General features: G+C 37.6%; 1 protein-coding gene across 4 annotated transcripts; it reads left to right on the top strand.

Moving 5' to 3' along the window:
* Positions 1-36,698: 36,698 nt before the first annotated feature.
* Positions 36,699-121,552, top strand: pex5la (peroxisomal biogenesis factor 5-like a). Of its 4 annotated transcripts, none has more exons than XM_079883727.1 (15): positions 36,699-37,098; positions 83,592-83,696; positions 93,605-93,716; positions 99,779-99,973; positions 100,287-100,407; positions 101,140-101,233; positions 101,436-101,465; positions 106,274-106,369; positions 114,268-114,384; positions 114,989-115,132; positions 116,108-116,178; positions 118,169-118,375; positions 119,617-119,782; positions 120,382-120,539; positions 121,316-121,552. In XM_079883727.1, exons 1-15 carry the CDS (start codon positions 37,078-37,080, stop codon positions 121,515-121,517), a joined length of 1,839 nt encoding a protein of 612 aa, XP_079739853.1. In that variant the 5' UTR covers positions 36,699-37,077; the 3' UTR covers positions 121,518-121,552. The 4 variants fall into 4 exon arrangements, with proteins under 4 accessions (XP_079739853.1, XP_079739854.1, XP_079739855.1 ...); XM_079883728.1 differs by having other exon boundaries at positions 100,290-100,407; XM_079883729.1 differs by lacking the exon at positions 101,436-101,465.
* Positions 121,553-121,896: the final 344 nt, after the last annotated feature.

The following is a 121,896-nucleotide window of genomic DNA, read 5'->3' on the forward strand; positions in this document are numbered from 1 at the left end:
GCAAGGATTTACGACACTTAACTGCATGTTATTTACAATGAAATGAAAATGTATTATTGTATACATTTATATTAAATGCAGTTAGTTGAACTTTTTTGACGCACATAAATTATCGGTAACACTTCACAATACTGTTCCGTCATTAATGAATAACTAACTAACACAATATTAACACTCAAGTAACTATTAACAAATTAGTAGATTACTATCCCAAAACATTACAAAAACCTTAAATTCTTACAATAAATTCAATTATTACTCAAGAGTTATGTTTTGTTTTTGTTTTTTTACTTTAGAATACTGATACAAATAGGCTAATTATTAATTCCTTCTTAGGATTTGGTAATACTTGAGTCATTACTAGTGGGTTTTGACTTCACTTTAGAATCAATTATACATTATACATTATTCATGTTAATTATGATCCACACACCGGTAGGAATGAAAAAAAAAAGAAGTTATTGATAAGCTAATAATAAACTACCACATTCAACTGAGCACTATTTGCTATTACTTAATATTACTTATTAAATTCATTAAACAGAGTTTCTTATTAGTTAATACTAGGGTGCTAATATTGCGTTACTCATTTGTACCTGATTAATGACGTACAGTATACTAAGTGTTACCTAATTATCTATTATCTAATTATCTGTAATTTCATAATTGATTTATTGTCTATGCAATAAGTGTACTGTTTAATGTACAAGCATTTATGGTAAACTAAAATATATTTTAATGTAATTTCTATTGAAACTGAATTAATTAAGGTTTCCACGACACAAGATATTATAGTTGTTTTAATATAATATTATGAAAATTCAACATTCCAAATGAATTAAGTTCAGCCAAAGACTTTTTTTCAAACAAACAACATGCATACTTGATGAGCTTCTTGTTTTTACTATGTTTGGCCCTTGTAATCAATTAATTTTTTGGAAGTGCCATAATGGGGTGATTTATAAAACAGTCAGCAACCTTTGTTATTCATGTCATAGCAATAGCATGATATCATGCATGCACGTAAAACAACAGCAGAAGGCCATAGATGAAGAGTTTCTTCTCAGAAACTCATGTCTGAATGGGATAATTTACAATACATTTCTGGATGTTTTACATGCATTATGTAGCATATATATATGGAGATCAATTCTCACAGCTACATAGGCTATATAGAAATAAATAGAAATCATTTGATTGTGACAGTGCACGCTTTTAGCGAAAAAGGAAAAACATTTCTTTCTGCAGGGTTTCACCACTTTTTACAAATTATGGTGTGAATTTATTGAAGAGTTGTGCCACTTCTTGCAAAGGATATTTCAGTATATTTCTGCATCTTATTCACCAACCACCCACAATGTGCAATCCAGCTTTAAGGTGCTAAATGCCCTGAAATAGCGATTTGGATAATTATTTAGCGATTCATGCGCTAAACAACCAGCATGTGTGAATATACAGTGGATGCAATTCATTTGTATATTAAACATTAATAAATAATTTTGCATACTCCCATCGGATGATCCATTTTTTAGGGGGCATGCTATAGGCTATAATAATTTACATTATAGGAAATGGAACTGTCATTGCCTCACTATTGCTGGCCTGTTTTTATATTAAAATCAAAAAGCCTTGGTCTTAACGTGGTGGTCTTAACCATGAGAGCCTTTATACATTTCTCATTGTCAATGCAATAGCTCACTTTAAGAGTCATTTACTAAATTATGTTAGGCTACATTCTCATTCATCTTTGCCCCAGCCAGCCATGCTTAGTTTGATAAAGGTGCAGTCCACTTGAATAATTCCCTGTAATGGAACAATAATGGAAGAAGTGCTTATTCACTGCAAAGAGTCGGTTATCATTACCTCTAATGTTACTTGAGATCATGAACACATTATGGGAGGTTTGTTATTTAGGTTGACTCTCCTTTGCATGTTATTTGTACACGCAGAGAACTCATCTTTCAGAATTTTACTACAACATACAACTATTTAAACACAGCAACTAAACACATTTATATATATATACATAAGATATATTTTCTCTTATAATTGGTGCTTTTCAATTTAACATAAAATAAATTAAACGGATTGGAAAGTCTTTAAACTGATCAGATATTTCATCAAATATTGAAATACACAAAGGAATCTCATTATTATTTCATTGCAAAAACATGCAAATTATTTTCCAAATAATACTGAACGTATTGAAGTAAATTAGAGTGAGCTTTCAGAAACTGTCGGTGAAGTGCAATTTATTTTGTTGTGTAATTTGTTAGAGTGGTGATCCATTCCTGTCATGACAGAAAGAAGAAGAATTACAGTTACAATGAGTTACTTTGCAGCTATTTGAATATAGCTTGAGCCTCAAGCACATCCACCTGTCTTTGAATGGCAAGAGCACGTGCTGTGATCCAGATGAAGTAAATGAAAACCGAAGATAACAAATCAGCCCCACATTCCTGATCCAATACTGTGTAATAATCACCATCAAAAATGTGAGCGCAGCAAAAATGCTAATTTAATTTGAGAAAACAATCATTTTGATTCTCCTCCGGTCATGTACCGAAACGGGTATCAGTATTAGTCTGTAATAACCTCCCAAAGGTTTTGTAGAATTATTGATGTCTTGAGAGACATGGGAACAGGAGCAGGAAGCAATGACTCACGTAAAAACTGAGGGAATTGCATACTAATAAGGGGCCCAATGATGGTATATTGAGGTCTCAATGAATGAATCAGATAGTATTAAATCTAAACTAGGGTATATGAACCACCCTACGAAAAAGAAGTTTATTCAAGTATGCTATTATACTTTCAGTCTAACTGTTAATGTACATTTCAGAAATATAATGTATGTACATTATGTATATTAAAATTGTAGGCCTATACAAGTAATATACTTAAAATATGATATACTTAAAAACATAATTAATATTATAAGTGGCTTGTTGTTGTATTTACTTTTTTGATTGAGTAGCCTAAATACTTTTTTCACAAATTTGACATACTGTCTTATAAATTTACATTGTTTGAAAATATTTATATTGATGTTCCTAATTCCGATTATCTCTAATCTTTGTGAAGGCTTGTCCACTGGTAGTGTACATAGGAATTTACTTCAAATATACTTTACTCTGTCCCCACCACGGATCCTTTTCACCGACTGTGATAGCGTGATTTAACGAGATAATCCAGCAAAGTTTTGTATATTTTCATTTTTTTTTAAAGTATCTATAGCTACATTTATAACACTATACTTTTTTATTATATCTTTGCATCAAATTACAAAAAAATTGTTAACGCTGCTGTGAGGGTGTTTCTAATACAGCGGCTGTGGGAGTGTTACATTAAAATTGACATCTTTCTCTCTTCTGTCCCTCTCTATTTTTCCCTCTTTTTGAAATTTGTGAAAACACTATTGTGGAGTTTTTATTTTTTTATTTTGAGCAAATAGGAACAAAAAATATATTTAATGTATTCTCTCATTCACCACTATTAAACTTTACCCAACTATGATGACTTCTGCTTCTGAGAAACCCTGAAATGTGAAAAAGGGTTTATGAATTTTCCGACTAGGCTGCATCTGAAAAATTAAAAATGCTGCCTTTGCAGGATGCATTCCAAAGTAGGACTGCACCAAGGCACGTCCGATTTCCAAAGTTAGCTTCACCTCATGTCTCCTAAGATACCTTCATCTGATCCATTTTTGAAGGTAGCAGTATCCTTCTTTGCCTTTAATACCCCACAATGCGTTTTTCGTTGTATTGGCCAATCACCCAGAATGCGTTTTTGCAGTTAAAAACAGTTTTAAAAAAACAACAAGAATAAAAAATAAGCGAGACAGCAACACAACGGTCAAGCACATAAAGCGTGTGCTTACATAAAAAATAATGGAAAAGTAGCACAGTGGAATGGAAAAATGCGTTCTGTGTGAATGGCCCCTTAAACGATTCTTGTGGATCACATTATAGATTAATCCTGAAAAACCACTTCCTAGCACAATGCACTTCACATGGATGGCATTGTGGTGGCTGGCTGGGGTAGTGCTATTGCAATTTTTTTTCTGTCTACCTGGAGCCAGGTATGTTTTGTCTTTTATACTCCTATCTGCCAGATAAAAGCTAAAACACGCATGGGATCTGGATCTTCAGAATAATCTGATTTGCTCACTGTGATCTGATAGGCTAAGCCATATAAGCAGATCTGCTAAGTTTCATGGTTATGTTTTCTTGCAGTTGTATTTCCTCAGCGCTGTGTTTCCATTGTACTGCAGAGATAAATGATTAGGTGCAGATGTGAATACATTTTAGCATTAGTGTTTCTCAGTCATCACACAATCAGTGCCTGGTTAGGGTCCATTAAATGTATCCATGGAGACAAATGCGTTGTTTGTGAGAGGTGAGAGATCTTCCTGAAAACCTTCTTCTGGTTTGTCTTATCTTGAAATGGTCCTTTTAATAGCAAGTCCTTGCAAAAAGCTTTTAATACTAAGTGGGCTGAAACAGTGATTGATGAAAGAAGAACTCCACCAGTGGAGTGAGGTTGATTTAAGCCATTTTAATTTAAATTTGAGAAGGGCAGAGCGATAATTGCTGCACTTTGCTCTCATCTTTATCTTTTCTTGTTGTTGTTTTTTTTCACACTCATATATACATCCCCCCCCCCCCCCCCCCCACAATTCAACTTTAAAACTTCAGATCAGTGTAACAAACGGCTGTGGCTGTTGTAATTGCACAACAAACATGAACTCAATATTAGACACTGTAGCAAGCATAGGGAGTAAACACAACCAACTAATGACGACACAGAGATTAAACAGAACTGAGGGTAACTAGGAACTCAGGCAGGTAAAACAGGAACAGAACACAGAAACGAAACCAAAACTGAACATACACGTTACAATCAGTTGCTGCCTTGAATTTTATAATAAAATTGGCTGCACAATTTCAACTTGCCTAGATGAATTTTGTATAACTAAAAAAATTAAGTTGATATTGATTAAATTATTTTGATGAGTTAAAGTAATGGAAATATACATGTTTGTCACGAGTAAATGATCACATCTTTTTTTTTCACAGCAGCTGCTGGCATGACTCTTGCATGAAAGGTCTACATTTTATACATCTTCATGGACATCAATTAATTTTGGTACAATCTTATCCAAGTGTTCCACATAATTCATTAAGACATGCCAACATTCCACAAAGATTTTTCAATGGCATAGAACAGAGCAAATGTATTGTATATTGTTAATAAAAAAAAAAAAAAAGTTTTTTTAATATTATTTAAATATTTATTACAGTCACAGAAACATAAAAATGTTCAACAGTGGCGGCAAAGAAGAGAATGTATTATTCGTTTTTACCTTTGTTTCAGATGACTTACAGTAGAGTGGAATTATAGTGTAATTTTCAGATAAGAAATTGCCTGTTACAATGTGTATTCGCCTAAACAGTGTTATTGAGCACATACAAATGGAAATAAGAATGTTTACCCAGTAACCCCCTTAACAAAGTTTACTGTCCAAGTTTAGGCCTACTTACTAACCCAGGGTAAAGTATGAACAGTGATATAATATATCCAGGATTAAGTTTAAGGTGTCTAAATGGGACATAGGTTAAAAAATTCAACAACAACAAATTCCTGACAAGCCTATTACTAAGGATTTTTGCCAAAAGTTGGATAATGGACATTTAAGAGAGATGAAAATGAAATATGCTTTAGCAGAAGCACAAAGGCAGTATAGCTCTTTGCCCTTAAAAAGGGATCACAAGAAGACATAGATGCAGTTCAACCTCTCGAGGCATTACACAACCGATTATGCAACGCAGCTTGCAATGTCTCGTCACTCGTCAGCAGACAGAACTCATGCAAGATTAAAAAGAGGCTGTAGTTTGGCTAAAGTCTTGTCCCAAGTGAATTTTGTCCTTAGGGGTCAACATCTGGTCAAAGCTAATGCTGCTCACGACTTTGCTAAGACTGCATTTTTGCACATAAGGCTGCACAGAAACAGACAGTTTGGCCTGTAGAATATTTAATGCTCATTTACAGGTCTATGCATTCTTAACTTTCTTTAATTTTGGGTTCCCAGAGGTCCCAGTGCTGTATAAGTAAATATACAGACATGTTTTTCCACATTTCCGCATTAGTGAAAGTCAACCATTAAAAAAAATATTCAGCATTTCTTCCCAGTATAGTATTACTTAAATATTGAACAGTAATGGTTTTAAGTAAAATTATGTAATATTGTTAAGCCATAGTTATTTATCATGTTCATGCTTTGTATTTCCTACTTTTCATTTATGTCAAATGGCACTTAAGACGAAGAGGCGACATTACAGACAAGCAATCTCCGCACACATATCCACCTTGGCTAAAGGAAATGGGGAGTGTGACCCTGTCTGTCCCTTAGGCAATTCTTTAAAATCCCCATTAGTCTCTGAATATGAGGTTCTGCATGACCACACCAGCCCATTCTTTGCTAAGCTGAACTATTCATTGCTTTACCACGATAAAGCATACCAGAGCTTTGCCAGCAAAGTAATGGCAGGTGTTATCCTAAATGCATTATGAGAGGCCAAAATATTTTCACTCTCAGGGCACTAACCACACATTTGGTACATCCAATGATATCTTTTAAAATCAAAGGTGAAACATTAGGAATATCTGTTATGTCAAGTTTAACAGTCAAAACTGAAATGAAGACAAGATAGCATTTGATCCTTTGAAGTGGAAGAAAAACCACTGGAGTGCTTTTTTTTGGGCCAATCTTTCAAGTCTCTGTTCTTCTGATGCCATTTTTTTTACATGCTAACACCATGTTTTTAAAAAAAAATCTGCTGTGCCAAATATGGCAAAAAAAAAATATGTAAGCCTGTTTCATTTAATTTTGATAAGCTAAAATACATTTTAAATAAGAAATAGGCACATTTTGAGATATAAAATTGGTGTGATATAACATCACATTTTGAGACACAAAGTCACAATTGTTAAGAAATAAAGTCATAGTTATGAGAAATAAAGTTGCAACTGAGTGATATGTAGTCACATTGTGACATCACAATGATTTGCAATTTCCTTACTCAGTGAAACAGGCTTCCATACAGAACAGATTTAGGGCTCTCCCCTTTGCTTCAATGCTCATCTTTTCTTTTTTTTTCCTCTAGTGTTTACATCCGTGTAGAATACTTTTGGAAAAATAATGAAAAAAAATGTTGTGTACAAAGAAATAACGGCTGTGCTAAAACTTTTCTATCAAACTATAAACTGATTTCCCATGAAGACAATACTTGTTTGTTTGTGTTCTCTGTGCTATTTTAAGCCCAGTGTTGTCAGATATAATAATCCATGTACATCCTTGCTGCACTTTGAGATGAAATATTTTGGTCTGAGTGATGGAGGTCATTCTTTTTACACAACTAAAGCGACCGTTCACTGACACCTGTGCAAATGTATTTATTTTTCTCCTGCTTTCATTTCCCGCTGACACGCCAGGTTTTGCATGCACACGTTTTACAGTGTTTGTGCTTTTTTTTTTTGACGCAGCAGATAGTGAGTTGTTAGGCACTGTGATAAAAAAGGAAATGCTCTTTCAAATGGAGATCATAAAATATTTCAATGGCATTTTAAACTCCGCACCAATTTAAACTGAACTCAATTGAACTCAGTAGACCTTATTCACAGCAGCACCATCTTTGATTGGCATCTTTGATTCAGTGGGTTGTACTGTTATTTAATGTGTTTTTGGATTGTTCTGCTGACGAAACACTGCAAAAATATGAATTATATAAAATATGAGAAATATGAAATATGAACATTGAAAACATGGTAAGTCTATCCCTCACAGCCTCACATTCATACCTGTCATGGCGCTGCTCTGAAAAAGGTCCATTGGCAAGAAGCTCTCTTCTGGAAATGGAAAGCATGCTAGCACTACAGTCACAATAGCAGACATACTGTACAATTCATGCAGCTCATGAGGCCTTTAAGAGCTCGGCAGGACTTTTAAGATGTATACTCACTGTTGATGTGAGGTGATAATGTCCATGCAACACACTGTTATGGTTTTTCACAGAAGGCATGCCTGAGTGGAAATTCAAAAGTTATGATCAAGCTGGAAACCACAGGTTTCTGAAGTAAACAAATTTATAATCAATACAGTACGTCCTGTTTGCCCTTTAGAGCTTATCATTCCAGCCATGCATTAAGCCAAGTTGGATAGCTGTTTCAGACAATTGCATGAATTGATTTTAAAAAGAAACATTGTTTGAAAGATCAGAGAATATGAAAGATTGTGTAGCATATATAAAAGCAAATGATTCTTGTGTGGATAATGTAATCTCCTTAAATGGTTTCCGATTAAACAAATATCCACATTCCTTCTTTTTCTCTTTTTCATCAATCAACCTTTCAGATCTCAGATCCAGGACACACAAGGAAACACAATTTTAATCACAATGTTGATATGCATTGATATGTCAACATTTTGGTGCACAGAGTTTCTACATACTTCTATATTATGTGTTTACAATATAACAATACTGAAAGGTTAATGTCTGAAAGTTCCATTAATTTAGATCCCAGCTGCCCTTATGAAAAGAAAATATATTTCCTTATTTATATGAATGATCAATATATTAAATGGTATTGAAAAATATGTGACAATATATTTACTAATATATCATAATGTGTGTAATTTTATATTCAGTAATACACTTCATGATATATATATAAATATATATATATATATCAGATACGTGATCAGATACGTGTAATATATTGCAGATATATTTACTCATGCAGCATAAACACACATACAAAGAAAAATATATAATGTAATATATTTCTTATATGTTTTAATTATTTACATTATAAATGTTTCACATTTTCAAGCAAATTTTCAAAAGCATATGCACACCTGCATATAGTAAAGTATTTAGCCAAGAGACTATCACACTGTGCTAGCTAAGGAGGGCTCAGTCATTACTTTTAAAATTTAGTAATTATAATCTTAATGGTTTTTGGCCAATTATCAACCTAACCACAGGCTCTACTCTTCAGCACAATGGTAACCCAAAAATTCAGACATACCAGAAACACTTTTAAATTCCAAAATAATAGAACATTAAACACTAACAGATCTCCCTCTATATTAATATTGAGCAAAACATTAAATAACACTCAATTTTAACATTTGCTCTCCTTTAACAGTCAAAGCATGCTGGGAACTAGAAATCTGTTGTAACTCATTCTGTGAATGTGTGTATATATATGTGAACATACATTTACATTTATGGGAACATGTATGTGCAATATACATACACAATAAAGGATAAAACTTTGTGAATATTACATGTAATGCTATTTTTGTCTTCATTTATAAATATTTTATATGTATTCATATATATAGCCATACATGGTCAATGCATATATTGCAGTATATTGAAAAATATAAGCACTAGTTTCCCATATACGGAAATGTATTATGTAATCTATTGCATTATATTTTGAAGTATATTCCCATATACTTTTGTTCCCTAAGGGTGTGATCGTAAAAGTTCAGTCTAGTGCATCTCCCCCTTATCTCACATCAACCAAACTCATTTAAACTGTGTCCCATACAATTTTCAGATAATTCCACTACCTAAAACACACAAAAAACTAAAATAAGTTTAGCAATATACAGTTATTCAATCCATGCCAAGGAAACAGATCCAACTTCCAACTTCATCCATAGATTTGGAGCTTTGAGCCACAAGCTTTAACCGAGGTTTATGGATGAGGGCTGAGAAGCATATTAGCCAGTGAAGCAGTCACCACGACACATTATAAACTCAGGGTTGACCCCGCTGAGCAGTATTACTATAAGTGGCAATATAAATGTAAATGGGATACTTCAACTTAGAGATCGGTAAAGATGGAAAACAATTACTCAATCTCATTACATGTGGAATAAATAACACACAACATAGTTGCCAATATGATTAGTTCAGATTTATGGCTTCTACTGTGACATTTTATGGCAATGAAATGCTGAACATATTTATGCGATTATTGTTTTGTATACATAATTTGATCTCCCGATTGAATTGAATTTTTTTTATGCACAATAATCACAAGCCTACTTCTCCCAATATAATTGTAAGTCTTTAGAGAAGGGTCTATTGACAGTGAGTTTATAACCAACTCTCTCTGTTTTCATATTAAGGCTTATTGCTTTTTGATGAATTACAACACTAAAAGTTCACATACAGTCTCAGACAACAGAACGCAAAAACATTTGGATGCTACCTAAAATTATTTCATTATTTCTTTATTAAAAATCCATGCATTTAGAGCACATTAAGCTATTTATATATACTTGTGCGAGCGTTCATCCGGGTATATTCATGTTGTGTGTACACATTTGTATCAAAACTAAAACAGCTTCATAAGAGGCAGAAATGAAAGAAATGGTGTGCTTGAGCTGAGATTAGCTTACATTAGCTCCCTTAAGAATAAGTATTTCAAAACCTCTAAAATTTCATTTGGATATTCATAACAGACTGTTCCCACATGCATAAATGCTTCCTGGCACTTTAGACTCCTTCTGAGAGAGCTGAATGCATGCAATCATGACATGCACCTCAAACCCGATGCTCTCGCAGCAGAGATCTAATACTTTTTGCCTTTTGAGAAATTTGAAGAAGTCTCGGGCACAGCAGCCTGAAGATTATTTGTGAATAAACTCAAAGCTGAAAATCTAGAGAGACAATGATTAAATTATTTAACTTACGTTCAGTTTAAATGGACACTCTTTCAGAAAACACAACCTCAAATGGATTTTGTAGCTCTTCAGAGCTCTTCTTAAGGCTGTACAACACATTTCTCTGCATATTTAATCAAAGTTCCTTTAATAGTTGAGACAACAGTGGTCCCAAGAGGTACTTCTCCTAGACAGGGACTCTTTTTTTGGTTAAAGTTAAAGGGACACCATGAAAAGAATTAGCCCTGGTCACAGTTATTTCAATTTTCTATTTTAGTGCTGCATCAGTGGACATTTGTCTGTTCTAACTGCATGGTAGCACTGCAGAGGTCAGAATTGTGTATCGTTGTAAGGGTTGAACCTTTAGGCTTGATGGACTCAGTCCGATACGTGAGTTGACATCTCTTATATGAACCATCTCGCTGCTGTACTGCTAAAGCTGAGGTCAGAGGAGGGAAATAACTTAACAATCACTTTATGATGATTAATAATCTTCAACAGAGCTGAGCTATATATATATATATATATTATGCTGTAAACCTTTACTTTTTTTTATCTTTTCTTTGATTAAGCCAGAAGTATTATAGATTCTAAGATGGACACTTGCATTCCAAACTCCAATACTTTGCTAAAGCTTTTAAATCTGTTGCCCATCAGAACTTACTCAATCTAATTTGGAAACCAAGTAAAGGAAATCAAAATGCAATCAGTTAAATCTCTGTGTTATTCTGCATCACCGTGTAAAACCCTCCGTTTGAACCAAGTGGTCCCATTGGAGAGACGTCGCCAGGAATGGTGACTGATAAGCACTAGAGTTGCCAGGGCATAACTTGACCATAATTAGCATTAAGTGGATGCTCATTCACCCTGTGCAGCATTCTAATTTATGGATTGTGCTATAAAGGATCAACTGATTGTGCAATAATTCCAATTACGCTTGTGATGCTGAGTCACTGAAGGAGAAGAATGAGAAACCATCCACACACAGAGTACAGTAATGCAGTCAGTACGTTAATGCACATTACAGGGGTAGGTGTGAAGGACGACTTCAATAATTCACTGCTTATTCAATTTGTGGAGGTTAAGTAGCTTAACTTTTATAGTTGGCAGTGCAGAACCCTTCAGAAATGCACAAAACACTGCAGAATGATCTGATATTCTTTCCAAGTGGAAAAAAGAAAGAGCCCAACAATATACATTAAAGGGTTAGTTCACTGCAAAATGAATTATTTGCTCATTACTTATACATTATTTACATTTTCATGTCATTCAAACTTTTGCCTGAAAGCTTTTGCAGCTTTAATAGACTATTGTTGTTAATTTCTGAATTCATCACTTGATACCTACTAAATAATAAACCGCTCCTCATTAAACAATAAAACTATGTGTTAGATATTCTCTGTATATTGACATGGTAGCCTATAAATAATTTATTCAGTGTTTTAGCTATTGTTTTTGGTTATTGTTGTCATTTCCATCCAAAATAATGTACTTTTTATGAACCATGAAGTGTAAATGATATCTCATTGCTTATTTATTATTATTCTTTATTCTTTTGGTCATTAATTTATACACATCACAGCTTTATAAAGCTATATAGCCAAAGAAAGTTACAGCAGATTAATTTCAAACAGAACATTGTCGATTCAATAAGCATTGTTCCTGTCTGAGTCATTTCTTCCTTGATGATATCCTCAGGGTTAGATAAATGGACCTCCATTACCAAAAATACTTGCGCTTTAACAGGACAAGGACATACTTTTAGATACATACACAGTATGGTCAAACGTATGTGGACAGCCACTTCTAATTGACTATAGGCCACTTAATTCAGGTAAAGAGCTAATACTATGGCATGGATTAATATTTTAGAAAATTATGGTTTCTAAATTTATGGCAACAGTTTGAGGAAGACTCTTAACTGTTCCACCATGACAGAGCCCCTCACAAAGCGAAGTCCAAATACAAATGGTTTCCCGAATCTGATATAGATTTGTGGAAGAACTGGACAGGCCTCAAAAGTCCGACTTGGACCCCAATAAACACCACTCACCCTTTCACACTTGTGGTTTCAAAATTAAAGAACACCTCTGTAAATGTACTCGCAAATTCACAGTGATATTGGGTCAAATAATGAACCTACTTTACTGCAAAACCTCCAAAAACTCCAAACATGAACCAGCGCCATTTATACAAACTCATATTTGTATGGAGGCTCAAACCTGCAGATATTTAAATAAATACATGTGACAATACAAAAATAAATAAGGGAATCTATGACTTGATAAAATGATTTGTATTAGGGGCCTACTTTTATTTATTTATTTAAAAATGTTCTGCAGGTTTGGGCCTCCATACATTCCATCGCATCTGCTCCAAATGAACTTTTCTTTATGCAAATGATACAGTGGCACATTTGATCATGGACGCAATGACATGATTATTCAAATAAACACAAGACAATGTTTACATTCAGTGCACATTATATCTTTATGCTTATTTTATCAGAATTATTTTGTATCTATTTACAACTGTTCAGTGAATAGCCACAGTGTACAATCTTCTCCAAATAACAGCAGACCACAGCCAGTATATACTGCAGAAGGCAATAATGCAGCTCTAATTGGTCAGTTTTCAGGGCCTGAGACTGAGTCTCCTCGTCAAGGGTATTACACTGCATCAGAGTGAGAAAGATGCAATACTCTTGGGAATGTCAAAGCCATGAAAAAAAAAGGGCAAGCCATTATTACAGAAACAGCGATTAAGAGGCAGTCAGACAGAGTAAGAGGCAGTCAAAAGCTTTGCACAGTTCAAGTGCATTACGATATTGTCGCTCTCTTTTTTTTGTCAGTTGTAGGTATTCTAATTGAGCCACCTTCTGGCTCCCTCTACCGCTTCACTAATGAGAACATTCCCTTGTTATTTTCTGCCCCAAGTCTATGGTGTGATTGTGTAACATACGTCTGCATTCAAGCACTAAAATTAAAGCTGATGGAGTAACACTTCAACAAATCTTGTCTTAATTTACATGGACAGCACACAGCTGTTCAAGACAGCTTGGTGTGTTAATTTTACATGGCTTGGATCACCTGACAGGGGAGGTCATAGTGATGTTGAATCACATTGCTTCCACTTATCTGTTTGTCGGAAATGCTTTAAATGAACTCGTGTGACTTCCACTGTCACCTTTCGTTTGCTTAGTTGGGGACACTTAAAATTCAGTGATATTATTGATTTGACTGCACTGACAATTACAATGAATTGGATATTTCAAGCTTTCAAATATTTTAAGTTTTCTGTTTATTAAAAGACTTTCTGTTATAATCTTAGCTTGTTTCTTTTTTATGGTTACAGAAGACTAGATATACAGCGCACATATGGGCCAATTTTATGATTTTCTAATAACTTTCTTTAAATGGAAAAGAGTAACCGTGGTAAAATTCTCATTTTGTATTCCAGAGAGTAAAGCCATACAGGTGTGGAGCAACAAAACTTGACACTTTTACTTTAGCTTGAACTGTTCCTTTATCACAATTTCTACCATATCCATGCCCAGATCTGCATTTCTTGAATACAGACACATGCACACTTCAGAATCTCACGTGAAGAAGTATGTCATTCGGGTACTTTTTTCCTACTCTTTTATGAGAACTGTGAATTCAGACATGCTTCTTTTGTCACATACTTTTTTGGATTTTATAAGTCTTTAAATAACTTCTTTGTGAATCTCGCTAGTACTTACTTTTCTGGTATTTGACCTGTGCTTTGCCTTGACCTGTGCTTATTTTTTGCCTTTACCCTCTCTGCCTGTGTTTTGGACTTGTTATCCTTGCTCTGCTACTGTCTGGTTTTGAACTATGCCTGCCTGACCTAATTAAACTTTGCCTATGGATTGTGAGTTTGTCTCTGAGTCTACTTTGTTACATCCTTTAAAGGGATGGTTCAGAGTAATTTCATCCTAGGGTCATTTGCACCATGACCTCGAGCCAAACACCCCCCCAGAAGCTTTTTTTCCCTTGGTCGAACATTATTCAAGTTAGAGCTTATTCAGAGATATCAGCCGAATGGCTTAGTGCAGGCACTAATGGATCCAAGGTTGTGTCTCGTAAATTACCCCACTAATAATGCCCAGAATGGTACCAGACTTCTACAGTACTACAAATAGGTTCTGTACATTTAAAAACGAGGCATTGGAAAGTTTGTAAGTACATCAGGAGTTTATTTAAATAACACTTGCCTGATGGCTAATGCTACCGCTAACCTCGACGTCAAGGTCACTTCTGTGATTTGCGAAAAGCCCGTAAAAGTCTTTTGCAAAACTCACAAGTGTAAGGAAAAAGCTAGTGAATTTTTTAATGTGAAGCGTTGACAACTTAGTGTTAATTAATAATTGTTGCAAACTGGTATTACCAACAAAATATTAGTGCATTCATGGAACTGAGCGTCGTTACACTACATCCTTATGCATTGCTTTCTGCCAGGCTTTTACAGGCTTTTCCCAAATCACGGAAGTGACCTCGACGTCCGGGTTAGCGGTAGCATTAGCCATCAGGCAAGTGTTATTTAAATAAACTCCTGATGTACTTACAAACTTTCCAATGCCTCGTTTTATGAGTATAGAACCTATTGGTACTACTGTAGAAATTTGGTATCATTCCGGGCATTATTAGTGGGGTAATTTATGAGATACAAACTTGGATCCATTAGCGCCTGCACTAAGCCATTCGGCTGATATCTCTAAATAACATCTAACTTTAATGTTCGACCAAGGGGAAAAAAAGCTCCTGGGGGGGGGGGGGGGGGGAAGTGTGGCTTGTTTGGCTCGAGGTCATGGTGCAAATGACCCTAGGTTGAAATTACTCCGAACCAACCCTTTAAGAGTGAATGAGCATACAATTCTAATTTGGATAAGATGAATCTCACTGGCAGATGGTGGAGATAAAGATTTGGCTCAAGAAAGCAGCTGATCTCATGTTTTGTAAATCAGGAGATCATGTCCTGTCGCTTCAGTCTAAGTGTGGCCCCTGAGAATGGCTATTTTTTGTCATCATGTTCTGAAAGGTCCTCATGGGATCATTCCTATGCCTCTCCTAAAAACAGCTCAGCTTAATGTTGACATAACCCCTATCTTTACAAACAAACACCTCATCAGAGGCAAAAACCACACAAAGGATTTCCAGGAAGCAATTTTTGACAGAAACAAACCGGTAACAAATTTGCTGAACCATTGGCTAAGCGAAAAGCTTTGTCCCTGAGGCCTAGCCATTGCTTTGTAGTCACAACACTGGAAAGGTCTACAGCAAACTCTCCAAAATGAATTCCACAGTTGGCAACACACCAACACACTTCAGTTCTAATTTTATAAACTATAGGCTCACACATCGTTTTGAATTATTCAATGCTATTTGTAATATATTTCATGTAATGTGTCGACTGTAAAATCTTATTTTCAGATCCCTTTCACCTCAGCGGTGGGCTTTTGTTCCTCAGCGGCTGTAATAAAGAATGTCGTCTCGGCATGATAATTCATCATGTAGATTAGACTCCATATACAGAGTGTTCCTCTGTCCATGTTTAAAGTATCTCTGTTTCTCAGCATAGAGTGTATTCATGCTCTCAATGCAGTGTCAAATATTGCTTGCTCTGGTCTTAAAAAGTTTTCTTAAATCTTGAAGCAGGCCTACAAATGTGTCACCCCATAATTAATTGCTGGTTGCTAAGGACTAATCATGACTAATTGTCTGTCCAATTTTGTCTCTCTATCACAGCAACATGTAGAGGCTTGTGAGTCCCCAGGGACAGCAAAGACGCCTTCGGTTATCAGAATGGAGCAAAGATGGGACTTCTGTGTGTTTCTGCTTTGCTTCAATTGTTGAAATTTGTAGAAGAAGAAGGGTCAATGATGTGATGGCCTTTTTCTTGTCATATCAATTGATTTCTTCAAAATACATGAAAAATGCAATGCATATACAGTTGTAATCAAAATTATTCAATCCCCATTGCAAATCAGGTTTATTGGCAAAATTTACAGACTGTCAGCTGTTTGCAATGAACAAATCATACAAATGGAATTGAAATAGCTCAACACAACAGATGTTTCAAGTGGTTTCCCCAAATTCAACTGAAAGTTCTACTTTTACTGATTTATTCAGTCTCAAAATTATTCAACTCCCTGAATAGAATCCCTCACAACAGCAGTTGTTGCAACCACACCTGATGCAATTAATCAAGGACATCATTAGTTGCACCAGGTGTGTTGAGCTAGAACACATGGGGCCCTATTTTAACAATCTGAAACGCAAGACATCAAACGTGAAACGCAAGTAACTTTGTGGGTGGATCTTGGGCGCTGTTGCTATTATACCGGCGGGATAAATGACTCTTGCACCAGACGCAAATCTAAAATGGGTTGGTCTGAAGTAGCTTCATTATTCATAGGTGTGGTTTGGGCGTAACGTGAAATAAACCAATCAGAGCGTCATCTCACATTCCCTTTAAGAGCAGGCGCAGTCATCTCACATTCCCTTTAAGAGCAGGATTGCTATTATAACGGCGGATTTGCCAGGCGCACGCCAGGAGCGGTTCACAGCCGAGGAGACCGATGTTCTCATCAGGGCCATAAAACACAGAGAAGTGACACTGGGGATGGGAGAAACCCACCCAAATTAGCTTCGGTTAAACAGGCGTATGATAATTTGGGTAAATGTGTGAGCTAGATTTATGCCTATTTTTTCACATCTTCATGGACACAACAATGATTTCCCTCGTGTGTTAATATTTTTCCTTGTAATAATGTAGCCTATGATTTGCAAAAATGAAAACTGCTGCTTCTGTGTAGATGAAAGAATCAAAGTGTATGCGCGTTGTGCACACGCTACATTATGGCCAAGTATGTGCCCTCAAAATAGCATTTGAATAACATGCGCAACGCGCCACTGACTTTAGACTAGGTTTTTCCTGGTCTGTGGCGGAATTGTTTTCTAAACCTGCAAAATAGCATCAGGGAACGTTTGCGCCGGAACACGCCTCCTCTTTTCGCTGAACCGCCCCCGGGAGCGCAAGTTCATTCCCTAATTTACCGACGTGCGTCTGTGGAGGGAAAAGTCCGCATGTGCGCGGGTGCAAAATAGGAATGATACATGCGTCGGTGTACAAAGTCAATTGCGCTGGGTGCAAGATAGGGCCCATGAAATCTAAAGAATGGTCTAAAAAGTTAAGATATCATCACCCCTTCACAAACAAGGAACATGATACAAAAAGATAGCAAAGGCACTAAATGTTCCTAGAGACACCGTTGGAAGCATAGTTTGCAAGTTCAAAGTTAAAGGAACAGTGGTTACACTAAATTGACAGGGCAGAAAAAGGAAGATATCAACGGCTTCATCCAGATTTCTGAGAAGGCAGGTTCAGAAAAACACTTGAGTGACTGCAAAAGACCTGCAGCAAGACCATGCAGGCACTGAGGTTTCAGATTGCAAAGTAAGGTGCGTACTAAACAGCGGTATGTCTGGAGGAAGAAGAATGAAGCATATGCAGAAAAGAACACTCTGTCTACAGTTAAGCATGGTGGCGGCTCGGTGATGCTCTGGGGCTGCTTTGCATCCTCTGGCACTGGAAACCTGCAGCGTGTGGAAGGCAAGATGGATTCATTGAAGTATCAGGAAATCCTAGGAGAAAACGTCATGCCGTCAGTGAGGAAGCTGGATAATGATTCCAAGCATACCTTCATCAAGGCTTGGATGCAGAAGAAGTCCTGGAAGATTCTACAGTGGATTCACAGTCACCTAACTTGAACCCCATAGAAAATCTCTGGTGGGATTTGAAGAAGGCGGTTGCAGTATGCAAACCCAAGAATATTACTGAACTGGAGGCCATTGCTCATGAAGAATGGACTAAGATTCCTCAGAAACGCTGCCAGAAGCTGGTGTCTGGTAATGCATCTCTTTGCAGAAGGGCATAACAGCAAAAGGGTGTTCTACCCAGTACTAAAGATGCTTGCTATGAAGGGATTGAATAATTTTGTGACTGCAGAAGTCATTAAAAGTTGCATTTTCAGTTGAATTTTGGGAAACCACTTGAAACTTTTGTCCTTGAATACAACTGTCCTATTATCATATAAAACAAAGCCTTATTAAAATAATTTGTTCTTTTTAATAATTTATAATTTCTTAGAAAACAACTGCTTCATTATATTGCTTGGAAAATCTTTTGTTTGTCAAATCAAAGTCATATGATGCATTTAAGTCATGTGATCGAACCAACATGCAGAAATATGAAATAATATATACATATAAAACAGGGAATAATATCATAGAGAGAACCATTGCAAACCCTTTGCTAGGTGTAAAGGTTAACAAGTCCCTTACAATATCAGATCATTTAAAAAAAAAATTATTATTAGTTTTTTATTTTAATTATTAATTTACATATTAGTTCAGGTTGTAAAATGTCTTGTGGTGCCAAAAACAACGATATTCAAGTAGGCTATGATATTTGTAAGAAAGAATAAATGAAAGTATTTTTTATTTTATTTTTTAAAATAATTATTATAATGTGTTATCAAGGTGTATGGTACATCTGTTAATACTTTTTTAATTGTTTGCTCCACATGACATTTTTAAAGTCATTAAATTAAAAGCGTATAAAATAGTATAAAACTTTTACTTTTGAAAAAATATATAAAATCAACATGACTTCAAAGTGTATATTTCTAAGACCTATTTAAAGTTTAGTTTAAAGTTTAAAGCACAAACTAATTTAATCGTAAACACTTGTATGTCATTGACGTCGAATCTATGGTTGAACATGCAATTCGGATTCAATTCAGTTACAGGAGTTTAAGGACATTTGTCATAAAAATATTAACATATGCCAAGGTATATAAATATGTGACTTTGCCAAAATGTGAATCTATTGACTTGAAGCAGTGCAACCACGTGAAGAGGCCTTTGGCCCTCGTTTTTATTGAAGAGAGTTGCTTAATGAGGCTAAACATGGCAGAGATGGACCAAAATGGGGACGGATGTTGCTATGTCTGGAAGAGGGGAAGGCTGTTATTATAATTGATAGCCCTTGCCGCTCACTCCCATTTCAAAGTTCATTACCAGCGCTGCACTCCTCACGTCAAGCTTTCGCAAGGTGCTTCATGGTTCTTCCCAATGCAAGAGAGATTTATGGACCCAAGATGGATCATCTGGGCTTTAAAAATACACTAGGAAATGAGATCATGCGCTCTAAATCCCTCAAGATTCTCAGTCCAACATTCATTTAGTCTTACTGTTATTGCTTTCAAATGAAGCAAAACTGTCATTTACCCCCAGAGAAATACTTCAAATACTTCAAATGCATTAAATGGAGCAGAGAGAAAATGTATTTTAAAAACAGTGACATTGTTAACATTGTTTTATCAGATTTGAAGGCCTATAGCAAATGATGGCGGAGATATACGTTAACTCTCTTTACGTATACACGGCATCTGAATGTGTTATTATAGACAGTAGACAGCTAATTATGGTCAGTGTGCTGGTGTGGAGGTCACATGCCAAATTCTGGATGACAGAAGAAGAAACTCATTGTGTCTGAGATATAGGCTATAGGTACAGTCCCTGCTATGCAGTTTCTTAGTCTCTATTTATAGGGAAAGTTCATCAAAAAATTTACTGCCTCTCATGTTGTTCCAAACCTGTAAACTTACTTTCATGCACGCAACAGAAAAAAAAAAAAAAAAAAAAAAAAAGAATGTTTCAATCATTTTTGTCTATGTACTGTAAAATTGTCTTAATTTAAAAGACTGCAGTGGGTTAAGAAACAAACAAACAAATAACTGTTCATTGGTTAAGTTCCCCTAACCAGTAAGTTCCCTTACAATATACTGTGAAAAAATGTAAAAATGTTAAGATATAACAAGATATTTCATGCAATTTTATAGTAAAATATTGTTAAATTTGCAGATTTGAGTACTTCTACAGGACAAAATATGGAACAACAGTAGCAAATAATTATATAAATTTTTTTTTTTTGGGGGGGGGGGGGGGGGGGGGTGAACCATGTCTTTAACATCTGTAGTTTAAGATTCAAAAAGAAACTATATGATAAAGGGCTATTAGGATAATGTTTAAATACTTTTGAAGCCTGTTTTAGAGCTATAGTAGAAACAATAAGCTCTAAAAGCAAGAACTGCTGTTGCACTTGTCATTACTATTCATTTAAAGCATCAATGGTGAATGAAATTTGGTCTGGTAGGCAGACAGTATTTATTAGTGATAGATAGTCAGAGCATCTTTCGTCCTCTTTTCGCTTAGTTAAGTTCCCTTTCTCTGTTCTTAGTTCCCTTTCTCTGTTTGTTTTTACGATCAATAATCTAGCAGGATCATCAGTCTTACATTACATAGACAGTATTACATGACTGGAAACAGGACAAGAGAGGACTCAAATTTAACATCCTCAAGCAATGAAAAATCGTTTATGATTCAGTATTGCAATTATAGACAATAAATCATGCCCTCCTTTTTAATGAGTACAGGACGTCTAGAAATCCCTGATGCCTACTGAGTTACAGCTGGACTGACAATTACTGCAGTCTCCTAATCATTTTATCAATTTCCACAGAGCTATTGTTTTAAAATTATATTCAGTGACATATTGGTGACATTTACAAGAGAATTAAATGCTACTAAAGTTTTGTTCCTGAAGCATCAGCATGCATTTTTGAGAAACATTATAGTGTGTGCTAGCATAGCCTATATTACTTCTGTCTACATTACACTACTGAGTAAAGCGAGCAATTGCTCATCAAAGTAATCTTTTTAACTCAAACCTGAGTCAAATAGGCCTACTAATGACAAAACCCCAGCAAACTGTGATTTTAAAATTGAAAGATGAAATATAGAAGATGAAGCAGAGTTTCGCCTCTTTACCTTGAAGACTGAGTCACTGAAAGTACAGTTTTTGCCTGTGTGGTTTTGTGAGTGTGTTCTGTAAGAAATCAACTTCAAAAAGGAAACCCACTCAAGTGCCTTGCCATAACTAACCTTAGATTAGTTTTTATATTTTATGTACAGTACTGTATGTGTCTGTATTCCTCAGCATAGAATGTCATTGAGTAAATTCATGTATTTGAGGCACCGACTGAGGGAAACTAAAAATATAGGGAACTTATTAGTAATTAATAAATAATTATCAAATAATTCTGCAGGAATTACTTAGAACCTGAAACAGTATTCTAAAGTGAAAATATAGGGAACCCATTAGTAATTAATAAAGAATTATCAAAGAATGATCCAGGAATTAGGCTATTATAACATGAAACAGTATTCTAAAGTGAAAATATAGGGAACTTACTAGTAATTAATAAAGAATTATTAGATAATTCTTCAGGAATTACTTATAACCTGAAACAGTTTTCTAAAGTGAAAATATAGGGAACCCATTAGTAATTAATAAAGAATTACCACATAATTCTGACTCAAATCAAACTTATGTAAAAACAAAACAAACAAAAAAACACTATTAACGTAATCATCTAAACCTTTGTAAAATACACGACAATAACTCGTTTAGGCTACATGATATCTTCCTTTATTTCAGATGAGAACATTTCTTAATACAGCATATATTTTATTTTGTTTTAACATGTACAATACTGCCTACATTTAAACTTGTTTAACAAACATTTTAAAATCAAAAGTTAAACCTTTAAAAACAATTCAAGTGTAGCCTAATCAACCGGTCTATGTTCTCCCGTTTCCACGGAAGCTGGATCTCTTGCGGGAGCTGGGCTCGTGTTCGCCGTGCAACCGCCGCCCTGCGTTTCACTCATTGCCGAAAGATGCTGTGACTGACTCCATAACCTGCCCATAAACAAACAGTGCACAGCTCTAAGAACATATTTTAACATCTGATGTAAATACACTCACCTAAAGGATTATTAGGAACAACATACTAATACTGTGTTTGACCTCCTTTCGCCTTCAGAACTGCCTTAATTCTACGTGGCATTGATTCAACAAGGTGCTGAAAGCATTCTTTAGAAATGTTGGCCCATATTGATAGGATAGCATCTTGCAGTTGATGGAGATTTGTGGGATGCACATCCAGGGCACGAAGCTCCCGTTCCACCACATCCCAAAGATGCTCTATTGGGTTGAGATCTGGGGTCTCATTTATAAAACTGTGCGTAGGAACCTTACTAAAAGTGTACGTGCGCCCGAAAGCCAAAAATGGCATACGCAAAAAAATATTCAGATTTATAAAACCGTTCGTACGCCAGAACCTGCGCAGAATTCACTTTATAAATCCCAGTCAGCGGAAGATTGTGCACACATGCGTCTCCTCCCCGAAATAACCATATATGGAGCTTACAACGCCTAGTTTTACTATGCAGATCCTCATCTGCATATCATTTGCATATGATTATTCATCCACGTGATAACGTTTAACGGTACAAGACACATTACATTAATAAAAATCAAGTAGTTGCCTATCCTTGCCTTGTTTTTGAATACATTAATCAAATAGTGTAAAATACATTTCAGAGAAAGTTTTTCTCAATCTTTTCCACTGGCCGAATTGTATTTTTAATTGATTTATATTTTTAATGGAAACAGATAGGCCTTGGGCACGAAACTATTTTCTCAGACAATCTGGTATTATCATGATAAGCAATTATCTCTGTGGTTAAAACATTAAAACACAGCATGCCAGAGGAAAAGTGTTCAAAAACACCGCATCCACAACAAATATTTCTATTGACTGAATTTGAATATAAAAATGTTGTAACTTCTCAGTAATGATTTTATGTTTAAGTGCTTAAATCCATTAATTTGAATGGTATATTTAATCTAAATGTTTATATCAGAAGTAAAACATAGTTTAAATCATTATTTTATTTATTTAAACTGTTATTTGCGTCAGTTTCACTAAACGGCCCAACGCGCTCGCTGGCGCGGACATTTAAGAAGGGATGGATATTTGCTTCAAGTGACAGGCTTGGTGAGTGAAATTATATTTGTATTATCTTTCTGTATATGTTTAATTTTCTTTAGATTTTCTGTCTAAAAGTGACCAAAAAGACACAACTCCAGCTCACCATCAGTGTCGCCAATTCCCTTTGTCTCCAGAATGTACGTACGCACGGCTCAAAGTTTGCTTAAAGGTGCGCACATTCTCCCGTCAACTTTGCGTGGGAACTGGCGTACGTACGTTTCCAGCCCCGTTTTGTGCATACGCACGCTTTATAAATGAGACCCCTGGTGACTGTGGGGGCCATTTTAGTACAGTGAACTCATTGTCATGTTCAAGAAACCAATTTGAAATGATTCGAGCTTTGTGACATGGGGCATTATCCTGCTGGAAGTAGCCATCAGAGGATGGGTACATGGTGGTCATAAAGGGATGGACATGGTCAGAAACAATGCTCAGGTAGGCCGTGGCATTTAAACGATGCCCAATTGGCACTAAGGGGCCTAAAGTGTGCCAAGAAAACATCCCTCACACCATTACACCACCACCACCAGCCTGCACAGTGGTAACAAGGCATGATGGATCCATGTTCTCATTCTGTTTACGCCAAATTCTGACTCTACCATCTGAATGTCTCAACAGAAATCGAGACTCATCAGACCAGGCAACATTTTTCCAGTCTTCAACTGTCCAATTTTGGTGAGCTCGTGCAAATTGTAGCCTCTTTTTCCTATTTGTAGTGGAGATGAGTGGTACCCGGTGGGGTCTTCTGCTGTTGTAGCCCATCCGCCTCAAGGTTGTGCGTGTTGTGGCTTCACAAATGCTTTGCTGCATACCTCGGTTGTAACGAGTGGTTATTTCAGTCAAAGTTGCTCTTCTATCAGCTTGAATCAGTCGGCCCATTCTCCTCTGACCTCTAGCATCAACAAGGCATTTTCGCCCACAGGACTGCCGCATACTGGATGTTTTTCCCTTTTCACACCATTCTTTGTAAACCCTAGAAATGGTTGTGCGTGAAAATCCCAGTAACTGAGCAGATTGTGAAATACTCAGACCGGCCCGTCTGGCACCAACAACCATGCCACACTCAAAATTGCTTAAATCACCTTTCTTTCCCATTCTGACATTCAGTTTGGAGTTCAGGAGATTGTCTTGACCAGGACCACACCCCTAAATGCATTGAAGCAACTGCCATGTGATTGGTTGATTAGATAATTGCATTAATGAGAAATTGAACAGGTGTTCCTAATAATCCTTTAGGTGAGTGTAGATTTAGTATCTTTAGAAATAAAATAAATTGTTTTATGCAAGGGATCAGGCGTTTCACTCACGCAAAAAAGACCGACTCGTTAGCTAGGTAGGCTAACTGACATCGCGTCCTTGTATGTTGCCTTGCATAAAATAAAATTATTACTCTCCAAAAGAGGATACAAATGCCCGAGCTCTTGTATCACCAAATCACTGTAAAATGTAGGCTACCGCAATATTGCCAGAACTTGAATGGTGCAAAAGAAGTTTAAAATGTATAATCTGTATAAGGTGTAATGTACATTATGATAAGTTTTGCTAATGAAATAAAAAGTTTGCTTATTTGCAGATCAATAAAAAATCCCGTAAAAAAACGGTAATATTCCGGCAGCCGTAAAATTACAGAAATTTACATGACATTTACATGTTTTTCATGTAATTTTACACTGGAAATGTACATTTGCAGTCTATTTCTAAGCGTGTAAAATGGATAACTATATTGTATGGCGGAATACCATAGCAAGTGCTTATGAGCACTTCGACTTGGCGGGGTGATATCTTCACTCGTGAAAAATCCTCTCACCGGCCCCCGCTCCCTCTGGTGAAGATATTACTCCGCCAAGACGAAGTGCTTACAAGCACTTGCTATGGTATTCCGCCATACAATATAGTTATCCATTTTACACGCTTAGAAAAGCGCAACGTTTTGTTTTGTGTCACCGTCCTAGGTCGAGTTACACTACGCGAGTAACTGTGTTTAAATAGGGAAAACGTGGAGGTGTTTAGTAGCTTCTCTGCTTGGCCCGTATTGAATGAACTGAGTGAACAAAGTTTCGCCGCGCGCCAGAGCGATTGAGTGCACGCACTGAGACGAGAGAGGTATGTATCAACTCGTCTTAGTTAAGGGAATAACATAGTTTAATATGAAAAGACGGTGGAGTATTCCTTTAAGCGTTAATAAATAATTACCTAGTTCTTCAGTAATTAGTTATGCAGTAAGTCAGAAACAGTATTCTAAAGTGTTACCGAACAAAGTTACTGTATTTGCCGTTTCAGAACACAGGAAGTGGGGTTTATTGCATCAGCTGTTTCCTTAGATCATTGAATTTTCATTGCAAAAAATAACTTTTCATTTGTCATTTTAATCTTTCAATTTATACTCTCAAAATCGCAAAAAGCCAAAAACACCATATTGTACTCAGACTCATGCAGATCTATAACATAATCAAAATTTATTACAGTTGTTACCAAAACATATTGAAAAAAACCCAAATCACATTAGCTCAAATAATATGATCCTAAACAATGTCACATCTGTGTATTCTGTTTTTGTTTTCCACAGCTCACCCAGACCTAATGATGTCACTGGAGTACAGTCACTTTTTCCATGCGTCCTGGTCTGTTTTCAAGCCTGGAGTGTCACTGAGTGACATCAGTATTCCCCATCCAGGCCTGGAAACCCTTACTTGGAGCTAAACCCCTCTCAGCCATGCACCATAGATCTGTCAGTGACTTCACATGTCCTTATAACCAAGCAGCAGGACACACAAACACAGACAGCAAACACGGCTAGGTCTCTGACTCTCATATGGGATAAATGATGATGCTGTTATGTTGACAGAAAACAATGAATACCTTTTAGACAGCTGTCAGACTGTATTCAAAGGTAGAACACTAACCCAACCCATGGAGCCTCTCAATTGATTCAGTTATTTGTCAACAGTATAATATGACAGTGTATGTAAAGGTGATATCCTACATCAGATGAAATGGAATGGACAAAAATAGAGCAGAGTCTTACATTTTTTAAACTACAGTCACATCTATCAAACTCAGAGTATTGTAAAAAAATCTTATAGATGATTTGAATAAATGAGGACATCTATTCTTGCCCTCTTTTATAAATATTTAATTAATCTAATCACCATTCTTTATGAATAGAATAGAGGGCATATTTTTCATTGATAATAAAATATTCCATTTTAAGAACTGTTCCATTCTCTTGAAGAGATTCTCATAGAAGAATTGTAACAGAAAATACTGTATTATGCATTTTATTACTGGTGAAGAAAATGTTAAAATCAATTAAACTTTTGGAAAATACAACTAATAGCAAAATAAATATCCATTTTGCAATTAAGATTTATCTTGTTAAAGGCACAAGATGTAAGATTTTTGGATTAAAATAAACAAAACCACTAGAACAATGTTATATATTTTGTAGACTTGTGTACTTAGATTATCCCAAATGTTTCCAACAATGTTTAAATCTAGAAAAATCAGCCATTTTAACCAAACACACTTTAATATATTATGTGTTTTATTAGACAGGTGCGCAACTGTCTGTCATGATCCACACACACAGGAAAGGTAAGATCCAATAGCAGTTCTTTATTAATTAAAGGGTAATCCAATCTCATAAACAGTCCAGGCAGTGGTCAAAACCAAAGTAGCAATCCAACAAGAACAATACAAACAGACAAGAACAGAACTCTGAAGTGGCGTGATACATACAACAAGGACTCCGTGACACATACTAAAACAGACAGGGTTATATACACAGGGAAATGACAATGCTAATGGGGAATTGGCTGAGTGCAATAATTAGTGACAAGGGACAGCTGAGTGCAATGAAGAGACAAGGATCGTGGGGAATGTAGTTCAAAATGTGACAGACACCGTGGGGAAGGAGGACATCTAGTGGACACCTGGAGAACACAACCTGACACCGTGACATAACCCCCCCTCTACGGAGCGGCTACCAGACGCTACAAGACAACAAAGACCACAACATAAAACAAGAGTCCAGGCGGGAGGTGAACTGGTGGAGGATCAGGGGGAGGGATGGGGGGCCAGGTCCATGTAGGGAAACGGGGACAGGGAGTGACAGTTCATCTGGCGGCCAGGGCGGAGACGACAGCCCATCTGGCGGCCAGGGCGGAGACGACAGTCCATCTGGCGGCCAGGGCGGAGACGACAGCCCATCTGGCGGCCAGGGCGGAGACGACAGTCCCTCTGGTGGCCAGGGCGGAGACTCTCCCTCGGGCGACCAGGGCGGAGCAGACAGTCCATCGGGCTGGCAGGGCGGAAACGACCCCTCGGGCGGCCAGGGCGGAGACGACCCCTCGGGCGGCCAGGGTGGAGACGACCCCTCGGGCGGCCAGGGCGGAGACGACCCCTCGGGTGGCCATGGCACCGGAACAGACACCGGCTCAGGAACTGGAACAGACGCCACCGGCTCAGGAACTGGAACAGACGCCACCGGCTCAGGAACTGGAACAGACGCCACCCGCTCAGGAACTGGAACAGACGCCACCCGCTCAGGAACTGGAACAGACACCACCGGCTCCACCGGCTCAGGAACAGACACCGCCGGCTCCACCGGCTCAGGAACAGACACCACCGGCTCCACCGGCTCAGGAACAGACACCACCGGCTCAGGAACTGGAACAGACACCAACGACTCAGGAACTGGAACAGACGACACCGGCTCAGGAACTGGAACAGACGACACCGGCTCAGGAACTGGAACAGACACCGCCGGCTCCACCGGCTCAGGAACAGACACCACCGGCTCAGGAACAGACACCACCGGCTCAGGAACAGACACCACCGGCTCCACCGGCTCAGGAACTGGAACAGACACCAACGACACCGGCTCAGGAACAGACACCACCGGCTCAGGAACTGGAACAGACGACACCGGCTCAGGAACTGGAACAGACGACACCGGCTCAGGAACAGACACCACCGGCTCAGGAACTGGAACAGACGACACCGGCTCAGGAACAGACACCACCGGCTCAGGAACTGGAACAGACGCCACCCGCTCAGGAACTGGAACAGACACCACCGGCTCCACCGGCTCAGGAACAGACACCGCCGGCTCCACCGGCTCAGGAACAGACACCACCGGCTCCACCGGCTCAGGAACAGACACCACCGGCTCAGGAACTGGAACAGACACCAACGACTCAGGAACTGGAACAGACGACACCGGCTCAGGAACTGGAACAGACGACACCGGCTCAGGAACTGGAACAGACGACACCAGCTCAGGAACTGGAACAGACACCGCCGGCTCCACCGGCTCAGGAACAGACACCACCGGCTCAGGAACAGACACCACCGGCTCCACCGGCTCAGGAACTGGAACAGACACCAACGACTCAGGAACTGGAACAGACGACCCTGGCTCAGGAACTGGAACAGACACCACCGGCTCAGGAACAGACACCACCGGCTCAGGAACAGACACCACCGGCTCCTCCGGCTCAGGAACAGACACCACCGGCTCAGGAACAGACACCACCGGCTCCACCGGCTCAGGAACAGACACCACCGGCTCAGGAACAGACACCGGCTCGGCGGTGACCATCTTGTCCGAAGACACAGGTTCGGCGGTGGCCATCCTGTCCGAAGACACAGGCTCGGCAGACGTAACGTGAACAGGTTCGGCGGCGGCCATCTTGTCCGAAGACACAGGCTGCATCCGAAATCGAATACTTCCCTACTATATGCGAAAAACAGTACGCGAGCAGAGTAGTATGTCCGAAATCATAGAATTCGAAAAACAGTAGACGAGAAGTACCCGGATGACCTACTACATCCGGCGAGATTCTGAAGTGCGCATACGATGGACACTTTACTATCCCATGATGCCACGGGAGAGAAGTTGTCGTCGTTATATTTGAAAATGGCGGAAAACGGAGACGCGGCTGTTTTCAAGTGTAAGTACTTTACAACACACTTTTTGTTTATTTGTGGTTAAATTGTATTCGTTTAACATCATATAAGTAAACGATTGACTTGTTAAAAGTTTATATAATGTAAATCGAGGGTACAAGTTTGTGAATTGGCTGCAAAATGACAATTTTATCATTATTATTATTACCGAACAGAACGAGCTAATGCCTGTCAGCTAAGTTAACGTTAGTTAACACTGTTTTATTTAAACAACGACGTTGTTTCTCAGTTAAATGAGAGGGTTACAAAACTTTTATTTTTTAATTTTACAACGATTTTATTTCTCCTTTACCAGTGTTGATGTAGTATGTGTTGGCTACGTAGCAAGCTAACTTACTGTTATCAAGTGTACCTCAACTTGTCCATGTAACATTAATATTAATTTAATAATATAGATTGATCATGGTTCATCACTAATGTTAAATTCTGTGTTGATTTTGCAGGGGGCTGATGACCACACCTGGAGAGTGGCTAATGAAAGGGAGGAAAGAAAAGAAAGAGCGACGAGAGAGAGGAAAGATTCCTTCAGCTTAGAAATTATAATAAAGAAAACAAATGTTACACACTCTCTTTCCATTTATTTGTTAGTAAGTTCATTTTGTAATGCTGTTTTAGCAAGTTTTATTACAAAACACTTAATTCCCAGGGATTTACAGTAGTTAGATTGTCAGTTGTAAAGTGTTTAATATGTGGCATGGAGTAATTAATATTTTTAAAGGGTGTTGTGTGTGCACTTATTTTGTGGCAGATTCCAGATGTTTTTTTTGTTTTTTTTTTGAAAAGCAAATTGCAGGTATATCTGAAAAATATGAGTGCCACACTGAAGAGAAATACCCACACACCCCAGACACCTTTAAAATGTATTTGCTTTATTTTTGTATATTATTTAACTTTTAAATGGATACAGAATACAAAAGTTTAAAACAAAATCACAAACTTTGGCACAAAGTAGTATAATAGAGCTTAAAGCACCACCAAAAGCAAAAGTTTTACAACTTTTTTTTATTAAAGTGTCATCTTGAGGGAAGAAAATGAACGTCAGCAGCTTCAGTAAGGTAACCTTCACAGGTTTCTAAAAGATCTAAAGGGACTTTCTTACTAACAATCTCATTTGCTGGGCATCACTTTAAAATAATTTAAAATCTGTTTCTTTAAAAGCATGTGTACAAGATGAGAACTTTACACCTTGGGTAATTTTTGGATTTCCACTTGTATTTTCCCTACCCAAATTTAAAGTAAATAATTTGTAAAAAAATTAAGCTCAAATATGTGATATGTAGCTAGAACACCAGCACCTCAATGGCCTTTTTTTTTTCCACCCATGGTCGCAATCAGTGACTGGATGGACTACCGTGAAAGTCAGAGGTCGGGGTGGAGGTCAGCTCCATCTTTAATATATAGATGAAGAATTGGCGCAGTAGGTTGTAGGGCTCACAATCTGTAAACGTGTTCATAGTTTATTTTAGAATACAATTTGAATCGACAAGACACTTGTTTTCGGTGTTGGATTATTTATAAATATAATATGTATGTATATATTATATGTATTTGATCCATTTCTTATGTATGTGTGTATATATATACACACACACATATATATGAATACTTAAGATGTAAAAGCCTCTAAGTGCCATCTGGAATTTTCTTCTAGTTTGATTATTTTTATCAAGCTTGTATGTTTATGTTCAGTTATTTCACTTTAATGGCAATGAAAAGGACCTATTAATTGTCATTAAAGTGAAATTACTGAACCTAAATAATACAAGCTTGATAAAAGTGCTCATTTTAGAATAATTTTTTTCTTTTACGTCTGAAGTCTTCATATATACACGTATGAATGAATGTGTGTGTGTGTGTATTGTATCTGACCTCAGTGTGTTACCCTACACACTGTGTGTGTGTATATATATATACACACACACTGTGATATTGCCATCCATGAATGAATCGACAGAGATAAACACACGCATACTATTGATTCATTCATGTTTATTCATTGATGGTAATATCACAAGCAAATAAATTACTTTTTCCTTACCAAAAATCAACCTCTGTCATTGTTCACAGGTTTGTGTGTGTGCGAGCAACTGACCGACGACTCTGAATTGTGAGCACGAACGACGTAAAAACGCAGACGAAAGCGGAGAGAAGAACTAAAAACATTGCAGTCAGTGGAACGGGCTCTTTAAATTTTCGCGCTGATGTGACCGCGCATGTTACGTGACAATACCAACATGGCGCATGTAGTACGTCCGGACTCCATTCATACTACCCGTATTCATACTATATAGAACGTACTTTTTTAACGGTCGCGAAGTACGTTCTAATTTAAATGTAGTACCTACTCACAAAGTACGCGATTTCGGACGCAGCCACAGGCTCGGCAGACGTGATGTAAACCGTCTCGGCGGCCATCTTGTTCGAAGACACAGGCTCGGCAGACGTGACGTGAACAGGTTCGGCGGCGGCCATCTTGTCCAAAGACACAGGCTCGGCAGACGTGACGTGAACAGGCTCAGCGGCGGCCATCTTGCCCGAAGACACAGGCTCGGCAGACGTGATGTAAATCGTCTCGGCGGCCATCTTGTCTGAAGACACAGGCTCGGCAGACGTGACGTGAACAGGCTCGGCGGCGGCCATCCTGGCCGAAGACACAGGCTCGGCAGACGTGCCGTGAACAATCTTGGGACTTTCTAGGATCTTAAATAGCGTAGCAAAATAATTCAACAGGCTTTCAGCCGCTATGGCAACAGCGGGCTGCTCGGGCACGGCCTCCGGGACGACAGCGTGCTGCACAAGGACGGCCTCTGGGATGACAGTGGGCCGCACGGGCATGACCTCTGGGATGACAGTGGGCTGCACAGGGACAACCTCTGGTTCCTTGGGGAGGCTGGAGGTCTTCCTCCTCCTCCGCCTCCGGACCACCGGACTCGAGACCACCGAACCCGGGACCACCGGAACTGGGACCACCGGAACTGGGATCACCGGAACAGGGACCACCGGAACAGGGACCACCGGAACTGGGACCACCGGAACAGTCACGGAGGAGGTCTTCCTTCTGCTCCTCTGTTTCTGATGGCAATGTGCAGGTTCTGAGCTGGGCGGAATCAGTGGCGGATGGGGCTCTGGGCTGGACCTCACCAACCCAGAGTCAAAGAGGGGCCAGAGTGGAGAGTGGTGTCGGAATTCCTCCCGACCACCTCCTCTATTGCAGCCTCCACGAGTCCCACGAAATATGACTAGGCGGGTTCCCTCAAAAAAAATCTTTCTCTCCCGCTCGGCGGCTGGTGAAGAAACATCGGAAGACATACCGCTGGATCTTTGTAGACGGAGTCCTTCTGTCATGATCCACACACACAGGAAAGGTAAGATCCAAAAGCAGTTCTTTATTAATTAAAGGGTAATCCAATCTCATAAACAGTCCAGGCAGGGGTCAAAACCAAAGTAGCAATCCAACAAGAACAATACAAACAGACAAGAACAGAACTCTGAAGTGGCGTGATACATACAACAAGGACTCTGTGACACATACTAAAACAGACAGGGTTATATACACAGGGAAATGACAATGCTAATGGGGAATTGGCTGAGTGCAATAATTAGTGACAAGGGACAGCTGAGTGCAATGAAGAGACAAGGATCGTGGGGAATGTAGTTCAAAATGTGACAGACACCGTGGGGAAGGAGGACATCTAGTGGACACCTGGAGAACACAACCTGACACCGTGACACTGTTTAGATACCTTTATCGGGTTAGTCTTAGGTTTGAATCTCTTGTTTTCTGATTTACTGCAAGTAACATGTTTGTACCATGCCTCAGAGACTATATTTTGACTATATTTTAGCATAATCAGAAAGAAATTAATTTGCAGTAACAGCAATACAGCATTTTCTCCACCAATATATTTGAAAATTAACTGCATGCCATAAAGTGCATCCGGAAAGTATTCACAGCGCTTCACTTTTTCCACATTTTGTTGCACAGCCATTTTCAGATCTCTCCAGAGATGTTCAATCGGGCTCAAGTTCGGGCTCTGGCTGAGCCACTCAAGGACATTCACGGAGTTGTCCCGTAGTCAGCTCATTTGTTTATCTTGGCTGTGTGCTTAGGCTCGTTGTCCTGTTGGAAATTAACCTTCGACCTAGTCTGAGGTCCAGAGCGCTCTGGAGCAGGTTATCATCAAGGATGTCTCTGTACATTGCTGTACATTCATCTTTCCCTTGATCCTGACTAGTCTCCCAGTTCCTGCTGCTGAAAAACATTCCCACAGCATGATGCTGCCACCACATTGCTTCACTGTAGGGATGGTATTGACCATGTGATGAGCAGTGCCTGGTTTTCTCCAGACATGACGCTTGCCATTCAGGCCAAAGAGTTCAATCTTTGTTTCATCAGACCAGAGAATTTTGCCTTTTACTGAGGAGTGGCTTCCGTCTGGCCACTATACCATACAGGCCAGATTGGTGGAGTGCTGCAGAGATGGTTGTTCTTCTGGAAGGTTTTCCTCTCTCCACAGAGAAACGCTGGAGCTCTGTCAGAGTGACCATCGGGTTCTTGGTAACCTCCCTGACTAAGGCCTTTCTCCCCAGATTGCTCAGTTTGGCTGGGCGGCCAGCTATAGGAAGAGTCCTGGTGGTTTCAAACTACTTCCATTTACGGATGATGGAGGCCACTGTGCTCATTGGGACCTTCAATGCTGCAGACATTTTTCTGTACCCTTTCCCAGATCTGTGCCTTGATACAATCCTGTCTCTGAGGTCTACAGACAATTCCTTGGACTTCATGGCTTGGTTTGTGCTCTGACATGGACTGTTAACTGTGGGACATTATATAGACAAGTGTGTGCCTTTCCGAATCATGTCCAATCAACTGAATTTACCATAGGTGGACTCCTATCAAGTTGTAGAAACATCTCAAGGATGATCAGTGGAAACAGGATGCACCTAAGCTCAATTTTGAGTGTCATGGCAAAGGCTGTGAATACTTACATGTATGTCATTTTTTATTTGTAATAAATTTTCAAAGATTTCAAACAAACTTCTTTCATGTTGTCATTATGGGGTAGTGTTTGTAGAATTTTGAGGAAAATAATGAATTTAATCAATTTTGAAATAAGGCTATAGCATAACAAAATCTGAAAAAAGTGAAGCGCTGTCAATACTTTCCGGATGCACTGTATATCAACACAAGTCATCCAGCTTTTATTAATATCTAGCTTACTGCAATGTCAACAAGTGTCTCATACCAGCCACTGAGCAAACGCACACACTCAGATGTATTTTTAGTATGATTGTTTTGACCAAGTAAAACAGTGCTGGGTTACCCCACAATATTAATATGTTATATAAAGTGACCTGTATGAGTAGTAATTCAGCACGTGTGGCTGTTTCATTTGAAATAAACAAAATAATGTGAATTTAAATGATCAAATGTTACTGTAACAATGTTCAAGATCAGGGAAGAAGGCAAACTTTAAACGTAACTTCAATCGTAAAATAAACATAAACAACTAAATGAACGGAGTGGCAGAGGCCGACTGCGGCAAATAAGCGTAATAAAAACAACGAAAAATGTACCAGGCTCTCGGCCCGTCCTGCTTCATACCACAGTAACATTAATAAAACTTTAACACATTAGCTCATCCATGAATATGTTTTCTGCCTGAGTCCTCTCGGATTGCTTTCCATCGGCTGTGGCTTATTCACGCCGTCATCAAGCTACGACTTTGATTTGAAAAAGCAACCAGAAGCGAAACTTACATAATGTGCCTTTACTGTGTGTGTGTGTGTGTGTGTGTGTGTGTGTGTGTGTGTGTGTGTGTGTGAGAGGAAACAGCTTATAAATCAGTAAAAAAAATAACAGATTTTTTTAGAAAATTTAAAAATGTAGAAAGTTTTCTGTGATGGGTAGATTTAGTTAGGGGATAGAATATACAGTTTGTACAGTATAAATGTCTCTGTCCCCATAAATCATGAAAACCCAACGTGTGTGTGTGTGTGTGTATGTGTGTGTGTGTGTGTGTATGAGAGAGAGAGAGAGAGAGAGAGAGAGAGAGAGAGAGAGAGAGAGAGAGAGAGAGAGAGAGAGAGAGAGAGAGAGAGAGAGAGAGAGAGAGAGAATTAATACTTTTATTTAGCACGGAAGCATTTAATTGATCAAAAGTGTAAAATGATTTCTGTGACACTTGTAAAAGTGTATCCAAAAGGATCATGTGACACTTGGTGTGTGTGTGTGTGTGTGTGTGTGTGTGTGTGTGTGTGTGTGTGTGTGTGTGTGTGTGTGTGTGTGTGTGTTTGTATGTACTGTATGTATATGTGTACTATAGCCTACATCCACAAATGTATATGTTAAAATATTTTTATATAGCCTAGCATTTGCAATTAGGCTAAGCAATCAGTATTTAGATTTAGGCTAACTTAATATAATATCAACATTACATTAACTTAATGTAATATAATTCGTTAAAGAGAAGCAATTAATACAAATTAAATATTAATTTGTCCATATTGTTTAGCCTAACTTTTTCCCTTTAGAGATGCAAGTCAACAAAACCTTTTAGCAGCTTAAAAAAACACAAGCAAATAAGCATTTATTTTGCACGTTGTTACTAAGCATGTTTTCTGCTACATTTCTTCACCTTATCACACCTCTGGCAACTGACTATTATGTAACAAAAGCAAAACAAATGCAAGTGGCGCCTCCTTGCTCAGAAGATGCGAGGAACATCACACGAAGAGGACCAAGATAGCTATTCACTTGATTGAGTTAGTTAGTCGCATTAAAACGATGAGAACACCTGGACTGAGCATCTGCGCGTGCAGCGACGCTTCTGTGAATGACGGAACCGGCTCCGCCTAAATCCGTTGGTGGAGAGGAGGAGACGAACAGTAGACCGAGAGAGAGAGAGAGAGAGAGAGAGAGAGAGAGAGAGAGAGAGAGAGGAGGGGGAGGGGGAGGGGGGGGGGGTCTGATAGAGGAGGGAGGAACTGCTGAAGAATCAGACCAACTAAGATAAAACGCTGAGAGCCACACCGGGTCTTTGATTATGACGTAGGCAGGATTCTCGAGCGATCAGCGCATCCATCGCGCGCCTCAGCAAGTTGGTGAAGAGACTCGCCGGCGCGCGTGAAGCTTGGAAGCCTCCTCACCTTATAAAGTGCATCGGTGACGAAAGCTATCGCGTGCGCGTAAATTCAGCACTTGGTTCACGAGACAGCTCCAGTGTGTCGGCTTCCCTAACTGGACTCAATTTAAAGAGCAGTTCTTTCAGTACTTTCAGAACACACTCGCACGCATGAACATTAGAAGTGTCATCATATTTCTTGTGCTCATCTAGCTGTGATCCATAGCCCGGGACCATTTTTATTCTCCACTAAATATGTACCAGGGGCATTTGCAGGTAAGACTCTGTTCACATAAGACGTAAAATAATTGTCTTTATATTTATGATGGCTGTTATTTGTATTGTTTTAGTTACACTGAAATCACCGGATTGCACTGGAAGCATGTTAGGTGCAATTATCCAGTGATCAGTGCATTAAAATCATGTCAAAGTTTTATGAGTCAAGTTGGATTTTGTCCTTCTGTAAAGAGTCTTGCTTGCTGTTGATGTCTATTGTGTTCATTATTTTTTGAGATATATTAATGGCAGATACTGTAGTCTCAGACATGGTAAGTTATTTATACTTTTAAAGAGAAATTTTAACCAATTTATGTATGATCGATTAGGAAAACCAATGCATGTTAAGCCAGTGCTATTAGTGTACATGACGCAGGTGCCAGTTGGACAGTTTAAAAAGTAAAATAGTCTCTTTGCAGAAAAGAAAGGAAAGCAAGTTTCCAGTTACAAAACGCTGGCATAAACATTCATCTTCTGTCTTGCTGTGCACTTTAAAGATTTTTTTCGACGCAGTTGCACACTTTGTTGTAGTATCACCAACAGTGATTTACCCAATATTTTGTTGTATCATAAATAGGCCTGCACAGTTGAACTTGAAGGAGCAATCCATAAATCACATTATGTGCAAAATGAGACCCACCAGGGTGTTTTGAACATCTATGCTTACAGCAACATTAAGGTTTGATTGTGTTACTTTTGATGAAGATCGGTTAATTATGTAACTGCTAAATTAAAGCAGGCAACGCTTTGTTTACCAAGTCTCACAATTTCCAAGTAATTTACCAGCTGAATATTTTATGACTTCTATTACAGCATCTTAGGAAACCAGAGTAGCTTTTTGATACCCTTTGTCTCTATGGTCTGCTATGTGTCTTCTGTTACCACTAGTGATTGGCTTTATTTGTATTATATTTACAATAATTTGTAATAATAAGTTTGTCCAGCATTTCGACACCAACTCATACTTACACATTTGAAAAGCTTCATATCTAATTTAAAACTATGTGCTATATGCAACATTATATGAGAATAATTGTTCAGAAAATAGATTTGTTTTCAGGTAACGGTAATCGGACACTTGATAAGAGTCTCATATGGTCCTATTCATAACTGTTCTCATCATGTTAGAGGCTTTTATTTCAGGCTTTGGGGAGTTGGGGAGAGAAAGATATCACATTTTCTCTGTCAGGTAGGGAGGTAATTTAAGAGGAAATGTTCTCTCTGTGCAAAGCAGATGTTTTATCTGTCCTTCACTGGGCTCTTTGCAGCTCCTCCTTCCCTAAACAGACACACTTATCTTGACAGTGATGGCTCATTCTCCTTTAAAGCCATCTCAGAGTATAAGAGCCAAACAGTTTGCATTTGCACATTATGTATGAGTATAGCACTGCCATGAAGAGTTCAAATCAAATGGTACATTTTCTAAGCAATAATTCGTTGATACTCAAGTTTGCAAGGATGTCACATGTTCAAAGCTACCTTATCAGTCATTATGATAGATGATCATGCGTTGCTGGTTTTATTAAAGTTAATTTAAAGTGAAACTTAGATTTCAAAGTTTTACCTTGTGGAGTGTTTGTGAACGTACAGCTTTTGTATTAAACACCAGCCTCTTACCACACTAGGGGGCATTGGAAATCAGTATATCCCACTGATCATTTTCATAGACCAAATTTCTTTGAGTGTAAGTTCTGTCATTTCATCTTCAACAACAAAACAGGATTTGGTAATAATATATATAATAAAAAAAAACGTTTTTTAATACTTGCACAGCATGACAGCTCAGCTGATCACGATATTTCCTTCGTAAAAACAGTGACTTTGTTCATATATTTATCCTGTGACAATCAGTAAATTGATAGTACATGCAGATAAATAGCTAAGTAGTTTTATTTTAAGAGCTATTTGACCTATTTAAACCAAATATCAGCTCACACCTTAGATGTAACAACACGTGTTATAATTACTATAAATAACTCCAGTTGCTTGGGTGATTCCTGCCCTTTACAGCCATACGGCTGTTTGAGATTAATTTGCAATTCAGTGTTGCATTCACTATCAAACATGGGCATCACAAATAGTGCAAAAGTGCAGCTTTCGTGTACGTGATTTGTCTGTCTTGCTTTGGCTAGAATGCGCCACGCTCTCCGCCCAAGATAAAGCACCTTAAGGAACGCTGGAAAAAGCTCCTGTGCCTTTTTATCTTCTTATTACTTTAATTAGTCAAGGCATCTTTTGCATATTCAGGAATTAATGGAGTGTCTCTATACCTCTTTGCTCAGTTCAGGCTCTACTTGTCATTTTTATGAAGTAATTCTTGTTTTCTAAAACCAAACATGCTTCCTTTTCATCTCCTTTTCATAAATTCTTATCCTGTGTGTCCGATTCCCGAAAGGGATGAAACCTTTTATATAATCCAATAAAGAATATTTGGTGTCACAGTTCAGTATTCACTAAGTGTATCAGTTCCTTTTTCTATAAATCTATTTATTTATTTCATAAATGATATACAACCATACCACCATGAAATTACCCATATTAATTATTGATCATACAAATTATTGTTCTTCATGGTTCCCATGCATCACTTTCTGTGTTTGCGGCATTCCAGGTTAATAGTCTAGATCCAGCTTTGGCTGCATTATTTTGCTAGTGAGCCACATTAGACAATATAACTTGCCAAATTGTGTGTACGATGTAAGTTACTCTGTCTTAGCTTGTTTATATAACTGTTGAAATGGTATATGAATTGTATAATTGTATGTATAACTGTATAAAAGCAATAGCCTACCGCACATTCATTTATGCTTTTGTTCTGAATATCAGCATTGTTTTTCTAAAAACTCAGTCACATGACATGTCTTACAGGTGCAGTAGGGTAAAATACTTAGAGTCAGTTGTTCTGCTGGCTAATAATTGGCCATTACCCTCAACAGAGCCTCGGTATAGCATTTACTGCGCTCTTCCGGTCTGTTTTTAAATGTATAAAATCAAATAAATGCAATGTTATCCTCCCATTTTCTAAATGCCTGCCTAATGGGTACCTCATAGAGCTGTTGTGTTGTGTAATGCCTTGGTGTGGCTTTGCCTTGTGAATGGAGTCTCCCTGATTTCCCACAGGTGTGCAGATACAACCCTGTCAGGTGTTTTCCTATCGCTGGCTTTTTCATGTTTCACCTCTGGCTTTGACAGTGATAGTGCTTTTGGATGGAAGGTGAACGGTAGTTCATCTTGGGATCTCGCCTTTTGAGCTGGGCTCAGAAATAGAGATTGAGACGTGCTTGTGTGACACCTGTGAGTGTGAAATATGTTGGCCCAGATTGCAGCACACTGAGGCCAAGGGGGCTCTCAGAGACCCTACAATTGTGACAGCTATTGATTTATGTGTGAGGGTCTTAATATGACCTTTCAGTACCTTTCCCTATAGAAAAGTCTGATAAAAAAAAAAGACAGATAGTTTTAGAGAGTCTATCCTCTTAATAGTAATGTAATAAGCATAGATTAATCCTTTGTGGGCTAATGGCGGTTAGATAAATGGTGTTACAAGCAATGTTGCTATACACGTGATACAATTACAAGCAAATTATAATAGCGCCCTGCTGGAAACAGCAAACATGCATAACAGCACTCTGCAAACTGTAAAAAATGTGAAGGGAAATGTATTGTGTTTTGTGGCCAACCATCAATTTATGCAGATTCCAGCTCTTTTCAAATGTCTCTCAGAGGTTTAGAATTCTACAAAATTAAAAGACGGCAGGTGCAATCCCTAATGGACCTCTAAAGTGTTTGTTCACTAGCAGACTTAAAGGGATAGTTCACCCGAAAATGGAAATTCTGTCAGCATTTACTCACCCTCATGTTGTTCCAAACCGTCTGACGATCTTTCATCTGTGGAACATAAAAGACAATATTTTGAGAAACATCTCAGTGTTTTTGTCCATGCCATGGAAGTCAATGGTCACCAAAAATGATTACCAAAATTATTTTAAAATTTCTTATGTTGTGTTCTGCGGAAGAAAGAAAGTCATACAAGTTTGGAACAACATGAGGTTGAGTAAATGACAGAATTTTCATTTTGGGGTGAACTATCATTTTTAGTAGAGTCTACAACTAAACAAACACGTTAGAGCTCCATTAGTGACTGCCATGCTCTGATTTCACAGAAGTCTAAACCTCTAAAGACATTGAGAAGAGCTGAAATCTGTTCACCCCAAAATGAATAATATGTCTTTTACTCACCCTCATGTTGGTCCAAACTTGAATGCTTTCTTTCTTTTACATAACAAAAAGAATATATTTGGACGATTTTTTTCAGCTGTTTATGTCACCATATTTTATGCAATTTGTGTATGTGTTCGTTGTTCAATGTTTTGGTTTGATTTAGATATTTCTCTGTTCATCATAAATAGTGTGGCTTTAGATGAGTTGCAGTATAGCAGTCTAATTGTATGGAGTAATTTCACGCTAACTTTTTGTCCATAATATAAAAGTCCAAAACGTTCAAGCTCCAAAAAGACAGACAGATGAGACAATCTTCAAAATATCTCCTTTTATGTTCCACAGAAGAAAGAAAAGCACATGAGTTTGGAAGAACATACGAGTGAGTAAATCATAACAGAATTTTCATTTTTAGGTAAACTATTCCTGTAAGAGAAAGTTTTTTGGTTAAAAGTTAACTTTTGATTATTTTTCAGTGAAAAAATACAGCATTTAATGGTATGAAATTAATTTGACTAAAGTAGAGTGTCAGGCCAACTAGAGACATGGATGTAAATGTTAATGGAACATGTTTACATAGCTCAACTGGTACAGCATGGTCCATACAATACCAAGGTCATGGGTTCAGTTTCCAGTGAACATGTCTCTTTGGACAACAGCATCTGTCAAATGCATAAATGTAATGCCAAAAAGAGGTTGTGTGACACCTTGTGTGTTATGACTACCATAATGATTTAATGTGGTATTTTCAGCGATTACACAATCAGTTTGTCTAGCTGTTGAGAATGCATGTTGCTCAGTATCCGTCACAATAATACTGAAATCATGCTGATAAAGTCTGGAAGAAGGACAGTGTAATAGAGTGGGCATGTGGCAGCCTTTCAAATAAAATCAGTAGGCCATCTGTCTTACTCAAGGTGTGCTTCTTGACAGGGGGTATTTTTACATCACCGCTTCTACTATTTGAGTTTTGCATCTCTGGCTCAACTCTTCAAGCTAAATACCAGAAGCAACAAAAAAGACAAGGGACTATTTTGTCCTTTACCTGTTAAAGCTGATTAGGCTGAGTGTGTCACATCTCTCATGGACACTTATCTGAGAGGACAAAACTCAAGGCCGGCGTGGAAAACAATCAGCAGGAGATCAGCAGGAAAAGAGTCAGGAGAAACAGACCGGAGCAAGTGGAATAAGGGATAGCGTTCGCTTTACCCCTGGAGAATATGTGAGCAGTATTTGTGGAATCTTTATCTCCTTTTAGAGAATGATGGCTGGTCTGACTCTGTCACTTCTGTAAGGGCAGTAAATAAATGATGAGGGTCTTACATGAGAGTTGTTAGCAAACGCAGTTATGCAATGCATAAATAAGAGGGTAATTAATATATAATAAATTAGAAATGTAAAAATTTTATGTGTGGAGGGAAAGTTGCAAGGCCAGTGAAAGACTTTCATCAAGAAGCTTCTTTTGATGTACTCAGCTTTACAAATATTGGAAAAGCATGATCCCAGAGTGCAATATTGTGTGTGTTAGCTATATATATATATATATATTTTTTTTTTTTTTTTTTTTTTTGAGGATTCAAAGAAAGCATAAGATTACAGTGTTATTTTTTTTTAATGTTCATGAATTTAAATATGATGGTATGCAGGGATGTAATTAATGAACAGGAACCAACCAAGGTTTCCATTGAGGGAATAGTAATTTTGCACGTCCTATCCCATACTTCACAAGAATCTCAGCATGAGCTTGGGATATGGAACTATAGTAAAATGAGGAGGTTGGTTAGGAACAATTCCTTTGAGCTTTAAATTCAAACTCATTGCAAGAAGTAGGGCAGTTACCTCTGTCCCTACATGTATGTGGTGCCTCATCCATCTCTAAGTGCAGCCATTCATCAGGGTCCATGGTAGACTCATCAGCTTTAGGCGTCATATGAGGCTAGGCATCAGGGAAGGCAGGATGCGCTTTGGCGCTGGAAAATTTGGAGAGACAAATATGGACTCTCATCTAATCTCTTTAAAGTGGCACCAGTGCTAGCAGGGGTGCAGCAGCCATTATAACTGGGTGAACATGACTCCCAACCACCCACTTCAGTTGTATTTCATTTTGGAATGTACAATACTACAATTACATTATGTAGTTAAAGCTCTTAAAAAATGGCAGCTAGTAGTGTAAACTATCTTTTTGTTCTTGGTATTAGCTGGGATTTTCAAATCGCAATCATTGCACTTTCTAAAACAATTATGGACCTCTTATACAAAATGAGGTGATGAACAAAGATACTATAAAGATTCATATTTCCTCCTTAATCTATTCACTCTTTTATATACTCTCTCTCTCTCTTTCTCCCATTACTAATTAGCTGAACCAAACCATTATAGAAACTAGTCCACAGAGATCAGAGGGAAAAACAAACAGAGACTGCTCTGATTTTTCAAATCAATGTTTAAAGCTTTGTGCGACACAAAATTGTCTCAAAACTCTATTACGTAACATTTGGTGGAAGCAACCGAATCTGAGAGAATCTTGATATAAACAGTCAAGATAATTGCTGTAGAAGAAGGTGAGCTTAATTGCATCAAGTGAGACCAGCAACTGAGGGTGTGAATGCAGTCAGATTTCTTCTTTTTGATGTTTGGTAAAGATCTGAATTTTTTTCCATCACACAGCAGGCCGTCTTTAGCTGTAATTGAATCAAAAACCTGACTAAATTCCAGATACTTTAATCAAGCCTTTACAGTATGTTGTCAGCTAGAACATAACGGCATTTAAACGGCATATTTTTAAATAACAGAAGACATTAAAGAGATAGATCACCCAAAAATTCTGAAACATTATCACACTAACCCTCTTGTCTTTTCAACCCTGTATGACTTTCATTCTTCCTTGGGACACAAAAGGAGATGTTCAGCAGATGTTCAGCTGCTCTCTTGTCTTTTTCATACAGGGGAATTGGATGGGGACCAATGGCTGTCCAGCTACATAAAGGATAAAAATAGCACCATAAAAGAATTGTAAAATATAGTCCATCTGACTTATGTGTTATATTTCAAGTCTTCTGAAACCATAGCTTTGCATGAAGAGATATTGGCAAAAATTTTGCCTAAAAAATCCTCCATGGTCATCATTGACTTTCATTATATGGAAAAGAGCTGCATTTTGCTATAAATAATATAATACTTTCAGCTCCATTTAAAGGGATAGGTCACCCTAAAGTGAAGATTTTGTCATCATTTACTCACCCTTATGTTGTTCAAACCCTGTATGATTTTCTGTCTTCTGTTGAACACAAAAGAAGATATTTTAAAGAAGGTTGGTAACCACTGGCTTCCATAGTAGGAAAAAAATATTATGGAAGTCAATCAACTACCATCAACTGTCTGGTTACCAACATTCTTCAAAATATCTTCTTTTGTGTTCAATGTAAGAAAAAACTCATACAGGTTTGGAACAATTTGAGGGTGAGTAAATGATGACAAAATTGTAATTTTTGGGTGAACTATCCCTTTAACACATTTGAGTGTGCTTAAATACACTCTGATGCATATTTATATCAAAAGTTCCCCCAAGACTTAAGTAAAATTAGGGTCCAAAAATTTGTCAGAAAGGCTAATTCTGACTTATGGCATCCTGAAATGCATGAGACAGCTCTTTGGACACAGTATTTTATTATATGTGCTGTAAGCTGGCACTTCATGGCACTTCCTGATAAATAGAGCTGAAAATCAGGAATTAGACCTCTAAAGATATGCATATTAACCCTAATATGCCAACCAAAACATTGTTGCACTGCCATTACAGGGGGCAAAGTACAGAAAGCAACAACATCACTGGCAGGCAGTTTGGGGTTTACCTCAGTAGAGGGCTTTTTAAAGAGACTCTTTTTAAGAGACTACTTCAGCAGGGGGCAGTGCCTCCAGCACAGCTGTGACCTAAACCCTTGCCTGGTCCCATCTGTTCCACACAAGCTCACATGTGCTGAGGTCAAGTGGTGCTGGCATGATGAATTCCCTACCCAGAAACAGAAGAGATCATGCTGCATACAGTATAAAATGGCAAAGGACATCATGCTATCTATCCTTTAGTTTAGATGACCATGCTTGACAGGAGTGTGAGGAGGAAAGACAGAGAAAGGCATTGGAGACTGTGTAGGAGTAGATTGACTAGATTGCAAGATAGGAAAACAACATTTGTTACATGGCACACCACACTGGGCTGAAGCGTTGAAACCTAAGCTCTCTTCCGAAAAGCCAGTGAACTGCCTACGGATGGAGCATTTTAGGTATCATAGGTGCCCCTTTGACACAAAAGCTGTTCCAAAAAGACGGCATCTTAATTATTCGGCTTACTAGATACTTTGTTGTGGCCAAATTCTGAGGCAGAATCGCACGTATCCTTTATGGAGAAGTCAATCCCATGATGCATTATGACAAGCTCAGAAATTATGATTGTACACTGGCTAGGGTTTGTAAGATTTGCTCACCAAGGCTGCATTTATTTGATCAAAAATACAGTAAAACAGTAATATTGTGAAATATTATTATAATTTAAATCCTAAAATTATAATATTTTTTAGTTTTCTAATTTAATATATTTAAAAAATGTATTTATTCATGTGGTGGCAAAGTTGAGTTCTTAGCAGCCATTACTCCGGTCTTCAGTGTCACGTGATTATTTCAGAAATCATTCTATGCTGAACAGCATTGATTTGTAATAAACATCTTTTGTAATATTATTCTAAATGATATAATAATAAAAGTCTTTACTTTTATCAATTTATTCCATTCTTCTTTTTAAAAATATCTTACTGACTTTTGAATGGTAGGGTAAATACATGTATACATGTATGTTCCTTGTACATTTAATTCAATACTAAAAAGTATCAATACAAATATTTCAGTGTAATTAAAAGTTCATACTTTTTAGTATTTGTGTGCTATTATGAGTATTATGCCATTATCTTAGCAGCAACACACTAATAATTACACAGTTATAGCTATTGGTGCGGTGCGCAGTGTAAAATACAACCATGAAGAATTAGTGTAAATTATTCAGAAAATCATTCATCCAAATGTTTTATGAATAGTTTGCATTTTTAAATTCATTCTGCTTGCGTTTCTTCATGGACTAGACCCATTTTGAATTGCCTTAATCTGATAGAATTAAGTATACGTTGGGTTAACAATAAATAAATCCAAAAATACATAAACTGTGAGTATTCATAGGAAGGACTGTTGACGGGACTGTTTAACTTTGCAACAGCAGCACATGCTTCTATTTTGGTCTGATAAAACAACCCATCTTTTGGTCACCTCTGATGAGCTTAACCTTTTAAATCACTCACGGTCCTCAAATACTTGAGGTCCAACAAACACATTCAGCTAGCTCTGTTTGCACCAATCAGTAGTAATCTTTGACAAGCAGATCACGGACAAACTTAAACCACACACATATATGAGAGCGAGCGAGAGCTAGGGAATACGGTTGTATTACAAACACTGACACAAGACATTGGCCTATACATGCACATTTCCACCAGGTGTTCAGGGATACAATGTGTGTGTGTGATTGTGTTTGTCTGTGTGTGCTAGACTGACCCCTAGCCACACAGTCTGGCTCTACTGTCATGGGGCTCGACTGAGCCACAGATGGCTTTCTCAGGTAGCGGCTGTGTAGTGTAAGAACTTTCTCTATGGAATTCCTTCTGAAACAGCTGGTTTTCCCAGCCAAACTCACTTCTTCCTGAAGCACACACTCCCAAAGAATTATCACAAGTACACACCACTATAAATCTACCCGCAAAAGCTTGTATTCCTCCCATCATATTTAGTTGGGGGGGGGGGGGGGGGGGGGGGTGATATATATAGCCTGTCCACTGGATTTCTTGTGGCCCCTATCAATCATATACATTTTTCTATTATAATGCACATCTAAATTGTTATTTTTTTTGTAAACAATACGTGCACTATTAAATAAATTAAATATACTTTCCTTGTGAAATTATTAATAGTAAACAATGCGAACCAGTTTATTTAGAATAATATGACTCAGTGGTCTAGACTTGAACATATCTACTGTCATAATTCTTTAGTTACCCAGTACTTTGCTTTGTCAGCATTTATGACAAGCTCTTACTGTATATCATACAATTTCAGGCAAAGCATAACAGTTTAAAAAAAGAAGCTGAAAACAATTATAATCTTACAATCAATTTGAAAGGTCACGTTTTAGTGTCACAACCAGTTTCCATTTCTCCAAAGACATCCTACTAAATTGGATGATGTGAGTGCATCATAGAAATAGCTCCTTATAATGAGAGCAGTTGAGCATGGCAGATAATTCCTCTGGTGGCAGGGGGCTGTTTGTCAGCAAATAGAGTAAAGTGGATTCTTGCCGCCAGTGAGGAACCAGTACATTACTGTTTGCTTTGTGGAACAAATTGAGTGGTAACCGATAAAAAGAAAATCACGTACAACCCAATGAGAAAAATGTTTGAATAAACTAAAATAATCTATCTCCAATAATTAAGGCGGAGGCTGATTACTCAAAGTCATATAGTGAGACAGATGGTATTTGCACCCACTGTAAATATGTTTTAATGATCTAGTAACACGGATTATAAATTAGTCTACTATTTATATATGTGACCACTTTCCACAAGATTCCCTGTGTTTAGTGTTCTTGGTCTTGCTGTGTCTGGTTTCCTTGCTATCTTTGTTGATCTCAAGTCAAGTCAAGTCAAGTCAAGTTTATTTATATAGCGCTTTTCACAACATAGGTTGTATCAAAGCAGCTTCACAGTATTAAATTAAAACAATACATCAATGTTTGTTTCTAGTGGAACGTCCACGTTTGGTAATGCTGATCAATAGTATCGTTGATTGATTAATTAAATTAAATATCCCCAAATATCCCCAACTGAGCAAGCCAAAGGCAACAGTGGCAAGGAACCGAAAAACTCTATCAGGTGACCTAATGGAGAAAAAAAAAACCTTGGGAGAACCCGGGCTCAGTCGGGGGCCAGTTCTCCTCTGGCGTTTATGAACTAGAGGTCGGATTTAAATGTAAGATTAAAAGTATTATATGAATGCCTGGCTGAAGAGATGCGTCTTTAATCTAGTTTTAAACTGGGAGAGCGAGTCTGAGCAACGAACAGTATCAGGAAGGCTATTCCAGAGTTTTGGAGCTAAATGTGAAAATGCTCTCCCTCCTTTGGTGGATCTGGATATCCTAGGTATGACCAAAAGCCTCGAATTTAGTGATCTTAAAGAGCGCGATGGATTATAGGACGATAGAAGGTCCGTTAAATAGACTGGAGCTAAGCCGTTTAGGGCTTTATAAGTCAGTAGCAATACCTTGTAATTAATACGGAACTTTATAGGTAACCAATGTAGTGATGATAAAATTGGTGTTATATGATCATATTTTCTTGATCTAGTTAGAACTCTAGCGGCGGCATTTTGGACTAACTGTATCTTGTTTATTGAGGTTGCAGGACAACCAGCTAATAAAGCATTACAGTAATCTAGTCTCGAGGTCATGAATGCATGAACTAACTTTTCTGCATCAGAAACTGATAGCATGTTACGTAGCTTAGCAATGTTTCTAAGGTGGAAAAAGGCTGTTCTTGTAACATATGAAATATGATTTTCAAAAGACAGGTTGCAGTCTAATATAACACCCAGGTCTTTTACTGTAGAGGATAAAGTAACAGGACATCCTACTATGTTAAAGTTGTAGTGTGAGAGGTTTTGTGGGTGGTTTTTTGAACCGATGATTAGTACCTCTGTCTTGTCTGGATTTAATAAAAGAAAATTGCGCGTCATCCAATCTTTTATATCTTTAACACACTCTGTCAATTTGGATAATTTAGCGTTTTCATCTGGCCGTGATGAAATATAGATTTGAGTGTCATCAGCATAACAATGGAAACTAATTCCATGTTTCCTTATAATATTTCCAAGTGGCAGCATATATATTGAGAATAACAGAGGGCCTAACACAGATCCCTGCGGCACTCCATAGTTTACTGGAGTTATGATCGATTTTTCTCCATTTAAATAAACAAAATGGTAGCGGTCAAATAAATACGATCTAAACCAGCTTAATGCTTGTCCTTGAACACCAGTATAATTTTGTAGTCGATCTAAGAGTATTGTGTGATCTATAGTATTGAATGCAGCACTAAGATCAAGTAAAACTAATATTGAGATACAGCCTTGGTCAGAAGCTAAAAGTAAATCATTTGTGATTTTAACGAGTGCAGTTTCAGTGCTATGATGCGGCCTGAATCCTGACTGAAACTTTTCATAGATGTCATTTTCATGCAAGAAAGAGCCCAGTTGGGCGGACACAACTTTTTCTAGTATTTTAGACATAAAAGGTAGATTTGAAATGGGTCTATAATTTGCTAGATTATGTGGATCTCCATGGTTACTAGTCCCACACCTGTTCCTCATTATCCCTCTTGTTACTCAGTGTATTTATACCCTTGTGTTTCAGTCTGTAGTTATCAGTCATTGTCTTTACACATTTGTTGTAAAGCTGCTGCGTCTCCTGTGTCTTCATGTTTGGAACATAACCATTGGCTTCTTGTTTGGATTATCCTTGCATTTATATGTTCATAGAATTAAGACTTCTTTCTAAAAGATCCTCACCTCTGTAGCAGGGACAACTATCTGTTAATGTGCCATACATATATACACCACCATTCAAAAGTATGGGATCTTTCATTTAAATAAATTAATACTTTCAGCAAGGATGCATTAAATCGATCAAAAGTGTTAGTAAAGACATAATGTTACAAAAGGTTTCTATTTTTTTTTAAAATGCTGTCCCTTCTATAAGAATCTTTAAAAAAGTATAGAGGTTTCCAAAAATATATTTAGCAGCACAGCAGTTTTCAACTAATACTAAGTAATTTTTCTTGAGGACCAGATCCAGCATATTAGAATGATTACTGAAGAAGGATATTGTGACGCTGAATACTGGAGTAATGGCTGCTGATAATTCAGTTTTGCCATAACAGGAATAAATATTTAAAAATATATTAAAATAGAAAAGAGTTCTTAGAAATAGAAGTAAAATAGAATATTTCACAGTATTACTGTTCATGTACAATTAATATAATATTTGTGCATTTACATTCGGTAAGGAATATACTCACCCACACACACACACACACACACACACACACACACACACACACACACACACACACACACACACACACACACACACAATTAGTAATTATGAATAGTATAATTACACATACGATGCAACAACAACAAAAAAACACCAATACATGTGCTGTACCCTCTAGAATTTCCAGCATTCAGTTCATGAACGCAAATCACTCACCATCATTGACAAAAAGACAATTCCCTTAAATATTCTGTATGATGAGTTTGATGACAATGATCTACATTCATCAGCTGACCTCATAAATTCTGATGTCATGTACATTTTAATCTCAGACACGTCCTTTGCAGGCTGAACAGATTGTCTATATTTTTAACCCAAATGATTTCTGATTGTCATGGTATACCAGTCCAACTAGCAAACCCTCAAGCAGTGGACCATGTCAATTAAATCCCATCCTCAGGCACAGATCCTATCCAGCAGTGTCTGCCAAAGCAAAGGTCAGTCATGAGCCAGGCCCTGGCATGAAATTCTCAAGTCTGAGACTGAAAGCAAAGGAAAACAGCTGTGTCCTAAGTCATTTATTCAATTTAAATCTCACATTGATAATACTTTGCCTCTTTAAGATCTTGTACCTCATTATTATCTCAACTTATCTTGTCACTTAATCTATTTTAATTATCTAATTTGTTTTGTCTTTGTAACATCTGAGGTATTTTCCAGTCTATTGTTAGTCGATTTATTTAGGGCTGGTAAATTAGTGACAACAGGCAACCGAGGAACATGCCAGGAGCTTAACAACAAAGCTGTGTGACTGAAAAGGAAAAAATAGGATTAAAAACAATAAACAAATATCGGTTTTGAAATGAGATCATTGTTGTTCTCAGTGGCTTAGACAAGGCTTCATAAAAACTGTACTGTCCCTTTAAATTGCAATCTGACGCTCTGCGCCATGTATTGATAATAAATAAAACAGCTGGTGATGAACTCACTCAGTAATTGCTACTTCAGGGGAAATACGTTTATGCCCAATCTTTTACCAACTTTCACTGTAGTTCTGGATTGCCTTGCGTCACATTTGTGACCCGCCGCGTTGTTTTAGGAAATGAAGATGGATGGCATGATTACTCCGATCTCTCCGTGGCTTGTGCAATCAAAACCATGGTACTTGTCTAATCTCACACGGAGCCCTTGCTCTCCAGTGCAGCCATGAAGACAAGTCTGACAAAATGGCCCTCCGCAATGAAGTCCTCAGCAAAATTTCGGTGATTAGTTTATGCAGATTGACATTTATACGGCCATGGTAGAGCTTGCGTCTTACGCTCTCTATCAAAAAAGCACTCAAGGGAAAACACAGCCTTGTAGCTCTATAGCCTCTATCATTTGTCAGTCCCAAAATCTATGCTCCTCTTCTCAACCTCCTGAGACTGATTGCAACCAGCACTTCATGTTTTTTCTCTCACTTGGAAGAATATTGCTGATGAACAGATCAAATCATGCAGTGCACATTTTTCATTTGGAGTGATGGAGAAGGAACAAGAAAAAGCGAAAAGGGGATGATGATGAATTTCTTTTTCATCTTTGAGTGCATTATGCACACTTGAAAGCAGCTTTGCAACTCCATACCTTGAGATCAATAGGTGGAAGTGGGCCAATGGCCAGTCTAAATTTGTCTGGACTGTTGAGGGGGGACGTCGTGGGCTTCCAGTGCACAGGGCCTTAGGTACAAATTTCACTTTACGGTGATGCCCCTGCAACACAATCCCTGAGTACTACATATTGATCTGAGCTGTTGGGCTTACGCACTAAACTAAACACTTTCACGGCTTTCTGGCACATAGGAGCTCTTATTTCCAATCACTGTGCTATATTTAGTAATAGCAAGGTTTCTAGAGTAGCCCTCTTTTTTTGTGCTCTTTTATAGATAGGATGCAAAGGAGAGGTAGAATGAGATCGAACTGTTCAAGCTCACTCACACCATCCACCAGCGTTGTGTGCCATTCAGATCTGAATTGAGAAAGCCTTTTAAAATTAAATTACATTTCTAAATTCCAATTGAGGTAACAAATGCAGGATTAATTTGCAAGGAAGTAGTATTAACCCTTAAATGCATGAATGTTTCACCAATCATTATTACATATTCAGGCCTTTAGCGACCCGTATCTATATCTAACATAGATGGAATCTAACTGCCGCAATCTTATAAAACTATCCTTGTAATTCTCTCTTTTGTAATTTATTTTTTCACAAATAGAGTAGCTAGCTACACAAATGTCTGAGTTGAGATGGGCTGTGACTGATGAAATTCATGGCAATTGACAAAAACAATATTGTTACAGAAAGCGTAGGCATCAATGATAATATATATAAAAAAATGAAGTCTTTTTGAATGATTCTGTAAATATTATTTGCAAACATTCAAGATAAAATTATATATGTATATACTGTGTCTAGATGTAATGTTTTGAAATAATATTTACAAAATTATTCAATTAGACAGTTATTATTATCCTTGTTTTTTCCCCTCTTCATGTCCATAGAAAATTAAAGGGACATTTCACCCAAAAAAATTCATTTATTCTATGGTTTACTCACCCTCATACAATTCTAAACCTGTATGACTTTATTTATTATGTTGAAAAAAAATTATAATTATTAAACAATCCCTTTAACATATCTGTACATGCCACCCCCTTTTGAGTTCCTCTTGTCTTCATCATATACCTGATAAAAGTGAATTACAGAAGAAAATAAATCATGGACATTGAGTGTACTTTCAGTAAAACAATGTCCAGGTCAAACATCCTGATTACACCTTGCTCCTGGTGCATTGCCGAGCATGTGAAATGGGTTAAATGAGTCTGTCTGGTGGCGAGCGGCTCTGATGGCCTCATGTGCAGCTGTGAATACAACCGAGTGATTTCAAAGCAATCTGACGTGGTGCCCATGAAAACAGAGGCGATAAAGCCAGCACCGGTATCTGGCCTCTCTCAGCATTACGTGTGAATGGTTTCTGTTCTCCTAATCTGCTTTCCAGATGTGTGGCTTAGAGCTGCCATATCAGGACATCAAGCTTCCTGTCAAAGCCGAGGCCAAGCGATTCAGCAGGGGTTGTGACTAGAAAGCGCCCAGCTGGTTAATGCCTGTGTCTCAGGCAATGCATAACACCCAATAAAAGCCGTCCTCCCATTAGAAACGTGGAAGGACTCAGGCCACTTTGTTACAGATTTTTAGAGGGGATTATAATAGGATTGAGGCCAACATTTGTGATAGTGACTTTCGTAAGGATTCTGATCCTAACCATATTTCACATTTTACAGCCAGTACATGCTTGTAAAACATGGACGTTACTGCGGGATCTGGAAGTCAGCGGTGGTCCAGCAATAGTGGCGACGGGACTATGTCTTTGTTCCCTCCTTCAGGGAACGAGGGTTACATACGTAACCGAGATGTTCCCATTCAGTTCAGTCATGTTCGACTGAAATTCTCCCAATTAAAACGCCTGTGAGTGCTGCCACCTTCCAGTGCCTAACGAAAGCCTCTTGATCCCCCCGCTTTTAATCAGGCGGGGATGGTCAGGGCTTAGGCCAGGAAAGTCCACTGCTGTTCCGCATTACACATTCAGGCAGACTTGGATAACACTGGGAAAGCATGCCCTTTCGGTGGAAAGGGAGACGCTGCGGAAGCCACATCCTGCCCGTAGGGAGGTATCATGTGGAGGTTACACATAAGGACTGGGCGTTTCCGGGCAGTACAACATATTTAATGTCACAGAGGTGGCTCCGGCCTATAGCGGGGGGAGACAACACTGGTCAGAGACGGCAGAGCGGGCTCTGCCAAGGGAAAGACACGGGCTCGCCGCAGGTAGCCGTACCATGGAAGAATACACATATGGGATCGCCGTAGGGATCACAACATATGGGACCCAGCCTAGCACAGGTTCTACCAATGCATACAAGTGTTAGGACTGGCATTGGATATTCTGCCACGTCTGTTGCCGAGGGGTGTGGAGGAACTCAACAGGGTTCGGCTAATGAGGAACTCTACTGGAGCAAGAATGGCGCACGTATCCAGTCCATAGGAGGAGAATGGCACAGCAAGCCGACACTTCGAGCGGGGCTTATGGTGTTGACTGACTTCTATGCGAAGAGAGCACATGGGAAGCTACTGGCTCGACACTTAGGCTATAGAATCTAGCGAACGTGTTTGGTGTCGCCCAGCCCGCAGCTCTACAAATATCTGTCAGCGTGGCATCCTGTGCCAGCGCCCAGGAAGAAGCTACACTCTGAGTGGAGTGGGCTCGCAACCTGGGGGGGCATGGTGCGTCTTTGGGATTGATACGCCAAGCTGGTCTGAGGTCCTGAGACTTTGCGTTCTGTTCACGTACAGGCGCAGAGCACAGACGGGACAGAGAACAGCCAGGGCTGGGTCTGCCTCCTCCGGGGGCAGCACGTGCAGGTTCACCACCTGGTCCCGAAAGGGAGTGGTAGGAACCTTGGGCACATATCCAGGCCCGGGTCTCAAGATTATGTGAGAGTCGGCTGGCCTGAAATCCAGGTACGATTCGTCGACCGAAAATGCGTGCAGGTCCCCTACCCTTTTGATAGAGGCCAAAGCAAGCAGGAGAACTGTTTTTATAGACAGGATTTTTAACTCTGCTGTCTGCAATGGCTCAAAGGGAGGTCTCTGCAGTGCCGTCAGCACCAGAGATAAGTCCCAAGAGGGTATAGAGGGGGGACGAGGTGGATTCAGTCTCCTCATGCCCCTAAGGAACCTGATGATCAGGTCGTGCTTCTCCACGGATCTTCCATCAACTGCATCGTGATGTGTGGCAATAGAGGCAACATACACTTTGAGGGTGGAGGGAGACAGCCCTCGCTCCAACCCAACTTGCAGGAAGGAAAGCACAGTACCGATCGAACATCTTCGGTGGTCTTCTCGGTGAAGAACACCACTCAACGAACAGGTTAAACTTCAGGGCATAAGCATGCCTGGTAGAGGGTGCTCTCGCAGAAGTGATGGTGTCTACGACAGCTTGTGGTAGATCACCTAGAACCTCCTCCCGTCCAGGGACCAGTTTCCAGAGGTCTGGACGGGGGTGCCATACGGTGCCCCGTCTCTGAGAGAGGAGGTCCTCCCTCAGAGGAATGGGCCAGGGAGGGGGCTGTCGAGAGGAGCATCAGTTCAGGGAACCAGATCCGGTTGGGCCAATAAGGGGCAACTAGCAAGACCTGCTCCTCTTTCTCCCTGACTTTACACAGTGTCTGTGCAAGAAGGCTCACTGGGGGAAACGCATACTTGCGCAGGCCCCGGAGCCAGCAGTGTGCCAGTGCATCCGTTCCGAGGGTCCCCTCGGTCAGGGAGTAAAACAACTGGGACGAGTCCGGAGAGGCAAACAGATCAATCTGTGCAGCCCTGAAGTGGTCCCAAATCAGCTGGACCGCCTGGGGATGGAATCTCCACTCTCCCTGGGCCACAGGCTGTTGTGAGAGCTCGTCAGTGGCACGATTTAGCGGGCCGGGGATATAAGTGGCATGAAGTGACCTCAGATGCATCTGACTCCATAGGAGGAGATGGCGGGCAAGTTGCGACATGCGAAGAGAGTGTAGAACGTGACCATCAAACTCGACGTCACACGGCACGCTGAATGCTCAAGCCCTTATGAGAAAGGCAAGACAAACAACGTGCCGACATGGTCATGCTCTCATGAGAGAACATGAACCACCCACGAACACAGTCTCAGCATGTTTGTGATGTGATAGAGGAGTGAGGGGCCCACAGGGATTGGTTACCGGGTGGGGAAGCCCTCACTGTAATCCTCAGGTCACCCTGTCTATTCGGCGAAGTAGCCCTTTTCTGGTGCACCAGAAGAGGAACTAGATCGGGGTATAGATGAGGAGAGTCCACCCTGTGTGAAAACAGCTGCTTTGCTCTCTGTGAGATTGTGGCCAGCGCTGTCTTTCGCTGTTTAATCCAACACCAGCTTTGAAGAGACGATCTCCCGAAGAAGCAGACTCGTTTTCTTCTTTTTTGAAGTTAAAACACTCTCAGATAAGATTGCAGAGCAGGAACAGTACAACCGCTCGGCTCCGAAGCGAAAAAGCAAAGATACAACGTACCTGCTGCTCATTATATGCATTATATGAGGCAGAGCAGCTGATGCATTTATCGCATGCCAATGTGCATTGGCTCGTTTTATTACACGCAAAGTAGATTGGTCTCTCAAAGCGATCCCAATCAGTACGGTACGTCCGACTTTGTCGAACGTGACCAAACTGAAAGGGAACTGTTGTTTTTCTAATGGACTAATGGTATTTTTCTATCCTAGAGCATTTTTAGGTTTAGATTTAGTTTATGTGATTGATGCTATCATAGAAGTGCCCCAAGCACTCCCATTCAAAAGGCAATTTGACCAAAAATGAAAATATGGTCAAACTTAAAACTGCCGTTTCCATTCTAATTATGCTTTTAAATGAAAGTTTGCCTCAGGTAGATTAACAAAAAGACCCTAGGTTGCATTTTGGCGAGAGTTACCCTTTAAACCCTTTCTAATAAAGATCTTTAAAGCTTATTTGGATTTTACAAAATTATCTTTAAAGGTGCAGTGTGTGATTTTTAGCGGCATCTAGTGGTGAGGTTTACGAATTGCAACCAACAAAAGTTACGGTGGCTGACAGGAAAAGATGTCATCGTCTGAGACGGCAGAGAGTAGCCAGTTAAGCAATGAGATTTCTTTATAAAGTTCAATTAAGAAATGATGTTTACTTCATTATTCAGTAAAACGATATGTTATTGCGATTATTACTGTTACTTGTTAATCATTGTATCAGTGTTTTATTCGCTGACTTTAGCTAGCTTCTTTGCACGAAGAACAACATAGCGACGAAACGTGCTCTGTAGTAGTTTGTCCTTTTAGGGCTACTGTAGAAACATGTCGCCGCAAAATAGCTATTTAAATCTAAGGGGACCCGCGGTGTATGTAGATAGAAATGGCTCATTCTAAGGTAATAAAAACATAACGGTTCATTATGTAAGGTCTTTATACACCACTGAAAACATAGTTCTGTCTACAGATCCTCCTAAGTATTACACAATGCACCTTTAAAATACAGTATCCTGAAAAAAATAGCTGCAATAATATATTAATATAGAAATATTAAAAAACATATGTATTTGATTTATTTACTTGCCGTTGTTTTGTTTTGTTTCAAAGTTGTCATGTTTGAGGGGGTGATTTTTAAGCCATTCACAATAAATGGCATGTGACTGGTCCATCTATATCATAACTCATTGCAGCAAGAAACAATATACATTTTAGACCATTTTGGGCTGTCAATAACCCTCTCAAAATTGGAAACTTCTGAAATATCAACCATACTATAATGACATTTTTGTGATTTATATGTTGCTTGAAGAGAATTTTATTTCAATTAAAATGCACAGCTACTTTTGAATGGCTGTCAATAGAGAAACATTCTGCCTGCATAACAGCGTAATCAACCAGCAGGGGCAAACTGCCGAGGGCAAACCAACCAAAACCTCCAGGTTTAAACCACTTAAGCTGATTTGCAGACCGGTTGCAAACATGATAGGCAATGATTACAAGGTAATCAGCCAATCATAGTGTCCTGAAGGCACTGAATCTGTTCACATGAATGCATGTTCACTGCATGCTTTAGGACATCAATGACCAAGCTGAAGGGAGGCAAAAGAGACATGAGAAATGTACACACTAAAACTGCTATTATTCTTTATACATACTCTTGCTTCTTGTGCGATAGTATTATTTGCTATGCTATAGTACCAGCTATGTGCTACCAGCTATAGTATATAGCACTGAAATTCAGAAAATCAAACCTCAAGCATATTGGCTAATTAAGATAAGCTGCAGCTAAAAGGGTAATCAGTATTATTTAATGCTGGTATATGGCCTGTTTTTTCACATCCATTAGTAGCTACCAACAGATATGCCATTTTTCACACAGCATTTCAATGACAATTACAGCTCTATTTAAACATGCTATATGCTACATATTGTCATATGGTTTTGCCATGTAAATCATAATTTTTAAGTCAAAGAAATTGTTAAAGAAAGTGCCCAAGTGTTTTTGTTTTTTGTTTTTGTTAAAAAATGATTAATGAAGTATACGTAATAATCTGCTTTAGGCTAATGAAATTTTCAAAGAAAGAAAAGTGCCCAAGTGTTTTTTTGTTTTGTTTTGTTTTTGTTAAAAAAGTATTAATGAAGCACACGTAATAATCTGCTTAGGCTAATATTCAAAGGATTTTGAAGTGTTTGCTGAATCATTTTTAAAAAGTAAGGTGGTAGATAACAGTGTTCCTTAACAGTAAATAACTGCAAAAAGCTGGTAACAAATAAATCATTGCTGTCAAGCCAAAGCAAGGATACACGTCAGAAAAAAACCTTCTCTATTGCTTTGAGGTCATCTACAGTATATGCTAATGTACTCCAAAATGTTAACAAAATTAACTTTTAGCAGATATACACATTTTTAAATTTACAGTACTAATTAAGATCTAATAAATGATGACTCATCCTGCACTACACAGATTTTTGTCCAATCAAATGCTCTTTAGAGTGAGAATGCCCAATTAATAGTATATTCAGCTGACTAGCAAGTAGCAAATCTTGGTTCAAAGTTATGATGTGAAAGGCCAAAACTAGTACTGCAATCACTTTCAAATTACTGTAGAGCAGTGTATCCCCTCCCCCTCCCCCCTGACTCGAGGTTGCCAGTTAGGCTGCAGGATCCAGCAGGAACGTAGGCTGCTACAAGGAGCTTCCAATGGCAAGTGACGAGTCCTACAGTAAGTTTTTTTTCCTGTTAATTATGTTTATGTTTCATGAGAGATGTTTTGCGTATTTCAGATTCATAACGAGGTCTTTTAGGTTTCGTAACGTTAGACATTTTTTATCCGACACGTTTGTAGCTGCAGCTGTGGTAACTAGAGCAGAGCTGGCAACCCGGATGCCGAAACACTACTGACTTTGTGATTAGTAGATAGGTGGAGGGTGGGGCATCAGGCCAAAACACAACATGACAACATCAACATCAGTTGAGGGCTGCAACTTCACTTTTAAATGACAATATCCTGGCCGGACTACTGTTGTCAGTGATATAAGTATTTGAAATGAACATGATTTCTTAATGTCTAGTGACATATCAGGGCCATTTTATGATTAATTGAAAAACATTTCTTACATACGGTTCCTTTAAGGCCTGAGCTGTGTCCGAAACACATAATGTCTGACTAGGTACTACATTTGAATTTACTCTGCGACCGTTAAAGTACACTCTATATAGCAGTGGTTCCCAATCCTGGTCCTGCGGACCCACAGCTCTGCACAGTTTGTATGTCTCCCTGATTTAACACACCTGATTCAGATCATCATCTCGTTAGGAAAGAGCTCTATGAACTGAACTGGGTGTGTCAGATAAAGGAGACATACAAAATGTGCAGAGCTGTGGGTCCCCAGGACCAGGATTGGGAACCACTGCTATATAGTATGAATATGAGTAGTATGAATGAAATTCGGATGTACATCCGCCATGTTGTTATTGTCACGTGACCAACCAGCGTCAGTTGTGTCGCTTCACGTCATTCATAAAACCCCTCCCTTGGCCTCACGGGATGGTAAAAATATCCATCGAATGCACAATTCAAAATCTTGGTGGAAATAGGTAATTTGGGAGACTTTTCGCCTACTGTTTTTTTTAATACTATCTATCTGGACATACTAATTAACATAACTGATTTAGTGCATAATCTTTGATAATTCTCTGTCCACAAATCCTCTTTAGCCAACTTCAGAATATATAAAATAGATTTATTACTTTACAAATAAGAATCTTTTTTCCCCATCTCATGGGTAACCAAGACAATATGGCACAGTGCCATATGTTTACACGGGAGGATCTTTAGCGGTCATCTATTATAGTGTGTTGGGTTGCCCTGATGACTTCAGCACCACCGTGCCGTCCTGTGCTACTTTCTCTTGTGTTTCTGCCAACTGTGCCACACTGCATTTTTTCTTCATTAAAGTTCCCCTGTCATGCATCCAAGTCTATGCTGCATCATACTGCCTGTCTGTCAATTATTATCCTACACATTTAAAAAAAAAAAAAAAAAAACACCATTCCAAACTAATGTTTTCACTGTTTTACCTATTAAATTAATCACAATGATTCATGATTCCAGTTTGTGCACCTCCACAATCACTCATGTACACACACGAACATGCCCAAACATGTCTTCTCTTACACACATACACATAGAGATGTGCAGGAGGGGTCATGAGCTTAACACCTGCTACCTTGAAATATGAAACACCTTTCACCTCGTCCACCTATCAAAGGATGTTGTGCGGCGAATGAAAGTATCTACACCACCAAGGAAAGAAAACATGTAACACTATACAAATAGTAATGGTAATATGTTTAATAGTAATTATGGTAATAGATTCAGTGGCCATCTTTTAGTCTGACTAATTCCTGTAATCTATCATACAACATCTGGAAAAACACAGTAAGAATCATTTGAGCCTGAGACTTATTGTTCATGAAATGTACAACCCAGGCTCATATGTGCCTCTGGTGACATCTCTGCAAAATGATATCATGTTGCTTGAACATTTTGCGACCCTTTCAACGCATGTTGTCATGTGGGTAGTGCTAAAAACATGTTCAGTTTTATCTGAAATAGATAAATGTGAATCTGGTCATGTTTTATTACATTGGTTGTTGTGTGTATTGGCGTAGTTCGGAAATTAACATCCACTCTTTGGCGTTAAAAAATTAATGCTCTATTGGGTTTGAAAATAATGTACCATCTACACTAAACCTAACTGATAGTGTTAACAATAAAATAACATAAAACTGAAATAAAAGTGCACAGTTGCTGAAGCATCAATGCCTTTTTAGCTTGTTTCTTCAAGTCTTTGAGCTCTTTTATCATTACTCGTGTTTCACAGGACTCTTACCTTAGCGCTCTGCATCACATACCAGGTGAGCTACTGAGCAAGTTTACTACATTAGAAAAGCCATTTTTATGGAGCTGGTTAAAGTATATGATGCAAATGTCAAAATGTATTAGTTTGCAAATCATGTACTATGGTAAAAGTGTTTTCAGGTCATAACATAGTGTTGTGCAAGGAACCCTGTGAAAAGTCTTTATTAATATAATCTGTTCCTGTAATTTGCGTGAACAGGATTAAAAGTTGTTGGTGTTTTACTGCTACTAGTGTTCATTTCTTTTGGAAACTGCTGTGAAGTATGTATACCAAGAAAAATGTAAGTAGAGGCCCATATTGTCCAATGAGCCTAAGTTGGAAATGTACCAACAGATGTTGCACGCTTGAAGGAGCTTTTCTGAGTAACAAAACCTCAAAGCAGGTATGGTCATGAGCATTAGAGACGCTTGGTAGCACCATAGATCTAGGACACCAGCCGAAGGAGTCTCTTGTGAGGATGAATTGGCTTTCCTGCCTTTTCTAAGTCAAGATAATCAGGCTAGATCTAGTGCAGCCAAAAGAGAGAAAATTCAGAAAGAGACAGAGACTGGGAACTACAGTTAAGCTACATAATTGTCCACTCAAGCCCAATAACAAGACAACCGTTCATAACAGAATCATCTTAATCAGATCTGACTCTGAGGTAGGGATGCACTAAATTTAGACATTAGCTTTGTTCCAAAACCTATTTAGCTGCCTCACTGACTAGTGCCTACATAGGCTGCTGTTTTTTAAGGCAGCTCAAGTGACTGATTTGAGTTTGAAAAGAGTTTGTTATAAGCATGTCGCTATGCTGATTGACCATAGTCTAAAGGCCTGTTCACACTATGACAAATGATCATGCAATAAACATTTTAATTCGCATGAACGGCTGTTAATTATGGAAGCTTGTTTCCGCCACAGAATAAAACATTTTAAAAGATAATTGTGACTTTTTATCTCACCATTGCAAGTTTTCATCTCACAATTAATCTCGCAATTTCTCAGTGAGAAAAAAAATCAGAATTGCAAATTGTAAAGTCAGAATTGCGGAAAATAATTCCGATTTTATAACACGCAATTGCAAATTTATAGCTCGCAATTCTGACTTTATAACTCGCAATTGTGCCTTTATATCACGCAACGTTATAAAAATAAGATAAAAAGAAATAAAGTCAGAATTGTGAGATAAAAAGTCGCAATTACCTTTTTTATTTTTTATTCTGTGGCGGAAACAAGCTTCCATGGTTAATGCATCTATTTAGACCAACACAAAAAATAAACACTTCTAAAATGTTTTTCATCACACTATGAAGAAAACTGGCCAATCAATAAGATTCACACTTTTGGTCACAACCCTTGAGTCACTACGACTTGGTGGTGTCCACAAAAAGACTACTTTGCTAAGTGACGATAAATATTTGAGGTAGAATCCAGAACCAGCTCTCTTGTCTCTGTAATCTAGTATTTGGTGTTGTTTGATAAAAATCATAGAGAATCAAAAAAAATCTGAACAGCTGTTTAAAAACATGTACATACGGCTTGACTTCCTTTCTTCCCCGTGACAAGTGGATTTCAGAAAATGAAAAGTTGTGAAGCGCTTTGAGTATTGGGGTATTTCTTCTTTTCTAAAAGTGCACTTACTCTCAGAGAGTGAATTTGCACTTTCATTCAGCCCATCTGCCAATTTTACGCATTGGTCTGACCAAATTATTTGCATGCGATAATCAGACCTAATTTATTTGCAAATATTCCTGTTGGTATGAACAGGCCTTAATAAGCAACAATATACTACGATCACACAAATATTAAGGAATATTTGTATACTTCTTAGTATTGAATGACGCATTGAACAATGTATTTTAATGAGCATTTCTCATGCTTCCTGCGCCATCTTGGATTTATTGCCTTCTCTGTGAAGGATATGTTTTACTGCCTTAGAATTTTGATAAAATCTTAGGCAGCATAATGAAGTTTTCAACCCTTTGGAATATACTTGAAATCCTGTCTCCATATGTGGCTCACTAGGTTATGGAATAGAATATATTGTGTATGTATGTGTGTGTGTGTGTGTGTGTGCGCTGCACAGTACATTTTCTTAGACTATGACTAATCTGTCTACCTGGAGCTGTGCTAAATGCCCTGAAAAAAGACACTGTGGACATCTTATAAAATGTCTTTTGCTCTGCTGTAATTATATAAATTAGCTGTCCACTGAATGCTTTTTACAGTTTTTAATAAAAAAGGACAGTTGGCATTTAAAATAGAAATAAAGGGATGTTACCTGTTTAGACTGACCCTTTGGGCGATTTAGATTCAAAACATTCTCTCCTGTTAAAACATCTGCTTTCATTTTGACATTTACGAGCTACAGTATTAATAGGCTGTATTTGTTCACACCTTACAAAAAGTAACATAGTTTTGTGGATATACTAGGTAATGCAATGTTTTTACAACGTTAATACCATTGTATTCTCTGAAGTACCATATAAATCCCAATGCAGCCTACATAAATATGGTAATCATACAATACTATGGTTTATAATAGTATGGTATTGGCTAAATCTGGCTAAAACCTGGCTAAATTCGTTTCAATTGAGCTACGGTTTAGAACCAGATGGTGTAGTCAAAACATCTACCAGGATGGGCTAATGAGGGCCAAACCTTGCCTCCTTGGTTTCACCTAAAAATATTGTTCATATTGGCCATATTGTTCACTGTTAGCTTTGCACCATATTCAGGTAGAGAGATATGCATGATGTAATTTCTTGGTTTCTGTTCAGAAGAATGTGACATTTTTCCTCAACATGAGATTATTGTAATAATAACACTCTCATTGAGGGCTGTCAAGCCCAAAAGTTTAACAGTGTGCAGCTCTGCAACTTTTTTGGTGACTGTGCACTCTTTTATACTCTGCCTTTGTTAAATTCAGGGAGACCCCATAAATACACTGGCCATCTGTGAAAGTCGAAGACTGTAAGCTTGCAAAAAGGCTTTGCTCATCTGTCTTGCTAATGTGCAAGTGGATGCAACGACCTCAACCCCTCCCGCACTAGAGTTAGAAAGAATAATGCCATGCCCCTCTGGTGAATTTTATTTTCAACAGTACACCTGCCTGGCTGACTGCCCCCAGAGACAACATTGTGGTTTAATGGCACAATGTTTCTTGTGTCCCACAGCCAATGAGAGCAGAGCAGTTGCTAGGACTGTGCTGATGTTAACACTGGGATGGTGAGGCCCAGTTTGTCTTTGTTAAGCTGTGGGATACTTGTATAATGACATTGGAACTCCAGCATTCTGTAATGAGCTGAGCAAAGCAGACAAGCTCAGTTCTAACTAGGTTTATGAATTTGAGCTAACTTGTGTAAAATAATGATTGTTTTAAACAGGTTTTCTGTATACTCCCCCCTTCTTCCATTGGACAGACTAACAGATAGCCCCACCTCAAATTCATGCCACTGGTCAACATGGTTATGTTAGTCTTGTTGGGATATACAAAAGCCCTAAGTGGCCATACTTTTTCAAAATGACTTGATCTTGATGTAATTTTCTTGTGATGTCCACACAACAAAAGTTTTTTAAAAGAATAAATTACATTTTAAAATATATTCAAATAGAAAACATTTATTTTAAATTGTAATAATATTTCACAATATAACTTTCCACTATATTTTGATCCAATAAATGCAGGAGAGCATTAGAGTCTTCTTTCAAAAACATTAAAAAAAAAATCTTACCGACCCTAAACATTTGAACAGTTGGCTAGTGTATGTGTATGAGTTTGCATGCATTATAGATGAGCATAATTTTTAATTTTCTCACTCAACCTAAAGTGTGTCTGTCAATAAACCACAATAGGCTTTGACTTTATTGTCTTTAGTGATTCTGAACATGTGGTCAATTTCATTGACAGCTAACTCGAGGGATGGTTAATTGGTTCCTGATTAAATGGTTTTTGACAGACAGGGTTTGTTTTTGTTTTTCCTGTGAGAAAATTCATTTGAGACAAAGTGAAAATGAAAATAAAAAAATAAAAATAAAATTCATTTTGAGGGAAAATCATCCAACAAAAGGCTTTTTTTTACGCTCAATCAGGCCAGCGGCCTCGCTCCGTTCTCTCACGGCTCTCGGCCCCACCCTGCTTGCCACAGGCTTATTTATAGTTGTCTATTTATATCATTAGAGGAGTATTTTAACATAAAAAATTACACACTTCAGCTTTAAAACTGCCATAGTTTTCTCATGAAAAAGATGATTCATGAACATCATCAGAAAGACCTGGAAGACTTATTTTGCTGTCTTGCAGTGATACATGAGAAGCAAGATCAGTATTGGAATGATTCATTGATCTAGAAGTTGCCGGAAAGGAAACATAACACTCGTAAGGTAATCGCTATTGCACCCCAGAATGGCCTAGACTTGCATTTTCAAAGGAGCAAAGAATAGAGAGGACAGAGGTCTGAACAGATGGAAAAGGAAATAGACTGACACAGAATGACAAGCTAAACATGACGATTTGTGAATGGAAATGTGGGTGAGGAAAAATGAATCATGTCGTTCAAGGACACATTCTTTTTACATGTTCATACAGTGTTAGACATGCAGTTCATATAAACTAGCTTGACTTTTAACATCCCTGATTTAAACATCCCTCACAACCCTTTGACTAGTTCCTTTCTTTTGCTGTAATTACATTGCAAATATAGCAAGTGTCTGTGAACAAAAAACAAAAAAAACATATTTAATGCTTTTTCTAAATTGGTATGATGATATATATAATTTGTTCATTATTCAATGTAAAAACATAAATAAATAAAAATCCATAACAGCCATTCATAACACCATGTGCTATAGGCTATGCTGGTGATTTTGAACAGAACAACTAATTTCTTCATGAAATGTACAAATCTTATGCTGAATGTAATTGATAAAGGTTTCTCTATTAGAAATGATTACACTTCAAAATCCCATTTCTAACAGAATCCCATCCCAGTTATTTAATTGTTGTCAGCAGCAAGAAAACATCAGTGTAAGCTGTTTCTGCTTAGGACAGACACATGGCAGTGCCAGCCAACATCAATCGTCAAATCCAGGGACTAGATTACCAGTAGCTCAGAAGCTTTTGGCTGTCTGTTTATCCAGATAGTAAGACACAGAAAATAACCTTTGACGGTGAAGGTTCATTGAACAACGATGTGATCAATGAAACTGCCATGCTTTTGTACACTGTTAAAAGTGAACATGTGCAGTTGTTGCTTTAAGGAGGTATTTCTACCTGATTCTACCTACAAATTCTAATTTTGTTGTTGTAACCTACTTGAAGTTTTATGTAACATATGCTGTTTTAACTTTTGTTTTAACTAATTTGACCCAATATACAATTTCCAATAAAGCTCAGGATGGACACACTTCGACACATGTGCAACTGCTCCTTGCTGATTAGTGAATTTTGCTTCAATGAGAAATTGTGATTTGGGGTTATTATACACATTATGTTGCATTAAAGTGAAAACAATTGACAGTGCTACTCTTCAGCACAATGGTAACCACAACATTCAATAACAGAAACTCCTGGTAGTTTATGTTAATGTTTATTTTTCAGTTATGTTGGACATTTAAAGGTGTTTTTGTTACTGAATTCTGCGGTTACCATTGTGCTGAAGAGTAGCGCTTGAGCTTAGGCTGTGGTAGAACACTGAGTTCTATTCTCAGTACTGACGCCAGTCTTTTCTTCGTGGTTCATTATTACATTGTGCATATGCATGCATAATGATGAACAACACTGTTGACCTAACTACACTGATTTATTTTGAATAAACTAAATTAAGTTTGTAAAATTTAAGTGTGTAAAAATGTATTAAATTAAATTAAGGGTAATTTACCTTTACATCAAGGTGGAAAAGGACTTTCATCATATAAAACAAAAATGTTTATCAAACTTATTAATTAATTTGACCTATAGCTGGAGAAATCAGGTTATATCTACTAACAGTTATGCTTCAGTAAAACCTTGTTTTTATTCATGCTGGTTGAATTCAGTTAAAAATTAGTAATCTTAAATCATTTATTTCTTTTCAACTAAACCAGTTGTAGATGTTACCACATGAAGTACATTTTCTAAGATGAACTAAACATTTTTTCTTTCAGTGTAGACTGGATTCTCATAAATACTTAATGACAGTTTGTTTGACACTCAGAATTGTATTAGATCCTGTCTTCAAACTGCATATTTCTGAAATGTTGATTAAATATGTTTGTTTAAATGCACAGTAAGCATATTAACAAACACATATGTGGCATACAATCCAATTTTTTATTAATTCACATCAATCTCTCTTTAAATCCAGATATTCCTCAGTTAAGGTTTTTGACTTATATATATACAGTATATATATATATATATTTTTTTTTTAAATACAAATAGTTCCATATAATAGTTCCTTTACGGCAAAAAAATTGCAGGTGACCACTTTTTACGGGTGAGAATAAATTGCTCGCTTCCATCTGTGAAACTATTGTTCAATAATCAGATTATATTCAGAAAGAACGTAAGAAGTAGTAGCCTTCATTTAGCAGATGCTATTGGTGGCAATGCACAAGACAGTCCTTCATGCCAATTTAAGGTTACGTACGTACTGTACACACTTATTGATTTTCTGTCATGTTGGGGACTTTCCATTGTATTCTATTGTTTTTATACTGAGCTAATTATACTTTCTGGCCCCTAACTTAACACATGCCTCTAAACTTAACTTTCACACAAACCTTTGTGCCTTTTTAGATTTATTATGTGTACTTAAACCATTTTCTTCATGGGGACCATTGACTGGAATAACCGAAGGTGATTTCAGATTTTATTGTCCTTGTGGGGACACTTAGTCCCTATATTGTAGGCAGCACTGACCTATAAACACACACACACACACACACACACACACACACACACACACACACACACACACACACACACACACACACACACACACACACACCTAATTAAGAATTTAAAAGAAAATCAATTTAAAAGAATATGCACCTATTGTATCTAATTTTATTACCTACATTTTATGTGTGGACAAAAATGCAATATACTGGAATATCTCATATTCTAAATGATTGCAAAATGTGTTAGCAGTAGCACCTCATCTGTCTCAAGCATAGAAAGCATATCAAATGTAAACATTCTCAATGTAAAGTGAGAATTGTCAGGTATGTTCAGGAAATAGTTTGTAATTTACACCGTCAAGAGCAAAAAAGAACGTCCTAAAGCCTATGAGAGCTCAGTACCATAAGCCTTAGTCTCATCCTTATCAACAGCGAGATAATTCTGGCCACTTCCTAATCCTATAGCTTCACACCTTTGCGATCCAGCAAAAAATTGGGTCTCGTGGGACATAGTTTACAGGAAATGTTTTAACCTTGGGTCGCACATATGCGGGCAGCTTTCCTATCCAGAAGTGCTCTTTTCCTTAGAGACCAAAGAAGATTCGTCCTACAGTCCCAGTGACGTGCCACAAAGGAGTAGCCTCCCAAAAGCCAGAGGAGAAAGTTAGGACACCCATTAATTGGAGACCTCAAGACACGGGCTGGCGAAATAATGGCGATAATAGGCTTTGTCTCTACAGAACAAGGGATTTGGAAACAACAGACTGTGCAGGGCATTCACAAAGTCCCAAAACACATTTTTGAAGGGTTCTGATCACCAAAAACTGGTCATGCATAGGGTGTCGGCTCATTACCAGTTCTCCGCCCAGTCATTATATTCTCATTAAACACTCAACAACAAATCATGAGGAGATGATCAGGTCACCCTGTAGAAAAAGTGGACAAGAAGTGTGCGGCTTTCATAGCTATAGACAGTTTTTTCAAGGGGTCAATTACAGGTTTTCTGTAATGCATATTCTCAGTTACCACTCAGAGACATGAGCAGTGCCTTTTATCTGAATATTTGCACTGTTACTAAATTAAATGTCCTTGTGGTTTCGTATAACATATACAAACATGCATCCCCACCTCAGGAAAGAGGTAATGCAATGCAACGCAATCTCCCTTTACCTTTCTCTCTTTCTCGCCGTGCCACCATTTTTTGCATTCTGAGGTATGAACCAATTATTTCACATAAATAGATTGGTTTCCTTCCACACGTTGTTTATCATTCTGGGTAGGTAAATTTGTTTGTGTCACCATAATTATTCCTCCATGTAATATTTTCAATGCTCTCGTTTCATTTTTTGATAAGATGCCACATGAAGCCGCTCTAGAGCTATCAACAAGGTTAATAAAAAAGTAGTCTTATATCTCCATACTGAAATCAAAACAGCGATGAAACTTAAATTACTTCATATTCACATCACCCCGTAATTGCTCTAAAAAACTCAGCCTTAACGAGTCTCAAGGGCATCAGTGACGTTGCTGAGAGTTACGCAGAGCCTCCTTTACAATGACGTCAAAAACTGACCCATGTTGGGGAGAATGGGGTAAGACTCGACACAGTGGAACTTATTTAGATCAGTTCAGATATCAAGTTCAGAACGATAATGCATCACCTAATATTTTTCCTAGGGAAAATAAATGGAAACATTTGCAAATATAATTGTTAATGCAGAAAATGGAAATGCTGTTATCAGATATTTGCAAAAAAAATTTTTTTGAGGTATCAATAATGTAAAATACTCTAATGTTCTATTTAAATATTACATAGGAAATTTAAAAAAATTATTAAATGTATTAAAGACATATTTTATAACAATGAGGAGATCTCAGAATAGCAGCAATGCTATATATTTGGATTGAGTCATTCTACTAATTTATTATAGCTAATGATGAACAGTAGATTAACTGAATAAATAATAGAAATACATATTTTTTATTACTATAACTATTATTATTTACTTGCTCCTTATGCCCCCATGTGTATCTTTCTGCACCTTTAAGTTTATACAACCCTACATACAATATAGCAACTTGTTAAAAAATTCAACGGATGATGTACAAAATTATTTTAAACATTTTTGTGTATTTGGACATTGTATTGTATCGTACAATATTTATAATTATTTGTGTAAATTTTTCTCCTTCAAATAAAATAAATAAATACCAAATTTAAAATGATAATATGTAAATTATAACTCATTCATCTAATTAATAATTTTTTAATAATCAAGCTTTTTTTCCATGGAATTATTAAATAAAACGACCCATTTCTGAGTTGTCTGTTTTACACTGTCCTGTTTACACTGATATTTTCACTGTCCAATCTAAATGTATATCTCTCATCAAATAGGATGCATAGGAAATATCTTTTGATATTTAATAAGATGAGCTATACATTCACATAATCTGTGTTATCTAGTGACAAAAACATCAACTAACATCAAAACTGATCTCACAAATTGTAATCAGATAAAACTTCAGATAAAATATCAAAATTAAGAAGAGTAAAGCGTTTCAATAAATGTGCTAAAATGAGATTTAGTGGCCAAGAAGACAATAGCTCCATCTCACCATAAAAGTCCCATTCATTAATAGTAGCCCACAATTCTAAAAAATTAACTTTCAATTCTAAGTTGCTGATTTGGTTTCATATAATGGTAAGGAGGTGGAAAGGAAAGAAAAAAAAAAAAAAAGAAAAACTGTACTTCGAGTTAACACGACTTTAATTGGCTGGCATGTATTATTCTTAACTCTGCCTTCAGATGTTGAAGGTGCTTTTGTACACCTGAAAGTGCCCTGCAGGTGCTCTCTGAGTTTAGCATTAGCATTTAACATGTCGCCGAAGAACAAAGGAAAATGAGGAAGAAAGCTTTTACACAAACCTGACCTTTAAATTGTTCTTCTTTGGTTTTGTGAGTGGCAATGGTGTCTGCGGTGCAGTGGCGAGTAGCTCATTATCAAGATTACTTGTGCTGTACAATAAAACTTAGTCCAAAGAGACTCATGGAATAGACAGTGATGCCACATAACAAGTGTTCGGTGAGTCAGATACAAGAGGATGGCTATAGGCAGCAAAGCCAGCTGAAAAGAACTATTTACCGGCCACAACAAGCATCAGCCTGGACATCTTGATGCCCGCTAATTGCAGGGATCTGTCTTTTCCTCTAGCAAAAGCTTTTCCTCTAGCAAAAGAAACTCAATGTGAACTGGAATGTGTGATCTTGGACATTGCATATCAAGTGATTGTTTGCTTTATTTTGAATATATCTGTTCAAATCTGAAAGGCATTTCTATACACTCAATACTTTTTTAACAGTATATAGCCCCGTCTGTGAGGCTAAAATACCTATTTTTATTGATACTTAACCACAAATGTGTTTCTTTTAACTCATAGGATCTCATTTGGCATTGCCATTGTCGTGGAAATTCTTAATACGAATACAACCTACTTAATCTGACTTCTTTACCACGGACAATTTAAACAACTTGCAGTTGTTAAAAATACAATACAATACAATACTTCCCTGAAGTAAGGTGACGGCGTCCCATCGATGAAGCTACTATCACTACCTCAATCACACATAGATGTACTATTGTTGTCTTTTGAGCATAGAATCTTTAGTACTTCTATTACTACCTCAATCACACATAGATGTTCTGCTGTTGTCTTTTGAGCGTAATCTATTTCTCAGCTGCGCAGCATATACCTGACATGACTCCCAAGTTGCTCTTTGTAGAAATGAAGTTTTATTCACGGCCGGGAGACCACTAACAACCAAGTGAGGCTCCTGAATAGAAAGATACATGTACATTTATATCATACAGTTGAGTAAAAATCAATGTCACTCAAGTCTTCTTCACTGTGATTTGTTCTGGTGATTGGTTTGTAATGATCTAAGGTAATCATATGACTGTTAGTTCTACTGTGTTAAGCACTTTTTGGTTAAGTATATATGGCCTTTGACCTGAGCATCCTCATAGTCTGCATTTCTCTGTACATTTAATGTTGAAAATACCCATTACATAAAATATTTCTATCACACCATTTCTCATTTATCTTTTATTAAGGTATCGAATAATTGCAATTATAAATTTTTTTTTAAAAAATCACTATCATGACTGAAAAACAGATTTACAAAATAGCTTTCTCTCAAATTGAAGCAGTTAAAGGCCCCCTGAAATCAACATTTATGTTTTTTTAGCTTCTCATCACATATTCTGTCCAATCAAATACTCTCTAGAATCTAAAGCGTCCCGCAAGTCCCGCCCCTTATGCTATAAATACTACCTGGCCAAAGCAACATTGACACGTCATTGAGCAATATTGGTTGGAAATGTGTGTTCGGTGGCTCAAACGCTAGATTTTTATTTCGTTTTCTAACTGTGCGTTGGTTAAGAATGAAATGGCTAGAATTTATTCACACCTCTACTATTAAATCCAACGAATCATCAGCGCTCGGATTCGCTTCCATGGTGCTGTCAAGTACGACTTGCAGTCTGTGAGTTAAACTAAATGCTATTGGCTATTTGAAAAGGAGGAGGAGCCATGTAATATGTCCCCGCCTTAGCTTCCTGTTTCAGTGGAAATTACGTCAACACATCATACAAATCTGCGCGTTCCAAGGCACTTCAGTGGGCCTTTAAATAAATCTTTATGAGTGAGTCAGCAAAAATTCTGATACATGGTCAATGCATATATTGCAGTATATTGAAAATATAAGCAGTTTCCCATATATGGAAATGTATTATGTAATAAATCGCATTATATTTTGCTATTGCCATATATTATTGTTACGTAAGAGGTGAGACCTTGATTAGCTGGTTCAGGTGTGTTTACTGTAATTGGGGTTGGAGCTAAACAGGATAGTTGCCCTCCAGGAGCAGGATTAAACACCCCTGAGTTAGAATGTCCGAATTCATAGTATTCAAAAACAGTACACGAAAAGTACACAGATTATTTCCACCAAGATTCTGAATTGCATCAGATTGACACTTTACCATCCCATGAGGCCACAGGATAGGAGTTGTGAATGGCAGTAAAGCAACCAACTGACATCGCAAGTCAATGACAACATGGGGGATGAAGTGCTAGATTTCCTTAATACTACACACATTCATACAGAACATACTTTTTTAAGTTCCTCATTAATAGTATCTACTCAGTTAGTATGCGATTTTTGGACAGCTAATGTCTCTGTGAGAGTGAGTCACTGAATCATTCACTTAACCAATCAGTTCAGAAACAATGATTCAGTCAGGAACGAAACACCCCTACTGTGTTGCTCAGAAACACAAATGGAAAATTTTGCTGTGGCAACTGGCAATTTTGTGTCTAAACATAAAAAAACATCTTTTTACTTTTTACTTTAAAGTTACTTGACTAATTTCTTTTTCTAAATAAATGAAATCACTGATACTTTTCCACCACCATCTCTGAAACTTGCTAGTATACATTCCAGGTGTACTAATCTACAGTATATCTCGGCATAAATACGTGAGCCCTCTTTCTGAATGAAGTTGGTCAGAAATTATCCCATATTTGCCGAACAATGTATTCCATCTGCTTAGTCCCTGAAATGCTCTAATTAGATCAGCAGCAGAAAGTGCTCCCAGCACAGGGAGAAAATTAAAATCATTAAATGAGCGGGACTCTGCCGCATATTTAGGGCACAATTCTATGTGCTGCATGACGTACTGCTGCAGCTGCAAATTGGCATAAATGACCACATTGAAGAATTGTTTATATTTATAACACAGGACATGCAATCTCTCACAGAACTTCACTTTAATACCCTTTGTTAGAACCAGCTGTGACTGTAGAGCACTGTGGATTGTTGAGGTCAGCGGTTTGTATTAGGACACAGTGGGTAATGTAAATACATGAGAAGCACCTCTGAGAGTGTCAAGGCTGTTCTAGCTTTTTTAGGAGATTAGAACCTCTGCTGATACATCAGTCATAAACATTTAAAGGTGGCAAGCAGGCGTGACGCCTGATCCAGGATCTTTGAGCTCCCTGAGGAGAAAAGTCTTTAGAATGGTTTTCTGCAGTGGTGGTGTGGCCAAGCAAGGCGATGACTCTATATTTCTTATTTAATTTAATAAGGATCTTGAAATTTTTACATACTATTCAGTATGTTTTCATGTCCCTACCATAGATATAACTCATAGGGCCCTATTATAACGATCTAAGCGCATGGTCTAAAGCAAGTTGACTTAAGGCGTGTCCGAATTCACTTTTGCTAGTTTAACGACGGAAAAAAAATGGTCGGCGCGCCAGGCGCATGGTCTAAAAGTATTGTCCCTATTCTCTTAATGAGTAATGGGTGTGTTTTGGGATTTACATCTCCCATTCCCTTTAAGTTGTGCTCGCACCATGGCGGATTTACATGACAGATGTATCACTAGTTGATAGTGGAAAGACCGAAGGCGTCTCCAGAGCGCAAGCGGAACTGCTCGTGCGCGAGGTAAAAGTGCTCAAGCAAACCATCTACGGGACAAGCCGGATTCCACCATATATTTATGTACACAATAATAATCTTATACATTGTAATCCTTTTACTTTAAATATTTGGCATGTTTGTGTGCTACTGTGCATCCCTGTGTGTTTAATAAGCAGAGTACATTAACAATAACATACATAAATGTCAGTGAGTAGCAATAGATTTGATTAATGCTGTGAAGTTTTGTGGTATTAACTGGTTGGTTTCTAAAACATTGCATCATTTGACATTTCAAAATATCACAATTAAATCATGACGTCGAAAAACGTCCCAAAAAGCGCTGGCAATAATCGTCCTGGTGTGACGAGCCATCTCTTCCTGGATGTGGGAAGCCCGTGCCTCCGTCTTCTGCCTCTGTGTGCTCCACTCCCCCTAAACCTGTTGCCCTGGCTCCTGCACCTGCACTCCTTCCTCCCTTGATGTCAGCAGTGACCATCGGCCATTCAGCCTACGCAGCGGACTTGCGGGCCGGTTGTTGCTCTCCGGCCCTCCACCCCTTCAACTTCAGCCAGCTCCTCTCTCCCTCAGGCTCTGTCTCTGCCCTCGGTCGCTCCAGCTCGACTTCAGTCCTCTGGATCCCTACCACCATCTCAGGGGGTCGTCACTGTGGCTACGTCGCGGCTGCCTAGATCATCGGAGTCCCTTCACTACATCGGCTCTCCAGCTGCATGGTGGGCTCCTTCCTCCATGACATCATCATCTCCGGTCGTCTCCATGGTGGCGTTAGTGACATCTCCATGGCTCCTCCCTCCTACTACGCCGCCATGGGGCGCAGTCTCAGATGTGGCCTGGGTCAGTAACCACCTTCCTCTGCTCAAGGCTCCTCTATGGCTTTTACCACCATCTGCTCCACCCTGGACTTTTGTATTCCGCCTCCTCGTGGTCAGCTGTCCACCTCCAGAACCTCCTCCTGTGTCCTCTGCCTGTTTTGCCAACCCTTTGCCATCTCCTCATCCTCTTTGCCTCCTTGTCACCACAGCGTGAGGACGTGCCTTCCAGGAGGGTGCGTTCTGTCATACTCTCACACCACATGGACTCTTGTTTTCAGTCAGTACCGTTTTTCCTTAGTTAGTTTGTGGTCATGGACACTCATTAGTTTCAGCTGTGCACTAATCAATCATCTCATTATCCTGTCACTATTTAAGTTCAGTTCTGTTTGTGTGACTTTGTCTGGTCTCGTCTATACTATGGTTGTGTTGGATCGTCTAACTATGTTGGATTTAACCTGTGTGGATTATTAAAGATTACCTATTTACTCTCATCTTCATCTTCGTGTGTGTTTACACAACCTGATCGTGACAACAAGGCTTTGTACTTCACTCGTGTTCCAATATCCATGTAAAACAGCATCATAAGCTGGACGATTATGACTGGATAGATATCGCTCGTCTAACCGGCTGTGAGCGAGCTCACATCTCTCGCACCACCATGGCAAATCTAATCCAGTAGCTCGTCGTACGCAGGGCATGCAGGCTATGAAGATTCAAAGACATCATCATCCTCAACAGTCATATCCTGCTCTTCTTAGCCTGAAGCCAGGAGCACACCGACTCACTGCCGGATCAGAAGATGTGAGCGATAACACATTCTCATCCAGCAGCTTGCCCTCATCAGCTAACAAAGAATGAGAAAGTTCCATATACCTTTCTCGAATTCCTCCATCTGTAAACTCCATGATCTCAGTTTCCTCCTCGCTTCAGTTGCAGCAGGTCCTGATCCATGGGGTGCATACCATTGTCCCAATTCCCTTGAGAAAAGGGACAAATGAGAGTGGAGTTTCTCCATAGAGAAACTCGAGCGAGCATTCTCCTCGCGAGTGTGTCATCAGGTATCAGACAGTGCTGACACGGATGAACGCACTTCCGGAAAGCTTTCGCTGCCATACTGCCTTCGACACGTCACAAACAAACGGCCTGAAGACAAGAAAGAGGATGATGTGTACAACAGGTGCCCTTTTATACTCTGGTCGCACCAGTTGTGTCGTCATAGGCTGTCGCCAGCCAATGTTATTGTTGTGTTTTGACACGTGCTTCAGACAAAGGTCATGCTGGAGGCATTCCCCATTAGCATCCTTGGAAGCAGTATGAGTTCCCATTCGAAAGGGAACCATTAAGTTTTGCGCATTATTAAATAAATGAGTCCAATCGAGGCGCGAGTAATCAATTAGATATTTTAAATAACCAACAACAGCGTTAAATGTTTTGTAACCGTTTGCAGAGAGTATGATTGAGACGCGCATCTCGCAGCCTCACACTCACTGTAGTTTGTATTAAACTGAATGCTATATGAACGCAGCTGTACTAATTGCAAAATACGGGACTGACAAGCATATTCTAATGCTGCAAAAAAATCACTATAATAGTCCAAATACTTGGGCTGCCGTCTCGTCGTTTTGAGGTAGGATAGCCCGGGATGCTTTTCAGATGCTCCTGCATAGAAGTTGGGCTGCTGTGGTATGCCATTTCAGTTTTACAGAGCACCATTTTATTTGGTCTCCGTTTCAAAAAAATTCACAACTTTTTACCATATGGTTCTACGGGCTGACATAGTCTCAAGACCAAAAGCAGAGGAAGAAGAACGCCAATGGAAACAATAGGTGCCTACGCACCTTCAGTGCTTGGCCCCTAAATATAGCTGCAAGCAGCAATTAAGGGGCCAAGAACAAAGAAGGCATAAGTCAAGTCATGCCAGCATGACTGGGAGAATCAGACCAACTGCAACAATGAGTAATTTGTTTCTAGCCCTTACTGTTCAAAAGTTATTAGCATAAAAGTAAGTGAAACTTTGGACAGTTGGTCGAGCAAGAGTCTCTAACTTTCCTGCAAGCAGTTCTATGGGCTTCCATCCATACCGTAAAGGTGCCAGAGTTTCTGGTTTCTAATTATAGTTTTTCTTTCTCTCTCTCATTAAAACCAAAGAAGTTAATCAGTTATTGTATATCAAGAGCAGGGACACGTTTGTGAGCATTTTGCTTTGTGATTTCACCGGAATGAACAGAGAGTCTCCGCAACAGCCTTAAGCGATAGATTGAAGCGCTCGTTTGTGTGAAGACTGTGCACGAGTGCCAAGAGAACACTGTTGCCTTCCGCCACTGATAACAGCAGGAACGAGCACTCAGCGTGATTTCAAAAACAACACAATCCAGCACCAGAACACCTCTTATTTAACACAAACGAATTAAATGTTAATCAACAGGAGATGTTTCTTTTGTATAAGGTACATCCGTGCCGCAAGATGATTCAACAAGTGGTGGAGACAATATTGACGCTGGTAAAAAAAAAGTGGTGGAGACATGTCCCATCCGCAAATTATGCCTATGGCTGCCACTGAATTCCAGAGCAGAAGAACAAGAAGCACACTAATGATTACAATAGGTGCCTAAGCACCTTCGGTGCTTAATTTCATGGCCACATTTTTTTTTTTTTGTAACAGGCCCTTCTTAACTGTCACTCTTGTACAGACGTGTAATATTAGAGAGGCAGTGCTGTGTTTTGTTCACACACAATGGCGATTGGTCCTGAGTACAGTGGGCAGTCAAGGCTATTTAATATGAATGTTCTCTTTGAAGCTGAAGGCAGATCCAGCAAATGGACCAAGTCCTGCCAGGAGCTGAACTAGAGATGCATCAAACAGCCATGCATTATCCACGCTACTGTTACATAATCCAAAGACTATAGCAGAGTGCAAGCACCAGTTTGGAGCAGTTCACCGGGTTGTGCACACTATTCAGGAGAACGCCTTTTAACTTCAGTTTCTGTATTTGAAGTAGAATTTATATTTATTTTTGTTATATATTTCATTGACCATAATGGAAGAACACTTAATTTCTCAGAATGCTCTAATACCCCTAAATCTTCAAAATGGAGCCGAACAACATTAAGCAGCTTACAACATTTAAACATAATTTCTTGTCGCAGAACTTATGTTGGACTAATGAAATTCCTTCTGCTGTGCGTCTGTGTTATATTTCTTTGAATTGCAGTTCCATAAAGTCCTTTTCCTCTCATTTGAATTCATCTTCCAATTCAATTTCCAGCTCATGAATAGAAAGGGGGCCACTGAAATCCTGAATTTTGCCCAACCCCATGTCACGCATCACAAATTAATCTTCCTAATTACTGCTAATTAAGTGAAATATATAAAACCCATGCATTGTGCCTCCAAAGATCATTTAGATACATGATGATTTACAAATGAGTGCAAATTTTGTGAAATATAATTTGTATACGTGACACATTGTACATGCAAGAGATGTTAGTTTACACATTTGCATAAAAAGGTTGGAATACTAATGTTAAATCAACTGAGTGTAATTCATTATTTAAGATATCACCTTTTTGAGGATGTGATCAAATGTGGCAGACATTTTTACTCGTCAAGGAAACTATTAGTTCAGCACCACTGATACCAGCTGATCCCAGGCACTTGTGAGATTATTTACATCGTAAACTGCCGTAATAGCAGCATTATACACACACTAGTATAGTGCAGAATTTAGTTTGAGTTCATTTAAATTCAGTTTAATTGTGTCAATTCATTTTCTAGCAGCAACATTTTTTCAAATGTGTCAGTAAAGACTTTAATCATGCTGTTAATAAATGAATAAAGGCTGTTCTTTTGAACTTTGTTTTCATTAAAAAATCCTTTAAAATGTATTATGGTTTCCACTAAAATATTAAGCAGCACAACTGTTTTCAACATTGATAATATTAAGAAATGTCTAGCATATTAGAATGATTTTTGAAGGATCATGTGACATTAAAGACTGGAGTAATGGCTACTGAAAATTAAGCTTTGCCACCACAGGAATACATTACATAGGGCAGATTTTCTAATACAGCGATATCACAAAAGCATTCATAATTAAATTTCCATTGTATTTTGGCACATTTTTCGAAACAGTCTTAACATTCTCTAAACTCTAAGCTCAATTGTCACAACTGTTTGCTGTAACATCAGAACTCTATTGCATGTCTGCAAAACACTTGCCCAATTCCTGCTTCAAAACCTAGTTATTGTGTCAGCAAATTGGCCAATGGCACTAAAATAAAGTGTTTTTGTCATCGTGTGAGTCACACTGATCAAAATGCTTAGATGTTTTTTCACCATGGAAATAGTTATATACAAATTCCATGTTTCTTTTCTACTTTTTACTTGACAGTAACTGCTTTCTATACAAAAATGTCAGTTTGTCTAAGCATTTTAAATACAGATTCAGACAGTAGGTAAAAATTTACTACAGGAAAAGTCAATACTAGTGCACAAAAAGAAAATGAACATTGCAGAAATGTGTTACATGTAAACTGAAATTTTTCATGCTTGTTCGTTTTTACATGCTCTATTACAGTGGTTCTCAACTCCAGTCCTCGGGACCCGTTGCTCTGCACATTTTGTATGTCTCTCTTATCTGACACACTTAGTTAAGTTCATGGATTCTCTCTTAACGAGCTGATGATCTGATTCAGGTGTGTTAAATAAGGGAGACATACAAAATGTGCAGAGCAGCAGGACTGGAGTTGAGAACCACTGCTCTATTATGCCTTTCTCTAACACAATTTTCAGTTTACATGTCACACATTTCTACAAAAATAAATGTACTGTAAAATTTCAAATGTATTTATACAGTACTGACGCTGCTGCTGTTCAGAGTTGTGATGTCCATCCTTGTTCAAAAATGGTGGTGATTGTGCTGTCAGCAAACTCGATATAGCAGACATTACAAACATTCCATGTCATAAATATTTATGGAATATAACACCTCTAACAGATTTTGATCACTGAATTAATCAATTTGCATTTGAAGGCTCACACGATGAAAGAATGTTTAGAAGTTGTGAAGAGTTTGACAATTTCACTGAGAATCAACTCATCAGTTCTGATCAACAAGCCATGTGCATTTAGTTATTGTGCACATTGTAGACAATTATACTTTTTTGCACACGTGCCAAAACACATGCAATTTGCTTAAATCAATAAGAAATTCTAATCTGATGTGAACAAGAAATGAATTGTTCTGAACTTAGATCTGAACTTATTGTTTTGAGAGAAAAAAAAGTCTCATTTGAGAATTGAGCCAAGGCGATTGAGAAAAACTGTAATTAAAATGTTGTCTATAATCCCTTCTCCATAAGAATAAGAAAATTATTTTAGTATCAGTCTGATGTGAAATGTTAAATATATTTTTTGAGCTATTAAAATGGCCTTGGGGTCTCTTTGACTGCAAACAGAACATGAGGGTTTATTCATAGGGCAACAGGGCAAAGATGACAAAAAGAAATCATGAGGCAGAGAAGACTCCTCACTTTGTAAGGACTGCTTACATTTTTAATTAAAAAACACTTATATCAGTCAACTAAGACGTGTTTTTCGTCTCCTTTAATAGCATTAAGTTCTCTGGAGAGATGTCTCAGCAGGTCACGTACACACAATGGCACTGGACCATAAGACACAATCACAGGGTAGAGCGAATGAATTGAGAATTGAGAATTGAGCACTTCTTGTTTTAAGAATGACGACAGTGTGATTCAGAGAGAGAGATTACTTTTCTTATCTCTAATGGCAGTGCCATGCTAGATTAGACCGTAAGGGAATACATTTTATTGAAAAAAGATGGCTGGAAAGTTTTACGGTGCAAATTGTGTGTGTGTGTGTGTGTGTGTGTGTGTGTGTGTGTGTGTGTGTGTGTGTGTGTGTGTGTGTGTGTGTGTGTGTGTTGTTTTTATTGAATTAGATTTTGCAAAGATGCAGTATTTCATCTTTGAAATCTAATGCTGATGTCACCACACCAAACTAGATTTTGAAATGTTGAGGTGGATGTTTTATTTGAGTGTTCAAATTGCTAGTTGACTAGATCAGATTTTTATTGCAGCAATGGATGCCTCACCATTGATCATGTTTTTAAAAGATTAATTGATTTTCAAAGAAATTCTGTAATTTTTATTTTTACAGTTATTGGAATTTAATTAATTTATTGTTTTTATTTAGAAAAGCATTTTTTTCCCCCACAAGATAAACTTTGAATGTTGGCTTGAAAAAGCCTTATTTGAAAGTGTTGAAAAAAAGTTTAAAATGCCTTGAAGTTTGAAGCATTATAGGCCTTACAGAACGATAGATAGATTGAATGATAGAACGATAGATAGATAGGCCATGTTATGTATTTGTATATTTGAGAGTTTAACATACTGTCGTGCTTGAAAGTTTAATGTTAATTAATAATTTTAACAATATAAGAGGGATCATACAAAATGCGTGTTATTTTTTATTTAGAACTTTCCTGAATACGATGTTTTACATAAAAGATGTTTAAGTATAGTCCACAAGATAATTATATATATATAATCCTTCAGGTCCTGCAAAATCTTCAGTTTTTAAGCATCTTTTGCATATTTGATTTGAGGACAACTGATGGACTCAAACACAACTATTAAAAAAGGTTCAAACATTCACAGATGATCCAGAAGGAAACACAATGCATTAAGAGCCAGGGGGTGAAAACTTTTGAACAGGTTTTCTTATTTCGTGTAAAAAATAAAAAAAAGTATTACTGCCCTTCAGAAGCAACAGAAGATACTTACATGTTTTCAGGAGGACAAATTAAGTACAATTTACCTTGATCTTCAAATTCAAAAGTTTTCATCTGTAGTAATGTAATGTAGTTCATCTGTAATTCACTCTTAATGCATCGTGTTTCCTTCTGGAGCATCAGTGAATGTTTGAACCTTTTTTTATTGTTGTGTTTGAGTCCCTCAATTATCCTCAGTGTGAAAAGATGGATCTCAAAAGCATACAGTCACTGCTAGAAAGGGTTCAAATATGCAAAAGATGCTGGAAAACTGAAGAATTTGCAAAATTTAGATTTTTTTAACTGCTCAGGACAAACAAGTGACTCAAGAACAACCATCACAAAACAAAACAAAAAAAAACAGTTGTGGATCATCCAGGTAACGATACAGTATTAAGAATCAAGGGTATGTAAACTTTTGAACAGTTTACATGTAATATGTTTACTATATGTATATGTATTACTATATGTAGGTAGACTATATGTAAACATCTTTTATGTAAAATATGTTATCCAGTACAGTACTAAATAAAAAATAACATGCATTTTGTATGATCCCTCTTATTTTGTTAAAATAATTACTGTAACATTTTACAGATTCTGCAATGTGTATGTAAACATTTGAGCACAACTGTAAGTGTTCTCAATTTAATAAATTCACTGCATTTACTCAGTGCGAGTTTAGCCAAGCTGAACAGAGCTGTCCAATTCAATTTAACCCATTATGTAACTTGTCCTTGGAGCAATAGGGTGCCTTCTTCCCCAGGGGAGGCAGTGGTTGAATCCTGAAGTGACTAACTGTTCAGACTGGCCATATGTCTCTGTCTCTGTAGTTCAGATAAAAGCAGTTGACAACAGCCACCCTTATCACTTGCATGACTGCGGTGGCACTCCATCACGCAAAGTAAAACCCAGGGTGACGTGAGAAAGAATAAACTGTCATTCCATATAGCTGTTTCATGTGTGGCTTTAGGCAGTGTTTCCTTTTGCTGTGTTGTTGACACCCAGTGTGATCATATTAATCTTTTAGAATATAAATCTTTGAGCCTTTAAGCACCGTAGGACGAATAATACTTGGAATATCTAAATATTCTGTCCTGACACAAGGCATTGTTGATTTCACTGTTGTAGGGGAAAGACTCTAGGGCTGCAGATAAGACCGTTGCCATGGTCCTGAAGGAGATACCCAATAAGGCGTCCTCAGAAGGCAAACCCCTCCTCACGGTGACAAACAAGGTGGGCAGAACTACTGCAGCTACCGCAAGAGTGAAATGATGATGATAACCAATGGCAAGGCTTTGACCATCACATGTCTAACCTCTACCATTTAGCCTAAATAAAAACTGCCATCATAAATGTCTAACCGACAAACACAACAGCTAACACTGGCTTTTTAAAATTTCAGAGCAGCTCTGTTAGGTATAAAATTGAGCTTTTCACATCAGGCAAGGCTTGTCACTGGCAATAGAATGGGGACAATAGAAATGATCATTTTAGATGGACACATGGGACACATGAATTTAAATCATAGCCTTACAGTATGTTTAGTGATGGTCAAGGATTTTACAGCACAACCACTATATAGATCACATATTTAAGATGTAAATATAGGGAAAGACTTCACCACATGCTTCTAAATTGTAATATACCCTAATAAGCAGTTCAATTTGATATATTTAATGTTATTTTACAAATATTTTACATAGCAATGTACCATATATCAGTAATGTATCGGACTATATTTTAATTGTTCATCATTCCCACCTATATTTTCCCACACATTTTGATTACCATTGCAGTCATCAAATAACTAATAATGTTCCAAATCCCAAAATGAACATTCATTTTTCATATTGCACTTTATGTTATCGTGTCTAAATTCATTTTACTTAACAATCATTTCAAACTATTCATTTGATGCTGGAACCTTTCTGGCAAAATACATTTCCTTGCTCTTTAGTGGTTGATATGAGTCTAGTGTCGTAGCTTTATAGCTCATCTTGTTGTTGCCTGTGTGGTTTGTGGCTCATTCTGTGTTTAAATATTTTAGTTGGTATATGTGTAACTGTCATCTGTGTAGTATAAGTCTCTGTGTTGTATTGATGCCATACAGATTCGGAACTATTCAATAATAATTGCACTAAACTAAGCTTTTTAGCACTTAACTGGCACGATTGGCATCCACTCTTGCTTCACCAGTCACCAAATGACAAATTCAAATACCTTTGCAAAGTATTTAGTGGTTCGTTTTGTAATCAGTCGAGAATCAACAGACCAGTGACCTGAAGCCAACTGCACTCCTTTGCTTTATAGCGTGAAGGTTAGTTCATTTTCAAATCAGGTGAGATCGAACATGGCATGTGAAGCACAGCATCGTTCCTCTGTGTAAAGTCTTGTCAATACTGATGCCAGAGTGTTATCAGATCAATACTGACCTATTTAACACAATGTGGAACCTGTAGTAACTTCAGTCTTGTGAAACAACTAATGGTCCGAATGAAAAGTTGATTTCATTGGCAAAGTTTATTTGGATGCATGTCATTCGGTTATATTAGGGTATTTATAGATGTTGAAAAAAAAAAAAAAGCCTGAATAATGTTCTGTTGAGAAATTATCACATCTTATACTCTGTGTCCCTAACCAATTTAATACTGTGTATATTTAAACACCTGCTGTCACTTCAAGAAAATTGCAGAATCTGAAGAGAAAGATTTTATAATTAGCCAAACACACTGTGTGAATGACATAGGATAATAGAAAGTAGTTTTTTTTTACTTGATTGAAAACACTTCGTCATTGCGAGAACCAGACGTCCTTATTTAAACTTTTGAATGTTTTTTTTAATATTTGACCAAATGAACAACCATGCTGGTGTTGCATAAACATTTTCGGTTTAAATATCACAGTTAATTATACAGGCAATTTATCACTCAAGATAAAATAGTAAAGGTATGAATTTGACAGCAAAATACCTCTGAAAATCATTTCTTCATACATAATGCAGTTGTGTACATTCATGCTGTTATTTATAACACTAATAATTGCCTCACATGAGCTTTTACCTCCCTCAGCTAAGCTCCCTAACTCTCCCCCTTAAGACTCCCGCAAGCTAAACTGGTTCCAGGTCCCCTTGACAACAATATCTTGGAGTTACCACCAGGAGCTAAGCCCACGTGACACAATTAGTTGAAGTTTTCCATGACATAATTCAGGATATGCCCTCTGAATGTTTGTGTTTTGATAAAGCATATAGCTGAAAAGAACTCTGGGGAAAAAATCTATTTTATATAGATAAGAAGAAGTCCGTCAACATTATTTTTCTTACATTACCAATTAGTGAGTTTATTCTGTTTTGCAATACAATACAAAATGTAAAATAAATTCAAAGGGGGGATGCTACAAAGTTATCATGTTACTTAACAACCACTAAACATTTAGCTAATGTTAAACTAGACACAAAATAGGTGTCGTTTCAAAGCTTAGCCTAGATGTGATCTGTAAAATCATCGTACACAACAAATATAATTGTGTCATATATCATTGAAAGGTCTCAACTAGCATATTTGTTTCAGTTTGAGACCAAATTATACCTATATAACTATACTATAAATAAGTATTTTTATTAAAAAAAATGCAGCTAATGCATGTATAAACAGTACACATAATGGCTTTTGCGCCATGTTTTTGGTTGTAACTTTGTGAAAAATTAGTAAACCAAAGTAGACTGCATATTTTTATTTAAAGCAGGTGGTCTCGAACAAGCCCAAACATAACATAAGCCAATGCGTAGATCGCAGAGTGGCATGACATGCTGCTTGGCTACAGCTATAGGACTTCCGGGATCCAATCACGTCGCAATCATGACAGTGTTTTCCAACGTCACTTGAAAGTTCAACCAATGGAAACTGGGGCTGTGTCCGATATACCCCTATAGGGCACTATTTGAAGGGACAACCATTTGTAGTGGTGTCCAAAACCACAGTGAACGTTAGAGTGCACTCAGTCAATCCCACAATGCACCGCAATAACGAGTGTACAACTGATGCATGGTGACGTAGTGCCTTTCCCCCTTGGTAGAAATCGTATTCCCGGGTGGTAGAAATCATGTTTCACTGGGCACCGCAATACAACCGAAAAGAGCACTTTCACTTTCATGCTTAAAGGAGCAGGGGCTTAACCAATGAGTATCTTATATTAGTGGTTATTTATTCTATGTATTTTTATTGTGGCATTTACACAAGTAAGTAGTTCTTATGTTCAGTAAAATCAGGTTTGAAGTTTTTTTTTTTGGCCCCTTGGTTAATTATGTTACGAAATAAACGGCTAGCCTACCTAATCCATTGCATTGCCTATAAATGAAGACATTAATACATTTAGAATACATAGCCTATGTCGTTGCTCGCTTCATTTCCCTAATTCATGGGGCTAAATGTTGTTGCTATAAAAGCTTTTGAGGATCATAGCAAGATGGGACATAAGCAATATGAATCTCAGAATAGAAAATTATGTACAGTATTACATTAATAATCAAATCCTAATTAAAGACAAAATATGTGGCCTTGATGTTCAAGTCTTGGCTGAATTTTATGTTGCAATATTCATTGTTTGAATTTATAGGGAGCCTCACGCTTATAACACACTTCATTCTTTTACAATGCTTTGTTGTATCTTTCGATCAAGGGACACTTGTATGCATTGATTCAAACAACAGTAGAAAAAGGAACAGATTGCAGAGAAATTTGGCACTCATTTTTAATGGAAATAAGGGTTCAAAATTTAAGCAGAACTTTTTTAAAAGTTCTCAATATTGTAGGACGTTTTAAATAAAATAAACCATCCAAGAAGATAAAATTCTGAATCTACTCTTGTCTTTTACACCAGAAGGTGGCGACACGGGACTGTCTTTATGAGCCATTAAATTATTCATGATTCAACCGATTTAAAACGGATTAATTCAAGAAGGAAACACTAATATTGTGTTGCTCGGAGACGCTATTAATTTTGCAATCTTCTTTGACTTGTTTTGGAACTATGTCATATCGGAGCGAAAAGACACCAAATTACTGTAAGCCTACTGTGTCTAAAGTCTAAGTTACTCCATATTAACTTTATTGGCAAATGTATGTGCATGCACCATATACAACGACAATAACCTAATACAATAGTCCACAAAAAAACATAAGAAAACGCTTTTCGAAGTCAAAAACGCCAATTCTCTGTGTTTCTTCTGCACATGCGCAGAAGTTTTGTTTGAAATTAATACGGGTGGTGGAAACGATTAAACGGATTGCAAAGTTTAGCATATATATAAACAGTACTTTCAGAATCTGCAATCGTGTTGAACAAAATCTGCATGTAAACATAGTTAAAGGTGCATTTAGTAATTATTTAGCTAACTAATTTAGCCTCTCTGTTCCACGCTGCACTGCCATCTATCGACGTGAATCGGAATGATCGATGAGTTTAATGTTGCCGGATACCAAGTTTTAGAGAGCACGGTTTACAAAAAAAATACTTCCCTTACCTCCTGTCCAACAAAAAGAAGCTAACGTTACTTACTTGGTCATCACTACTCTGGATTGTCTTCATCGTCGAATCTTTCCACCTTGTGTATCCGTACAAAGTCTTCTAGCTTCTGTTACTGCGTCTGTCATTCATTCAATCAATCAGTACAGGTAACGCTACGCATTCTCCTGTTGTCTCTTCTGGTAAAGCACGATAAAAAGTTTGTTTCACTTTCTTATTTTCGCTCTTCGAAGCCAAATTACCAATTACCAAATTATTATTACCATTACCAAACGGTGCCAAGTAGGCCTACAGTACAGCAGCCAACGGACTTTGAGGATCCTCTCCGACGTTTAGTGGTCACGTCATGGCGAAGAACATTGTCATAATAATTTAATTTAATTTTAATAATAATAAAAAAAAACTTTTTATGAAAAACTTACAAAAAGTACAGTCTTCTCTATCTCATGTGATTGTAGGGGAGCGTGGGGCACAACCTAACACAATTTGGGTTTTTTTACACAAGCAACATACACATACCTGCTACAAATGAACACTTAAAAGTTTTTTTTCTAGGACCTATAGCATTAGCATTTTACACTTATAGCTATAGCATTTTCGTACAGTTTCGTGCAAATGTTACAACTTACCCCATATGCAGGGTTAATTGTAACTGACAGAGGGGTTAGTTGTAACACTTGTGTGTAACACACATAATTCAGTACTATTTTATCTGTATAGTTTGATATTGTTTGTGCATCTGTATAGATAGGTATACTATCCATACATCCATCCCTCATCCAATCATCCTTATTATGGATCAATGGATAGAGATATGAAAGGGATGCAGTTTTGCAATAAATAAATACATAAAATCATCAAATATTGTAATTGCTATTGAATTATATTTGTGTGTGGCAGCTGCATGCAAAATTATTATAACAGTAATAATAATAAAAAGAGCTCAAAATCACATTTTAAAGGGTTTATTGCATGAAAACCAGGCTTTTTAATAAATAAACAAGTGATCAATGCATAGTTAACAAATGTGAAAAAATCATACTTTGACATTTAAATTCCAACATCGTTTGTGAAAGTCCAGCAAAGTTAAATGTGGCAAAATAAATATATAAATAAATACTCAAACCTGAAAAGTTGTGTGGCTCCCTGTTTTCATTTCATTATCGTTGTACACTTGGCGGCTTGGTTGTAACACTGTGCTACAACTAACCCCGCTGGGTAAAAAATAGTTAACAGTTAACAGCCTAGAATAGATAACAGTTGCTATAGGAGTTGCTGACATGTTTCAAAATGGTGCTATGTTTTAGCCAAGACAGTGATTAAGGTAATATAAAGTTAGATTTGGTGACGTACACACCCAACTCAGAAACCGGAAAAAAAAACGTATGATGAAAAAATGTACTTGCATGGTGTTTGTCCAGTATCTTCACAAAATCTTTTCAAAACTTTCCACAAATCCGTGGGAGACCGTCTTCTGGCAGCAAGAGAAAAAGAGCGGAAACACAACCTGCTTGACCCTGACTAACTATGTAAAAGGTCTGTGTTACATTTAACCCCACGTTAGGTTGTGCCCCGCGCTCCCCAACACCATTCAGATGACATTCCCTTCACAAAAACACAGCTTAGTTCTTAATGTGTAAAACGTTTTCATTTAGCACCAAACTGAATGCACCTTTAATTGAAGACACACCAGATGTGTTTCCTTCTCTCAGACAGAACAGCCCGTCAAATTCTCTATCAGCCAGATTGCTATTGAAATAATCAGACTAAGTTAATTAAGTAGTCAAACTGTTGTGGAGTGTGACTGTAGTTATCTGCTCCAATTACAAGAATGAGTTTTGTCCCCTAATAATTCCTATTAAATGTCAGCAACCAATCTGTGCCTGAAGTGAAAAACATTTTTAAAGGGAATACAGAGTAATCTAATTAAGTTGAAGAGCCTTAAATATTTCCAAAATAATTCTCCCCCTCTCATTATGGCCCTTGTTCTGCTGGCATTCACAAGGGAGGAAGTTATGCTTTTATAACAAGGCTTAGAGGAGGAAAATAAAAGTGAGCTCAAAATCCAGCTCACCTATAGTGATAAAACATCAGAACTGCTGTTATATAACCCAGCCTGACACTTCAAAATGTTCAAATGCTTACTGAACTTTCTGTATGTGAAAGAAGTCAAAGACAACAGAAGACAGAGTGCCATCATTGTCTTCCCTTTAATAAAAAATGTACAAGGTGTTGTAACAGCAGGAGTTCAGCTTGGGTAACATCAGGCATTCTAGCCAGCAAAGGAATAAATCTCCGACGACACCAGGAGAGCCAGAGTTGTCTGTCCAACCCAATTAAGACTGCTGGGTCAGCGTTCTGGCACAGACTCTCACAGCAGGAATGTTCTCCCAAGCGCTCTGGCCAACATACACTGCTCGTGTTATTCATGAATATTCAGTATTTATTTCAAAGCTTCTGTCAAGCTACTGTACGTAGAGATCACAAACCCTCGTACATTCGCTATAGTTTGAATATATTTAATACACCAGAAAATTGCTAAGCACAGATAGTTTTTGCTCAGAGAAGTATTATCCATTTTTTTCCATTATTATTAATTCAATTGTTTTTCTATGTCCATCTCTAAATTAATTCCAGCGGGACTTTTTGTCTCTATGGTCTTATTTAAGCCCCGGACAAATTAAAAATAAATCCGAGGGAAAACCTTTATTAAAACCTTTATCCCGTGGAACCTTTAATTAAGCCAGTCTTGAAAAGTTGAAAAGCCAGTCAGAGTTTTCAATTTATAGTTCTTTTCAGTTTGCATTAAATGAAAAACATGCAACAGTCTATAATTTAGGCAGCGTTGCTTGAAGAATCTGTTGTTGTTTAGTCCATACATAGTGAATGTGACATGTGAATGTGACATGCAATTACATGTGTGCTGTTTTACAACCAGCAGCGTTTTGATGATACAGTCCTCTATTTGCAAGAAACATGTCAGCAACATGCAAACCGGGGATGTTCAGAGCTTCATCAATACTGGGGCACAGGCTCCTCAATAATTAAAAAAAGTGTCTTTTTTTTCCTTAGAGTATTCTCACCCCAGGTAATTTGTTTGCAAAAAAACAGCATCAAAGCTTTCAAAGCTTTGTGTGGGGTCAATAAGATTTTTACAGTTTTTTTTTAAATCAATCAATTATTTTACTCAGCAAGGATGCATTAATTTGATGAAAAGCAACAGTAAAGACATTTGTAATGATTTCTATTTAAAAACTTTCTATTCATCAAAGATTGAAATGTGTGAATGTATCATGGTTTCCACAGAAAAATATTAGGCAGCGCAGCTGTTTTCAATATTGATAATAATAAGAAATGTTTATTGAGCACCAAATCAGCATCAGATTATTTCTGAAGTATCATGTGACAGTGACAAATTGAGATACAGGAATAAAATGTATTAAAATAGAAAAAAAAGTGTAGCCCAAGAATAATTTGTGATCAAATAAATGCAGCATGGTGAGCATAAGAGAATTCTTTCAAAAACATTACAAAATATTACCAACCTCAAACTGTAGCTTTACAATCTAATTAGCAAACAGGCAGAAGCTAAAATAATAGTTTAATTTTTAAGCATTAGCTGTATCTATTCTATTCGTTCACAGCATGTTTAGTGACTTTTGTAGCCTGGTTAAAACCAGACCATTCTCAGTAGTAACTGAGTTATGGTCTGGCAAAGCTTCATTAATAACTCATTTCCAAAGGGGCGTCACCAACGGACGTCGCTCAAATGCCTCGTCAAGAGCGATCGTCAAGCTTTGTAAAGCTGCGTCCCAATTCGCCTAAGTTACACTACGCCATAAAAGTATGTACTCTTTTTGTGAAGAAAAGGTATTTACTTTTGAATGTGTAGCAAAAATGGGACATACCACTTCGTCATCTTTATCGGACGGATCTGTCGCGTGCATCCTGTCACGTAAACTGCCCTGTCAATCATCGTGTCACAGTTAAAATCCTCTATTAAATCTAATTTAATTTCCTACCGTTTCGGAGAGAAATGTAGTAGCACGTTCATCTGCCAGTGGGTCTTTCATGGAGACTGTCCTCATGTGTTTGCAATTTGAATATAATAATGCATTTAAAAGTTGAACGGACGTCGCTCAAATGCCTCTGGGCGCAATTGGATAGACCTAAAACCAATCAGAGCGATCGTCATTGTGTAAAGCCTGCCTCAAAGTTTCTGATTGGTGCCGCGATTTCTAGGCCATGGAAATGGGCTTGAATGAGCTCTTTGCCAGACTACTTCTCGAGCAAATCTGAATTTGCCGGAAGTTGTCTGGGTTTTCCCAGGTTATGACTTTTGACCTTTGAAACACAAATACAAACATTGCATTATGTTGTTACTGGTGGATATGAACACAGTTAACTAATGATGTTAACAGACAACTTTTAAAAGCACCGTTAAATGTGTCAGAAACCCATGTATTAAATTTGTACCAACCAAAATAATATAGGCCTACACAACAAATGGCTTCTTATTAAGACATTAGCAAGTGTTAGCTTTGTAGCTAGCTGCATTCCAGTCATGTAGTCACATAAGCAATCTGCACAACAACAATAAAAATAGAGAAGAGAGGAGGAGTCCAAGGGGGTGAAGATGAAGATATAAATGAAAAGAAATGTTTGCCTCAGCTGGTGTGATCAGCTTTGTGTCTTAAATCATGTAAACAATGGAGATGATCAAATGCAATTAATAGATTAGCCTGTTTATCGGGCCCCAATATGGTCTACTTTTTATAGGATTTATCAGTAAAATTTTACTACTTTTTACCCAAAAGAGTCTAGCAACTCCTCTGATGCAAACCTATACGGACACACAAATAAGCAAAAAAAAAAAGAAAAAAAAAAGTACCATGTACAATATATGTTCTAAGAAAATAATGCATTTATCCACATTGAGCACACAGATTAAGCATCAGGAACCTCTTTAATGTTGTAAATGCGTGTCTTTTTAATGACTAAAGGATTGTATTTTCAAAAGAGCGGTAGTTAAGGCTTAAAAAAATGCAGATATGCTGTAGCCATGCACTGACCACAAAAGTGCTCTCCTCCGATGAGACTGTGGCATGGCTGAATGAACACTATGAGAACAACCAGATGATGATTGATGTGTTTTTTTCCATTCTGTTAGACACAAGGCCACCTCTTTGCCAGTCTCTCAAGAGAACGTATACACACATTCTGTCACATAGCACACATAGTACACTGATGGGGGCTTTATAAAGAAAGTCTCACACCTTGTCATAATTACATTCATCCACAATTACTTGGACCTCTAGAAAAACAAGCACGACACGTGTACTATTTGTGATTTTACTGGTCTGCTTTCTCTCTGTTTAAGTGAGAAAGGGAGAGAGAAACATCCCCAGGGACATTTGTCAGAAGGGGGCAAGGTGAGAATTGTCGTCTCAGTCCTGTAAATAGGCAGGAGCTGCAAGGGTAGTGACTACCAGTGTTACCAATCACATGCAGAGATGGTCATGGCACAATGGAGGCTGGCTGCAACTCAAGCAATAGGAGAACAGTAGGCCAAGTGCATTAATGTAGATCTCATCGCACTCTTTTGCTTGATTTTTCAGCTGGTGAGCGAGCAACAAGAGAGCCGTCCCTTGCTGAGCCCTTCCATCGATGATTTCCTCTGCGAAACCAAGTGTGATGGAGCTGCCCGCCCAGTAACCTCCAACACAGCAGGTACCAGAGATTTTGACCTTCCTGTAGTTCCTCAGCAATCCTGCTTCTCCACTATTGCACAATACTATTATGCTACTAATTCTGACATTTTTAAAGGGTCCTATTAAACCCCTTTAAAAAGTCTTTAATTTTGTTTTTGGGATGTACTAAAATATGTTTTCATGCTTGATTGTTCAAAAAAACACATTATTTTTATAATTACAGCTCCTCTCTCCTCAGTCTGGCTCGAACAAGGCGATTTCAATGAAGAAATACGAAATGTGCTGTGATTGGTTAGTGCTTAGCGTGTGTTCGCGGAAATGTCCCGCCCCTCCATAACTGCGAGTTCTTCTCTAGCTTAAATATTGAGGATTGCGTAAATATCAAACCAATTCGAGCCCGATTCAGACCCTGACAATGTTAACGAACAAGATGATCATGCAGAACGGATAAAAAAATTTCTTAAACATATAGATACGATGTTATCCACCATTTAATTGTGATATTTGTGGGAAAACTGAGGTAATACAAACAGTAATCGGTAACAAAACCATGGTTAACTTTCCTAAGGAGAGGTGAACCGTCTTACAAAAGCGAGAGCTTACAAAAGCAACAAAAAAACACGTTTTTCGTCCACCAAAAAACGGTGGAAAAAACAGTCTCTTTGACATAGGGACAGCACTGTCTTCTCTAATGCAGCTCAGCCAGGCCTCGTCCACTTTTTTTGCGTATTCTGTGGCCGGGATTATTTAAATGAATAACACTGTGACTTCATAAGATCTGGAAAAATCACGTTGTAGTCCAAACGAGCCGTTCGTTGTAGTTCTTGAAAAGTGAAATCTGTTAACTGTTGGAGTGGACTTTGAGCTTTGTAACCTTACAGATCTTTTTTTATGCTCAAACAGCAACATTGCACTAACTGACTAAGTTGAAAAAGTGGAAAAGCATAATAGGACCCCTTTAACAACATTTACAATATAATCAGATTTTTAAGAACCAAAACCAACAAGCATAGCATATTAATTGGATTTTTTTATATAAATTATACTACCATTCAAAAGATTGGGGTCAGTAAGATTTTGGTTATTTAAATTAATACTTTTATTCAGCAAGGATGCATTAAATTGATCAAAAGCGAGATCAAAGTCTTTTACAAAAGAATTCCATTTCAAATAAATGCTGTTCTTTTGAACTTTCTATTCATCAAAGAACCGTAAAAGAGATGTATCACGGTTTCCACAACATTTTTAAGCATCACCATGTTCAACTGTGATAAGTTACTTTAGCACTAAATAAGCATAGCATCAGGATCACGTGACACTGACGACTGGAGTATAGCTGCTGAAAATTCTGCTTTGCCATCACAAGAATAAATTACATTTTAAAATATTTTACAATACAAAACAGCTGTTTTAAATTGTAAAAAATGTTTAACAATATTACTGTTTTTACTGTATTTTTATCAAATAAATGTAGCCTTGTTGAGCATTAGAGACTCCTTTCAAAAACATATAAAAATCTTACCAACTCCGAACTTTTGACAGTGTTGCCCTACAGTGAGAAAACATATTTTATTAATATTTTATAATATTTTGTTATCCAGTCATTTTCACCTTCTTCCCAGCATGCATACTTGTACAAAAATAGGAGAAATTGTAACACTCCATGGAAACTAGAAATGGACCAGCCTAAAAATACTGTTTTTGTGCATGTTTGAACTAAAAACAAAAAAATAAGAGGAAAAAAACAATTTATCAGTGTTATTCCTGATTGAAATTCAAATAGATGTATTTTCATGACTGGAAATAGCTGCCTGGTGGAGTTACCTAGATAACTGCAGAGTTGAATGATTTTAAAAACCTAAATAGTTCATTTTCAATAATTTAAGTAAATTATAATTAAACAAAAGACATGCATACCGTTGCCATATCAAACTTTAAACTAATGCCACTGTTCAGACAAATGTGTGATATTTTTGTATAGCCATTAACATGGCAAACCTCAATGGTGGCTGCTAACACCAGATATCGCTCATGCTTACGTTTCTACCTAATTAATTCCTAACAGATGTCACCTACATTATATACATCTTCACCACTGATTAGCGGAGCTGACAGACACATTGCTAAATGAGGAAGTAAGTGGCCTCTCACTGCATGACAGCTGTATACGTGAAGTTCACACTGAGAGGTTGAGTAAAACTGCATCCTGTCTTGCCTACAACACAAAGCAATTAAGACAACCTCTACTACTCCCTATAGACTATCTAGTTTACTTTCTGATTGTAGAAAACAGCATTTTTAATTTACCAACAGATTACGTTTAGAGGATATTTCGATTTGGTAGCAATGAAGCAGCGGTTGGCTTATTACTGTGCCTCTGAACATAATGCATATTGAGGTTCAGAAAGTACCAGGCAGAACTTTCTGCAATCAAAATCACAAAGTACATAGTTCACAGTATGAAAGATTTTTAGTCTGTCAAACATTATGCGTAGTTGTGCCTGACTTTAAATGTGGAGTCAGAGTAAATTGCCAAATAAACACTGCATTAAAGTCAGTTTCTTGTTGGTAGTAATATTTCTTAATTAATATGATTGTATACTTTTTATGCTGAATTAAACTACACTCTTAAACTAAAATGTACATTTGAGGAACACCAGGCTTTAAGTAGTGTCTGTCTGTAACTGTTATGGTGATGCGGAGATGAACCCAATCGCAGACAGTAAATACTTCACACAAGGTTTATTAATGAAAAAAACAGAAAACAAAACCCACGAGGGGGCAAAACAAGACAGGATAGACTATATTAGACTGACAAGACTTGACTAAGACTCAGACAAAAAACTAAACAATAAACTAACAGCTAAGACGGGATCAAACTCTTCTTTCTAGACAAGACTTTCAACAGGTACTCACAGATAGTTTCACACAATGAATGACAATGAACCGGCACAGGACAGCAAACACAAGGGAATTAATAGGGAGAAACTAATGAGGGAAACAGGTGACAAGGGTAAAGCAATGATGACTAAACGAGGATAACAAGGGGGCGGGGCGAGGAACGAGACAACACAAGCACATGGCCCAGCAAAAGGCCATGTGTGTGAACATAAAACATGGGTCTGTCATGATCCTGCCTCAAGACCAGGGAACATCAAAGACTAGAAGGCAGAATCATGACAGTAACAGCAATGGAGCTGATTATAGAAATTTATATTCGGGTCTTTTATGGGAACTGCTGTAATCTTTCAAAGGAACACCTCTGAATTCAATTATTATGCACTGGAAGATTCTCCTGAGTGAGCTTTTGATTCGTTTTTCATTTTAGCAATAAAAAAATTATGACTTGCTTTGGTTTAAGAATTGTCTGACTATCATATTATCAAGGCGTCAGGACTCCTATACTTCTTTCTTTGAGACACAATGAGATTCAAAGCAAGATCAGTGCATTAAACCACACTGAATTTCAGCTCTGTATCACTTCTTAAGCATCTACAAACAGAAAACAAAAAACTGAAGTCATTGAATTAAATAATAATAATAATGAACCAACAATGTGTAAGGTCATGTAACCTAGATGTACACTGCCGTTCAAAAGTTTGGGATTGGTATAAGATTTTTAATGTTTTTAAAAGAAGTCTCACGAAGGCTGCATTTATTCGATAAAAAATATATAAAAAAACAGATTTATAAGAATATTGTTAAATATTATGACAATTTAAAAGATTAATTTTAAAAGACAATTTTCTATTAGAGTATAATTTAAAATATAGTTTATCTCTGTGATACAAAGCTGAATTTTCAGCATCATTACTCCAGTCTAAGTGTCACATGATCATTCAGAAATCATTATAATATGCTAATTTGATGCTCAAAAACATTCACTATTATTATCAATGTTGAAAACAGTTGTGGACAATTTTTTTTCAGGATTCGTTGATGAATAGAAAGTTCTATTTCATTTATTTGAAATAGAATCTTTTGTAACATTATAAATGTCTTTACTGTAACTTTTAATCAATTTAAAGCATCCTTGCTGAATAAAAGTATTGATTTTTTTTTTCTTCTAACCCCAAACTTTTGAATGGCACAGTATAATGTTAAAAAAGCTTTCTATTTCAGATAAATGCTGAAAATTCAGCTTTGCATCACATGAATACATTACATTTTAAAATATATTAAAATAGAAAAATTATTTTAAATTGTAATAATATTTCACAATATATATATATATTTTTTTGTATTTTAATTCAATTTTAATTCAACTAATTTAATTTTAGTGTTACACTGCATTTCAGAAAGCCATCTTCTGCCTGTCTCCCTTCCTTTGCCTTGGACCTTTTATTATTATCTGGATTGATTACCCTGTGGTTTTGACCTTCTGCATGTTGGTTTACACTCAGCTGCTGGATCTGTAAAAAGCGAATTTTCTGTTTTGTGTAGGAGATCCAAACGCAAACTTTGATTGTAATCCATATAACGTGCATGAGGTCAAAACCACAGGGTAATCACTCCAGATAATAATAAAAGGTCCTAAGGCACAGGCAAACAGGGTAATCCAGAGAGACAGACAGAATAACAAGACCATGATAAGGAAGCCTGAGTTTTATGCAGTGTAATACTAACATGCAGCAAGACTTTGCAAAGGATGACTGAACACACAGGGCTTATGGAGAACATAAACGAGATATACACAGGTGGAAGCAATCAGCACACGATGAGTCCAGGCAATGGGAAATGCAGTTCATAATGCGATAAAAAAGACAGGAGGAGTGCACACTGCTGGCTATCTTAGGCACTCTGGCTGGCAGGCATGAAACTAAGAACTTGACACATGTTTAAAATAGTTTTTCCTTCCTTTTAAAAATGTTTTATGTTCTTTAATGAGGTTCTTGCACTCTTAAGGGCTTTAGAAGATGTCAAAGTCCTGATGGGTATTTGGTGTGCAGAAACAAAAGCATGTGGTGTTAACCTGGTTTCAGCTCTGATGTTTGTGCCAGATTTCAGAAGGTATGCTGTCAAGCCCTCAAGGCTTGGATCATGCATGCTCCATGCTGGCATCTATATGCAGTACTGACCTGCATGGATATTTTGTCTACTAGCTGGTTATGAAGACCTCTGTTCTGCAAGCCTGATGGGTAACAGGATGGCGGTAGAATCTGAAGAATATGTCTGTAGCATCTGTTCCTAATGTTCACATACTGTATAATGGGGGTTCAACCATCTAAAAGTTGTATGCTTTAATCTCACCTAATCACAAAAGCTGTCTACATTCCCTCTGAATATTGAATGAACACATTATTCTCAAACCTTCATCCTCTGCAGCGGAACACAGTGTTCTGTAGAGAGTTCTTGATAAAGAGTGTGTGTATATATATATATATACACACACTATATCAAACGCTCTTTGTTCTCTTGGAGAGGAACATACATACAACATCAAAGATTCAAAGACTCAGGCCCCTGAGCTGTCGGAACTGTCTGATTTTTTTTTTATTGCTATGACCATGCAGGTAGATAAGTGCCTAGAGCAATAACTAAGCTAAAATATGATATTCTATGTTTTTTCTTTCCTTTAAACTCTGGACTTTTGGTTGGTGTGCTAATTTGAAACTGAGCAAAAACTTGCTCACAATTTATTTGTAATGCACAAATGAGACTTTGCTCTCAAATGTTAGCGTTTATTGAACACAAAAGGGATGGATAAAAGGATGGGAGGATGTTGATGCATGCTTCAACCTCAGCAATACACTCTTAAAAGCGAATATTCCCTACTGCTATTTAAAGTCTGAGAGCAAAGTGCGACTGGTGGTTCCTTTCTAGAACATTCACCCTCTCAGTTCCTCTTGAACTTTCATTCAATTAGCTGAGGCCATCACAACTTTCAAACAAAAGTTCTCTCTTTCTCTTTGTTTTGTGCATTTCACTTTTGCTCTAGCTTATGTACTAATCCAACTTATGCTTGAAACTTGGAATTGGCCATGGGATGCGTCCCACACTTTCAGAAACACTGAACTTTCTGGAACAGGAAGACAAATACAAGTGGATGATAATTATTTTATTTTTGCTTCCTTTGTCCAGTACTGTCCTCCTCTCTGGACTTGCTGGATCTGAGTGAGCCTGGTGAGAGAAGACACAGCAAAGACAGGAAGAGCCCTCTTTCTTCTAAGGGCACACCGTACAGGAGGAAGCCAGATGAAACAGAGCTGATTCAAGTGGATGTTGAACATAGCATACCCTGTTCCCGGACACCTGAAAAAATTTCATTGGACTCAGGTATTATGTGCCACACAGCTAAAGTAAAGGGCTGTAATGCCAAGGAGCACGCTTGCAAATCAGTCAAGGGAAATCAGATGGTTACACAAATGAAAATGGGTTTTTCATACAATTAACTGAACAGATTCTGTAACGGATAGTACTTTTTCATTGAGAACAGCATGACGTGCTTACATATCGTTACCTACTTGCCCTCTTCATTATGTGCTTGCATGCTGCAAATGCCTCAAACTTTGGTGTTGTTTGTGTTTTACTTAGGTTGCATTATGATAATATATCTCTGTCAAATGGCATGGCCTCATTTTGTTCACAGTAGCAGTTCCATCTTCACTGGACAAATGGGAAGAACTCAACCCACACCCAGAGCGAAATGGTAGCAGAAAGTGGAAACTTGAGAGAAGACGTTCATCCAAAATTTCTGGCGAATTTGTGTGGTGAGTCGCTGTTCTAATAAAAATTACATATGAAAATGCTCAATTTCTTTGTCTAAAAGATACTGTATGAATTAATAGTTTTCAGTCACACGACTGGCATTGAGACCTGGAGGGCAAAACATCCATAGAACTGTTCCAATTTTGTTCCAACAATTTTCCATTTGTTTCAAGCCACTAATATGTAGATCACATCTCAAAAGAAAATATGAAACAAAAATCTCACAAAAATACGTGAACAAAATGCAGGTTTGGGGCACTTGTGATCCTTCAGTCACTAAAAACAGCAGGACATTCTAAAACACTTAAACTGCCTTAATGTACTTAAAAAGTGATCAAAAGAAAAAAAATCTAATTCTGTACATCTTATTGATGATGCATACTATATTCAGGCAAGCAGATGAGCCCAGAATATAAACTCAGCACTCTAAATGGTAACGAAAAAACACGCATTTCATTTGTATTCTGGGTTTATCTGCTTGCCTGTATATAGTATGCATCATCAAAAATGTCTGTGTATATTTAATTTGGTCTTTTAATATCACTGTCGTACTACATTTGTACGAAGTACAAACCTGGTAAAAAAATATATAAAATAAAACTGGCAATAGAGGAAAGCCTTGTTTTACACTCCAGGTGGGTATTCCTATTAGGGTGTGATGTCACAGGAAACTATGAATAAGTAACACCTTTTCTTTTCTTTTTTTACATTCATTTCTTATGACTCAACCTCAGGTCTATGGATTGCAAGACTCAGCTAGACATTGCCCCCAGGAACTCCCTGGAGGTAAATAATAAAGTAGAGGCAGAAGCCGTGCCAGTAACTCAAGTAAGTGCAACATAGAGCAACACTTATGTCATGATCATCTGTACATGTGACTTTCACATGTTATTTCCCATGTATCCCATTCTTTTGTAGTGTTGTCAAATATTACTATAAGTTCATCCTTGAACTGTCAATGGTTTGTTTTTTAGCCATTCAATACATTGTGTAAAATTCTGTGCTAATGTCTAGAATTCTTTATTTTCAGCTTAACAGGCAATATGTTAGTGGAAGACACGTAAGCCTCTCTGTGCACTCTTTGAATGAATCGCTGAATGATCTATACATTTGTACCATGGCAACAGCATCACCACCAAATTCAATACAAAAAAAGACCAAACATTCATGGCAAATAATGAACTGAAGCGGTGCCCATGTGGTGGGTCACAGTTTGCATGGACTTTCAAATTTGTTGTGGTGCTACAGGGTACAAATGTTACACGCTTTTACCCTCAGTGAAGCATGCAGGTCTGTTGTATTGCAATCTATCATGATTAGATTATTAGCAAATTAGTTATTGGCCAGCTACTGGTCAATATCAACATCGGAGGTTGTACAATATTTCCCCAGGGTGCTATGGGAAAAGGTATAAAAAAAAATGAAATTACACCAAATGGATAGTGTCCAGTGGGTGCCTCCTCCAGTACCTTTGATTTGTTCCTCTGGTTTGTAGTCAGGTTAAAATATCATTTGGTGCAAATCTCCAAAAAACATCTATACACTACCTTTCTAAAGTTTGGGGTCTATACATTTTTTATGTTTTTGTCTCTCACCCAGGCTGCATTTATTTGATAAAAGAAGTGAAATATTATTTAAATAAATTGTGAAATTTTATTACATTTAATAACCGTTTTCTATTTTGATATGTTCTAAATGTAATTTATTCCTGTGATATCAAAGCTGAATTTTTCAGCATCCATTACTATAGTCTTTATTTTCACATGATCCTTCAGAAATATAATATCTCTTACCAGATGAAGGAGAATTAAAAAGGGTTATTTAATGAAAACAAATTCTAATCCACTACGACAAAGTAACAGCTTGTCTACACACACATATGAACAACAACCGACAAACACAGAGTGAAGGTGAGGAACTTAAATACACCGTGATAATGAGGAGATGACGAACGGGTGTGATGATCCGATGAGTGTCCATGACAACTGATGACTGGCGGGAAACTAAACACACGTGACTGATGAAAACAAAACTGAAAGTCCATGAAAACAGAAACGAAAGAGCAACCAAAACTGAGTGTGTGTGACAATATGCTGATTTGGAGCTCAAGCAACATTTCTTACTATTATTAATTTTGAAACAGTTGTGCAGCTTAATTTTTTTTCAGTATTCTTTCATGAATAGAAAGTTCAAAAGAACAGCATAAAAGTATTATTTTCTTTCTTTAAAAAAGAAATACTGAGCCCAAACTTTTGAACAGTAGAGTATTTATTATTTAATAATAAAAAAAAAAAAAACCTTGAAAAACATTAAAGGCTAACTGTCGCCAAAATGCAACCTAGGGTCTTTTTTGTTAATCTACCAGAGGCAATCTTTTGTTTAAAAGCATAATTAGAATGGAAACACGGCACAAGTTTTACCGTATTTTCGTTTTCGGTCAAATTGCCTTTTGAATGGGAGTGCTTGGGGCACTACTATGGCTGCGTTCCAGTCCAAAATTGTCATGCCCTTCACTCGCTAACTTCCCTCCGTCTCGTTCACTCGGATGCACGTCATTGCTTACGTTGCACGAGTGCCCACTACTGGCGGAAACTGCGGCGGGCTGAACTGGAACGTCCTAAGCCCTTGATCACTTGGAATCAGCTATAGAGTTGATTTATTATTTACATTTTTTTTCCTTTAAGAATTTGTGTAATGCAGCATACAAATGTTTATAGGTGTGTTGGGGTTGTTTTAAATTAAAAAAATTATAATTAATATATCATAGAGTTGTTTGTTGTGGTGATGATTAGATGAGATCTGTGGGGACGTCACAATCATACTGCATTGTGGGACATATAGGTGCCTGAAGTGTACTTTTGAAGTAGACTCGCTCCCTCGGTCAAAATTGAGGGAACGAGGGTCTGTCCATATAAACTTCCCTCGTCCAATTCACGAAGTGGAACGCACTTCAAAATGGCGGCAGGGATTCCCCCGAGGGGAAGTGCTTAGGGAAGTTCGCAAGTGCGTGTCTAAAAGTGGACTGGAATGCAGCATATGATAGCATCAAACTCACTGTAGCTGTGTCCGCCGGCATTTTGACAGTCAAAAATAGTCGATCTCCGAATGCAACGTAACAGGGAGGAGAGTAAAGATGGAAAGCTCCCAAAGCTTAGTTCCATATAAATTCACTGATAATTTGTTGTTTTGTCGTTAGTGAAAATCAATATTGACCTTGTTTTTGAAAAAGGATGCTCATATAAGAAGCAATACTAAAATTCAGAGGCAGTTCATTCGCATTCGGAGATCGACTATTTTTGACTGTCAGAATGCCGGCGGACACAGCTACAGTGAGTTGTTCAAAATCTTTCTTTTTAGTAAACTCTGTGTACACAAACAATGTTCTCAATGCTCGAGTTCATGTGTAGAGCCCCTGGTGATACTTCGAGCAAAGTTTCATGTTGTGTCGAGCCTTCTTAGTGTTTTAAAAATAGCGATTTTTGATGCTATCATAGAAGTGCCCCAAGCACTCCCATTCAAAAGGCAATTTGACCGAAAACGAAAATACGGTCAAACTTAAAAGTGCCGTTTCCATTCTAAATATGCTTTTAAAGGGGGGGTGAAATGCTCATTTTCACTCAATCTCCTGTTAATCTTGAGTACCTATAGAGTAGTATTGCATCCTTCATATCTCCAAAAAGTCTTTAGTTTTATTATATTTATAAAAGAAAGATAGGCTGTACCGAGTCTTTCCGGAAAAAAACGAGCGTCTGGAGGCGGGCCGTGTGGGCGAAGCCAGAGCCATAGAGAGAATCCGTCGATCTGGGCTTTGTTTATAAAACATTCATCGTCGAAATGCAGGGAACAAACAGTCTACACAACTCGTTTTTGCCCCGGAAAAACAATCTGCATCCAGTGTTCCTAACGCTGGGTTCTTTGGTAAGCTTTCCCTCACATCCAAAAACACACTTTGGAGACACTATGCAGCGCTGCCGATGATTTCCTGTTGAAGCGCGTTGACGTGCGCGGTCTCGCTCTCCTCTGGTCGACGTGTGCGCGGCCGCGCTTTTCCGGGAGAAATGCTCATATAAGGAGTTCCACTCTGGTCTACGTCATTAGATCCACGGTCGAAAAAAAACCAGCCGAAACTTGTACCAACCCGGAAGTAAGATTTTCGGCACACAAATTCTCCGTTATTCGTCCAAAATATTTTTAAAAAACTTTGGCCATGTTAAGCATGAGAATCCATCTCTTTAACACTGTAAACAACTCTGAATACATGAAACACCATTGTACCCCCCCTTTAAACAAAGGTTTGCCTCGGGTAGATTAACAAAAAGACCCTAGGTTGCATTTTGGCGACAGTTATCCTTTAAACAGTAAACAGTCAAATTAAATTTTAAAACATTTGTTTAAAAAATATTATGATTAATGTTTCTTTATCATGGGCACTCTATACGCCATTGATCCTTATATACTTAAACCTTGCATTAGGAGTACAGATATATTTCTTACATTTCTTAAGACTAGTCATGATGAAGCAATCATTACACTTGTGAGCTGCATGGTTCTAAAAACATCGAGCTCGAATTGTCTCTTGACCATGGGGTGCACTGGAAATGGAATGTGTAATGCTAAAGGTAATTGTTGCACTGACACAGGGTCTGACATGGGCACATTAAATGTAATTATACAGAGCTGCACCAGCACAATGAAGCAAGACCAATTGTCCTTTTTGAGGCCTCCATTATAGCCTCCTGTATGAAATCCGTTTAACTTAGTAACCTTGATAATTGATTAATATCCAATGAGGCAGGTGGCAAATATTTCATCTTATTCCTTTGATCCAGTCTGCCTGGAAGGCTTTGTTATGCCGAGAATTGGATTGGGGGAATGGAAGTTTGCCTTTGATAGCTCAGCACTTGACATTTAGAGTGACCTAAGAACAAGGTACAATTTTAAAAGGCAACTTTATGATTACATTATTCATTAAAATGACAAGCATCTTAAAAGTTTAAGGAGCACCGAAAACATTATTATCAATGAAAATGCAACAAACTAGGGCCGTCAGTTTAACATGTTAATTTAGTGTGATTCATTTTTTTTAAAGACTGAAAGTAGCACAATTAATCATGCCCCCTGGCCTGTACATTAATTTTACCAAGGAATTTTACTACAATCAGAGCAATTTAAAAACAGCTAGATGGAAGATAGTTGATGGCAGTTATTTATATGGAATATCCTGTTATTAGTTTGATTAGCAATTTGAATCAATTGACAGCCCTAGCAATAACCTAGTTAGCAAAATACTATTTTATTGTGTTTGATTTAACATCCTGAGCCATCAGGATGTGTAAACACACGGTTCCTATTGTTTATTATGCCAATATGTCACCCTCTAACCGCTAATGACTCTGAGAAAATAAAACTTAAGTAAAACAAATAAGCTTGATTTCAATTGCTGTGATGCACACACACACACACACACAGCAGTGTAGTCAAAGTGAATGGCTTTGCCGCATGTGAAGCATGTCTTCAGGTGTACAGTGCTGAAAATGGTGCGTATTTGACAATACATGCTGAGCAAAGGTCTCCTGCCATGCTACTTTCAGATTTGCATACTAAGAAAAATGTGCAGGGCAACGCGCTATGCATGACAAGCCAGTCCAGAGCCATTATGAGGGTGAGAACATTAGGTGTGGAAAGCAGGACCTCAAAAGAGAGTGAGAAAGAGAGAGAAAGAAATTAAACAAGAAGACCCTGTGCTGCTAATGCTGGCATTTCTCCTTGCCTCTGGCATCGGGGGTTTGGCAAGGGCAGGGCCTTTTCTCATGTCAGAGTGACTGAGAGATGGCTGACTACGTTCTCTCTGACTCCTGTGTTTGACAGGGCCGTTTGAGCAAAGACCAAAGGTGGGGTAGCACACCACTGTCCAGAAACCAGTCTCTGGAGGAAGAGTTTGAGAGAGCTAAGGCAGCAGTGGAGGTAAGCCAAAAGCGTCTGTTAAAAATGTCTATGAGCATCACAATCATTGTCTCATGGGTCATGGGCATTAATGGCCAGCGCCATACTAGTAGTTGATCAATATATCGCCATGGCCAGTATACAGTATAGGCCGATATTAGGCATTTTTTAAATGATCAAGATCTACCGATTTTCTGTTTGTCTGATGGGGTGGCTGCAGGACTTTTATTTTGAAAGCGATGAGAACGTTAATAATAAAATTAACGCTGCCTTCTCTTTATTTGAAAAAAAAAAAAGATTATTGGTCAACCACTACTATTTACATGGAGTGCAAGATGCCAACTTTGTTGACAAAGGCTTTTTTCAAAGACACACTGAACTGAATTGAGCTAAATATTGACACTATTGTCTTCTGTAGAGCTGCTTTACGGCTGAAATTGAATTTGTTTCATGTTTAATGAATTTTGCAACATTAATAATAATAGGCAGTAATAGGCATTTTGGTCGACTACCTGCTGTAAAACCAATAGAATGTTGATATGTCACAGCGTGACCTCTTTACATCTCGAGTATTGCAGCTTTGCAGTACAGTAGATTGCATATATTTACATTTTGGATGTATTATTTGAATTAAGTTATGTTGAATTATGTTGCAAATTTTGCATGCTCAAAGTCTAGTTTGACCGTGGCTTAACTTTTTTACCTTTTTAACCTTTTGTACAAATAGCATATTACATTCATTTGCACATTTTGTGAATAGCATCTGTCACTATTTGTTGCTATGATACTAGGTGCAAATAGTATCTACCAAAATTTACATTCGGTGTAAATAGCATCTGCTTTTTTTACACTTTTACCCCCGGTTTCACAGACAAGGCTTAAGATAGTCCCAGACTAAAATGCATGTTTGAGCTGTTTTAACTGAAAGCAACTTGCACTGATATATCTTAAAAAATATCAGTGCCATTATTTTGTCTCAAAATGCACACACGTAATGTTTTTAAGGCATGCTTATAAAAGGTACATAAATGTCCTAATTAGACTAAGGACTAATCGTAGCTTAATCTAAGCCCTGTCTGTGAAACCGGGCGTTAAAGGTACCATAGTGTATTTACAGTATCTACTATAGTGTGTTTGCTTATAGTGTGTTTATAGCCAATGCTACATTACTGTAAAATTGTTCCAAAATCTGTTTATTAACTTAAAATCTGTTAAAAAATCTACGTAATTCTGCAGAGTGGATTTAAATACTGTATACTAAAAGCAGTGAACTGGAGCTGAGAATACTACACTAATATTAGCCAGCACTATTCAGTAAATATAAATGTTTAATAAATGAATTTTCCAAGGGCCAACACTTTTGTACACTCTTTGGGAAGGTAATTATTTATTCACCCTCATGTCATTCCGAACCAGTATGACTCTCTTCTGTGGAACATAAAAGAAGATATTTTGAGAGGTTTATTTTTTTTTGGTCCGTACAGTGGAAGTCAACAGCCACCAAAATTGTTTGATACCAATAATCTTCAAAATATCTTCTATGTTCCACAGAAGAAAGAAATAAGAATACAGAAGAAAGTCATACAGTTTTCGAATGACATGAGGGTGTGTAATTGATGATGGAATTTCCATTTTTGGGTGACATATCACTTTAAATTGGGATGGAAGAAAATATTTTAACATTGAAAAAATCAACATAAAGTAACTCGAAGGTGTGCTCTCTACTGCTAAAATGAAATTTTTAATTAGGCCTCACCTTTGTGGCTTTGGACGAGTTAAAAACCGTCTGCTGTCTGTCACGAGTACAATGTGATGCTAATTAGCCTCACTCAATAATTGATTGATTATAATGTCATCACTGTTGCTCATGGAATAAGTTGAACCATATAACAACTTTCCATTACTCATTGAGAGGAGAAAATAGGCCAGTCATGCAGCATCAGGTGGCAGAGGAGAAGGTATTGTGCTTTCAGAAACTAGATATGGGCTAATTCAGCTGGAGACCCTGCTATCAAACATCAGTTCCTCTGCTTCAGTGATCACAACCGCTGATGCATTGGAAGAAATTACTCTAAGGCCTATCACTCAGGGGGAAAAAAAAAAACATCTAGACACGATATCTCTTATTCAACCAGAAAGCAATTTTTTGATATAACAGCTAAATTTATATCAGCATTTTCAGTAGTTGTGCTTGGGTAAGAGAGTCTTTAAAATTTGTATCTTATCTTATTTTATTCATTTTAAATTTAAATGATTGATTTTCAGTGTTGATTACACAAAATAGTTACCAAAACTTGCAAATAAAAAGCATGTATTACATCACAATGTGATAAGTCTACTTAATACTGTGTTAAGAGTTCTCGCTGTTTAAAAGTTGATGTTGTTCTGATGAGTGTCTGCTGTTGCACTTGCCAGAACAGCACTTGCTATTGTATTACATGTGTTGGAGAGGTAGAGTGCTAAGGGCAAAAACATGGGGGATCTGTAAGAACAGATGAATAATGGAAGAGGAAGTGCACATCTAAAAGTGAGAGCAGTACTTACAGTATGAGGAACCACTCAATGCAGAATTTATACTGTGCACAGAATCACTGGGTATTTTGCCTGTTCGTAGCCCTCAAGACAACGGCTATTACAGCTATAGGTCTGAGATGATGTTCGGTTTGGAATTGAGTTGGAGGGGGGCGGGACTTAGTGTACAGTAAGTAGTGATTCTAAGGCTGCGATGGGAACAAATGGAGGGTTGATCGATAGCACCATCCTTGAGTTTCGATCATTACGGGAACTCTGGCCTGCACGCTGAGAGCTGCCCTTATGCCTCCAGCCCCCCTATAAGTAACTGCATATAGTTAATATGATTATTAGATGAATGGAGACCTGAATTATCCAGAAAGCTACTTTCTGGGACACTGAGGCCAGTTTCCAATCATTTTCATTTGTTGATGTCCTGAATGAAGAAATAGCTTGGTGCCCAAAATGAATAAAAATGGAGAAACGCCAGGCTGGGCTGCTTACTGAGCATTGAATAAAGATGCAAGATAGATGGAAAATACATTTTTACGCCCCGCAGTCTTAGGGGAGGATGTCGGGTTGCAGGAAACAGAATACAACTGAAATTATGCTGCTCTTTTTAGAAACATGCAGGCAGACAGGGGAGGTTAATGCAGGATGTTGGCTGACTCTGTGCTGGTCAGGGCCAAATATAACACAAAGGTGTGTTAAATGTATGGATTTATGCTGTGAATAACAGCATAAATTGTGAATATAATGATGTATAAATGCCATGTGCTGGCAAGGAACCTTTTGGGTCATTACTTGTCACTTCAAAACAGTAATAGTATGATTGAACATAGGATTTAGATTTACAATAGCACACATCCAGTAATTCAAAATCCATCTTCTGATCCTTTCCATCTTCGAACATGTAGGACGTTTCAAATGATGCAAAATGACAGGGATCGGTTTTAACAGCAGGACTTGACAGCTTGTCAATTTTTTTTTTTATATGCTCAACAAACCAAACTCTCAGACAGAAAGTTCCTGCTTTTGGAGGGAAAATACAGCTACTGAAGGAACAGTAGAGTACATGATCAATTCATTTTATTTTATTTTTTAGTTAAGTAATTATGATGGACATGAAATCACAAATATTAATGTAATATTAATATGTATATAGTAAGATATAGTAAGTGCAATATATGGATTACTTCAATTTTTGCCCTGATGATTTTGTTGACTCATATTATGTTCAAAACTGTCAGAAGTTATTGTTCAGAAGTTTAGTAGAAGCCTCATTGGAATTTGTATGACTTCTATGTATGAGTGTCACACTCAAGCTTTTTAATTGTTTGTCACGTCTGTCTTAGGGGGTTTTATCATTCCAATCATGAACTGACCCTTGGTCTCTTTTAGTTTGTAATTATGAGATGAATATATTCACTTGCTCCTCTTTTAAAGAGTTAGTCTTTGAGAGAGTTCAAATAATTCTTTGCATTCACCACCCCAACTTTCTCCTATTCTGGGCAGCAAGTCAAACCTGTCCACACCCCTCTTATATACTATTTGTAAGGTTGTTATTTTATAATCTAACAATTGTATTTGATGAGCATTCACTCTTTACAACCTAGTTTTATCTTTAACCCTTAAATGCATCAATGTTTCGCCAATCGTTATTACATATTCGGGTCTTTAGCGACCCGGATCCATATCTAACATGTCGCAAAAATATAAAACTCTCCTGATATTAGAATAACAATTATAGAAGAATAAAATAAAGCATATTTTGTAACCTTTTGGAGCTTGGAAGGGTTCCATTTGAACAGATGTTTTATACCATCATTACTGTCCTTGCCAGAGCTCATTTCCCAGTTACAGTACATTCAGCATCTGGCTCATATTCGCCATCTCAAACATATTCTCAAAACTATCATTTTCAACAGCTTCTTCACCAGATCCACCATCAAGTGGCAGTGACCGTTATATTTTTTCTGCAGTAAATTACTGAGCCATTTCAAGTTTTGCTGATGATACTTCCTATTCTTTTATTTTCTTTTGTGCGAGTGAAACATCACTTCATCATTATGTATCAGACATTGCCACGTTGTGGAATAAAGGTGAATTGCTGTGCAGAAAAAAATACATACTTGCACTGTTAAACACCTCGGGTCGCTAGCGACCCTATATAATTTTTACAAAAAATGAATGGGAAATTAATGGGCAATAATTATTATTATTTTTTTTTCTTGTTATGTTGTTTATAATGAGTTGACTGAGGAATACTAAGAAGGTTGATGTCTAAATTTAAAAAATGAATGAGGAAGAAGGTAGTGAATGACGTCCCTGGTCACTAAAGACCTAAGGTATGCGTTTAAGGGTTAAAATAGACAGGGGGGAAAAAACTACTTTACCTAAGTAAAAAGAATAAACTAAATTCAAGATATACAGTTTTGCTTCTAATGTAAATGTATCTTATTTTAAGGATGCTTAGGTAATTTTATTGGAAACTAACACAGTAATACTATAGAGCTATTCACTATTTCCAGGGTAAAGCATGTGCCAATAGTGTTTAAATATAAGCTTTTGTGTACCGTCCAAATAGAAATAAAGGTCTCAAACTTGTGAAATAAAGGGCATTCTATTTCCGAAACAAGAACCAATTAGAAAAGACTTTCTCACCCCAGTGGAACAGCATGGCCTTGATCATGTGTCTCTTGTTTGAAAATGAGGAAGAGCACTGACCCCTTTGGGGCCATCAGTTAAGGCCTCTGCCATAGCCCGCTGAGCTCCTGACAACATTTCAGACTTTTTTTGCACTTATAGAGCTGTATCACAATCTCTCAAGGGACGAACAATGCAGTTTGAGGTAAAAGAACTCTGAAGGAAAGATGCCAGTCTTGAAAGACAGACAATGTCACGTTCAGGAATGCTTTTTCTCTGCTCCTTACACAGTTACTGCTTCAGGGGAGGTCATAACATAGCTCTCATTATTCTTCATGGATCTTTTTCAGTGGAATACGTATATTTCAATCAGACATATTTTTAGAAATTGTCCAGGTGCTTTGCACAAAATAGGTGACCAAAGTTGGTAAAGTAATAGCTCACCCATCTCTGCGTGGAACATACAATTTTGGTGACTGGAGCTTTCAAAGATGCTTTCAGGATTGGTGAAGGTTGTGAACCAGATTAACCAATTCATTGATTCAAAAGAACAATTCATGAATCAGACCACATTCATCTTGATTTTCAGTGAAGAATGACTTAAATTTTGCAACTTGCATTTTCTTACACAAACCTATCATTTGGATTAGCAGACTTGAATTGAATGGTCTACTTTTGTACAATGTTTTTAGTATTATGTAGTATTATATGCTATTATAGTATTATTTAATATTTTGATTATTTAATACTTTTTATTTTTATATTTTCTGTTTTCATTTTATTATTACTTTTTTATTTTTCTATATAAGCTTTAATTTATTTTTATTTCAGTTTTATTAATTTAGTACTTCAACTTCAACTAAGTTTTACCATCCAATATTTATCATTTTTAAGCTTTATTTTAATTACCAACAAAAGATTTTTAAAAATTTTAGACAACAGTAACAACACTTCTTTTGTGATGTTGCCTTATTGTCAAAAAAGTGCCCTGGATATTTTTCAAAAATTCACTTTCACAGAAGAAATAAGCTGGAAAGACTTGAGGGTGAGGAAATAAAGACAGAATTTATGAAAAACCTTTTTCTTCTAACAAATTTAGTGTTGCTAAAGTTTTTGAAAAGAGGATCTATAATTTAGATACATGGAACAATAGTGGAAAAACATAGTGGATTCAAGAAAATCTCTCTGATGTGTTCTGTGAAGATGTGTGCTGTGAAGGATGTACTTAACACAAATGTTCTGGCTATTAAAAAGTTCAGTCGGACAGTCTTTTTCTGGATGAGAGATAATGAGTCTTCAACATTGACCTTTGACTAGTTGGATTCTCTCTTTGCTTAGTTATTGGGGTGATAAGGGGGGTGGGTCATCCAATTACCGTAATTGGCCACTTAACGAAGCTGTTGCCCATCATAAAACACGGAGGGCCATTTATCTCCTCAACAAAAGATGTGTCATTGAACAAAATAACATCTCATCAACTTTCAGTCGCACAACATTCTTTGAAAACCCTCATCATAAATACAATCTCTGAGGGAATCATGCCATGAGGGCTTTTGAAAAGCTACAGCAGTGCTTTTCAACTGAATATGAGCCCTCGTGACCTGTATCGATTGGTAGCTGACTTCAACAAATACTCCTGTCGTTTCTGATTTTATTACACATTACAGTGATGTGTGAGGTTTTGACTAACAAGATTATAAGTTAAAATATATATACATTTCAAAATGGTGTTTTACCATTTTGTCCTTTTGTTTCAGTGCACTCAGTGTGCTGGCTAATGCTATCCGAAAGTTGTTTTTTTTTTTTTTTTTTTTTTTTTGATTAATCAAACCCTTTAGATGAGATTTCCAAATGTCCTAGATGGCTGAGAGCTGAATGATTGCTTGCGTGGCTGTGTAAGTCTCCTCTTGCGATCAGTATTCAGCACAGTGATTCATTATTCAGATTGCTGAGCACAGAGAGTTCAGAGGCATGTTGATACAGATTTGAGACGTTCATAAGTGCGGCACACCTGCGGAGACCAGACTAAATACTAAGATTTACCAAGAGCTTGATATTACGGAAGAAGTTTTCGCCATGAATTGCTCTTCTGGACACTGTGAGAGAAAACAACAACAACAACAACAAAACTGAAACTAGCATAAACTTTGTGTGTGTGTGTGTGTGGCTGGTTGCATATAACATTTCTAGTTGGCTTAAATTTCTGTAAATTAATGCATTTTGAGAACAAATTGGAATTTCAGCATCTCTTAAGTTTTTAGAGTATTTGACCAGTATGTTAGTTTCCTGGGAATCAAACCCACGACCTTGATGTTACTAGCACCATGTTCTACCTAATGAGCTACAGGAACTCCATCACTGTAATATCACCAAAGGTTTTATAGCCTAAGCTTTTCTGAGATGTTTATGACACCACATATATGGATAAAAAACAATTTAAGATTTTTTTTTAAGAATTACTGTCCATTTGGCTTTTGCTGAAAAGTGAATGTGGAAGGAGTTTTGTGACGTTCCTGCTCATTCGATTTACTACACACTGCAGCTCAGCTAATATTGATTTTTGTAATACACTTAAGAGTCGCTGAATGTAACATCATTAGTTAAATGAAAAAATACAGAATGATATATAAAACCTATTTTCATATTTTAGAACAACTGTTTTTATACCGTACATTGTGTCAACATGTCTTTCTTATTTTTCCAAGAATATGATTTTTACAGTACAGCTATTCTTTCTGACTCCTTTCTTAAATCTCTTTCAGTCAGACACTGAGTTTTGGGATAAGATGCAGGCAGAGTGGGAAGAACTCGCTCGCAGAAACTGGCTAACAGAGAATGACCAACAGCAGATTCCCTCCAATGTGTCTCCTTACGAAAAGGTAAAGGAGAAACAATTCAAGCAAATGATTAAACAGTTATTTATTTATTTATTTATTTGTGACCCTGGATCACAAAACCAGTCTTAAGTCGCACGGGGATATTTGTGGCAATAGCCAACAAAACATTGTATGGGTCAAAATGATCGATTTTTCTTTTATGCCAAAAATCATCAGGATATTAAGTAAAGATCATGATCCTTGAAGATATTTTGTAAATTTCCCACCTTAAATATATAAAAAATGTATTTTTGTGAGTGGATGCAGCACAATCGCCAATAGAAATGGACAACTTTAAAGGCGGATTTTCTCAGTATTTCGATTTTTCTGCACCCTCAGATTCCAGATTTTCAAATATTTGTATCTAGGCCAAATATTGTCATATCCTAACAAATCATACATCAATGGAAAGATTATGTATTCAGCTTTCAGATGATGTATAAATCTCAATTTTAAAAAAAATTACCCATAAGACTGATTTTGTGGTCCAGGGTCACATTTATTCAGTATGTAAAACCTTCATACATTTCTATTTATTTCGATTTTCCAGTATGTAAACCTGCTGAAATTGTCCACTACTTAATTGTTTCCATTATTTCTTCCTCAGGGATACTACTTCCACACAGATAACCCTTTCAAAGACTGGCCAAATGCATTTGAGGAAGGATTACGCAAGTCGAGAGAGGGAGAACTGCCTAACGCCGTACTTCTTCTGGAAGCAGCTGTGTTGCAGGACCCTCAGGATTCAGAGGTGAGGGAGTGGTTTTAAAAAACAAGAGTAAGCCTGGTACTTTCATCAAATCAACATCTGCACAGCTTGAAAACAGCAAGCCACATGTTCTGCCAATCAGACTACCGTCATACCTTTCCTACATACAGTGATAAGTGGTAGTTTTGTTCTTGCCCACTGAACATTTTTACAGATCATGGCATGATTAGCCAATGCAGGGGGTTCCATGTTCTCACTAATTTTCAATAAGAGCTCTGTATTAGACATCATACTTGACAGTGACTGATGGCAAACCATTAACACTCCTGTAACTGAGTAGAGTTCCCTTTTTCAGACAATGTAATGATGTAATAGTTCAGTTACATCCCAAAAAGGATTATCCCTCTTCTCCTGGAATTACCCCACATCTAAATGATTGTGTCTCCAAATAAAGATGAATTTCACCTGATAATATTACAAAGCAAATAGCATTTCGGGGAGAGTTTGCTTGTGAAATATCATCAAGAACTCTATACTCGTTGTACTGTAGCAAGTTAAGTGCGCAGACTCAGCCAACCATGTTAAGATATTCTATTTATAACGCTCATTAATAAATTTTTCATTGTATTCACAAACTGTAGGCTAAGGCTTGTCACGAGGAACGCAGTTTCCTCCAACACAAAGTTAATAAGCTTGGCTTCTAATAATTAGTCTCATTCAGAGCCTTACGAATGATTCATTTAGGAATCATAGCATAAATATTCAGTCAGTCACATAATAAATAGGATATTTGCCTAGCAGTATTTAGTACATCCAATGTTTCATTATCTCCAAGTAATGGCAACACAAATCCATTCAGTTCCTCGCTAACGTTGTGTTGTATGTGTGAGTCGCAGGCCTTTGAGAATGAATCATATCCCCCAGGTTAGCACTGTAGGTCCTGCACAATAGAAGCTCTTCACCGGAGTCAAGGTGATAACCCCAATGCTTATTGTTCAGCACCTATTTTCTTTTCAGGCTTGGCTGGTGCTGGGAACCACACAAGCAGAGAATGAGAATGAGCAGGCAGCAATTGTCTCCCTCCAGAGGTAAGGAAGTATCCCTGCATGAATTATATGCAAATTATGTTTTACATATAGCCGTATGGCACATGAAGTTTGAGTCATCACGCTTACACTGACTTAGCGTTTATGGGGGAAAAAATAAGTAGAAACAATTGGTTTATATTAGTAAGTATGCTAGATGATTGTGAGGTATGTACTGAGATAAACCTAAAATTCTCATCACCATCAATGTCAAGTCAAGATTAAGGTTAATCTAATCCTCATTCAGAATAGAAACAGTATAAGTAACGAAAACAAGACCCTTCTGCATGTTTGCTTGAGTGTTTAATGTAGAGAGGAAGTTCAACCAGAAGAATGTCAAACAGGCCTTGAATTGAACACCTCCATGTGGTTATCTGTGACACCAAATGAGACCAAGCTCTCTGCTGTGCCCTCTTCTGCTCGAGATAAAGGGCTACTGTATTAACCCGGTGATCCAATTAAAATTGCATTTCATAAGCACAGAGGCCTTCGGGAGATTACATTCATTTTGGATAGAACAGCCAGTCATAATCTCATACAATGTTCCTCTGAGCGACCGGGATGAAACCTCCAATCTATGTGTTAATCATTGGTGACACTCAAAGCTGTGTTCTGGTACCATGTATCCACATCACTTTTGAATGGAGTGATTTTATAATGTCTCTGATATTATCAAACATAATTTAATATGTCATTTTAAAAGGGGGTGTCATCTGTGGTTGGTACAGTAAAACAATAGTATTGTGAAATATTATAAAAAATTTTAAATGACTTCTATTTTAATATATTTTAAAATGTAATTTATTCTTGTGATGGCAAATTTTCAGCATTCTTCAGTGTCACATGATCCTTTATAAATCATTCTAATATGCTGATTTGGTGCTCAGGAAACATTTCTTATCACCGTTAGCTTAATATTTTTGCGGAAACTGATTTTTGTCATAATTTTTGTTTTTTTTTTGGATGAATAGAAAGTTTAAAAAGAACAGAATTTATTTTTAAGTGGGTTTTTTTGTAATAATGTGTCTTTACTGTCACTTTTGATCAATTTAATGTGTCCTTGCTGAATAAAAGTATTTAGAAATATATTTCCAGTTGGGTTAATAATGTGTTTAAATCCCAAGTAACCGCTCAAATAAAAAATACCCTCAGTTTCAATTAATCGCAAGGATTTGCCACTCTGGTTATCATAACTGGTCAAACTACTTCCTTGAAGTGATCGTCAGGTGTAAATGTTAACGGACTTATGGAACGGCCATTCGTGACAGGATTCAGTTGCTCACTTTTGTTTGGAATTACCCTATGGGAACTGTAGCTTCCCTTGTTGGAATTGATTGGAATTGTAGTGAGTCCTATTTCCACAATAAGTTACTTCGTACTCATGAGAAACACTGAAGTACTTATTTTTAGTACATAGTGCAAGTATGTGAATCAGGACACAGCAGACATCTTATTTTGGCTGGAGGGAGTGGGGGTGGGTGGTTGAGTATACTAATAATCTGATTAGACCAGATCAGATTAGATTAGAATTTATATTTCTGATGGATTTAGCAGGTAAATCATTAGCAATGTGCACTGCTTTCGTTTCAATGGACAACAAGAGAAAATGTTTTTACTGACTCTCATAAAGACAACCTAGTAAAATGCTTTTATTTGGCATCGTTGCATTTCCATATTTATTCTTTGATACACCCGTGTAGCTAATGTGCAGAAATAAACAATATCCAGATGTCTCCCTCACCGTGTTTTTTCTTACACTTGTAAAACAGGGAACGCGACTTCCGTCATAAACTGAGCAAATGATTTATTTGAGTTTTATGAAATGTATTTACAGTCTCCATGCAGACACATGAGATGACACAAGCATCCACCCATGAATTAAAACCAGCACTAATCAGGAAGCAGCTGGCTCTTATTATGATGGCAGACAGCTAATTAGTGTCCATCAAAAGCAGCGGTTCTTTAGATGCTTCCCTGTTGTATGTGTGTGCAGGTGTCTGGAGCTCCACCCCAACAACCTTCAGGCCCTCATGGCCCTGGCAGTGAGCCTGACCAACACGGGCATGAGGCAGGACGCGTGTGAGGCGCTACTGGGCTGGATAAGGCACAACCCCAAATACAAGCATCTTCTGAAGAGCCGCACGCACCTGCAGGGCTCACCTGGCTCACGGAAACTCTCCTACTCCTCTTCAAATGGCTGGTATGGTTTCAAATGAATGCAGGAATATACAGCAGCCCCAATATTGGTTTGGATACTTAACTTACACTTAATGTATGAATTTCATTACTGTAGAAACTATATATTAACAGATAAGTGGTTTTAAACAACTGAACTAAACGTAAGGCCTTTAAACTGAAAGGCCTAATGCTACTTTAAGTGTTGGGCATGTTTGCAGTTACTTCTAACCAACAGGTCATTTTAGTTGATGTACTATGAGGTCATATTTTGTATGTTTTTGAAAGAAATCTCGGATGCTCATCAAGCCTACATTTATTTGATCAATAATACAGAAAATACAGTGACTGTAAAATATTATTACTGTTTAAAATAATGGTCTGAATTACTCAAATTATTTCTGAAGGATCACGTGACACTGAAGACTGAAGTAATGGCTGATGAAAATTCAGCTTTGTAGCACAGAAATGAATAATATTTTAAAGTATATTCAAATGAAAAAAAATTATTTTAAATTTTGATAAAATAAATGCAGGCTCGATGAGCATAAAAGATTTTTTTTTTTAAAACATTAAAAATAGTCATGTTTCCAAAATTTTGACTGGCTTTATATATGATGGTGATTATTAGTGTTGTTGTTACAATAAACAACCATCCTAATGTTATATTGTTTCTTATATAATTAGTATTATTATTTAATCATTTGCATTCATACCAACCCCATTTTTATGCATTATATCTAGATATTATATTATTATATGCATATTATGTATATATACATATCTTTTTCTTTTTAATTATTGTTATTCTTTTTTTTATTATTATTATATTTCAACCCCTTCCCTTTTTTACTTAACATTAATTTAACATTTTTCTCTCAAACATCAAACAAGCTGGAAGAGAACTGATCAGATACATACAATAATTTTCAATGTCCTACAAATAAAAGCTCTACTGTCACCACTGGTCAATTTCCTGTGCCTAATTTTTAAGTGATTTTTATGTGACAGGGTTACAACTTTCCCCAACGTGTAGTGCTCCAAACCCTTAATGGAAAGTTCTTGGAACCAACATCTTAAATGTCTCTCTAGAGAGCCCCTTTCCCTTTTCTTAGCTATTAAATGACACATTTTGATGATGTTGCTGGAAGGGACGTCCCTGAAGGGCAGTGCCTCTGAGTCTTTCATCTCTCTCTCTCTCTCTCTCTCTCTCTCTCTCTCTCTCTCTCTCTCTCTCTCTCTCTCTCTCTCTTTCTGCCGCTCCAGCCCACTGCTGCTAGAGGTGAAGGATCTGTACCTGGACGCTGCCCAGCAGAACTCGGACGCTATTGACCCAGATCTGCAGACGGGGTTGGGAGTGCTGTATAACCTCAGCTCCGAGTTCAACAAAGCGGTGGAAGCCTTCAACGCCGCGCTGTCAGTGCGGCCGGAGGTAAAGCCCTGCTCAGTGTACTCTACTAACAAACTGGTGCTAAATCATACAGAAACCCTAAAGGCAGAGGGCAAAGGAGATAAGAAGAAAGTCACTGGGGCTTACGAAGGGCCTCCGAAATCTTTGAAACAGTTCATTTGAAACTTGAGGGGAGCTTTACCATTCATGAGCGCTGACTCCAGAACCCTGTGGGTCACCTTGTCGACGATTGATGCTTGCTAAGCCAAATTCTGTCCCCCTGTGTAGACTGCATTTACACTCAATCGAAAATCCTCCCCATCTGCTTGACTTGGTAATGTCTGCTTGCCTGCTGGGGGGGCTCAGAGCGTGAATACCATGAAAGATAATGGCAATGTGGAAGTGAAACTCTGATACCAGGCTCCTTGTGACTTCTTTGTACCACTGTTTTAGACCGTGGCAACGTACTTAAAGGTCAAATTCATGTTTTTATCCCTAAAAGAAAGAGAGCAGATCATCACTTAATGCTATTAAACATGGTTGAATGTAACTGCATAATCTTTGAGAGTGATGATTATTTTGATCCATGACACTGAGCCAGAGGGGATTTTTTTTTTTTTTTTTGCTGTTGGTGTGTACAGGACTACCTGCTGTGGAATCGGCTGGGGGCGACGCTGGCTAATGGAGATCGCAGCGAGGAGGCTGTGGAGGCCTACAACAAAGCCCTGGAGCTCCAGCCCGGATTCATCCGCTCACGTTACAACCTTGGCATCAGCTTCATTAATATGGGCGCTCACAGGTTTGTGACAGAGCGTTGGGCTTGTCCTGGAAATTATGTAAAACATCTTCCCCAACTTTTTGTATAAATACTTTGATCCTGTGTTTATGCCTGAATAAATGCAACATAATAAGGAAACATTTATTCCTTGATTTATGAATGTTTCTTCAACTACTGGTACTTCTGTGTCCCAGGGTTTGTTTTTTTTTTTCGTTTTTTGATATGAGGGTCATATTAAAACTGTTATGGAAACTTTCGCCTTTGTGGAAACTATGCCTTTGTAATTTATTTGTGCTACATTTCAGATGCCTTTATGTGTAGATTTTATTATCATACCCTTGGCCCAGACTCAGATTTTTAATCTTTAAAATATGAAACTGCATTAAAAAAAGTAGGCAAAAAAATTTTTTTACTTGTAAACAATACTTGAATTGTGCATGATTTTTGTTTAATTATGTGAAAATATTATTTAATTTTGTGTATTTAGAATACTAAAATTTAAGATATCAAATTAGCCTTAGCGAGACAAAGGAGTTGGCCATTTTATTGCAAAGATTTTCAACACTGTCATTTCCACCACAGAATGCTATAAAACAATGTATAATTTGAGAAGACATAGTGAAAATGTTCATATGAACTTAAAAATGACAGAATGCACGTATGTCCATGTTATAGATTGTTAGTAAACTAACTAGTGAGAACGTGTAAAAAATGTTGGCTATATATATTTTCTGAATGTCCACAGAGCCAAAATTGCCCATAGTTGTAGAAACACCCTTTTATTTTATTTTTTGCAGGGAGGCAGCCAGTAATTTCCTGACAGCTCTTGGTCAGCAGAGGAAGAGCAGGAGTCGGCAGCTTTCGCACCAGGTCATGTCTGGAAACATCTGGGCGGCCCTGCGGATAGCACTGTCCATGCTGGACCAGCCGGAGCTTTTTCAAGCTGCTAACATAGGAGACCTGGACTTACTCATGAGAGCTTTTAACCTGGATATGTGAGCGAGAATACCCTTTAAACATGGCAAATATCCAAAGTACTTTATGAAAAGAACTCTCGCAGAGCACCTTTACATTCATGACAACTGATGGCTGGATGTTACCATTTTAATAGGTTTGCAAATTGCACATCAGTTTACGATTATCCTAAAGAGCACAATGCCTGGAGAAGATTGTACTAGTATGCCTTAGAGAAAATATCAGCTTGACCTGCAATGTAACAATGGGAATCGGAGGACAACTTAATAATTCCACAATTGATCAGAGGATTACATTAATTACATTAATGTGCAAGAAGAATATTGACTTCACATCAATGACTTGATTAGACATGTACTGTACTCCGTAGAGACTTAATGTATTGGTTCAAATTCACTCTTTA

The sequence above is a fragment of the Squalius cephalus genome (genome assembly GCF_949319135.1).
Source record: "Squalius cephalus genome assembly, chromosome: 10".
Taxonomy (NCBI): Eukaryota; Metazoa; Chordata; class Actinopteri; order Cypriniformes; family Leuciscidae; genus Squalius; species Squalius cephalus.

Coding starts and splice junctions, on each gene's coding strand:
- pex5la (XM_079883727.1), top strand. CDS start 37,078: ATGTACCAGGGGCATTTGCAG. Junction 100,408..101,139: donor ATTTCTGGCGAATTTGTGTG/GTGAGTCGCTGT, acceptor ACTCAACCTCAG/GTCTATGGATTGCAAGACTC. Junction 118,376..119,616: donor TACTCCTCTTCAAATGGCTG/GTATGGTTTCAA, acceptor CTGCCGCTCCAG/CCCACTGCTGCTAGAGGTGA.